The sequence below is a fragment of the Glycine soja genome, chromosome 3 (genome assembly GCF_004193775.1).
Source record: "Glycine soja cultivar W05 chromosome 3, ASM419377v2, whole genome shotgun sequence".
In the NCBI taxonomy this organism is placed as follows: Eukaryota; Viridiplantae; Streptophyta; class Magnoliopsida; order Fabales; family Fabaceae; genus Glycine; species Glycine soja.
The window spans coordinates 38,059,055-38,203,233 of NC_041004.1; the positions used below are offsets into that span (position 1 = coordinate 38,059,055).

The 144,179-nt window shown below is 30.6% G+C and overlaps 11 protein-coding genes and 2 long non-coding RNA genes across 26 annotated transcripts; 6 read left to right on the forward strand and 7 right to left on the reverse strand.

The window, feature by feature from the left end:
- Positions 1-596: 596 nt before the first annotated feature.
- LOC114406797 lies at positions 597-8,776 on the forward strand. Of its 2 annotated transcripts, none has more exons than XM_028369616.1 (9): positions 597-762; positions 876-1,068; positions 2,296-2,664; positions 2,743-3,002; positions 4,848-4,989; positions 5,147-5,518; positions 5,634-5,765; positions 5,846-5,974; positions 6,087-8,776. In XM_028369616.1, exons 2-9 carry the CDS (start codon positions 940-942, stop codon positions 8,376-8,378), a joined length of 3,825 nt encoding a protein of 1,274 aa, XP_028225417.1. In that variant the 5' UTR covers positions 597-762; positions 876-939; the 3' UTR covers positions 8,379-8,776. The 2 variants fall into 2 exon arrangements, with proteins under 2 accessions (XP_028225417.1, XP_028225418.1); XM_028369617.1 differs by having other exon boundaries at positions 876-1,044.
- Positions 8,777-11,100: 2,324 nt separating this feature from the next.
- LOC114406798 lies at positions 11,101-13,123 on the reverse strand. Its single transcript, XM_028369618.1, has 2 exons — positions 12,467-13,123; positions 11,101-11,425 (listed from the first exon to the last, which is right to left on the reverse strand). Exons 1-2 carry the CDS (start codon positions 13,017-13,019, stop codon positions 11,226-11,228), a joined length of 753 nt encoding a protein of 250 aa, XP_028225419.1. The 5' UTR covers positions 13,020-13,123; the 3' UTR covers positions 11,101-11,225.
- Positions 13,124-15,726: 2,603 nt separating this feature from the next.
- On the forward strand, positions 15,727-22,435 carry LOC114406799 (metal tolerance protein 4-like). Of its 3 annotated transcripts, none has more exons than XM_028369619.1 (8): positions 15,727-15,818; positions 15,931-16,116; positions 17,682-17,854; positions 20,540-20,738; positions 20,893-21,071; positions 21,181-21,331; positions 21,418-21,551; positions 22,033-22,435. In XM_028369619.1, exons 2-8 carry the CDS (start codon positions 15,936-15,938, stop codon positions 22,210-22,212), a joined length of 1,197 nt encoding a protein of 398 aa, XP_028225420.1. In that variant the 5' UTR covers positions 15,727-15,818; positions 15,931-15,935; the 3' UTR covers positions 22,213-22,435. The 3 variants fall into 3 exon arrangements, with proteins under 3 accessions (XP_028225420.1, XP_028225422.1, XP_028225421.1); XM_028369621.1 differs by having other exon boundaries at positions 17,691-17,854; XM_028369620.1 differs by lacking the exon at positions 15,727-15,818 and having other exon boundaries at positions 15,894-16,116.
- A 13,195-nt stretch (positions 22,436-35,630) lies between these two features.
- On the forward strand, positions 35,631-36,092 carry LOC114405243 (uncharacterized mitochondrial protein AtMg00810-like). Its single transcript, XM_028367859.1, has one exon. The coding sequence runs from the start codon at positions 35,631-35,633 to the stop codon at positions 36,090-36,092; it is 462 nt and encodes a 153-aa protein (XP_028223660.1).
- A 19,203-nt stretch (positions 36,093-55,295) lies between these two features.
- Positions 55,296-71,523, reverse strand: LOC114406801 (kinesin-like protein KIN-7K, chloroplastic). 2 transcript variants are annotated; one of them, XM_028369622.1, is made up of 24 exons: positions 71,149-71,523; positions 70,644-70,910; positions 70,454-70,551; positions 68,461-68,550; positions 67,480-67,532; positions 66,625-66,690; positions 66,497-66,550; positions 66,274-66,333; positions 65,315-65,393; positions 64,764-64,831; positions 64,218-64,280; positions 63,990-64,094; positions 63,485-63,589; positions 63,237-63,344; positions 61,390-61,533; positions 59,859-60,041; positions 59,595-59,753; positions 58,749-58,967; positions 57,977-58,117; positions 57,746-57,889; positions 57,621-57,671; positions 57,196-57,243; positions 56,912-57,115; positions 55,296-56,123 (listed from the first exon to the last, which is right to left on the reverse strand). In XM_028369622.1, the coding sequence occupies exons 2-24, from the start codon at positions 70,889-70,891 to the stop codon at positions 55,569-55,571; spliced, it is 3,045 nt and encodes a 1,014-aa protein (XP_028225423.1). In that variant the 5' UTR covers positions 70,892-70,910; positions 71,149-71,523; the 3' UTR covers positions 55,296-55,568. The 2 variants fall into 2 exon arrangements, with proteins under 2 accessions (XP_028225423.1, XP_028225424.1); XM_028369623.1 differs by having other exon boundaries at positions 57,746-57,868; positions 71,149-71,520.
- LOC114406802 lies at positions 55,575-72,086 on the forward strand. The gene is made up of 2 exons (XR_003665511.1): positions 55,575-55,682; positions 71,815-72,086. It is a non-coding gene; the product is annotated as an uncharacterized LOC114406802 (long non-coding RNA).
- A 2,359-nt stretch (positions 72,087-74,445) lies between these two features.
- LOC114406803 (regulator of MON1-CCZ1 complex-like) lies at positions 74,446-86,229 on the reverse strand. Of its 10 annotated transcripts, none has more exons than XM_028369626.1 (15): positions 86,073-86,229; positions 85,628-85,746; positions 85,174-85,275; positions 84,430-84,587; positions 84,121-84,332; positions 82,950-83,209; positions 82,120-82,273; positions 81,763-81,872; positions 81,585-81,672; positions 77,607-77,939; positions 77,463-77,537; positions 76,369-76,934; positions 75,919-76,027; positions 75,673-75,852; positions 74,446-75,002 (listed from the first exon to the last, which is right to left on the reverse strand). In XM_028369626.1, exons 5-15 carry the CDS (start codon positions 84,286-84,288, stop codon positions 74,826-74,828), a joined length of 2,220 nt encoding a protein of 739 aa, XP_028225427.1. In that variant the 5' UTR covers positions 84,289-84,332; positions 84,430-84,587; positions 85,174-85,275; positions 85,628-85,746; positions 86,073-86,229; the 3' UTR covers positions 74,446-74,825. The 10 variants fall into 10 exon arrangements, with proteins under 10 accessions (XP_028225427.1, XP_028225428.1, XP_028225426.1 ...); XM_028369627.1 differs by having other exon boundaries at positions 85,527-85,746; XM_028369625.1 differs by having other exon boundaries at positions 85,479-85,746.
- A 2,697-nt stretch (positions 86,230-88,926) lies between these two features.
- Positions 88,927-97,198, reverse strand: LOC114405521. The gene is made up of 5 exons (XR_003665255.1): positions 97,089-97,198; positions 96,863-96,981; positions 95,585-95,697; positions 92,284-92,392; positions 88,927-89,247 (listed from the first exon to the last, which is right to left on the reverse strand). It is a non-coding gene; the product is annotated as an uncharacterized LOC114405521 (long non-coding RNA).
- A 3,638-nt stretch (positions 97,199-100,836) lies between these two features.
- LOC114406805 (zinc finger protein 8-like) lies at positions 100,837-102,134 on the forward strand. Its single transcript, XM_028369635.1, has one exon. The coding sequence runs from the start codon at positions 101,169-101,171 to the stop codon at positions 101,946-101,948; it is 780 nt and encodes a 259-aa protein (XP_028225436.1). The 5' UTR covers positions 100,837-101,168; the 3' UTR covers positions 101,949-102,134.
- Positions 102,135-108,193: 6,059 nt separating this feature from the next.
- LOC114405244 (26S proteasome regulatory subunit 6A homolog) lies at positions 108,194-108,720 on the forward strand. Its single transcript, XM_028367860.1, has 2 exons — positions 108,194-108,423; positions 108,565-108,720. Exons 1-2 carry the CDS (start codon positions 108,307-108,309, stop codon positions 108,718-108,720), a joined length of 273 nt encoding a protein of 90 aa, XP_028223661.1. The 5' UTR covers positions 108,194-108,306.
- A 3,712-nt stretch (positions 108,721-112,432) lies between these two features.
- Positions 112,433-113,250, reverse strand: LOC114405522 (dirigent protein 21-like). The gene has a single exon (XM_028368009.1). It carries the CDS (start codon positions 113,196-113,198, stop codon positions 112,614-112,616), a length of 585 nt encoding a protein of 194 aa, XP_028223810.1. The 5' UTR covers positions 113,199-113,250; the 3' UTR covers positions 112,433-112,613.
- A 24,612-nt stretch (positions 113,251-137,862) lies between these two features.
- Positions 137,863-138,840, reverse strand: LOC114406806 (dirigent protein 1-like). The gene has a single exon (XM_028369636.1). The coding sequence runs from the start codon at positions 138,727-138,729 to the stop codon at positions 138,169-138,171; it is 561 nt and encodes a 186-aa protein (XP_028225437.1). The 5' UTR covers positions 138,730-138,840; the 3' UTR covers positions 137,863-138,168.
- A 2,749-nt stretch (positions 138,841-141,589) lies between these two features.
- LOC114406807 (dirigent protein 1-like) lies at positions 141,590-142,374 on the reverse strand. The gene has a single exon (XM_028369637.1). It carries the CDS (start codon positions 142,266-142,268, stop codon positions 141,708-141,710), a length of 561 nt encoding a protein of 186 aa, XP_028225438.1. The 5' UTR covers positions 142,269-142,374; the 3' UTR covers positions 141,590-141,707.
- Positions 142,375-144,179: the final 1,805 nt, after the last annotated feature.

Sequence of the window (144,179 nt, forward strand, 5' to 3'; positions counted from 1 at the left end):
TATACATTTATGATTCAAAGTTTTTTTGACCGAACAATTCAAACTTAAAACTACTAATTAAACGGAAACAATTATATCTCAATAAATCTATATGCTCAATAACACCATGATATGTTTTTAACATTATCATTCTTAAAATATACCATTCTCATATGTTTTATTCTAAAAAATATAACAACATGTTAAAAAATAAATAGAACCTAATCAATATATTATATCCTTGTTGTTGAAGAAGCAACCAATGAATATAACTATATAGTTTTTATTCACTCAATAGAATAGAAGAAAATCATCATATTTAAATATTGAGTTATTTTTCAACTTTATGAGTTATTTTTCAGAGAAAAATTATGAATTACAATCACCAAATTAATTATATTAATTCGATATTAATACTACCTAACTAATCTAAACTTTTTATTTTTTTATTTTGTGTGGTTGGGTGCTAAATCCTTGGTGATAAGTAACAAATAGTGGGCTTTATTGTTGCTTTTGAGATTTTTACCGCGTAGGGAAGCAACATGAGCATTTCCAAATTACCAATATACACGAAAAAAAAAATCAAATCCTTATTTTCTTTCTTTTCTCCAAAAAAATAAAAATAAAATATATTCATTCACACAGGCAGTTGCTCACACCTCCAAATCTCATGGTCTCCATCTCAATCCTCTTTCGATCAAAAACCCTTAGCTCTTCTCTCTCTCATACATACACACACTCTCAATTCTTGCACATCTTCCATCGGCGTTGGCGTCTTCATTGGTTCGGTTTCAATTTGATATCGGATGTTCATTTGATCTATCTGTTGTTTCTGTTTTTTTTTTCTTATTAATCCTCGCTTATTTTGTTTTGCATCCGATTGGTGTGGATTTCAGAATTGGTTAAAATTGACATGAACGGTGGAAAAATTGGTGAATGAATCTCGCAGAGTTTTGAAAAATGCCGGGATTAGCGCAAAGGAATGAACACCAACTTACTAATGGCTCATCCACGCCGACGTGTTCGCTCTCTGCGAATAGATTCTGGTCGAAGAATTCGGACGAGGTTTGCTACAATCAGCTCCAGAAGGTGCTGAATTCTTCTTATTTTAATTGATTTTTTTTCGTATTGGATTTTGGATTGTTGCTGGATCACTGTTTTGGATTGATTGTTGTGTTATTAGTGATGGTTTGATTGGGTTTATATTGGATCTTACTGTGGGAACACTTGTTTGATTACTTTTGCGGGGTTTGGATTTATAGTTTAAGTGTTTTTTCTGATTGATAAATGTCATTCAGTGATGGTTTCTGATATTTCTTGTTACTTGTTCATTTGTTGTCCATTGAACAATATTTGCGCAACTGTTCGAACTCATGGTTTACACGGATGATACTTTTCTAGCCGGGGCAATGAATTATCGACAGTGAACCACACAAACTTCAAAATGGATTTTAAAGTACACGGCTCAGAGTCGGACACTAACAGATACTTCTATTTGTGTCCTACCATTTTTAACTTTTATTTTCTTTTAAATTTTGTAACTATACGGATGGTACAATGCCGCAATAATGAGACAGATAATATTATTTATTGTGTCTACAACGATTGAAATGTTGCTTTTGAAACATTAAGTTCTCTACTTTTAGTATTTAGTTATGTGTTAATATTATTTTTGTATGTTATACCCTTGTTACGTGTTGTCTCATGTTATTTTAAAAATTCTTATTATCTCCCTTGTTTATTTCAAGGCTTTAAAATACAGTCCGCTGCTGCAATTGTGGTTGCAATATCAAGGCTTTTGTGATTGCACCACGACTGCAACTGGGGATGCATCAACCATATTTATCCACAATATCAAGGACCGCAAGAAAACCACAACTGCAACCGCAATTTAAAACCTTGGTTTATTTTGTATCGTATTTGTGTCTGTGTCATATCCATGCTTCCTAGTTAATCAATGAAATTTGGCAGCTATCAAATTGTGGGAGTATGGGTTTAGAGAGGAAAGAGCTTCCTTGGGAATTGATGTTAATTCACACTAGTGGTTTTAAATTGTGGTTCAGGTTGCAGTGCAGTTGTGTTGTGATTGGCAATATTGCAGGGAATTGTGGGTAAATGCAGTCAATGTGGTTGTGAAAACCTTAGAAACAGCAATATCGCAGCCACAACAGTGGTTGCAATCTGCTACTTAAAACCATATTTCACAGAGATTAAGCTTTGACCTAGGTCATGCTTACCTTGTTCTCTTGATAAAAAATGCAACTTGTGACATGTTTACTTTGTCTCTTATTGGTGTATTACATTTTTGCCATACAGTTCTGGATTGAGCTGTCGCTGCAAGCTCGGCAAAAACTCTTGAGGATAGACAAACAATCCCTTTTTGAGCAAGCTCGTAAAAATATGTACTGCTCTAGGTGCAATGGGTTGCTTCTTGAGGGTTTTCTGCAGATTGCTATGTATGGGAAATCTTTGCAACAAGAAGGGGTGGATGCTCACTTTCCTTGCAACAGATCCGGAGGTTTGAAAAAGCTAAATAATGACGAATCAAGCATTATCAATGGATGCCAAGATGAAATTCAAGATCCATCTATCCATCCTTGGGGAGGTCTGACTACATCACGTGATGGCTCATTAACACTTATGAGCTGCTACTTGTATTCAAAGTCTTTGAAAGGACTGCAAATTGTAAGTGCATCTCATTTATATTAGATTCTCATCCCATTCTTTTCCCATTTGTATCTAAACTTTTGGTGCAAATGTTAGGTCTTTGATGGTGCACGTGCTAGGGAGAGGGAAAGGGAACTGCTTTATCCTGATGCTTGTGGCGGGGGAGGCCGTGGTTGGATAAGTCAAGGAATAGTTAGTTATGGCAGAGGACATGGGACAAGAGAAACGTGTGCCCTGCATACTGCCAGACTTTCATGCGATACACTAGTGGATTTTTGGTCAGCACTGGGAGAGGAGACTCGGCTTTCTCTTTTAAGAATGAAGGAAGAAGATTTTATTGAGAGACTTATGTACAGGTGTCTATCGATTTTTTCGTTCCTTACACTGTCCTAACCCTTAGATAAGTGAGGATTGTTACTAATAATAATATAAATTTAATTCTAGAATCAGTCATACAGTTGAAATTGACATACAAAGAATGAGAATGTGGAACATGCCTCTGAAAGGTTTAAAATAAATTTCCTGAATATGACCATCTTTGTTAGGATCAGCTCGGAAAAGTGTTAGGTGGAATAATGAGAAAGAATAAAGATTTTGGGGGTTTGATATTCTTACCCATTATACACAAGTGATTTGTATTCAACTAACTATCTGTTGGATTCTTGGACAATTGAGCTGCCAGTTTGATGCTTAAAAAGGTAAACAGGGAACTCTATCATAGGCATGGAGTTAAAAAATTCTCTAGCAACATACTCCAGATGCAGTAAATGATGATTAAATAGTGATTCATGGATTTTTAGGTTGAAAATTAGAACTTTATCAAGGATAGCTGTATGGGGGAGAGCTTTTTATTATATGTCAGTTATGTGATGTTCTTCAGTTTTTTGTTGAATATGTGCATCTTCTGTCTGCTTTCATGTTTCCATGGAACTCCCTTACCCAGGGTCAGCTAAAGGATGAATCTATTAATTGCATTTCTTGGCATAGCCCTAGCTCGTCTGATATTTTGAAGGGTTTTCCCCGATTCTTGCTTATGATAGTTTAGATTAGACATTGTATGATTATTATAACATACAATCCTGGAGAAGCAGCATGATTCAGGCTGTTATAGGACAGCCATCATTTATGACATCGCAAGGTTTAGGCAATTGGATTACTTGGGACTTGTGGATTGTATACACAAGTAGTTTTGATAAGAAATGATAATTTTGTTGGAGAGAATTAGATACTTTGGGACTTTATGGACTGTAGATATGGACTATTAGGTAAAAACTGATTATGCTATGTAAGAGTTGTTTTCATGCAATTATTGAGAAGATAAATCAACAGATGAGCTGTTGTTAGGATTGAAACTGACATTATTCTCCACTCAAATGGTTTGGTGATTACTGATTTTCATTAAGGTTTTAGGCAATAATTTAGCTAAAAGATTAATGTCCACTGACCTTTTGTGATGGTGATCTTGTTTGTCAAAAGATTTGTTAAAAGGTAACACAAGCGGAGTGAGTATAATGAGATCCTTAGTTAATGGAACTTGAGTTAAGAAAGACAAAGAAACAAGAAAAGAATTTGAAGAATAGTCTATTAGTTATAAATTATGGACAAGTCAGCTTCTGTTCCTTCAAAGTGATTTTACAAAGGCACCTTGGTAGATTAGAATGTTAACTTTATCTTTCTGATATAAATTGGAAAAACTATCTATTATAGATTCACTGCACTATTTTATTTTTGCCTGTTATTACTGGTTTATTGAAGTTTTGAGTGTTATGTCTCTGGAGTTACATGTTCTGTCAGCAAAAAAATATTAAGGGAAACTGTTTATTTAAAATTTCCAATATTGTGTCTGGTGCTGTCTCATTGTACTGGGTCAAAGAACTTGCTACTTTCTATCATCAGGTGGGTCTTTTTGTGTTATTAGAGTTAGACTACTGATTTTTATTTTTAATTTTTAGTCATTTTTTTGAACATTTTGTACTAATTCTCATTTGAATACATAAACACAATGCCTATTCATTCATTCCTAGTATGATTTAATCTATTTTTTCATCATCAGAAACTATATGTGAAGCTTTGCTTCAAAGCTTTATAGTATTTGGTGAGATCCCTTTTTCTCTATATATATATGCACACAATTGTATGTTTTTAAGGATAAGGATGTTTTATGCTTTTGGTTTTTATTAATGAGTTACCATATCTATCAGGTTCGATAGCAAGAGATTTTGCAGAGATTGTAGAAGAAATGTTATTCGAGAATTCAAGGAACTAAAAGAACTGAGGCGCATGTGCAGAGAACCTCGTTGCACCAGCTGGTTTTGTGTTGCTGACTCTGCCTTTCAATATGAGGTGTGACTTTCACATTTCTATCCTGTAAAACCTATGGTGATTGAGATTTTGGTGGAAGAGTCTATGGAGTATCTATGAAAAGATTGTTTTATCAAGCTATCGGCAACTAGAATAGAAGTTCTACCTAACACGACATCTACCCATTTGCTTTTATTAGGTATCTGATGACTCAGTTCAAGCTGATTGGCGCCAGACATTTGCTGATGCATCGGGAACCTATCATCACTTTGAGTGGGCTGTGGGGACAACTGAAGGAAAATCTGACATTTTGGAATTTGAAAATGTTGGATTGAATGGATGTGTTCGAGCCAGTGGCCTGGATCTTGGTGGCTTGAGTGCATGTTTTGTTACCCTCCGAGCTTGGAGATTAGATGGACGCTGTACTGAACTTACTGTTAAAGCTCATTCCTTGAAGGGTCAACAGTGTGTACATTGCAGGTTAATTGTAGGAGATGGTTATGTTACAATCACAAAAGGGGAAAGTATCAGAAGGTTCTTTGAGCATGCTGAAGAGGCCGAGGAAGAAGAGGTAATGCAAGTTTCACTGAGAAAATAATCCTTGTTAATTATCCATCATTCATTTGATTTTGATAATTAGTCATGAGGAATTTGTAAGTTTGATGTTATATAATGTATGCTCTCAGGATGATGATTCAGTTGACAAGGATGGGAATGAGCTTGATGGAGAATGCTCCCGTCCCCAAAAGCATGCAAAAAGCCCTGAACTTGCTCGAGAATTTCTTCTAGATGCTGCCACTATTATTTTCAAAGAACAGGCATGTTTAGCACTAGTATTATTTTCTGTGCTTGTTTTTGTTGTTCAACCAGATAACCACTGACTGTACTATCCTTTCAGGTTGAAAAGGCTTTCAGAGAAGGAACAGCACGTCAAAATGCACACAGCATATTTGTTTGTCTTGCACTAAAACTGCTGGAGGATCGAGTGCACGTGGCATGCAAAGAAATCATTACCTTGGAAAAGCAGGTCTTAGTTATTATGCTTTTAGGAAAAAGGCTGTTGGGGACAGGAAAAAAAGCTCTTGTGTCTATTTTTAGAATACATTTCCTAAATCTCAATTGCATGATTTTGTCTACAGATGAAGCTTCTTGAAGAAGAAGAAAAGGAAAAACGTGAAGAAGAAGAACGCAAGGAGCGGAGAAGGACAAAGGAACGGGAGAAAAAGCTTAGAAGGAAGGAAAGACTAAAAGGAAAAGAAAAAGAAAAGAAGTGTTCTGAATCAAATGATGCTCTTGGTTCTCCTGAAATCTCAAAGAAAGAATTGTCTGCAGTTGCTGATATGGAGCAAAATACTCCTATTAGCTGCAGTAATTTAGTTATTGAAACAGATGAAACTAATCTATTGAGGGATGATTCTCCTAACATCGAAGATGAAGAATTCTCTAGTGAGTGTAGTACTTTGAAACCACAAGACCTCTCTTATGATGATTGTGAGGAAGAAATTTCAAATGCAGAAGATGAGATGGGTCAGTCTACAATTGAACAATCAATGTCTTCTCATCGAAAACTAAGATGTAGGAAAGAATTTCAACTTGATATGCCTATGAAGTGGTCTGACAGACGACGATATGCAGTTGTTTCAGAAAATAGTGTGATGGTTTGCAGATCTGAGCCAAGACATTATGGAGAGAGTTTTGTGACATCATCCAGGGTAATGAATGGGTTGAATAGGCAATCAAGAATAAATTTCCCAACAAAATCCAATTGTCGAAATGTTGGTCCTCCCAAGTATAATGAGAAGTTTTATAGTTCCAAGAACCGGATGAATGAAAAATGTGATATTCATTCTTGCAGTTGTAGCTTGAATAATGAATCTAAGACTAGGGTTGAGCAACATTCTCCTATGACCAGAGTTAGGCGGGAGACAAAACCTACCTGTCAGTCTGAATCTGCAAGAGATACATCCAAGCAATTTTGTCGTGGTAATAAGAATAATCAAGTAGCCTATATGCATGAGAGTAATGGAAGACCCAAAAGCAAAATCATCTCAGGGAACTGCCCCACCAGGGATTTGTTTCAATCGAAGAAAGTTTGGGAGCCTATAGAATCTCAAAAGAAATATCCTTGCAGTAATTCTGATTCTGATGCTATTTTGAGGTCCACTAAAGTTGAAGGAACTCAGTCTGATCTGGTCAAGTTGTCTATTGGAGAAGCTGTTGATTCAGGTGGAAATGATGACAAGGAATGTAATTCAAAAAGATTTAGTGGAATGGATGAAAGCTGTCAAAATGATTTTCACGTAGAAGCTGAAGGTTCTTGTAGCTCTACGGAAATTGCTTTGGAGGAATCTGGAATTTGTCCAACTGGAGGCTTTGCCTTAAATAATTCTTCTGATCCAACTCAAAGTAGCACTTTTAGTTCTGATAACTGCTCATCATGCCTAAGTGAGGGTGATAATAATACAACCTCGTCAAACCATGAAAATACAGAATCCTCAATCACATCGGATTCAGAAGATGTTAGCCAGCAATCTGAAGTAAGAAATAATTCGGATTGTGTGGAAACTGTCTTGTCTCATTGTCATGAAGTTGCTGTAGAGAATAGCCAGAATGCAAGTGGTGAGGGTTTGACAAGAAAATCAAGTTCACTGATTGGTCTGTCCTTGGATGGTACAAGAAATTATGCATTGGGGAATCTTGTGGAAACTGCCCAAAATTTTGACAATTGTTTTTCCACCACTAATGTGTGTTCTCAACTTCAAAGTATGCTTCCACCGTTGTCAAACCAAAATATACATTTTCCAGTGTTTCAAGCTCCTTCAGCAATGGGTTATTTCCATCAAAATCCAGTTTCATGGCCAGCAGCTCCCACAAATGGGTTGATACCCTTCCCACACTCAAATCCCTATTTATTTGCTGGCCCTCTTGGATATGGCTTAAATGAGGACCCACGCTTCAGCTTGCGGTATGGAGCCTTACAGCAACCAACGTCCTTATTCAACCCTGGTGTTCCAGTTTATCAGCCAGTTGCCAGAGCTAATGTCTTAAATGCAGAGGAGCGGACTCAAGTTTCCAAGCCAGCTTCTTTGCCAGAGCATCTTAACGGATCTGTTGCAGAAATGGTCTTTCCAGCTGGACCTATTTCCAAGAGACCAGCATCACATGGAGAAGTTAGGCATGATAATTCTTCCAAGCCACTTGAGAATAAAAATGATTTTTCCTTGTTTCATTTTGGTGGACCTGTAGCCCTATCAACTGGATGTAAATCGGCATTCACTTCTTTGAATGGTGATACTGTTGGCGATTTTTCCTCAAAAAGTTCAGCAGATCATGTCGAGAAGGTTCATAATTGCAATAAGAAAGAGACTCCCGCCATGGAGGAATACAACTTGTTTGCAGCAAGTAATAACCTAAGGTTTTCAATTTTTTAAAATGATAAGGTGAGAAGTATTAGGTGGCTGTTGTCGAATCCAGTCCCTATCTTCACATATGGTAATGGAGGTTTGAGTACCTTGTAATTTGGTGAACAATAAGCTTCCTTTCAGCAATTTCCAATTTAGCCTATAGCTTGATTAGTTAATTGTTGCCCAATTGTCTCTATTCTTTTTATTTTTTTTGGTGTAGAGAAAGATTGAGAGTGCTGGTATTTTAAAGATTTTTTTGTGAGGTCATAATCACCCTAAAGTTTCAATGAAGCATTTGTTCTTCATAATTCTTTTTGTTATACTGAAACTAAAGCAGTCTTTATAGTGAAAAGCTGTATTGGAGTTTGAGCTGACATTGTCATTATTATGATTATTGAATTCAAATTTAGATCCTTTCATGCGAATCTCACAGTTTTGTCGTGTAGAGACATGCAAAAGATTTAAGTGTTCATAGTTTTAATGGGGGGTCTGATGTGTAGATTAATTGGAAGTGGGATAGGTCTTGTTCAGCCATATTTGCTCTGTTCTACTTTCTTTGGTGCTTTGCCTTTTTGAGGTGAAAATTCTGAGGTATTCTTGATGGAATACTCGTGAGGATTGAAGTTTGATTTGAAACTTCTGAATTGAAAGTTTACTAGGGTAAATCAATAAAAAAAATCACAATAAGTATGATTTTTAAAAGTTATCAAATATAAACTTAAATTTGATTTTGATTCCTAACAAATATTACTTTTTTGTGTTTCTTAATAAATTTTTGTTTTACATTAAATCTTTTGATAAAATAATATTATTTTTGGTCTTTGATATTTTATTTTAATTCTTAATAAATTAACAAATTTTATTTCTATTAATTACAAATATTTTTTTTTACTAGGAAGCAAATCCAAAATTTGCTCATTTATGATAATCTCAACATTGATTTCATAAAACTTTTACTTTATAATAAAATATATTTTATTAACAGAAAATATTTAAGGATTAAGATCTTATCTAGTGAAACCATAACCTCCTACAAAAACACTCCTAATTCTCAAATTGTATAAATACTCCTTTGATTTTGTTATCATATATATGAAGTATTAAATAATTTTATCAAGATAAAAATATGTTTTTCATCTCTTTAAATATTGAAATATTTAGAATCCATGCTTCTGAAATTTCTAGTATGTTTTTCATTTTCATAAAATATAAATTTGTGATATTCTAACTCAGAGAGCCAACATTTTACAGGATGAACAACATACTCAAAATTCCACAGAAAGAAATTTTAAACATTTTAACATTTATAAGGTCAAAAAGTTTTATGATTAGTTTTCGCTAAAACACTTTACTGTCCCTTCTATTGAAATCTCTCATCCCCAATCTTTATACCAATAATTTGAATAAACTTCCAAATTCATGAGTGATTGACACATTAGCTTTTGAGCGATTAAAATTACATTCGTGGTTTTAATAAATTACAAATGTCAACCACTTAAGTCTCACTGGTTAAGTGCCTTTTATTTTTTTTAATGACAATAACATGAAAACTCGACCTCATGAAAATTACTCAAGTTCCTCATCACTCGTGCAATCATGCTATATTAACCACTCCCGTCTCTGTCAATGTGTCTAGCTTAAACCTAACAGAACACATGGCATGTTAAATAAGTAATGCAAAATAAAATTTCCTGAATTGAAATTATATTTTCCAACTGGTTTTAAATTACCTCCCCACTATTATGGAACAATGTTTTGGGGGAAAGGGAGTATAAAATCTCTTCCACGTTCCTCCATAACCTTAATCTTCCTTGATTCATCTTTCCCAAATTCGCCTTTTCGATTTCTCAATAAGCCTACGCCTAATGACCTCATCAGTTTCAAGTTCTCCATCTCATCTCTAGCCTAATGATCTCATCAGTTTCAAGTTTCCACCTCGACAATTTAACCTATAATCTCCACAAGCCTCAAGCTCACTTGCAAATAATAAACCCATAAAAAGTTCATAATCAAACAAACTCACCACTACATTTCATTCCATCAAAACCTCAACTAAACCTCAATTCTATCCAAAACTGTACTACAAAAAGTCACACAAAAACTAGAATAAAAAACACTGAAAACCACCGTCCTCCCCAAGTCAGATTGCCATCCAAAAAGAGCTTTTCAACCTGTCTGTAATTGACCACACCTTGATGTAGCATTCACAGCTCTCCTCTGAAGCATATTTTCCAGTCATAGGCAAATCAACATCATCAGAAGCTCATCAAGCTAGAAATAGAATTGAGAACCTTAGCACCATTCCAACCATAAAATTAGAACCATCATTCTCTAATACAAGAAAACTCATTGGACACTCACCATCTTCAGAACCCCAAGTCAAATCACAAGACTTGTTCTACTGTCAAACCAGTCTCTGCATCATCTAACCTTCAACCACTAGAGCTACTTGACCTCAATTAGAAATGTAACCATACCCAAGGTTTAGCAAGCCATCACACATCTTGGTGAATTTTGATAGCAGAGCCAGCAACTTCTGATGTTTGGTCTTTGTCATTGATGATTGTGGCACTCGACAATGAAACTTGGTGTTGATTTGATTTGGATTGAATAGAGAAAGGTGGTCTTGGTTGAGTTTGTGAAACTATTGAAATATTGAAAGTGAGGCATTTTAAGAGATGGAGGAATTTGATTTTGACACAAAACGTTCCAAGAACCATGCAAGATTTTACCAGTGAGGGGAAAGCTATCATATCAATCAAATTATATTATTTTATAATTTTTCAACCAAAAATTCAAGCTAATAATCAAGAAGGAAAACACCATATAAAAAGTTCAATCAAATTGTGTATTCAAATGTACACACTCTAGTTTTTAAGCTCTCGAGCAGATCAAAACGGCTAAATAAAGGCCAGGTTCATCCACAAATTCAGCCACGTCAAAAGAATGGGCAGCTGCAACACTTTGTAAATATGTTTTATTAGGTAGGTCAGAAACTACTACATCTGGGTACTGTTTTCGTTGCTGTTCTAATACTTCTTTCCCTTTAGGATGACTGATAATCACCCTTCCACCTACAGGTCAAATCCAAAATTAAATAAAGAAAACAACTTGGGAGCACTGACCTAAACTTCATGAGGCAAGAATATTGAGCTAAGAATAAGAAAAATAACATGGAGCACTAAGAAAATCCATCAAGTTTACTGGCAATACAGTCAAGTATACACAAAACTAGTAAAATAAAAATAAAGATGACACTTTTATAAATTATCATCTAATTAAAACATAGCCATAAAAACAAATCAACAGCCGAGTAATAATAGTTGTTAAAAAATCCAGCGTTTCAGGAATGTTTCTTTTGAAGCAATTTCTTGTCTTCACTCGTGAAACACAAAATTACTCAAACCTTCATTACAAGAAAAAATTATTCAATGCTTCATGAAAGGCAAACTTTGAGCACAACATGTGTCTTGTTTGTGTCTCCGAACTAAATAGAATGACTGCTAATAATGAATGAAGTTCACGTATACAAAATAAAATATAGGAGTTCTAGCGACACACTATCTAATACACTGCTTTTACTACAATTTCTATTATTAGTTAAATAAGGAGTTTATCCAAACAGGGCCTAATTACAGAGTTCTGACACACCTTCTCCATAACTTTTTATATAGGAAAACAAAATAAAAAGGCAAAATGAATTACACTTTTTTTTTCATAAGTTAAAATTAGCTTTTATGCATATGTTAATTTATTTGTTTAACTTCTCCAAAAGGTGATTTTAACATGTGTATAAGCTAATTTTAACTTAGAGAAGCTTAATTTATTTTACCTTCTTATTTTCTTCCCCTATACGTGCATATTGAGAAATCTATCCAAACAGGGCCTTCAACCCATATAAGTTTGAAACATTTAAATAAATTTCAGCTAACAATAGAAAGTGTGTTTAAAATAATGTGGTAAAGAGTACAGAACTATCTCTAAAACAGTAAACAACCGAAGCAGCTATGTTGGGTTTCCTACCATATACAACACGCAATAAACAGAGGAAATAACACAGGAAATCATAACTAATTAGCAATTACAAAGATGTTGAAATCGAAGAGAAAACTCACCCGGTGCACATTTCCCAGCCAAAGACTCCAAAATTTGGTGGAGCTTGAAGGGCAACGCGGGAAGGAAATAAAGAAACACAGCATCAAAAGGAGCCCACTTTTCCGGAACATAAATAATCTCCCCTTGCCAACACTTAACCCTGTCATATTTTTCTTTAATGCAAGCCAGTGTCAGAAGCGAGTCATGAACAACAAACACAGAGGGAGTTAAACCCGCTAAGGAATCAACAAAGTCTTCTGACCCAGTTGAGACCAAAACCCTCGAACTCTGTTCGATGTTTCCGGAAGCTATAATGCGGTCAGTGGTTCGGTGTTCGGCGCAATCAAGCACGGACCAGTCCTTCTCGATGATTTCTGGGATGGAAACGAAGGACGCGCCCTCGGGGAGGGAAATGGGGGCGTCGATGTTCGAGTCTGTGGCTCGAAGAAAAGTGGGTTTTTGTGTCAGGGGAATTGGGGAGAGAGTGCGGAATATGGGTTGGTGTTTGGTTTGAAGAAAAGGGCGGAACTTGCATGGTGTGAGGATGAAGGAACCTAAAGAAATTGAATTCATGGAGGAAAGAACAGAGTTTTGAACTCAACTCAATGGAGGTGCAGAGTGTGTGTACAAACGAGGATAGAATAGACTCTTGAATTAGGGTCTACGCTACGGTGACCGACTAACTTCTACTATATTTTTTTTATTGGTACGAGAATTACAACATACTCAATTCACTCATACAATTTTATTCAATTAATTAAATTAAACTTTCTTATTTTGATAATTTATACAATATATTTCCTTGTTAAAAATCACCTTCCAAATTTGATAAAAAAAATAAAAAATCATCTTCCAAAACTGTCTCCTACCTTTATCATTGGTTTGTTTCGATCACGAGAGGTGAAACTGAGAAAAAGATAAGAAGAAAAAAATATAAATGATAAATGATAAATGATAAATGATAAATGAGTATAATTTAGGATTTAATTATTATGCAAAATGTAAAGAATTTTTATATGTCATATTTTAAAAAAATTCTAAAAAAAAGGTTTGATTTTATCCTAATTATCTTAAGTCACACCTGCTATGTGATTATTAGAAGAAAACAAACACATTATTTGATTGATTGGTGGCAAAAAAAAAATTTACACTATGATATATAACCGTTAAACTCTTTGATTTAAATGTATTCACCTAAAATATTTTTCTTTTACATTTTCAAAACAGTATTAGATTGTAACAAAAAAGAAGATTTTTTATAAGAAAATAAATAAAATTTTCACATATTACTTAAAGTAAATTACATTAACTATCCCTATAATTTTGTGAAATTACACATTCTTTTCAATTTTTATATACTCCTTAATTTCCTTAATTTTTAGAAATATATATTGACACTCCTTATCGATTACTAGTGACAATTTGAACAAAAGAACAATATTGAATATAATTTGAAAATTAAAGGTTTAAATTGAACTTTTAATAATAAAGGAAACAAAATGAACCTATTAAATAAAAACAAGTAATTTAACCTATTTTTTTCACATCAAAGGTGGAATAGAATTTGTGGTCCTCTTTGATTGTGAAAAAATATTTTTGAGATGTATATAAAAAATAAAAAATAAAAAGATGAAAATAATTACATATAATATCAAATATTGTATCATTTAATGTTTAAAAGAAAGTACTAACAACACACTTTTTAACTATTTGTTTAAATGGGAGTGCTAGCTAGCTAGAAATACACATTCTCTGTTACACACATTTGTTTGTTGATAAAAAAATTATTAAAAACTATAAAATTAGAAAATAAAGTCATTAAATTATTAAATAAGATGTGACTCATAAGCTTTTATAATTTTCAATAAATTTTAACTAATTAAAGAAAATATTTTCAAAAAAATGTATGAGTTGTTTTCTTAATTAACATTTCGCTTGATGTAATTTATTAAAAACTACTAAATTTCTTAGATAAAGAGTATGATTCACACAAATTAATAATTGATTTTCAACAAATTAGGAATTAGTCTCTCACAGCAACAACACAGTGAATAAAAGTTGGAATCCGTACTCGGGGTGTTTGACATTACCTTAACATGATTTGGAGGAAACATGAAGGAAATGAATAAAAAAAGTTTGTGTTGCTAGATTTTTCATATTTAAATATACAAAAAACCTTTTTAGAAAACAATGTCCGTGTACAAACCTAGCTACTTCTCTTCTCTTCGGCTGACACTATAATGATAGCAGCATGTTATTCCTTCCTTCACAATTTTAACTATCAGTGATAAAGCTCCTTTAACTGTAACTGGATGATTTATTTGCTCAAACTTCAGAGCTAGCATATTCGAACATAAAGATTACATTAATTTCTTACTCCCAAAATTCATTATTGAAAGTGTCATGTGAACGGCCTACAATTTATTGGAGTCGTCACTAGTATGGTATGCACTTATGCTGATCAGCATAAGTAAGTACGTATTTTCATGAAGCTCATTGTTATGTTGAGATTTGATCAAGAACGACTCTTGATGTTTATAGCAGCTGTTATTTTTATCCTTTTCCGATCATCTTACCTATGTTCTTTACTTCTTGTCATAGATAAAGTCATCAAGCTGTTACTGTAAAGAGGTTTACTATTTATTAAAGCTGTTACTGTTATTTTTATCCTTTTCTGATCATCTTACCTATGTTGAGATTTGTTGTTGTTACTATGTTATGAAATTGAAGAAAAATTGGAGTTACAGTCTTGCAAAAACCGAAGGGGTGTGAAATGTGAACGATTGATTTATTTAATGTTTAAGATCATTGATAAATAGTCAAAATAATAATAAAAATTATTAAAAATTTAAAATAAAATTCGAATAATTTATTTATTAAAGTCCTTTTAATATATTTAAGTCCTATATTTAAATTTTTAACTCTGATAGAATCATGATACACACAAGGAATATCCCTTTTCCCAATGCCCAATTTGTCCAAACTCAAGTCACATACGTCTGAATATTGCTGCTGTACGTGCTTGCATACATATTATCATTCCCGTGAGTCCAAATAGGTAACGTCCATTGCTTACTCTGACATAGTTAAGCTGTGGCTTAACCATATCACTGCAAATGGCAAAAACCCATCAAGGGTTGAAGCCTCCAATATTCCTTGTCAAACTCAAACATATCCATAGATTCCAGTTTTACGTTTCCTAGAAGTGTAAGATGTATACGTGACAGAAGAAAACATTGTACGTATTTTACATATATGATTGGAGTTTTAGGGAATGAGAATAATATTGAAAGACATGTTTCATGCATATATAAAAGCAGTAATTAATAGTTCAGCAGTTGAGGGTCATCTTCAATTCTTTCGTTTTGTTAGGTGGGGTTGCTGTTTTTTTTTTTTTTTGGCATATTATATTGGAATTTGGTGGAATTAGCATCTTTGAATTTTATTTTTTTTACAATTGAGTTTCTGGGTTGCACTTGGACAGTGAATATGGAAGGTGGTTTGGAACATTTAAAGGCACCGTTTTTGTCAAGTAATAGTGGTGAGCTCAGTGAAGTCACTCGTCTCAAATGCGATTTTTTCTCCAAATTGCCTGATAAAGTTCGGTGTGGTCTCGATCCTGATCTCTCTTTTCACATTGACTACTCAAAGGCAACTGGCTTAACAGAAGGTATTCTTGAGTTTTAAATTTACATGCAATTTAGAAGTCACTATATGCATTGAAAAATCAATAGTTGATATTTTCATCAGCAATTGAAATCCAACTTACAGAAGAAAAATCCAACTTTAATATTAATATTGAAAATTGACTCTTCTAAAATGAAAATAATTCAATTTAGAGCTACCGGGAAATAATAGTTTGTAGAGGATATGTTTAGCCGTTGATCTTGTAAAAAAATATTTAGCCGTTGATATTGTAAAAAAATGTTTAGCCGTTGATTTTCATTAAATTATTTAGGACCTAAATTTAGATAACTTGATTGCTTATTAAGTTTTATAATTAAAATTATAAAATTATAAAATTTAAATTGAATTAAGTATTATATTTTACTTTTTTATTTTATGAATTTGTCAAATAAACATTTTTAAAATATTTATATTTTATTAAGATAAAATGGATGTAAAAACCAATAAAACTAAATATGTAATTACCAATTAATTATAAATAATGTTATTAAAATTATCATAACTCTGATTTTTTTTGCATAATCTAATTTTTATCACTTTCTCATCTTGTTAATTATTACATGTTATTTTTAATAATTTTCTCTTTCTCCCAACTTCCATCTTAAAGGGTGTATATAAATTTAAGTATTTTTTTTTACTCTGAAATGCAAAAAGAAAATATTTTTCACATTCATGAGAATATATACACTTTAAGATTATGTTGTAAGTGGAAGAAGGTGGAATAAAAAAAGACAAGAGAAAGGAAAAAAATGAAGGAAAAATGAAATTATTTTAAAGTTGTTTGGTATAAGAGAAAATAAAAAGAAAGAAAGTTACTATTTTTCCTATTTTGAATGTGTACAGATCAAAAATAAAACATGCATGTGAAATGTCATAAATATATCCTTAAATAAGAAATAAAATATAATAATTAATATTTTTGGTAAAAAAATATAGAATAATATTTGTTTTTATAAGATTTTTTTAAATATTTTTTCACTTACAGTATAATAGAAGACATATAATTATTAATGTATAGTGAGGAGAGAGCGGACATATTTTTCTCTTAGGATATGTTTGATTGAGAAAGAAAGCCGATAAAAAGAAAATAAAAAATGTAAAGTGAGATAAATAGTCTGGTAAGAAAAAAAAAATGAAAGAAAAGAAAGTTAATTTTTTTCCTCTTATTTAGTTGTATTGAAAGTAGAAAGAAAAAAAAGACACATGTGATGATATAAATATTCTTTAATAAGAAATAAGATATAATAACTATTGTTTTTGATAAAAAAAAATTATCTACTTAGAATATAACTCTTTTTTATACAAGAATATATATATATATATATATATTTTCACTTACAATATAAAAAACATAATTATTACTACATTTGAAGTGGTTTATGTTTGAACGCATTCGTGTGCATCTTACCATTCGAATAAATGGATTACAATTTTCAATTCTGTTTTGTGCTGTATATAGTTGTAGCCATAGTCACCTTTATTTTCTATGAGAATATATGAACTTTTTGGCATCATACTCAAATTTCATTTTCTTTCTTCGTGTGCAAGGGGAGAAAGAGTATTACGAAAGGCAATTTTCCACCCTAAGGTCTTTCGAGGAGGTTGATTCAACTGAATCGTCCAATGTCATTGAGGATGGCTCAGTGCACGGGGAACAAGTGCAATCTGAAAGGGCAATGAAAATATCCAATTTGGCAAACGTTCTTTTACTCGCTTTTAAGGTACCGTTTCTCTCATTTTTAATTGAGCTATAATTACTCCATCTTTAAATTTTCATTAGTCATTTGAAGCTTTAATTTTGTTTGCCAATTTGTGTACGTGAAGAGCCTGATTTGCAACTAAGGGAAGTAAATGAAAGAACGTAAACAAAAGAAGTAAAAAATAATCTTTGTTATCTCCATCTGTTAGAGTTAGACAGTGGAAGTGAGTTACATGTATGTTTTATGCTACAGCATTTCATGTATAGTCACGGCAATATATATATATATATATATATATATAATAACATATGTTCCATGGCAATAATAATAATAATATATAACTGGACGTAAGTCGTGTCACATGGAGTAATCACTATTGTGATGAAGTTAATGACATCAAAGCTAAACAAGCAACCATCACAGATCATATGATATATCCAAGAACATGAATGTGGTACCAAATTAAACTTCTCCCAACTCTCATCACATCTTGTGACTTCTATGCATTAATGAGTATCTAATAATGTTTGTTTCATTAATTATTAAAAATCTAACTAAATTTCTCCTCTTCCGACATAATTATTGGGCATAATTATATTAATAATACTTTGTTATAATCATTTTATTAATTAATATATCATGTTAGTCATTATATTATAGACTAATTGTTCTCTGTATGGATAATTTCTTTAACTTCATTTTCTTATCCACGAATATTTGATGGTAACATTATTTATATTGATGTTAACTATTATTAACGAAGACACGTTTAATTAATACATATATCTACCATCAATTTCAATATGTTTCAATTTGAGTTGGTTCTTTGCCTACACTTGTCTCTCTAATAATCTCCGACAAGTAGAAGTCTTATTTCTTTTTAGTAATTTCACCAAATCATATGTATAATTCTCCTTTAAGGATTGAGTTTCCTTTTCTATGGTTTGCTTCCATTTTTCCTTATCGTCCATCTCATTAACTTCTAAAACTTTGAGGTTTCCTCCTATTTCTAATAAGGTTAACATATTCACCTGAGAAGTAATAACTCTTGATGGTTTAACACTTAGTAACAATTCTTGATAAGTTGTGACTCCTCACATCTGTGTAACTTCTATTTATTATCACGATTACTTGAATGTGGCAGCTATACCTCCTCACAAGTCATCACATTATTGCAACTCTTATGCATTAACAAGAATGTAGCGCGGCTCCATTAATTATGGAAAATTTTCAACATTGTGCATAACCCTGAAATTGACATCGTAAACATATCAATTTGACGCCCTCTTGACAGCATTTCATCCAAAAACTCCATGGGCATGGCTTCAGTCTGCCTTCTATAATGGTTGTTAATATGACTTCAACAAGTGCTTTGTATAAGTACTTAGTATATAGTGTGTTGAGTATATAGTGTACATTATTGTTGTCATGATAGATTATTGGTTCGCAAAAGCAAACTATTTGGAAACAAGTATTGGATTGGAAGGAGACTTTATATTTTATATTTTTATGGAAAACAATTGAAAACGAGTGAGAATTTAAAGTAATGAAATTAGAAACAAAGTTATAAAGAGATTAATTCAATTTCGATTATTTTCTCAAATAGGCAACAGTGGTTGGAGTTAAACATCACTAAATGTTCACATGATATATCAACTTCTACCTATTTCAAGTAAAAACATTCATGGTTTAATTGATCGATCTCTACTAATTAAGTTAGCTTAAACCTACTCCCTTGGTGCACGAACCCTTAAAAACCACATAATTTGAGTTCTTTAAATCAAACCACACGAAAATAAGATAAAAAAATACTTAAAAAAATCATGTACCTTGAGTTCTATTCCTAGATAATAAAGAATATGGCAATAAATTAATAAGCACAACCACTCACAATCCATTTTCCAATTTTATGAAAGTTCAACAAGTCAATGTATGATTAACCACTGCATACAAAACTATATGTAAAGATCCAAAGGCATGGATAAAAGATTAAGAGAAAAGAAGTCAACTACACCATAATCCAAAATGGATCCATCAAATCCTAATTAAAAGTTACTGTATTTTAGCTACATAAATTATATACAACATTCAATAAAATATCGTAAAAATATATTAAACTATATACAACATTCAATAAAACATCGTAAAAATATATTAATAATACTTATTCATATTTGATAAAAAAATTAAATGTTACCAAAAAAATTTAATAACATTTTTAATAAGTATTGGATAAAAATATATTGTTAATTAAAGATCACATATGTAATAGTGAGTGTTTAGAAATAGATGCCAAAAGAGAAAAAACAATAAATAAATGACATAGAACTCCTTAACCATCTTCAAGAAATTGAAGATGATTCCAAAAAAATTGTTCAAAACCTTGTTTCTTCAAGCCATAACTCTTGGGTGCCAAATTTCTACATCCTTATTTGTTGCAACCCTAATCTTGGTTTAAGAGTATTTTTTTTATTTTCTTTTATTTGTAAATATTAATTGTTAGCTTTTGTTAGCAAAAGAATTCGAACGCCCGATATTTCTCTCTTTTCTTTCTTCCTTTATCACCAAGCCAACCTTATCTCCTCAAGAGTGTGTTTTTAACATTCATCTATATGTTTGCTTTTAAGCTCATAAACTAGTCAGCATTTAGTGTTCTCCTTTTTCTTTGTAGTTTGCTCTACTTTGACCAAGAATCACATCATACAGGTATTTGCAACAGTTAAGAGTGGTTCCATAGCTATTGCTGCATCAACACTGGATTCTCTGCTAGATCTGATGGCTGGCGGGGTACTTTGGTTTACACACCTCTCCATGAAGCGCACAAATATTTATAAGTATCCCATTGGAAAATTGAGAATGCAACCGGTTGGCATTACCATCTTTGCCGCTATCATGGCTACGTTGGGTATGTTAATTACGTATTTGTGGTTCAGATTAGGTTATTTATCGATCCATTGTAACTTATCTCTATCTAGCGTTTCTTAAACTAGTCTAAATTATATGCTATATGCTATAGTTACTAAAATGACTTTTTTTTTGGACAACTTTTATGTATTAAGGTTTTCAAGTGCTGGTTGAGGCCGTTGAACAATTGATTAAAGGAAAACCATCCCTTAAGATGACTTCAGATCAATTGTTTTGGTTGTGTATAATCATGCTGACTGCCACTGGCGTAAAGCTTTTACTCTGGTTGTATTGTAGAAGTTCAGGAAATAAAATAGTTCGTGCCTATGCCGAGGTATAACATTTTCTGTTTTCATAACTTATTGATGTATTAATTGCATTGATCATCACTGAAAAATGTTAGATTTTGGTGTCTCATTTCTTGTTTTTATAATGATTGCCAGGATCACTATTTTGATGTGATAACCAACATAGTTGGTTTGGTTGCTGCTGTCCTAGGTGATAAATTTAGTTGGTGGATTGACCCTATTGGCGCTATTTTGCTTGCACTCTACACAATTTCAAATTGGTCTAAAACAGTGCTTGAAAATGCTGGTTCTCTCTTTCTCTCTTCTTATTTTGCGTCTTATGCTTTGTTCAATTACGTACTCTATTTAAATGATGGTTACCTCTTGGTTTAGTTTCCTTGGTTGGACAATCAGCTCCACCTGAAGTCTTGCAGAAATTGACATACCTTGTTTTAAGATACCATCCTCAAATCAAACGTATTGACACAGTCCGTGCCTACACTTTTGGAGTTTTATACTTTGTTGAGGTAAGTGGATTTTGTGTCGGCTATTCCAGAAATTATCACTTAGCTTGAGAATATGCCATGTCTGTACATTTTTATATGATACATAATCACTTTTTTTAATTTACAAATAAAGTTATAAATTTTATGTAAAGGAGGAATGTTAATTACTCTCATTTTATATTTCACCAAAATTAATAATCATTAATAAATTTCAACCAATCATAAATAGAGTGTCACAGAGAATGTCTAATATTTCTATTATGTAAAGATAGTTCGGAATATATAATTTTGGTCGCAAATTATATAATAATTTATCCTATTTTAGGAACTTAAAACATGTTTTTCTCAATAAAGAAGGAACTTCTTATGTGATGTAGGACCATGTGCTTTAACCAATCTCCATGTGATATGTATTAACATAAAACACATTTGATGTTAACAAATTTAAAGGGAATTTGATATAAACTAATTTGAAATTCGTATCCATGTTGGACATAAACAGGTGGACATAGAACTACCGGAGGATCTTCCACTGAAAGAAGCACATGCAATTGGAGAATCATTGCAGATAAGGATCGAAGAACTCCCTGAAGTTGAGAGAGCCTTTGTTCATCTTGACACTGAATGTGAGCATAAGCCTGAGCACTCTGTTCTTAGCACTCTTCCCAGCAGCCAGATATAACATTAAGCTTCCAGTGTGATATTATAAATATGGGCTTTGTTATTAGCTAATAAATCAACGTAGCTCGATCTCTTCTGTGTGAACTTCAAAGTATCTTTGTCTTACTTGTTCTAGTAGCTCGATAATCCTCGAGATTCAATTACTTTTTCAGTGATCCTCTATATGTTAAAAAAGTGCAATGTTGGAAGATTTGTTTACTCCATGGATGGTTTCATTATGCAAATGTATTTCCTTGTATGATCAAACCAATAACAAATAGGTAAATTGTATTCCAAAAAGGTCAAATGCTAATATTATTTGGCGCTTTAGGCACATTTGAATATATTGTAAAGATTGGATTCACTCCAAAATTTAGCTTAAGAGTAGAGGATGCACTATATCTCATAATTTGTTTTTAACTATGATATTCTAAAAGACATTTTCTTATCACAAAGATGATTTATAATTAGATGATAATATGAAATTATTTTATAGTTTTTTATCTACTAATTCTAAAATGTCTCTTTAATTATTAAAAGTATGAAGTTTGTAATACTAGATTGATGGTACAATAAATATTGGATAAACCTTTATTTATTTATTTTTGGAAATCAAAATATCAAATATTTTTATAATAATTTATGTACAATGCTTAATTAAATTATCTAGAATCTTTGGTAATATTGAATAAAATCTGGTATTATTTATATTAGAAATTAATTGAGCGTAACTTTTGCCTCCAAAACAACCTAATTATCCAAAATTTAGGACAGACTAGCTATAATTTCTAATATGATATTAAGCTTTATGAGGCTCAAACTTTATTATATTAAAAGAACACCCCCCCGCCCCCCCTCCTCCGCCCCCCAAAATAGAGAATGGTAAAAAAGGATAGAAGGTCCAAAATAAAATTTTAAAAAAGTTAGGTCAAATAAGAAAAAAAATAAATAATATGACAATTAATGACTTACAATTTTTTTTTGACTGTGATGATTTACAAATTTAAGAACTAAAATGAAAATTTACTCATAATATTTAATTCTAAGCAATTAGATTCAAAATTGTAAAGTGTAATAAAATAATTAATTATTATTTTGTGATTGATTTTATTTTATTATTTGAATGCATTTTTCATATATGTTAAATTATTTTATATTAGTATTTTAAAACTTCAGGAAATTAAGTAATTGGTTTATTATTATTATTATTATGTTGAATAAAAAATTACAATATTTTTTTGAAAGGAAAAAATTATAATATGTATATATATATTTGTGTTATATTAATTTATACATTACTGCGTACTATATTTAGTGTATATATATTATATAAATCTTATATATATTTTTTCATAATATTATTATATAGCATATATAATCTAGTTATATAATATTTAACATTTATTTTTGACTGATTATAATATTTAACATAATTTGATTCAATTAATTTAATCTTATTTGACTCTTACAAAACTGTAAGTAAATGTAAAATAATAATTTTAGACATTGATGGAAAAAATCAACTATATACTGATATTCTCTAACACATACATAATTCATTAATTAAATGCGTATAATGGAAAAGTTTTTACACTATTAATTAATATAAATAATCATTGCAGTGATTTTTAATATAATTATAAAAGTCAGCCAGCATACTATATATTTACACTATTGATGTCTTTCGTATTTTCCCTTTTAATTTTCATAATTAATCTGTCAGTCAGCACACAAATTTAATCCTGTTTTAGTTAAAAGTCAAAACCAAAAAATATATTAACCCATGCCAAATCTTCACTGTAAAACCACATCCGTCGCTCAGTCCAAACCCTCACTGATAAGCTTCTCTTTCTACTCGAGCATCATTTTCATCTGAACCCTTCAATTCCTCCCATTTTATCACTGCTCCCTTTGCCGAGAGCACAGGCAGCAACAGTGTTAGGGTTAATGTTCAAGTGTCGCAGCAGCCCCAACAACAAACAAATCCTCTAGTAAACTTCAACAAACATCTAAGAAACAAAAGTCACAGCTAGGGTTAACACCACCACTGCCATCTAGACAAAATAAAACTGCTGTAATAGTAGTTTCTTTACTGCCACCACCACCACCAAAATCGAACAGAACCACTGCAATGGTAGTTCCACCACCACAACTTAAGAAAACCATTACGGATTAATACTAATGCGGCTGGAAGTGGAACACGCCAACAGCTAACTGTTGCGTTAATTACCCTCGGCCGTATGACAGAGGAGGAATGAGACCACAAAATCCTTTTGGTCTCACTTCCTCGTCGACCGAGGAAGTACTGGAGTAGTATCCTACCTCAATGATTTCCGTTTATCTACACCATTGGTGCATCGAATCAAGCGCCATCCCCTGTTGGTGCCACTTATACGAGGCAAATGGATCACCAGCAACAGAGAACTGTGGATTTTTTGTCTAAGATGGAGGGTGCATCGAATCACGCACGCCACCCTGTTGGTGCCACTTTCTCACCATCATATAAGTTTGGTAACTATGGAGCAGGCCAACACGAGCGTTAACAGTGGATTTTCTGTCTCAGATGGAGGCAAGAAGATCGACATCGGTTCAAATTCGGAGGGTTTTCCCTCTGAATAATGCTATGCTGGCAGAATGGGCTTCCACCCTTACACTTGCAGATGGAAGAATACAACCCGTGGATTTGAAAATGAAGCTTAGGCTGGTTTAGGGTTTTTTCTTTTGTTCAATCTTCAGTTATTGTGTTAATTAATGTTTCTTTTGGTGAGACCGTGAGAGGAGTTGTTTTCAATAGATCGACCAGAACCAAAAGAACTTATGAAGTCAAAGAAAATAATTTATTTGATCAATATGCACAACGAAATTGAAACAATTATGTTTGCTCTACTCGTGTTTTTGCGCGACGTTGGTCGAAAAGACGTACCAAATCTTTTTATTTTAATATAGCTAAAGAAAAATTTTTATTCATAGGAGTAGAAACCATATACAAAATATAAATAGCATTAGCCCAGTTATTTCCCTGCACTGGTACTATATATTTCCCGGTACTGGTCGAAAAGACGTAATCTTGAAATGCAAATGTAATGTTATTGAGTATGCATCCTCTAGAACAGACCTATATATAGTTGTAGATGACGCTATTACTACAGGGTGTAAATATATTATAAATCTATTGTTAAAAAATTCTGTATGTACAATTATTAGATGGTCATGATATATAATCTCGCTCATTTCACTAAATTAAATTAAATTGTTTTATTTTGTTTTCTCTATATGTACGCACACAAATTTAATAGAGCTAAAATATATCTAGAGCTGAAGGTGTGCAAATACATCCCCCAACTTTCATAACATTATAAGTAAATATTTTTTAGTTTTTTTTATTTATTTTGTTTTTCTATTTTTTTTGTATATATTTGAACCCACTACTGATCTCAATTTTTTTCACTGATCCCTTATTATTATTATTATTATTATTATTATTATTATTATTATTATTATTATTATTATTTACTTGATTTGAAAGTCAATTTTTTTCGTTCTCTCTAATAGTAATAGCTTCTAGTTAGCTTCCTTATCCCATTGACACATATACCTAGATATGTCACTGAATATAGGAGATATTCTAATTAACTCAAGTACGTAGGAGAAATCAGCTTGCCTACTTTTTTATTAATACAAAAATTAATCGTTACAGAAAACTAAGGAAGCTTTATGTACCTTAACTAACAGCCATGATCGAGATTTGAATTTGATTAGTTCTAACAGGTATATTTCTAAGGACGAATTTTGAAGACAACTCATGAGCAAAGAAAGACAAAGGGTGTGTTAGGAAATCCATATAGAAACTTAATTATTGTAAACAAAAGTTTTCACCTTCAAATTAAAGCAGCAAACATAGAAGGAATGAAGCTAATGGGATGATGTTCTATTGAAATCAACAAATGAATTCCAAACACACTCTAAATGATAGAGCTCTACGAGACTTGTTAAGTATACTTTATTCCTTTACCCTATTTTCCTTTTCCAAGCTCTAATGTTGAAGGTAGTGTTGTTTAACATTCTAGGGAAAGACTATATAGAAGTCAAGCCTAAGGATTTAACATGTAGACTGCATCATGAGATGCAGCTGCAACATCTTTACCGTAATGATAGTAGTTGCAACTTGCAACCGTACCAGACTGCAATTACAGTTCACCGGGTATGAGTCTTGTAAAATGGTATGCTTACCGTGCTACCATTATTCGATTACAGATTGGAGACTCAGGGCATTGCCAATTTCCAAGCAAAGCTACATTCGTCCTCAACAACTATGCCATGACTGCAATTGCAAAATGACCACGACCAAAATTTACAACTTAATTAATGGTCAAGCCACGCATATAATGAAACCTGTCCAAAAATGCTTGATAATGTGGAGGATCAAACCTTAATTACCTGATCCTATAGCATTTTGGTTCTCGCCTATTTTAACATATGTGGAAGAGAGTGTTAGGAAGTCTTATGTAAACCTGTTTTAATTCTCAAGGTGTAACTCAAATATCTATTGAATAATTCTAATTAGTACCAATTAATTTTAAGCTAGAATCTAAATTGAAATTACCTTTGAGAGAGAAATTAGAAGTTTCTGCTATAAATAGTAAGCAAATTTAGAAGACTATACACCTAGAGCATATAAATTGCAAATTTAGATACTAGATTTTCAATCTAAATCCTTCATGCCCTCGGAATTAAGATTTCGCAATATGGAAACCTGTTTTGCTCAAATCAGCAAAATCCTACAATATTGGACAAATTTTAGATTGGATAATCACAATTTAATAAATAAAAAAAATCATTATTTAGAATCCATTCAAAAACATTAAAATTAATCATTCACTCTGTGTATTTAATGATAGAAAATCAAATCCTCTTTACTGAATAAATTGTATGGATTTATATTTAACTTATCCATTTGAAATAATTTCTTAATAAATAATTGCGGGGGAATTTTTTAAGTTGGAGAGGGATTTTAAATTTGTGATTCTCTTTGGTTAATGTTTTGGTTTGTTCAGTTGGTTGATTTGGGACAGGTTATTTGGGAAAGTAATAGATTGAATTTGGGCTAGTAAGCGAGGATTTTTCACGATTTTGAATTTTTAGAAATTGTTTAATAGCTTTTAAACATTCCATCAAAGTATTTTTGTTAATAGTTTCAAATTGTCAGAAAATGAATTGTAACAAAATGTCAAAATAATAAAAATCAATATGGAAACCCCTTTTTCCTACAAAGTATTTTCTATTAGTTTCAAATTGTCAGAAATTTGTCATCCTTTAAGTTTTCACCTTCATGGATTCTCCTAGTGGGATTCAATCCCCTTGTTTTGCTTGGAGCCTTTTCATAAAAATAGGCTTAATTGGTTTACCTTTTTATAGGTTCTACTAATTCTTTCATGGGTATTGATTTATATATGTCCTCCCACGTTTTGTGGTTTTCTTCTTTGATCTTATCAATAATAGTAGGATGTGCGGCATATGATTGATCGAAGGTGATAAATGACTTATATGCTTAAGTATTTTGGCATTTATGTTACATTTTCATGACTTAAAACTTTTGTTTTAATCACTTTTAGGCTAATTTAACTATTAATTAATTAGAAGTACATTTAATGTTTCTAATCCTTTAGAAATTTTATTAGTTTGTGATGTTTTATTGTAGGAAAGAAGAATTAAAGAATTTGGAACAAGAGTCATTGGAAGATGAAGCCTAATTTCCTTTGGAAGCAAATTTTGAATGCCAAAGGCCAACATATATTACTTCTTTAATTTGTTTGCTACCATTTTTATGCCAAGTTTGGAGATTTAAGGCTGACCTTGAGAATGTTAGAAATTAAAGTGTCTTTGTTGCTACATACCAACTTGAGGCTGAGCGTGAAAATCTTTAGAAAAGTTCTTTGCTTGCTACCATTTTCATGCTAAGCGTGGGAAACTACAATATGCTTAGCATGAAAACGCCGAAGTGCAACCCCTAATGCTTATTTTGTCAAGCTAACCATGAGGGAGGTTCAAGCTAAGCGTGAGAGTGTTAATGTGGCTTTAATGAGGCTCAACAAAGGGAACAAAGACCTATTTAAAGGGATTTTCGATCATTCACTATTAGACTCTTTCATGGGCATTGTGTGATAGCTGAAGAGGTCTGCTTGGGGAGTTCCATTGCTTCTTCAATAAGTTTCTTTATTTTTGCACCATTTTCTCCTATTTTTTCTTCTATGAGTAACTAATTTTATTTTTTGGGATTTGATGTAACTAGTCAACTCTCATGTAAATGCTCTAAGTTATTTATTTAAGTTTATAGTTAGATATTAATGTCTTTCTTTTGTAATTAATGTTTTCTTTGGATTGTTCACCCATGGTCTGTTGTTTTTATGTGAATGTTATTAGAAAATGATATTCATGTCTTGAACTGAAAAAAGATATTTAATATACCTTATATTCTAGGAATTGAGTAAGTTCTATTAGTAATCTAAGAACATATTTTTTAAAGCAAGTTATTTGACTAAACTAGCTAATCAAAAGATTGATAATCTAATAAAAAAAACTTAGGTTTTATATTCTCAAAATTGCCTTTTGCATTTCAAGCAAGTGTTCATAAAAATTACCCATAATTAGAATTCCTAATTTACTTGCTTTAACACTTGTTTTAATTTGCAATCATTTTAACTATAATTTGATTTCCACAGCAATTATTTACTTGTCATTGGCTTAGTTTGTAACCTTTGCTATTTTTCCAAGTATTTTTTGGAAAATATTAATTGAATTTTCTATTTATTCTATATGTACGACTTGATTTACTTGTCAAGGAGATAACATGGGTTTAAGGTGCCAATATATAAATTGAGAATTCATCCTTGATTGTGATGCCATTTGTATGTCTTACATTTTTTTTTTTGAGAAAGACTTAATTAAAAAATAAATGCAACTTTAGGGACATGTATATTAATTTAACCAAAATATATTAAACTAAAAAAATAAATAAGAAATATGTTCTTATAAACAAAATTTAAATATGTTGTGGTCCATTTTTTACATTATTAATGACAGTTGATTGTTACTAATTGTTATTGTGAGAAAGCATTTTAAAAAAATGTATCTTTTTTCTAGGTCAAAGATCACAAATATTTAAATCCTTTTAATTAAAAATTAATATCATTCGTGACTATCATTGATATTAAGAAAGTTATACAAAATTAATGAAACAAATATTTTCTCGCTAAATAAATTAATCTCCCATATTTAAATAAAGTCGAGTCTTTCACAAGTATTATATGTCAATCCTATGCATGAGATTAAAAAAATGTAATTAATTATTATTGACATTATATATCAAATATGAAATGAAGAAAATTAATAAATAACTCCATAAATAAAAAAAAACCACGAAAAGATTTAAAATTATGCTTGATAATTAGGAATAGGTTTTGACTCTCTCTATCTTCGTTTATATTTGCTAAAGGCTGAATGAATTTAAGTTAAAAAGAAAGATTTAAAATTTTAATACTCATTCCTATCCTCATCTAATTTTATTGAATTCGGAGAAAACCATGAGTAACTATGCACAACATTTTTTTACAAATTTAATATACTTATGAATTTTTAAATATTATATATTAAGTTATCAATAATATTTCAATTAAAAAATAAAAAAAACAAAGAAATTAAAATAAATAAATAAATTATATTTGTAATTAAATGTATAATTTTAAGTTTTTTATTTAATAATTATTATAAGTTTAAATTAATTTACTGTTAAATTAGTTAATTTATATTTTTTTAAATATAAAATTTAAAGTATAACAATAAATCTTTAATTATATATATAATTATAATTTAAAATAACACATTACACATATACGATTAACTAAATATAATTTGGTAGCTAGTATATGACCCCATTTTTTTGTTTAAAATTGATAATGATTATGTGATAGATTAAAAATTAATGATGATTGTGTGATTGATTTTATTTTTTTATTTGTTGCATTATTTGTATGCATTTTAATATATGTTAGTTTATTTTATATAATATAATTCAAAATTTTCAAAAATATATAATTATATTACTATCCTGAATTATTTTTGTGGATGTCTTTTATTTATCTTAATTATTTATTAAATTTTTCATTTAATACTACTTACTAATATTTGATGATATATTCATTAATTGCATTTTTTAAGTGCTTTTCCACAACAAGTAACAAGCAACATCTTTAAACAAAAAAAGTCAACTGTCATTAATATCGAAGGCAAATTTATTATTAAATATATTTATAATTTTTTATATAGACATTAATTACTGTAAAAAACTGGCCACCGTATATTTAAATCTCCTTTAGAAGAATACAGTTCTTTTATATATATGTTGTCCGTTTTCTTTTGAGTGTTGACACTTAACTTGACCATAATTAATATTTATTTTTCCACTTTTATGAAATTCTCAAATTCTTAAAATTTCTGTCTATGATAACATTTATTAATTTTTTTTTAATTTTTTAAGTTTTGAATTATCAAATTTTAGTTTTGATTATTTTAAAATTTTTCTTTTTGTGTTAGCATTTTTTCATCTCTATTCCTAATTACTTATATATTTTAAAACTAATTTGTTCTTTTTTTATTTCTCTTGATTCCAAAATTTGACCAACTTAAATTTTATATACTTATTTAAAATTACAGATACAATTAACTAAATATATTTCCTACAGAAAATAAAAATTAAAGTCATTCTTTTTACTACATTAATTATACTATTTTAAGCTAGTCAAAATATCAATAGGTTTAACTCTATTGGTTAAATAATATGTGTGAATTATCAACCTATGTGCAAGCAATTAATATTCTAAACTCTGCAAGTCAATATTCTCACTCATGCAAGTTCTAAACTTAATATTCTTAGTTTCTTCAACTAGTTTAGAACTTATATGGATGAAAATACTTGTCTGCAAAGATTAATAATTTTTTAATTAAATTTCTAAAATATTTGACATTTTTAAATAGGTTCATAATTTTTTTTTGTTTCAACATTAGGTCACTAAACTTGTATTTGTTTTTAATTAGGTCTGACAAGACTTCATTGAAAAATAAATACAAGTTCATGGATCGAATTAAAACCAAAAACAGTTTAAGAAACTTTTTTTTTCTTATAGAGCTTATGCCTTTTAAAAGTTCAAGAACCAAATAATTGAAAATTTGGTAAAAGTTCAGGAACCCTGCATAGTAATTAAATCATTTTAAAATTCATTATTAATTTATACAATAAATTTCTTGATAGCTATTTTAAGGGATGAATTACGAGTGCATGGAATTCAATTTTCGTCCTTTGCTATGCATGATTGACTCCTAAACCTAACTTGGTTTTCAACTTTCACATATCAATCTTTTTTTTTTTCTTCTAATAAGCAAAAGAACGAATATTAATTAGATAGGGGTCAAACCCACATACAAAAAGATAGTTACAAAAAATATAAAAGATGGTCATTACTTTGCTTTCATACACAATATCGAGTAAAATTTGGTGGCCACTTCAAACAAACTTTCATTTCTTTTTGTCGTCTAGCTAGCACTGTAATTTTGATCGTAACAATTAAGATATAATTTTAAAGATAATTATTATAAAAATTAATAAATTATTTGTTGTTAAATCACAATATAAAAATCTTTTATTCTTTCAGTATATATATTATTTACTCATTTAATTTTTGTTAGACAGAAAAAAATGCTAATAGAGGTCAATCTAATGTAAAATTTTGTGTGCATATGACTATTGTTTGTATTATTGTCAACAAAAAATCAGTAGAAGGAATTGTAAGACAACCTTGGGTCTATGTTGCAGGATCCTATTAATTAATTAAGATAACCACTATTGAATAAGCACATTTTTTTTATCAATGAAAAAAGTGGTTTCACCAAATTAAATTCTTTTATTTTTTGTTTGAGTTTACTATGTATGGAGGATAGTGTGGTCTTTAAAAAAAGTTGTAAAGATAAGGACACCTATTCAACGACAACAACAAAAAAGAAACTGACACGTGTAAGCATAAGCATTACTCTCAATTTCATTACATATCCAAAATCCTCACTATAAAACCATCTCTTACATAACCCTCCCTCCCTATATAAGCATCATTCTACGCTCTCATTTTCCAAACACAGGGACAACCTTTTCTCTGTTAAACTCAATAGAATAAATAAGCTAGTTATTGATTGATATAGATATTGCTCGTGTAATAAATACTCTTATGTATGTTGAACCACATACTAATTGTGTTGATTGAGTATTAGCCACGTACTACTTCAGTAGCAGAAAAAACTAGCTGATATAATAAAAAAATTGAAATAATTTTCGTTGTAACCGTTTTTCCCTTTCTCTCTCTCTCGTTCTTGGAAAAATGTATGTGCGTGATTTTATTTGATGAATTCATACTCCAACAAATGGTATTTAGAGCATGTTGTTGAAGTGTGATCATCGATTGAAAGTGAGGTGTGTGAAACCTAAACACGAGAGACGGTAAGCGAGTGAAAACACGAGAGGCGGTGAGGAACCTTATCAATGGCAACGACGAACGGAAACTTTCCGGCGAACTTTTCGGTTCTTGATGGGAGAAGTTACGATCAGTGGAGTATGAAGATGAAGGCGATCCTCGGTTATCAAGATGTGTGGGATCTGGTGGTGAACGGACTTGATCCGTTGCCAGCGAATCCAACCGCTGCGCAACAAGCGATATATAGAGATGCGAAGAAGAAGGATTGCAAAGGCTTGTGCATTCTGCATCAGTGTGTGAATCAAGCAATTTTTGAGAAAATTGCAAGATCGGAAACGAGCAAAGTGGCATGGGATGTTCTCGCGAGCTCCTACGCTAGTGATCAGAAATTGAAGAAAGTACGATTTCAAACTCTAAGGCGACAATATGAATTGCTAGGCATGGAAGAGAGTGAGACAATTGCTACCTATTTCACTCGTGTTCAAACCATGACAAATCAAATGCAATCGTGTGGTGAAACTTTGTCTGATGAGAAGATTGTTGAGAAGATATTACGATCGGTGCATTCGCAATTTGATCATGTTATGGTAGCGATTGAAGAATCGAAGGATTTATCAACGCTAAAATTGGAGGAGCTTCAAGGATCACTTGAAGCACATGAACAACGAATGAATGAGAGGAAGTCTGTGAAGCCTAGCATTGAACAAGCACTCATGGCAGAAAGTGGAAACAGAAGTCTGACAGTCAAGGAGGACGTGGCAGAAGTAGAAACAATTACAGAGGAGGAAAAGGCAGAGGTAACAATTGTAACTCAAACTCTGGTAGAGGAAACTCTAGTAATAATTACAATAGTGAACAAAAGAACAATAGCAATGAGAATTATAGAAGAAGAGGTGGTAGAGGAAGAGGTGGAAGAGGAGGAAGAAAAACTGATAAGAGTCACATTCAATGCTATAATTGTGAGAAATACAGTCATTTTGCTGATGAATGCTATAGTAATCCAAGCCACACTGATGCAAGATTGGCTCAAGAAGAAGATGAGAAGAAGGAAATTCTGTTAATGGCAGTAGAGGAGGAAATTGGTGATGATGGAGTGGAAGAAGTGATAAAGGAGAAAGTAGATATAGAAGAAGTGTTATATATGGTGACTGTGAAGGATGAGAGTGATCATGGTGATAATTGGTTCCTTGACACTGGGTGTTCAACACATATGTCAGGAAAGAAGGAATGGTTTGTTGAGATAGATTTCACTGTCAAAAGCAGGGTGAGGTTTGCTGATGACAGGACTATGAAGGTTGAAGGTGTAGGAAATGTGATGATCAGGAAGAGAGATGGATCTAAATGCTTTATTTCTTGAGTGTTTTATCTTCCAGGAATGAAGAGCAATCTTCTGAGCATTGGACAGCTACTGGAGAAATGGTACAAGATGGTGTTGGAGGATTGTGCCATGAAGGTGTATGACAATGAGAGGAGATTGTTGATTAAAGCAAATTTGTCAAAGAATAGAACATTTAAAGCTGAGCTAGATGTTCTAGTGCAACAGTGTTTAGCATCAACAATTGACAAGGAAGAATGGCTATGGCATTTTCGTTATGGTCACTTAAACTTCACTGATCTGAATAGGTTACAGAGTAAGGGAATAGTGAAAGGAATTCCTCATATCAAGGTGCCAAATGGTGTATGTGGAGAATGTATAAAAAGCAAGATGTCCATAAACTCATTCAATCAAAATGTATCCACAAGATCCAAGAGGAAGCTGCAAGTTGTTTTTTCTGATGTATGTGGACCAATTCAACATATGACTCCTGGAGGTAACAAATACTTTGTTACATTTATAGATGAGTTTAGTAGAAAACTTTGGATTTACTTGATTAAGAGGAAGAGTGATGTGATTGAAGTATTCAAGAAATTCAAAGTTTCAGTGGAGAAACAGTGTGGAAAGAATTTAGAGATATTAAGAACGGATGGTGGGGGTGAATATGTATCTGGAAAATATAACACCTGAGGAAGCTTGGACAGGAGTGAAACCAAGTGTGTCTCACCTCAGAGTGTTTGGATCTATTTGTTATAGACATGTACCTGACCAACTGAGAACTAAACTTGATGATAAAGGAGAAATGATGATATTGATTGGATATCACTCAACTGGAGGTTATAAATAGTTGAATCCAGTGAACAACAAGATAGTGATAAGCAGGGATGTAGTGGTGGATGAAAGCAAGGATTGGGAGTGGAATGTCACACCAGAGATAGAAAAATAGAATCAAGTTGAATTGCAACTTGAAGACAGTGACACTGTGACTGTGCAAGAAAATGAGACTGGAGAAGGCAGTGCTGAGGGGCCAAGAAGATCTTTGAGACAGAGACAAGTCCCTCAAAGATTAAATGATTTTGAATTGTTGAATGATGGTGGAATTAATGATGAAGGTGAGATAGTGCATTTTGCACTACTAGCTGAATCTGAGCCACTCACAGTGGAAGAAGCAATGCAGAATAAGAAATGGATTAAAGCTATGAATGAAGAGCTTAATTCCATAGAAAAGAATAATACTTGGGAGTTAGTGGAACTACCAAAGAATAAGAAAGCCATTGGAGTGAAGTGGGTGCATAAGGTGAAAGTAAATCCCAAAGGAGAAGTGGTGAGGTATAAGGCAAGATTAGTAGCAAGGGGATTTCTCCAAAGGCAAGGCATTGACTATGAAGAAGTATTTGCACTTGTGGCCAGATTAGAGACAGTGAGAGTGGTGGTGGCACATGCAAGTTTGAGAGGGTGGAAACTACATCAACTTGATGTAAAATCAGCAATTTACAAGAAGAAGTGTACATTGATCAACCACCTGGGTTTGTAGTGAAAGGCAGTCAGAGCAAGGTGTTCAAATTGAGGAAGACTCTATATGGGTTGAAACAAGAACCACGTGCTTGGAACATGAAAATAGATAAGAGCTTGACCAATTTGGGTTTTGTGAAATGTAGGTCTGAGCATGGAGTGTATGTGAAGTCAGGGGGTGAAGACATTATGATGCTATGCCTTTATGTTGATGATCTATTATTGACAGGAAATAATGAAGCAAAAGTGAATGAATTTAAGAAAAATCTGATGGATGAGTTTGAAATGACTGACCTGGGTGAGTTGTCATATTTCCTTGGAATTGAATTCAAGAAGTGTAGTGAAGGAATTGTTCTCACACAGCAAAAATATGCTAATGATATTCTGCATAGATTCAATATGCAACACTGTAACAGTGCTGAAACACCTGCAGAAGCTGGATTGTGGCTCGATAGAGATAGTGAAGAGGACTTAGTAGATGCTACTGAGTTTAGAAGGATTGTTGGGGCATTGAGATATCTCTGCAACACCAGACCTGGTTTTCAGTGTTGGTCTGATTAGCAGAGTTATGGACAGGCCTAGAGTATCACATCTCAATGCAGCAAAACGAATATTAAGATATGTGTAAGGAACAATTGGTTATGGAATTTTGATGCCCATTAACCATAGTGAACATACAAGAAATCTATATGGCTATACAAATGTTGATTGGTGTGGAGACAAAAGTGATAGGAAGAGCACTGTTGGGTTTGTTTTTCTAATTGATTCAGCACCAATTTCTTGGAGCTCGAAGAAATATGTGGTTGCACTTTCATCGTGCGAAGCTGAATACATTGCTGTTGCAATGGGAGCTTGTCAAGCAGTGCGGCTTGATACTTTGATGCAGGAACTGAAGATCAAAGAAGAAGGTCCAGTTGAGCTATATGTAGATAACAAATCTGCAATCAAGTTAGCCAAACATCCAATTGCATATGGAAGATCAAAGCACATTGAAACCAAATTTCATTTCATAAGAGACCAAGTTGCGAAGGGAAAATTCAAGTTGAAGTTCTGCAGATCAGAAGATCAGCTTGCAGATATATTTACCAAGTCCTTGAAATCTGAAACCTTCAAGAAACAGAGAAGCATGCTGAATATTGTTGATAGCAGGAAACTAGCTTAAGGGGATGTGTGAAACTCAATAGAATAAATAAGCTAGTTATTGATTGATATAGATATTGCTCGTGTAATAAGTACTCTCATATATGATGAACCACATACTAATTATGTTGATTGAGTATTAACCACGTGCTACTTCAGTGGCAGAAAAAACTAGCTGATATAATAAAAAAACGGAAATAATTTCCGTTGTAATTGTTTTCCCCTTTCTCTCTCTCGTTCTTGGAAAAGTGTATATGCGTGATTTTATTTGATGAATTCATACTCCAACATTCTCGAGAAACTATACTCTTTCTTTCTTCAAGAGCATTGTTTTCCTCCTAATTCTAAAATGGATAACGTCAAGAGCAGCAGTATCGGAAGCAACCGTGACTGTATCTCTATCGGTGTGCTCCCTCTGCGGGTCGGGGTCTCAAGATTCAGAGTTCTCAAGCTTTCCCCATGCTGTTCCTAGAACAAACGAACGCCCGAAAAAACTCGCAATAAGATCAAATAAAAGAAAATTATCACACAAAAAACTATGGTTGCCACCGTCACTAATAATACCAACAAGATTTAACATTAGAACTGCCGCAACAGTGGTTCCTCTACCACAATCGTCAAAACCTAACATAACCACGACCATGGTGCGGTGTGATCATACCACGGCCAGCAGCGCTACAGTTTAGCGCTGCTAGAAGTGGAGCCAAGAGCAGCGTTGCAATCCCTATACAAGGTAGATGGATCAGCGTCTATCGGGAACCGTGAATTTACTGTCCTCAGATTGGGATAGAATAGAATACATCACAAAAATTTAGTCAAACAAATTTATTTCGCAAATATTTATACTAGATTTAGGCTAGACATTCCCAAGATATCAAAAGCAAGAGTGAGGATCCCAACTTTTCTTAACATCAACATACTTTTTTTTTGCAAAATTGCATTTTTGGTCTTCTTAGTTGTCTCCAAGTTCGATTTTGGTTTCCCTTTAAAATTATTGACGAATTTTGTTCTCCTATTTTATCCAATCTTGATCCCCCAGTCCAGAATTGAACACTTTGACTGTTATAAATGAATGTTGACTGTCACATGTCACGTTGTTATTGGATGATGATTGTCACGTGTCATGATCTGATTGACGAAGATGAAATGCATTGTTCTTCGCCAATTAGATCATGACACATGACAGTCATCATCCAATAAGAACATGACACGTGATAGTTAACATTCTTTTGTAACAGTCAACGTCCAATTATGGACTGAGGGACCAATATTGCGTGATTAGATAAAATAAGAGGATAAAATTCGTCAACAATTTTAAAGGGGGACCAAAATCGAAATTAGAAACAAATTGGGGAATCAAATTTATAATTTTGCCTTTTTTTAATTTTAGATAAAAATTTTAAAAAATTAAATATGTTTTTAGTCTTTGTAACATACTTGTTTTATGATTTTAATATTTTTTATTGTTTTGGTCTTTATAAAACTTTGTTTTACCATTTTAGTTCCTAATGGTATTTTTTAGTTCTTATAAATTACAAATTTTACAAGAATCAAAACTAAAACAAAATTTATGGAGACTAAAAACATGAAACAAAATAATTTATGTGTCTAAACATATTTAAAACAATTTAAAATGTCATATATATACCTAACGAATATCCATGGTAATTCAGATATATCATATATAATATTATTTATGTGTCTAAACTATATAAAATTTAAGGTAATTGATTATTATTTTTTAATAAAAAATAAAAATAAAAACCAATTTTCTTAAAGTTATATAGAGGTGAGGGTCTATAAATGCATCTCCTGATTTGATGAAGTTATAGTAAATATTTTGAATTTTTGTATTTTGCTCATATTTTTTTAATATTTTAATCCATTGCTTTCTATTTTTTAACTCCCCTTTTAATTTAATTTAATTTATTCAAGAACGTGATTTGAATGTCAAAGTTTATCTTTTCTATAATAATAGCTTTCCTTTCAAAATAATAATAATAAGAGTAGCTACTAGCTAGCTACTTAGCATCCTAGACGTTTCAATATATATATAGAGAGGACATATTCTAATTAACTCAAGTACATAGGAGAAACAAGTCTTGCCTACTTTTTTATTAATTAGTAAATGATATTTAGGAGTCAAAATTGGTTAATTGGCCTATTAAATCTAGTATGTGATTGGTTTAAGTAAAATTAGGCACTACGATCTCTTTTAAAGAAATTCAGTTTCTAAATTTTGAATGAAAAATGTGATTGACTAAAGATCATTAATCATATTTTCTTATGAAAATTATAAATAATTAACAAAACTAATAAATATTTTATACTGTCATGGTAAAAAAAGATAAAATATTACTACTTAAGTCAAGAGTTATATTATCAATATAATTATCATAGAATTAACAAGCGTATACTTTAACTGTTTTATTTAATTATAAGACTCATTTATCTAATTCATTTAATTAAGAAAAGTGATTATTTTAATTAATCACAATAATTTTATCTTAAATTTATATTTATACTCTTCTTTCTCTCTATTAATACACTTTTAAAAACATTATGAATTGAATCTTATAAAAAAAGCATAGATTACTTTTAATTTGAATTTTATAAATAGGATTAAAAGGAATAATATATAATAACATGAAATTTAATGATAGTGTAAAAAAATTTACACTGTCAGAATAGTTTAAAAATTAATAAAAAGAAGATTATTATTAAAATTATAAGAGTTGATAACATTAAATTATTTTTATTAAAAGTTATTAATAAATAGATAGACATTGATAACCTTAAATATATTTTTATTTTCGTAATTAATGCTCCTGTGTTGAGGTAGTTTCCATTTTCATTGTAGCATTTTACGTGTTGAGTAATAAATAAATATTTTAGTCGATCTATTATTCATTTATCAAATAATATACATACGTAGGAGTGTAATGAGATGGGTTGAAATGAGTTTATCTATTTTTAAACAAAGTGAAATTTTAACGGGCTCATTTTTTTTTCTAAACTTAAACCTAATCCAATTAAGATCCTACAAAATATGAGATAAGATCAGTACAGCCCCATTTATTAGCATAATATATCAATCTTCACATTTATATAGACAAATTATAGAACTAAAGAAGTATTCCATTATAATTAAGGTATATTTAATAATATTTATTTTAAATTAATTAAATAATATCACTGTGAGAGGTTTTTTCAACATAATTTTATGTTGTATAGTACAACATAATTTTATGTTGTATAGTACAACATAATATCACTGTGAGTAAGCATAAGCATCTCTTATACTATTTTTTTAACCGTCAATGGTATGGACCTTGATTATATTGTTATCTTTCTCTTTCATCATTTATTTTTTACACTGTATTAATTCGGTCGTCATCGGTTGTGGTTCGTTTGTTTGTATAGGTGTGTGTCTTGTAGTTTGTTCTCTCACCCCTTTAATTAATAATGTTGTTCTTTTGTTCAATCTTCAGTTATTGCGTTATTTTTTCTTTTGTTGGAGTGATCGTGAGTGGAGTTTGTTTCAATCCGCCAGAACCACAGAGTATTATGAAGCCTAAGAAAATAACTCAAATGATCAATATCTCTCATAGAAATTCAAACAAATATGTTTGCTCTGTGTGTTCTTGTGCGGTGCTGGTCAAAATTAAAAGACGTAATCTTAAAATGCAAATGTTTCAAAATAATGATGGATGTTATTTTGTTAGAAAGAATTATTAATCTATGTAGTAATTAACTGGGATAGCGTCAAATGCAAAATAAAATTGTCTTTTTCTTTCTCTCACTACATCTTTTCCTCTTCCTCGAGTCTTTTTATAAGCATGTATTTATTTGGCTAGATTCCAATATCTTTATACACATTAATAACATATATCTTTAATTTTAAGCCTCTTTATTATTTAGTTGAGTCAAATTGTAACCAACGGCTCATGGACACTTATTAAGAAATCAAAATATTTTTTTAATTGTAATGTATAAAATTAATATGTTTATGACTTTTTTTATACTCTTCAATAATTTTTATAATAAATATTTCATTATTTTAATTCTTTAACCAATATAACAGTGGTTAGCCGGATCCTTTAGTTAAATGGTAAAATTAATTTTCTGTTTGGATAAGTTTTTCTAAAAATACTTTTAAAAGAAAAAAAAGAATTCTATAAGTTAAAATGAATTTTTTATTAATTAATTATAGATACTTTTTCAATTTTTAACAAATTTATATAAAAAAATTTCTACAAATCAGCTAATAAAAAACTTAGGTTTAACCCATAGAAAAATTCATTTTCATAGAAAAATTCATTTTCATAGAAAAATTCATTTTCGTTATCAAATTCTTCTTATTTTTTTCTGTTAGAGGTGATTTGTAAATCAAGATACCGGCACGTATACAAGCGAGAAACAGCACCCCGAATCTCAACACACGTCAAAATCTTCACTAAAACACCATTTATTTCACTCATAGTACCAAGCTTACTATATAAGCATAGGCATATCTTACACTCAGTACAACCACAGCCGTCACAGAAAACTCCTGCATTTCCAAAAATGAGTAAGGAGAAGATGGTTATGCAATTCCCAAAAAGAAAAGGCATTACCGAGACACCACCGGCACCACTACCACCACTGCTACCAAAACATCACAAACCCGTTCCAAAGGTGGTTGTTCTTCCACCACCACCTTCACTGAAACGTACCAAAAAAAGCACTCCAAAAAGGGTTCCCTTGCCCCCACCACTGAAACCCTGTAACCATCCCTACTACTATCCGACGCTGAGGAAACGCCCGCCACAGGTAACCTTGGATCTTCTCTCTTCGATGGTGGCCGGCGGCATGGTGCCGGTGCAAGTTCGTAGGGAAAACCCTCCGAGCAACGAAACGCTTAAAGCATGGGCTTCCTCGCTCAGGCTTGGAGATGGGAGAAAGCAGATCGTGGATTTGAGCCTGAAGCTTAGGGTGGGTTAGGGTTTCGACTCTAACAATTAATGGGGTGCATGTGGGCCTAATTAATTAATTAACTGTTATCTTTATCTTTCATCCTTTATTTTCATTACAGCGTATGAATGTGGTCGTCTTCGGTTGTAGTAGTAGTTGGCTGGTTAACTTGTCTGTATAAGATCGTGTGTGTCTTGTAGTTTGTTCTTCATTCCGGATTTTCAGTGTTGTTCTTGCCCCCATGTATTAACTAGTAGTAATAATGCTTTTCTTTTGTTCAATCTTCAGTTATTGTGTTATTGTTTCTTTTTTAGTCAAACCGCGCGTGAGTGGGGTTCGCTTCAATCGTTCAGAACCAAAACGATCAAAGAAAATATAATTCAATAATTGATCAATATGCTCACATTGAAATCCAGACAAAAATGCTTGCTCTATGTGTGTTCTTCCGCCGCGATGAGTTTCCAACAATGATAGAGAGCAACAAGAACCATTGGTTATATTTTACCTTATTTTCCCTTACCAAGCCCTTTGAAGGTAGTGTTGTTTCACATATTCTAGGAAAAGACTACATAGAAACCAAGCTTAAGGATTTAAAATGTACGTAGACCGCATCAGCAGATGCAGATGCAGCTGCAAAATCTCGGTAAAATAGTAGTTAATATACAATACAGTTCAGCAGTGACTTGAGTTTCTGGTATAATGGTATGTTTACTGTACCACAATGATTATTACATCACAGGTTTGAGACTCAGGGCATTCCCTAATTCCAAAGAAAAGTCACATTCATGTGCAACAACCTATGTAAAAAAATAATATGTTAATTGTTGTTGGTCCAATAAGCTACACATTCTTTGAAACAAGTTGATCTTGGTGGAAATCCTATCCAAGAGAGTTTGCCAAAGGCAACACTTTGGGGAAGCTAATCATTTTACATATGTTCCGGATCGAAGGTATAACATTAAATCTGAGCTAGAATAGTTTAGAGAGTGAGAAACTGAAAATTTAGATACTAGAAGTAATAAAGCTTCTGCTACAAAGAGTATGTAATTTTAGAAGAATATACACCTAGAGACTAGCTAGAGCATATAAATTGAAATTTTAGATACTAAATTTTGAATCTAAATCATTCATGGTCTCATGAATAAGATTTCGTAAGACGGAAACCTATTTTACTCTCCTTAACCAATTCCTATACTGGATAAATTTTAGTTTTGATTATCATGGATAAAGAAAAAAAACCATTATTTAGGATCTGTTCAAAATTGTTAAAATCATTATTTACGATCTATTTAATGAAATAAAATTCAATCCAATTTACTGAATAAATTCTATGGATATTGAACATTTCCATTTCAAATAATTTCTTTTAAAAAAATAACACGTATCTGCTTCGTGATTTGCTAATGAGTATTCTAAAAACTTTACATGTTAAATAATTAATAAATAGAAGATTATTCTTAAAATTATAATAGAAAGACATTGATAACATTAAACATTACATTTAAAAATTATTTTTAATTTCTTTATTAATGCTCTTATGTTAAGGTAGTAGTTAACATTCTCAAATAAACATTTTGGGTTGAGTAATAAATAAATATTTTGGTTGATAAATTATTCATTCATCAACTAATTGTTTCACATGGGAGATAGGGTGTTCCTGAGATGGGTGGAACAAGTTTATGTGTCCCTATCCAGCTTGAAATTTGTGTAGGATCATTTTTTTTAAACCCGAACAAGAGGGGAGCTCCGCATAAGCTTAATTTCTTAGTACAAAATGCATATTCTTTCTGTGATTGGTATTTGAATCCAATTCAGTGTATGCATACCTGAATTGGAGGAGTATCTTAGTTGTTTTTTGGGTGAACATTGAAAGTAAAAGTATGGATAGGTCATACACAGAGGACTTAGACTTTGTTTTTTATTTGGGTATATATATGTTTTGTGTTGATGTAATTATCTCACTGCACAACTTGTACAGTGTAGAACTCATTTTTTCTAAATACATATTAATTTGTTGTCCAAAAAAAAGGTTTTTTAATAAGCAAAAACGAAAGATGTGTTCAAACCCAAATACACAGTCCACATATTTGCCACTTTACAAAGAATAAGTGAAAAATGAATTATTTTAGATAAATTTTGTGTTGTAATAAAATGAATCATGGATAAGAAAAAAAAACTGAGTTCATTTATGATCCTTAAAATATGTATTAAGTATTCCTTTACTAGAGAGGGGTATTTAGGGCTTTGTGCAAAATGGAAACCTCTAGTCATTAGTGTGTTGTGATAAATGTCAATGCCTCATTTAATTTTTCAAGTAAGAGAAAGATATGGGAAGAGTTTCTTTTCTTATGTCAAGATGAGGTTTCAATGACTCTATATGATTTATGGCCGGGACTTTAATGCAATAAAGAGGTGAAAGGAAACAAGTTGCTTTCTAGGTGGATTCTAGAGAGCTGGACAAATTTCAAGAGTTTATTAAGGATATGGATTTGATAGGTATATGTGTCTGTACTAAGGAAAATATTAATCTGGTTCAGGCTTTACGATTCTGCTGAGTTAGTTGGATAGATTCTTGTTGTTAGAGGAGTTGATAGCCTTGTGGAAGGTGTACATATGCCTAGTGTGTAGATAATACTGCACTGTAATAGGTGTATATATGAACATTTTTCTGTGGTGCTATGATATGGTGTGTGTACAGTGTACTTGAGGACCAAAGCTACTTTAGTTTAATAATTGTAGGTTGCAACATAGGGACTTCTTATCTTTTGTCTCTAGTACATGGTGTGTCATTAAGGTGGAAGGTTGGAGGTGTATGGCTTAGGGGAGAAGTTAAATAAATCCTTTAAAACTAATTGGAAAAAAGTGTGGAATAAAGAGAGCTTTGGTCCTTATTTTGTTATTTTAGGGTGAGATTGGTGAGCTTGTTATTTTTTTTTTTTTGGAAGACCCTTCAGGGGTGTTTTGAGGGGCAAAGACATGATTGAATTAAGGGGCCAAAATAAAGAAATAAATAAACTCTATTGTGAAGAGAAAAAAAAATTCAATTTTATTGATTTTGATTATTAATTTTAACTTATCTAAACATTAAGGTTAACAAAATTTTAATTTTCTCAAAAAAATTGTACATATAGTCTCCTAAAATATTTTGTATTTGTATGCCTTTTTTAGAGAAAAAAAAATATTTGTATGTAATAAAATGTATAATTTTAATAAAATTATTATCTACTTATTTAATGGAACATATATTTATATTTTATAATAGGCTATACTTTTTGTCCTTTAAATTTGGGTTACTATTATTTTTGGCCTCCTAAATTTTATTTTTTTAGCATCTCAATTTAAAAAAGTATTCTTTTTAATTCCTCTTAATTGATTTTTGGTGGTTGGAATTCATAATTTGTGATATTTTTTATGGTGAGAGATTAAAAAGGATTTCTTTTAAAAAAATAAGACTAAAAATAACAAAATTAGGAAAAAAAACAATAATAGTCTAAATTCAAATTAAGGATCAAAATCATATTCAAATATTTATTATATATATATATAAGGTTCCTATCTATTATTTTATTTTAGGCCCATAAACCCCATAATTGGTGTAAGAGGATGTTACTGCAAAGGTGTGGCATTGGCTTAGTATAAAAGGATAATTTCCTCTATCAGAAGGTTCTTACACGGAAGATGCAAATTGACTCTTGTCCCAACAATTTGCACAAACAAAATCAAAATTTAGCTCTTAAATCAGGCGAAAAATTAGTAAAAGAGTTGGAGGATGTTAGATGGATTGTCAAGGGCCACTTTTAAAAGGTCTACGTTGAATCCTTTTATGAGTCACCCTACCTTGATGAGAACATGAGTCTGAGATTTACTGCAATGCTTGCTAAGCTCCCAAATGACGTTTTGCCTTCTTTTATTTCCCTGGTGCCCAAAAAGGAAGTCCACATATGGGTGAGTTTATACATATTTTTCTTATTGAAAATATTTTTAAAATTGTATCCAAACTTCTGGATACTCGGTTAAAAAAGTTGTATAGGGTCTGTCATTTCTTTTGTTAAACAGCTTTCCTGCCAAATTGACACATTTTGGATGGTGTGCTAGATCTTTGTTATTGAGTTGGTGCTCTTGGTTAACGTCAAATAATTGTGAGTATATGACAATTTTTTTTATTATTATATTATCAACAAAAAAATTACTAGGAGGAATCAAATGTAAAACCTTTGAGCATGTTGTTTGCATCTATTAAATGGATTTGCTCTTTTCTAGTAAAAGGTAAAATAAATCATCTTAATTAGTTATTGATGAAAACAATAATTGATATTCTAATTCATACATGATTTTTTACGCATGTATATGTAATATCAACCACTGATTTTTTCATGAGCGATTGATATTACTTTCTTTATTCTCTCTAGAGGGAATTGCTTATTTTATAGGAGTGATTTTTTTATTCATATAACCACTATCAAATTAGTGCATTTTTTGTTGATGAAAAAGTATTTTAATAAATTAAATTATTTTGTCTTTGATTTTATATAGTTTAATTGGCATGTAATTTTTTTACAACTAATTATAAATAATCAATCACTTTGAAGGAGATTTTGTAACTAGATGTTACTGTAATTTTTTTTTACATTGTTAGGATATTCTTTTTATTTTCTCTTTTTCAGAATATTCATATGTAAACGCAAATTTAATAGTTAATGGAGGAAATTGATAAAAAATAAATAAATTAACGAAGGATTATAGTGTTTTTATACACGATAATGGTATAGTGGGTCAGGGCCTTCACTGTACCTATGATCTTTTTACTAATGCATCTCATTTGTTAGAAATAACAATTAATCTACAACTATTAACTAGGATAATTAATGGTCAAATGCAAATAAATAAATAAATAAATAACAGCATCATCTCTCTCTGTCTCTTGCCCCACAAATATACATTACAACTTTTCATTGTATCTTTTCAACGCGCTTTAATTTATTTTGTTTGAATCCAAAATATCTTTATAATGAAGAAAATTCCTATTTAATAATATTGTTTTAGTTCTCCTCAAAAGAAAATCTTGTTTTAGTTAAATTGTAAAACTAAATATTGTAATTAAAGATATCGCCCACAGTAACTACAAGAGATAAGCATCTCTCTCAATTTCAACACGTGTCCAAATTTCATCAACCTTCCCTTTCACTCAATAGTCCAAAACCCTCAATTTCTCACACTATATAAGCTTCACTTTTACACTCTCATTTTCACATCCACAGCCACAGCCATAGACAAAGTGCATCCTCTTTGTCGAGATTCTCTGCAATCCCTTTCTAATCCATTGTCATCCGATTCCTCTTAAAACCCTTCAATTCAGCCAAAATTCGAACATGGCAAATGAAAATGTTAATGATATCCCCGATAACGAAAGCACCGGTAGCAACGACGACGACGCTGTCACTTCTCCCACCACGGAGTGCCAAATATGCTCAAATCCCATACCCCGAAACCCTAATAAACAAACGTCAAGTAAACACCCACTGCAAGGTCCCAAACCACCAACCCTAGTATCACCACCACCGCAATCACTTTCAATTAACCCTAACAATAGCTTTGCAAGGGTGATTCCTTCGCGATCTCAACCAATTAACGCTAATAGAACCCATGCAGATGTGGTTCGCTCAACCCCGCCACCGAAAACAAGCAGAACCACACCACAAGATCCGACACTAGCAGCGTTATGGATGAACAGTAACGCTGCTCGTGGTTGTGCAACCTCACAAGCAGCAGCGTTATGGACCTTCGATGACGCTGCTGAAAATGGAGAAATCCTACACCATCGTTTTCATCCATACCTAAGGCCGGTGGGTCAGCAGCCACCGAGAACGGTGGATTTTCTGTCTAGGATGGAGAATGGTGGATCTCCATCTCTTTATCCGAGTCAGATTGATGAGCAAATGCCACTGAGAACAGTGGATTTTCTTTCTGGGGTGAATAATCACCCGTGGAGAATGGTGGATTTTCTGTCTCAGATGGAGGCAGCCAGTTCGGCACGGCCGGAGCAAGTTCCGAGGGCAAACCCTCCGATTGAAATGGTTGTAGAATGGGCGTCATCCCTTAGAGTCGGAGACGGAAAAAGGCGGAAGGTGGATTTGAATCTGAAGCTTTAGATGGTTTAGGGTTTTGATGAGTTTTGACCAATGGGGTGTGGACCTTCATTTTTATGTTTCTCTTTCTTAATTTATTTTCGATATAGATGAGTTTGGGTCCACTTGAATTGTGGTTGATTTGTTTGTCTGCATAGGATCAATCGTGTCTTGCAGTTTGTTCAGTCCTCGTTTTCAGTGTTGTTGTTGTTTACCTTTTTTTCTATTAAAAAAAACTAATACTAGTAATGTTTTTTCTTTTGGCCAATATTCAGTTATTGACTGACTTATTGTGTTGTTCTTTCTTTTGGTGAGACTTGAGAGGAGTTTGTTTCAATCGATCGATCAGAACCAAAAGATTAACTTTCATGAAGCCAAAGAAAATAATTCAATTGATCAATATGGCCATTGAAACTCAAACAATTATGATTGTTCTAAGTAAAAGAGATAAAGTTGGTTTAATGATTCACGGGAAAAAAAAATAGTCAAGTTGTTGAGTCAAATTTTTTCATTAACAAAAATAATAATAATAATAATAATAATAATACCGACAATTTGTTGATAAAAAATAATATTTTGTACTTGCATTCTTGCAAGGGGCTGGAGATAGTAAAAATTAAAAACTAATCTTTAAATTCAAATATTAAGTTATCTGACACTTTGGAAAAATAATTAATGTTATTCATACAAAACATTTATTGAAATATTGATTGATTTTGTGAATAATTATTTTCTATTAAATAACTTGGGTTAATAATCTTTTGTTGGGTCTTTATTTTTAACAATGTTTTTTTATTCACAAGATTTAAATGAGACATTTTAAAGAAATAAAAGTCTAGTTTTACTCAAATCAATTACATTTGCTCAACCTTTAAAAAAATTGTTAATATATTGTTAAATTTTGTTTTAAAAAATATTATCAAAATATATTTTACTGCTATTGCCTCATAGATGCAAGTACTATATTATCCTTCCTTTTGTGTTAAAAACACATATACATATAAAGTTTTATTTTTTATTGTTTAAAAATATTAGTTCAGATCTTTTAAAATAAATATAAATTTATATAATTGTATATATTTCAAATAACTTGGCAAAAGAATTACACATTTATATATTCAAATGTATGTTGCTAATATATATAGTTTATCTCTTAATTAATTTATAATTTAATTAAATTAATATGCACTATAGTAAATTTATTTATACATTTAATTAAAAAAATTTCAAATTATTATTACCATAAAAAATATTATAAAGTAGACTTAAATATGTATTTAGTCCTTCAAATGTAGAGGTATATTATTTTTAGTTCCTCAAATTTGTGAAATATTTTTGTCTCTCTACAGTAGAAATCACCAATTAATTCAAACCTCTAAAAATAAATTAGGAAGGACAAAAATAAACATTTTATGAAATTAAAGGACTAAAATAATTTTAATTTAAATGACTAAAAATACATTTAAGTCTATAAAATAATCAAATCAAAAGAATAATATATATAATGAATGTAGTATAAATTAATTATTAAATGTAATGTTGTAATTTATATATATATAGATACATACATACATATATATATATATATATACATACATATATATATATATATATATATATATATATATTAATATGGGGGTTACTAATGCCTACCCGAGTTAAAATGCATTAGCAATCAACACCAAAATATTTAAGATAAACAAGTCAATATTTTTTATTTAAAATAATTTACTTTAAGGACATTACAGTAATTTAATACTTAATTTTAAAAAAACATAAAATTCCATTTTCCCTCTCCTCTTTTATGAAATTTTTTTTATTGGGAGATTGTAATGGGTTGTTATATGAGAGATAAACTAGTGTAAAAATTAAATGTGGAGAGAGACAAGAGAAACCATTTTTTCTCCCTCCACATTTAATTTTTACAATAGTTTTTTTGTTTCTCTCATATAACAATCCCTTATAATCTCCTAATGAAAAATGTCATAAAAGAGGAGAGAAAATAGATATTTTTATGTTTTTTTTAAATTAAGTATTAAATTATTGTAATTTTTATAAAATAAATTATTTTAAATAAAAATATTAGTTTTTTATCTTATATATACATATATATGTGCGTGCGGGGGGATATTAATGTATACACGTCACTTTTTTAACATTAATATATTAACAATCAACACCATAAATTAGACAAAAAAATTACTATAAATTGTCTCTTTGCAATCAAAATTACCACAAATTGTAAATTCAAACCGCCAAAGAGGGACTAAAATAAGTATTTTGTGAAATTAAAGGACTAAAATAATTTTAATTTAAATGACTAAAAATACATTTAAGCCTATAAAATAATCAAATCAAAAGAATAATATGTATATATAATGAATGTACTATAAATTAATTATTAAATGTAATGTTGTAATTTATATATATATATGGGGTTACTAATGCCTACCCTAGTTAAAATGCATTAGCAATCAACACCAAAATATTTAAGACTAACAAGCCAATATTTTTTATTTAAAATAATTTACTTTAAGGACATTATAGTAATTTAATACTTAATTTTAAAAAAACATAAAAATCCATTTTTCCTATCCTTTTTTAGGACATTTTTTTTAATTGGGAGATTATAATGGATTGTTATGTGAGAGATACAAAGAAACTAGTGTAAAAATTAAATGTGGAGAGAGACAAGAGAAACCATTTTTTCTTCCTCCATATTTAATTTTTACACTAGTTTTTTTGTTTCTCTCATATAACAACCCATTATAATCTCCTAATGAAAAATGTCATAAAAGAGGAGAGAGAAAAGATATTTTTATGTTTTTTTAAATTAAGTATTAAATTATTGTAATATTTATAAAATAAATTAGTGTGTGTACACACATAACTTTTTTAGTATTAATATATTAGCAACCAACACCATAAATATTTGGAGAAAAAATTATCACAAATTGTCTCTGCAATCAAAATCACTACTAATTGTGAATTCAAACCGCTAAAGAGGGACTAAAATAAGCATTTTATGAAATTAAAGGATTAAAATAATTTTAATTTTGATGACTAAAATACATTTAAGTCTATAAAGTAATCAAATCAAAAGAATAATATGTATATATATAATGAATGTAGTATAAATTAGTTATTAAATGTAATGTTGTAAATATATATATATATATTAACATGGGGTTACTAATGTCCACCCAAGTTAAAATGCATTAGCAATCAATACCCAAATATTTAAGACAGACAAGTCAATATTTTTTATTTAAAATAATTTACTTTAAGGACATTATACTAATTTAATACTTAATTTTAAAAAACAAAAATCCATTTTCCCTCTATTCTTTTATGATATTTTTTTATTGGAAGATTATAATGGATTGTTATGTGAGAGTTACAAAGAAACTAGTGTAAAAATTAAATGTGAAGAGAGACAAGAGAAATCATTTTTTCTCCCTCCACATTTAATTTTTACACTAGAAAAGAGATTTTTAAGTTTTTTTAAATTAATTATTAAATTATTATAATGTTTAAAAAATAAATTATTTTAAATAAAAATATTAGCTTTTTTGTCTTACATGTGTATATATGTGTGTGTTTGTGTTTGTGTGTGTGGGGGTGGGGGGGTATTAATGTACACACATCACTTTTTTTACTATGAGTATATTAGCAACTAACACCATAAATATTTAGACAAAAAAATCACCACAAATTATCTCTTCTGTAATAAAAATCATCACAAATTGTGAATTTAAATCGCCAAAAATAGACTAAAGTATATATTTTATGAAATTAAAGGATTAAAATAATTTTAATTTAAATGATTAAAAATATATTTAAGCCTATAAAGTAATCAAATCAAAAGAAATATATATATATATATATAACGAATGTAGTATGAACTAAGTATTAAATATAATGTTGTAATTAATTAATTAATTTATATATATATATATATATATATATATATATGGATTACTAATGTCCACCCTAGTTAAAATGCATTAACAATCAACACTAAAATATTTAAGACAAACAAACCAATTTTATTATTTAAAATAATTTAATTTAAGGATATTATAGTAATAAATTATTTTACTATAACATCCATAAAATAAATTATTTTAAATATAAAATATTAGTTTTTGTCTTATATATATAAATAAATTATTTTAAATAAAAATATTAGTTTTTTCATCATATATATATATATATATATGGGGAATGTTAATATACACACATAATTTTTTTAGTATGAATGTATTAGCAACCAACACCATAAATATTTGGGAAACTTCTTTGTATCATTAAATTTAATGTAAAGATATTATAGTAATTTACTACTTAATTTTAAAATAATAATTTTTTTATCTCCATCAGCATTAAATGTTCAAACATCTTCATCTCTTCTCTCTCACAAACATTAAATTATCAATCTCTCTCATCTCTCATCTATCATTATAATATAAATGTATTATAAAAAATTATAATATTTTTATAATTTCAAGAACATAATAAGCATAAATAAATAAAATTAATATGAAACGGTTATTTTTATATAATATACAATTGACTACAAAGAAATATAAAAAATGATAACGTAATTTTTTAAAAGAAATGATTACTTCTTTTTAAAAAAATTAATAAAAAAGTATTTGTTTGTTAACATCACAAAAATAACATAATTTATGATTACTTTTTACTATAAATTGTTTTTGGAAAATAGTTATTTTTTCAAATTCATTTAAATAAAACAAATATTATTATTTTTTAAGTAAATTTGAGTCAGCCACACTTATTATTTTTTAAATAAATATATAATCTAATTTAATGTTTATGAGATAAAAAATGATTGATAATTTAATGTTTATAAGAGAGGAAAGATAAAGGTGTGTGAAGATTTATTGTTGATAAAGATGAAAGATATAAATGATTATTTTAAATTAAATAATAAATTATTATAATATTCTTACATTAAACTTAATGGCACAAAGGAGTTTAATAAAATTTTTCAAATATTTATGATGTTGATTACTAACACTATATAGACACCTCAATACTTTGATGACAGTTCATGATTACTTGATAAGTTAAGAAATGTGTGAATGAGAAAAAAGCATGTTAAAATTTTTTGTGTTGATTTATGATGATAGTTGTTGATCCTAAAAGTAGTTAGACATTATGGTTATCATTTTTCACTCTAAATTACAATTGAATATAATAAAATAGTTTGTAAATTAATTTTGATTAACAAAATAAATTTGTATAATTTATTTTTTTAATAATATTTTTTTCATAAATAAATGTATGACCCATTGTTTGTGCCTAAAAGTGTTTTTTAAGTGATTTATTTTTAAGAAATATAATCATTGTAATTTCAAGTTTTTTGTAAGGAAATATTATTTTTTATAAATGATTTATTTTTAAGCAATTATACTATAATTTATTCGCACAATGGTTCATACTTTAAGAGACCAAACATGCAATTAACAAATATAATAATAGTATATTTAAAATAATTTTTATCTATTAATTAAATAAGTCAAATGAGTTAGTACTAAATAGAACTGAAAAATGTTTTGAAGACAATGCACATGCCAAACAAGCTTCGATTCTCATAAGCTAGATAATACACAAACAATAATATACATTCAAAGGAACAATTACCAAATAGTCATGGCGCGATAACCTTCATACTCATAAGCTTCAGTCAATGACGGCACGAGGGAGACCTTGACTGAGGAGAATTTCAATCGACCTCGAGGGAGAGACCGCCTTAAAACACGCTAGAGCAGAGTCAATGAGTGCACGAGGGAGGGCAGAGTGGTGGGGAACTTGGAGAGAGGTCGAGGGAGAATGAGAACCAAGAACAATTGTGGAGAGGTACGACAAAGTGTGGTGGGGAACTTGGAGACAGAGAGGTCGAGGGAGAATGAGAACGTGCAAAGAATAGCCACAGAGAAGTACGACAACTTTAATTTTGGGAATGTAAATGAAGACGGTTTTTAAATAAAACCGTGTAGTTTTCATTCCATAAAATTACAGAATTACCACCAATATACATTCTAAGGTGATTTTTAATAATCGCTTTAGAATGTTAATTGTAAAAAATATTTTTCATTTCACTAATTACAAAGTTGTTACTATGAAAAGAATCACTTTAGAAATAGTATCATAAAAAATAACATTTGTAATAGTGAGTGGTTGAGGATTGTAGGATAAAGAAGAGGACAAAGGTTCTTATTCCACCTTTAACACGTCATTTTTATCATTTATTATTTTTCACATGTTTTATTACCTTATTTTCAAAAATTTATGCATTTTATCCTTGATTGTACGATTAACAAATTATGACAATGCCATATATATTATCACTACAACATCAGAGTCTCAAGTTTGTAGTCAATGTTGTTACATCATTAGTCAACTATTACACTTGACAATTGATTAATGATAATAGACATTTGGGTAAAATGCACGAAAATTTAAAAATAACAATCAAAAAAGTGGAAAGAAGAAGTTTAAATGACAAAATTTGCAAATCAGGATAGTTAAGTACTTGTTTTGATAAGCTTATCAAAAAACACTTTTAGTAGAAGAAAATAAAAATGAATTTTTTCATAAATTAAAATTAAATTTAAGTATATTTTTTTACATAAGCTTTATGCATAAGTTAAAAACCATCTTTTAAAAAGTTAAACAACTTTATCAATAAACTAATTTTAGCTTATGAAAAAATTTATATTTCCTTCTTATTTTTTTCTTTCATAGAAGTATTTTTAAAATAATTTATCTAAACTAACGCAAAATGATAAAATGTGTACCTTAAATCCTATACATAAAAATATTTTCTACCGTAATATTTTAGCTGGAATCCCACCCCAACCGGCCTCTCTCGTGGAAAGAAGAAGTTTAAATGACAAAATTTGCAAATCATCATAATTAAGTACTTGTTTTGATAAGTTTATCAAGAAACACTTTTAGTAGAAGAAAATAAAAATGAGTTTTTTCATAAATCAAAATTAACTTTAAGTATATTTTTTTACATAAGCTTTATGCATAAGTTAAAAACCATCTTTTAAAAAAGTTAAAGAACTTTATCAATAAACTAATTTTAGCTTATAAAAAAATTATATTTCCTTCTTATTTTTTTCTTTCATAGAAGTGTTTTTAAAGTAATTTCTCTAAACTAACGCAAAATGATAAAATGTGTACCTTAAATCCTATACATAAAAATGTTTTCTACAGCAGCATTTTAGCTGGAATCCCACCCCAATCGGCCTCTCTCGTGGGCAAAATACTAAACTGCCCTAGCAAAGATTTGAAACAACTTCAACCAGCAGTATTTTTCCAATTTAGGTGAATCATTATTATTAATTTATTATTAAATATAAAAAACTTTTTGCCCTCCTATTAACAGCGAAAAGATTAAAGAATGTTAAAGGAACGCGAGCGGGACTCCGTTTTTAACGCAAATTTGAAGCCAATATTACTTTCTATGCTTTAAACGTCATCCCTATAGAGATGTCAACCAAAGAAAAAATTAAAAAGGGACCAAATTAGCTCAACATTTGGAAGGATGGAGATAGGAATGCAAGGGAGAAGGGAAGCGAAGCGAGTCAAGCAACTATAATTTGGATATACAAATTGGACCCTTGCTATGGACCAAAAATGATGGGGATGGAGGGGGAAGAGAATAGCACACTTTCCTGCGAACAACAATCTTTACACACCTCTCTCTCAAACCACTCCTATTGAAAGTAAATTGTAATAATGGATCCACTCAAAAGTCACTATTACAAGATCACATCAAACCTCAACCATCCAACTGCAAATTCTCTATGGTTGACACCGAAACATCAGTTTCAGCTCCTTGTGACTTTTTTAGCTTTGCCACAAGGACCCACATGTTGGCAAGTTCATTTTCCAGGTATGCTTCTCTTTTCTTTGACTCCTCAATCTTTCTTTGAAGTTCGGCCTCTTTCTCATCTTTCTCTAAAAGGGAAGCTTCATATGAAAGTTCCCTTTCTTTGCTCAAGGCTAATTCTCTCTTGATATTGGCGTTTGATGCACCCTGATCATTTCGTCTAACTCTAGCATGACTTTCCCTTCGTCCATTTTGGACTGTGCCACTAGTTCTACGTTCAGCGGGTGAATTCTTGGATGCAGCTAGCTCAGCAGCTAGTCTCTCGTTCTGGTTCATGAATTTGGCAACTTCTTCTGACAGTGCCTTAAGCTCAACAGCAGCAGCTGAAGCAAGCCCTTTAGCATAGGAACTCTCTTCTGCCAATTTCTGATTTCTAAATTCTAACTGCTCCTTTGATTCTGTTAGTTCTGCCACTCTCTGCTTCAGATCTTCTATCTCACTTATCTAATTAAGAAGTGCACAACATCAGTGGGAATACTGACTTGACTATATACAAAATAATTGATGCCATTCGAAGATGATAACTTGACTAAATGCAGAATAGATGACAGCTAGAAACAATCAAACAGTTTATTCTAGACATTTCTTCTCTCATAGGAATGATGAAGATATTAGTTTTCACTTTTCAATTCGTAAAATTTGAAACTTAATCACTATTTAAAAGGTTTCTTCACAAACTAAAAGCTCCCAAGGTAGAAAACAAACTCAAGTGGGAGTTAAGAGATATAAACCAATTTCAGATTACACTCCTTATTTTCAATATTTTGTCAGAGAAATAAATAAGAAATCGGTTACTTTCCTGAATCAAAATTGGATAAATTGAATCACGAGTAGATTCCAACCTTTTCAAACTATAAGCATGGTAGTGTAGACAGGCTGAGGTTTTGTATGTATACATATCTTGACCATGAGATCATGCACGTAGCCGAAGATGAGAACATAAAGTCAAGAGGTAATTTAAAGTAATTTATAATCTTGATTATTCTGTGGTAGATCCAACAGTTAAGATTTGCTACCCTTGCAACTCATAAGTCATAACAGGATAGTGCTCTCACTTGAAGTAAATCTTTGCTCCGTGATAATGAAGTTAAAAAAAGTAGTTTGCAATGAGTACTGTATCATTAGAACATTATATGTAGCTTTTTAAGGGAAATTGCTGGAAAAGTAATCAGTGCCACAGGAATGCAAGATTAAGAATTCTAAGAACAACCAACAAAGATCACACAAGGTACCTGTGCTTGCAATTGAATCCCTTCATTTGAATTGTTTATTGTCACATTCCCCTTGTCAAGATGAAGTTCACCACAATAATCTTTGGTTCCAGAGAAATTTTGTGAATGATTGACTACATGGCTGAAATTTCTCAAGTCCAATGCATCAGCAAGTTGCTGTTTAAGAGAGGCAATCGTTTCTTGCTGGCTTTCACATTCACAAATCTGATAATGCCATTACTCACTTAGATAAGAACACGACTAAAAGAACAAAAAGAATTTCAAGTTTAAGCTAGGTATTTCACCTTCTGATTAAGCTGTTCTTGAATTACACGGTTATCTGCTGCTTTGACCTGAATTAGCATAACAATGTGCATTAGTTAATCCTGGCTCATAAAAAAAAAAACAACCTGAGTAAGGCCACATGTTCATGCACAGGTAGAAATGTCAATGCTACATGATCATATAGCACTACAGCTGTCTGGCATGATCAGAAGCATGGCTTTAAAAATATTGACTACTTCAAATAGTTGACGTAACTATAATGTATCTTTTGTTCTGATTGGAAAGTACTACAATATAATTGTATCTAAGAACTAATGGATTGACCTCCCATATGTTCCACAAAAAGACTACTGTAGGGTGCAACTTTCTATTCAATTCCATTTGGACTTTCAGTCTAAGGCAATGATATGTTAGCAAATAATAGCAAGGTGTAAATAACTGTCACCTCAAGTTCAAAGGATTTCTCGTTTAATTGTGCCATCAGCTCAGCAACAGTCTGTTGTACAAATCAAGTATTAGGTTGGACTAAAAACAAGTGAAAAAAGCAATAATGATGCCTAGTGAACGTACCTGCAATGCTCCTGAGTGTTCTGTCTTATCTGAAGCAATGAAAGAATTAGAAATTTGCTTTTCCAGCAAATCTATTTGTTCACTCTTTGCTGTAATTTCATCCTTCAACTTTTTCATCTCCACCTTGGTATGAATTAAACAAAACTTTCAGCCATGATAGTCAGAATTACAGCTTTAATCACTCAAATAAACACATCAATCAGTTATGACTAAAAGGAGTTAGTAACCTACATCAATATGACCATTCTGAGGATTTCTTGTTGCTTCGTCAGATAGCCTCTTCAAAGCACTTGAATGAAGTGCCACTTCTCCAGATAAAATCTTGTGCTGCTCCCTCAGAAGATCAATCTGATCAACCGATTTGATGCTTGTCTAGAAATTAAGAAAATAAATAAAAAAGCGACATCTCATAAGGTAAAAATACAGATATCCACATAATATACAGCCATCACACATCATTGCCCAGAATTTAACAGCCACATATCCACTATATTTCTTCATCTTAATATCATAGATATTTTCCCACAAATAACAGTGGTTTCATAGATATTTCTCAAACTGATGGTAACCCATGCCTACTATTTTAGGTCAGAACACTGACACTTCAATGAACAAGTAAAATGATCACCAGACGAAGTGTAATATTTGAAAACAAAAGGAGGTAACAACAGACCACAAACCAAATAAACAATGTTGGAAATCGGGATAAACTTTTCTCTGGTAAGAGAAGGACATTTATTCACTGAAATGCACTTGAGGGTAACACGAGAGCCAAAAACTATATACAGTACTAGCACAAATGATGTCTTTTGTGGTGGTTTTCAAAGCATTTAAGAGAGTTTTGACATGACAATCACTTTACTGGTATTTGGAAAAACATATATACGCTGCCTGGTGTTTTGTCCCATTTAATACTAGAGTGAATATCAAATTTTCCAAAGGCTAGAAATTGGCATTTTTCACCAAAGCTACAGTAAGGAAAAAAAAACAGTCAATTACGTACCAAAGGAGTCTCCTGTCCCAATAAACTGTCCTCATGAATATATTTATCCTCTCTTGCCTCTGATGCAAGATCAGCAGAGGGAGAGCTTTCTGCAGGTTGAGAATGAGAAAGTCTGGACTCCACATGATTACCACTTTCTGCTTGAGGTGTGGAAGGTGTGCTAGTAGATTTTGCTCCACTGGATTTATCACTAGTGCCAGTCAAGGCACTGTCTCGTTTCTGATAAAAATAGAGAAAGACACTAGTTTAAACAAATAGAAATTAACTTATAAAAAGTGCCCCAGATGAAAGGATCCATTATACAACTTCGGTTATATAAGATGTTAAACAAGGTACCTAATCAAGCACACCCCAGAGGCCAGCATGCAAAGTAAATGAGTGTTACTTAAGCTATATGTGATTATAAACTTGTGAAAAGTAACTCGGTGTGACGAATGCATGGCCCAGAGAAAGCTTGAAATTCCAATTCTTAGAGATGTAAATGACACTATTCTCTAAAGTTTCGATAAAAATAAAGGAATAATACCAACAAGTACATAAAAAGCCATTACTAAACCAGTTTGTTACATTATTTTAAATAGGAGGGCAAACAGATTATTTTATGTTCTTATTGCTAAAATACACGGGGTGGTCAAGAACTGGTGTAGCAGACAACAAATAAGAGGACCAGTTACATAATTCTGATAGGTTTAAACAAAATGAAAGAAAAAGGATCTGAATCAAGCCTCGTAATCAAAACATGCAAGCTCTACAAGTTGAAAATTAACATGTTATATTTTCAACCATGTTGTAAAAATCCCAATTCCCAAGCATCATCAAACATCAATGGAGTAATGGACAACTTACACGTAACTTCAACCAATTTAGTAATCCATGTTTCTTCATCTTTTTCTCGCCCTTAAAAGAATCATCAGCTGTTGCAGCATTTCCCTCCAGATTAACATACAAATCAATATTTTCCTCGTCTAAGATTAAATCCCGCCTTTTGTATGGAAGGTATGCCAGCTGCAAACATAATCGATAGTTAAAAAATTAAAGAGAATTGAAAGTAATCTAAAATCCTGGAATTTAGAAGAAAAGGGGAGAAAATTGGTGCAACATGAGACATACCTCCTCTTCCCCGAAGGAATGTCTTCTACGAGGACCAGGTCTGTTAGGAAATCTTGTGGACGATGATGCTGTTGTGGAGACCAAAATCAACTTAGTCAACCGTTGAATTCTGCCTAATAAAGCAGCTTTAGCTTCTTCTTCTTGTTCCAATCGGGATTGCAACTTAACTTGACCATCTTCTAACTTTAAATAATTAAAATTGAGAACCATTCAAGATCAGAATGCTAATTACATAATGCTGATGAATTCAATATGCAGCAAATTTACTTCACAGTAATTAAGTAAACTCATTTCCAAATCCATACATTATGCTTTTAGAATTAAAATAAAATAAAATTCCTTGGATATATATGCAGGGTTCACATAGGTACTCCCACCAAAAACAGGAGTACAATTCTACCTTTTTCTAAAATTATATATTTTATACTAAATGTTACAGAATAAAGTAATAAAAGTTACAGACTTCAGTAATTGAAGTTAAAGGTTTTTATTGCTTAGTTTGTAACTTTTATTACTCAACTTGTAATTTTAATTAATCAATAAGTACTTTTGAAAAAGTAATACAGCACTACCTACTGCAGAGGGAGTACTGTAGTGAATCCTGGTTTATGATCAACTTCTAGGAAAGAATAGAAATATTCACCTTTTGAAATCCTATATATATATATATGGGAGGGGATCCACTTACTCCAAGAGTAACTCTTTTATAGTTACTTCTCATCCTCACCGTTTATTTTCTTAAGATCTAATTATTGTAATAAGTAACTTCTCTTAACCATTAGATCTCAAGAAAATGAATGGTGAGGATGAAGAGTAATTATAAAAGAGTTACTCTTGGAGTAAGTGAATCCCTCCTCTTTCTCTATATATATGTATGTATGGGGAAAAGGATCAACTTTCTCTAGGAGTAATTTTTTGGCACTTAATAATTTGATATAAATTTAAAATTTGCAAATTCAACCAATTAATCTTGTGATATTATCTTGATGGTCATGCATGTCAAAGTTTAGATAATTTCACATTCATAGCTATATGTTTTACATCCAACTTTTACTTTTATTCTGAAAAATATTTATATGTTAAAATAAAGTTGATTGATGAAACATAAAATAATTTTAAAATTGTATAGAATACTTGATCTGCTTAATGTGTCTAACCAGAAGTTGGATGAATGAAATTCAATGTTTATAAAACGTTATTAAATGGAGTAAGTTAAACAAGAGTCACCCTTAGACTAAGTCGACCCCTTACCTATATATAGAAAGAACATATCATCGATAACTCTTCTATCATAAGAAATAAGGAGTACACATATATGTCATTAATGGTCAAGATTAAAAGAAAAATGTACATGACTTTGTTAAGTGGACATGTGACTATTAATTAACTTTTAATCTTGACCATCCATGTATAATTGTTTGATCCAAATTTATAGTTTTCATTTCTCAAAATAAAAAGAGTTCTCACTTGAGACAGACTACTAACAATCAAATAAAATAAAAGGCCGTGATTTATATATAACATTACCTACCTTCTGTTTTAGGAGCTCAATGTCATCATCCTCGGTATCTTTTGGTTGAACTGTGACAATACCCCTCTTTAATTTTTCCAGTTCTTCCTTTAAGCATTGAATCTCTTGTTGGTATTTCTTGATAAGTGATTTCTCATCAATTATCTGCAGGTTTAGTTCAAATTTTAAAAATAAAATAAAATAATGAGAGAACAGAAAGGATGTGATTATCTATAAGAAAAGGGGTTCCAGAAAAGAAAAGCAGTAGAACTTCTTAAGAAACAATAGAGATAGAGCACTGAAGTGAAGTCAAGAGCACCATCTAGTTTCCAAATTACACAAAAATATGTCACTGAATTTTTAAAGATTTGAACACTTACTACTGCATATATAGAAAATCCATTAGAATGTACAGAAGATATCTAATAATATCTTTGATTATATCTTTTGAGTAATATAGAGTATCTTAGATTATCTCCTAGAATTAGTTTCCATATTTTCTCATCATCTCTTACAATTGGTTTCCTCATTTCTTTATTATCTTGTGATGCGTCCTTATTTAGTTAGGATTATAATCAAGTATTAGTATAAATAACGTGTTGGAAAGTTGCTTTAACCGAGGTCACCCCGCCTTAATTGCGGCCCATCAGAGTTGGTTTTCAGTATATCGAAAAGGGACTACCTATGGAGGGACTAACTAGAAAGGTTGAGTGAAGTGTCTTAGAGTAGCAGCTGAGATGTCAGCTCTCAGGGTTTTGAGATCCCACTCAACTAGAGATATGGCCAATCTATGTTGGGTAATTAACATTCCCTCAAATAAAATTAGTCACACCCACAAAAGATCATTAGAACACAACAAAAATTATACTGTAGGAAAAATAATAACAAACATAAGAATTTAACGTGTTTCAGCACCTTTTGCTTGCGTCCACGGAATCCTTTCAAAAAATATTTCACTATCACAAAAATGATTACAAGATTGTAACCCGCCCCAAATAGTGTATCACTCAACAAACCCGAGTACCCCACTCAATGGTTACAAGAAATGATAGGACTTTCACACAAAGACACTTTTCTCTCAACAAAGAGACTTTGTTTCACAATCTCTCTTTTTACACACTCTCTTCATGTGTTATTTCTCCACTTATTCTCTTATCTATTTATAGTGAATATTGCCACCAACTATAATAAATAAGTTCTCTTAAAAGTTGAAACAAAAACAACTTCCAATGCATCCATTCAAATAAGCTTTATCTAGTAAAATGCAATCTTCCACTTTGCATTTAAACTACCTAAACCTTAGTGACAAAAATTCAATTCTCACTATGCATGCACCTTATCTTTTGGCTTGGAACTCTATAATTTAGTCCTAATAAAGCTTGGGCAGAACTCAACTTACAAAACAATTTTGTGGGATTGAGTTAGGACCGCCCATACATTGATAAGGGGTAGTGCTTTATGATTTCACCTTGTAACTCATCACAATATTATACATAATCTCTATTCTCTCATCTTTCTCCTTCAATACCTAAAACCCTATAGTTTCAGCATTCCCAATTGCCTTCTAAATCGGGGTTCTTAGAAATTCTTCCAATGCAATAAAAAGAAAACCATTCAAAACATCTCGCATTCTCTTCCATTAAAAATTTGAGAGATAAACATACCCCAGAATTGCACGTGGAGTTGGTAAGAATTTTGATGCTAAACGAGAAAGTGGTGATGAATGTCAGAAATTTCTATACTTATGCAGAAGAAAGATTAGGAGCTGTTTATTGTTCTTTGTATTGTGTGCAGGCTGTAGATTGTCATTTGGTAGGAATATAATTCTGATTCAACCAAAAAAAAAAAAATCATCAAATTTAACTTACCTTGTTTTGTGCTGCTCGTATTTCAATGTACTTTGCCCGGTGAGCAAACTTCAATGTATTATGTGTCTCTTCAGTACTACTAGATGAAGGGGTTACTGTGCAAATAAGCTGTATTTAAAATGACAATAAGCTATTAGAATTGCTGGTTTATGTTTAAGCATTTCTACCACAAAGATATGTATAACGAAATCTATTCACAAATAAATAAATGCATGTATGTGAAAATATCTACACAAGGGAAGCCTTACAGAAACACGTCCATGACCACTGAGCGAAGACTGAAGAACTCTAGTCAATTTGGAATCCCTGTAAGGTATGTGACTAGCTTTATCTTCAGTCAATTTTGAAATAACCTGTGGAACAAATATAATTACAATTCAACACAGGCATAAACACACATGTCCAATGAATATAACAGCATCCAGTGAACTATCCATGCTTGGAAACCATTTTACATCAATGTACCATCATTCTATCAATAACAGTGGAAACACAACTGGTTGCTGAACATCTCATGAAGAAGAACTGAAAACATTCTAAAATAAATCAAGGTAACCATTGCAAAACAAACATATCCTAAGAGAAAACTCATAAAAGAAAGAGAAGGCCAAAAGCTTAGAATACAAAAAAGGAAGTCCATGGAGCAAGTAAAGAGATCAATGATCATACAGGTTTGAGTTGTGAGGGAAGACAAATAAACAGTTTTATAGTACATTCTAACATACAATGAAAAGAAAAGGTTAGAGACCTCACAGTTCCAAGAGTTAGAAGACTTTTATTGATATAAGATCCTTCTCTCCTTCTCATACCAGTTGTTTCAGCTTTTGAGCTCTCAGAACCTGCTAGATCGATGAGATTCTGCAAGTTTAAGTAAAATATTAAAAAATGTAAGAAAAAAAAGAAAAATATAAAACATGAACACGTAATCATCATCCATTCCATGTTAAAGAAAATGAAATTCAACCAAAAAGGTTTAGTTACCAGTTGTGACAGTGTTACTGCTTCTCCTTCACTATTTTCACCACATGGACTACTCTCTATAGTCTGTTACAAAGTGGTATGAAATTAAAAAGAATAAAAGAACATCATATATGTAAAAGCAATTGAACGATATAGCTAACATCTTGGTGTTCCATTTTCTTGTTCCTGGACTGCTTAAGGTCCAGATTGTTATTATTGATGATCTAGCTGAATATTTAGAATACAGTTTTAATAACTACCCCCACCTCCCAGCAGGCATTCCTTATTCTAGGAAAGATAAAACAATATTAAGGTGCATTCTCATCATGAAGTTTTGGGTTGGATGATGCTCTGTTTTTATTCATGAGTTTTCCCATGGTAATTCATTTGTTGGTTACCGGGATAAATTACCAACTGCATAGCTACATTATCTGCTTATTACATTTAAGTTCTCTAAAGTAACTGATTAAACATAAACATCGATTTAATTAGTACATAATATTAAAGAACCATGTTGTTAAACAATTAAAACAATATAATTCTTCCTTTAAGATGGTATAAACCCACCAGCGTAAATATTGTATGGCTCCTGCTGCTGAGTAGGTTGAAGTTTGTAGACCCAACATGTCTGTGCTCTGTTATCAAATCAAAGTTTTGTCAAGAATAAAGAAAGGGACACATTAAATAACAAAACAGTAGGGCATCAAGTAGAATTGTAGAAGAACCCAATTCTTATGATCATTCACAGGACCAATAAACAGTTTTATTTAGTTTTTTATTTTTTAAGAAATAGCCCATAAACACTATATGAAACTACATTTTGAGAATACAAGATTAAATTTGTCAAATAATACACCTATTTTAATGCCTAAGCATAACCTATTTCCCAAAAGAAAGAAGCCCAACAAAGAATATTATGGAGATGAGTGAGATGGTTTGTTTTCTTCTTCACTCTTTATATAAATACTCAATTTTAAAAGTACATAAAAACATCAATAGTTAATTACAGAAGACGCAAAAATAAAAGCATAAAACATAACAGCCCACGTTATTATGGTACACAAAGACCAGAAAACTAAAATAATCCACAAGAAAACAAAACTAGCTGGAACTTATACCTTCTCCAGCTGCAATAAGGGACAGTGCATGAGCAGGGGAGAGTACAACCTCTTCCTTTATTCCCTCAACATAGGTGCCCTACATATGAATCAATATACACATGATACAGGCCTTCTTCAAGATACTTCTGTTCATAGAACTTTGAATAAGTATTTCAACAACTATACATCTGACTTTTGTTAATATGGTGATGGCTTCGATTGTTAGTATTATACATTCTATATAAAGAAAGAACAAGAAAAAATTTTATGCATCAAAATACTCAAAACTGTTTGAAACAGTGTCTGACAAACAATTTTGTTATTTATTATACAAAACAAAATTACCATTTTGCCTCTAGATTTAAGTTTTAGCTTTCACTAGGTTTGACAACAAAAGGTTCATTTCTCTAAAACTCATCTCACTAGTGTTTTAAAACAGTAAAATCCAAGAATTGTTAATAATCACTTATTAAAGAAGCCAGAGTGAATCATCATCTATAAACCAAAATTTGCTTTTATGCATCAAATGGTTATTTGGCTCAATTAGCTGGGACATGTACTAGCCAAGGGACTTCTGATGAAACGCTTTCAAGATATATCAGCAAGCTGAAAATGATAGATATCCATTCACCAGTTTGAAGGAGAGTATTAGTAAGTGTAATTATGTGTAGAATATTTCCTTATTCATTGTAATTAGGATTAATTTTTCTAACTTCCTTCTTAATATTGTTATTTAAGATTTTTGGCCTAAAATCTTTAGGTTAGCATTTATTTTCCTGTCTATATTGTATGTACTGCTATAGCTTAAAAAATACTATACAATTTCAGTTCTCTTTTCAAGTATGAATCAATCATAGATTTTCACCAAAAAAAAAAAGAATCAATCATAAAAATTCGGATCAGAGAATCTTTCCTCTTAATTTAGTGATATAGAGATAAATATATAGGAAGAAAGATAAGAAAACTATGATCAGTACCTGAGCATCCTCTCTGATTCTTAAGTTCTGTCCTGCTGGATTTAATAAGTCATTAACCACCTAAAATAAAAAGGAAGCTTTGAGCATAACACTCCGAGGAACAAAGAAGCATTAACTAAATTTATTTTCAGGCAAAGTCCTGAGGGAAATAGCTATGTCAATGGAAGACAATCCGTGTGAACATATCATTACAAGAAATGAGCTAGATAGCAAGAAAGCCCACCTCATTGTAGATCTCCAAGTATGAAACTCGAAGGAGAAACTCTCGGTTTGGAGTCTGGTATGCAGAAGAATCAGACTATGTAATCTCCATAATACAAAGTTCAACATAGAGAGTGGTATTTGACATACCTCTTGGATAATGCTAAAAACATCCTTCACGGAAAGGGGTATGATTCCAGGAGATCTTTGATCACCCTGAAAATATGAACATATGAGCAAGAGGTATGATACGAATTTATGAGCTATAGTGTCACATCAACTAATCCAAATTCGTACCAGAACTCAACATCATCAGTATGACAGTTAATTGAGTCATAACCTGTCATGCTATATTTTCACACAAAATCTTATAGCAACCCATGAAAAATTAGTCTGAAAATATATTCCAAAAACAGAGTACAATTCCAACTAGGTACCAGCAAATCAACCTTGATAATGCACGACTACAAGAATTTTCAAATAAAACAAGGAGTAGAATATAGGCTAGCAGCAAAGAGAAAGGAATGGAGTCTTTGAAGTTATAATATATCCAGGATCCACTAGCAAGTTTTAACAGGTTTAAATTAGAGTGACCCATTAATGTGAACAGTTTTAAAGTAATAAAATCCTAATGATCAGAAAGAGGTTATGTTATCCTGTAATTTCATATACTTGATAAGATACCAAGCTAAGAGTTGTAGCTGCTGCTGAAACCAAATATAGTTGCAAATTTGTTGAGATAGTTCATCATGGGACTCAATGTACAAGTCCAGAAAAACCAAGAAGCTCAACAAAGAGAAACAACCTCAAGTTACCAACCCATCAATAATATATCAGAATAAAAAATGGCAAGTATCACAATGGTCAGCAATTGCTCTTTTGTGATTTGAGTGTGGTTTAAAGACTTAAGTAGAATGCATTGAAAGACCATAAAAAACATGAATATGTATTTATCATAAACATGCAGATCAACAAGATGAAGGCAGAAAATAACTGTGGTCTCACATGCATTGTATGAGTCTTCCCACTGCTTGTTACCCCATATGCAAATACTGTACCTGTATGAAAAACAGAGGAGTTTGTATGCTAATTACTCAACTTAATAAGACAGGAATGCAAGTGAAAACAATCTAGAAGTTACTGGACCACATTCTTCTCTATGCGCAGTTACTTTTAACTGAAATGGTCGACTTCAAGAAGAAACGAGTAAAAAATAAATAGGTTTCAATATCAAGGAAATTGCATGACTACAGCCCATATGAGAAATGTGATGTGAGTCACAATATTTCCATGATAAGTCATCAAGATAATTCAGTTTCTTTTCTCATGAATTCTCCCAAGGTCCGGCCCTACTGGTTATTTCGTTGCATGCAAAGGAAAATGTGCAAACTGATTTCTATGGTGTCAAACTCAAATCTCAAATCTCAAACTTCTAGGGGGTTACATCATGATCTGGCTACCAACATAAGATGACATAGTTCACAATCTTATTTTATCTTATAAGAGGAGTGATCAAGAAAGCCAAATGATATGGCATTTATACAAAAGGATCAAAATTATATGGATGCTAATGGCATTTCAGTCCCTCAGAAATTTTCAAAAAGGCCTTTGATACCATTTTTGTGGAATCATATCTGATTTTGGCATTCATGTTCAACAAGATATGGATATCTTTGACTAAAAATCCATTGCTCATAAAATCTTTTAATGCAGCTCTACCAAAGTGAAAATAACAACTTTAATTTTAAATGAGCATCAGTATCTAGCTAAGAGCTCACATCAAAATACACTAAATCATAATACAAATACCTAATTACTTAACATATGACCAAGATTAAATATTATTTCAAATCTAATAATACATCCAAAATGTGATCTGTATTATATTAAGGACAATGAAAGGATGACTTGACTAAAGGAAGAATAGATTCTGTTCCTTGACCATGCTAAATAAGTGGTAAGTAGTAAGTTCAATATGTTAATTACCATTGATGCCCTCCATAGCACCACTAACAACATGCTGAGCAGCAACATCATAGACCTGACGAGTTGTGGTTGTGGGACCAAAGACACGATCTAGAAACAAATAAAAAAATTAATAATTCAATGCACAACATTGGCAAATGAGAGATAGGGGGGGGGGGGGGGGACTGTTTATTGAGAATAAAATGTACATTAAATGATGATCTATTGGATTTGCCAAAAATGTACAATTTCGTAACATTTGAAATCTTTTTATCTCAAATAGGATGATGACATCTTTGTGAATATCATTACTCTGCCTATGTCATGAACACTAGGAGAAACTATCAATAAAGATCTTGGACTAAATAGTTTTAGGGAAATTTTGGGTTTTGTTAGGTAGAACCCAATGGCTCACATTGATCCTTATAATTAGTACAATACAGAAATTGTTATTGGTTTTGTTGTTCGCTTCAAAATTAATGTAATAAATAATAGGTTGGCCAGAACTAATATAAAGAATTAAATCCTGAATTCTTTTGCTAATTTGGTTGGATGCCAACTGTCAAGTCCTCAAATGGCCTTTTCTCAATACAGTGTCCTATGTTAAGACTCTCAATCGGTTTCTTTTTGGTGCCCTGTATCCAAAATATCTGTGAAAATGGAACAGGAAAGGCACATTTTTTCCCATTAGGTCAGATTATGCTGATTCTTCAGGCTTGTTTGTCTAGCATCTGTCTTTAATAAAGTCCAGTGCAGATTGTTTGAAGTGAGTGTGGTTCATGTATGACATGCTAAAACGCATTTTATGTTCAAGGGTACTAGTGTCTAGGAAGTTGAATCACTTATTATAATCCAAAGGAATAGTCTCCATTAAGTCTATCAAGAGTCTATATATATTGATGATATGCAGAACGACCAGAACCTATGTACTGCTAATACATTCTCTTGAATAAGAATAAGAAAGCATTCTCATTCCCTAAATTCTCTGTAGATTGTCTTTCTTGCTTCAATCCCCCATCCTTGATTTTGATATTAATTAAGGCACCAACATTTCTTCAATTTCCCATTTCTCTAGGATTATGAGAGACACGGATACTTCCGAACAGAAGTATATTTTAGTTTTTCTTTTAGATCCTCCTTCCAATTTCTCAATTCTCATTCATTTTACAAACACAGAAAATTTCCTTCTTGAGAAACTGTTTTGAAACCAAAACTTTGTAAAAGGTCAAACCTTTCATTTCAGCAGCTGCCTCAACAAGATTAATACTAATGGTATGCAGCACTGTAGGCCCATATACGTAATGGCTAATCACCTATTTTCTAATTCAGGAACAGTTGCACATTTTTAGCAGCTACATTTAGAGGGACTCTTACTTTTGGACTATATAGTGATCCCTTGGCTATCTCGAAACTTGGAGCATTTTCTGATGATTAATTTGAGAGGTTTCAGCAGTAGCAAGGAGGGAAAAGTTAGTTGGAACTGCAGAGAGATACACTCAGAGTACTTTGGTCTTGGTACCTTTGGTTAGGAAGGGCAGCTCAGATTTGCAAAAGAATGCGTCAAGTTATGCTTTGGGACATTTTTTTTTTATTTGGCTCCTCTTGGGTGATCAGAACATGGATTTATTCATAGATTTACAGAAGGATGGGAGATCTATTTTGTATTAATATGAGTGGGTTTTTTATTAGTTCTGTTTTAAGAGGATTCTGTGTAACAATTTTATTTTTCATTAAACCCCTACACCCCCACCCTCCAACAAAAAAATCTGGTTTCTACTTAACCAATTAAATCATCATGAGATTTGAGATTTTACTCTAAAAAATAAACACAAAAAGTTTTATACTTCAATGCCAATGTGCCTAAGAATGTAGAATAATTATATGGAATGTTGTTCTAGTTCATTCAACCTGAAAAGCACCATACTCATAATATATGCTTCACCCTCCATCCCAAATGAACAAATATGTAAAGAACAAAACCCATATCCATAAATGTCAGTTTTGCATATTATACCGTATGCATATGCTATGGACGGATTATACTCATTTCGCACTATAGTTTCTCCATCTGCATACCAAGCAATCTCCTCTCCTTGTCGAATTTCCCTTGGACTGTCCCACGCACAGACCTCAATCAAATTAACAGGCATCCGAAGAACACAGTCACAACAACTACACATGATTTGGAAAAAGGCCACACTTACTTCAGAGGCCGAAATCGGACCGTCACCGTGACATTTTCCTTCACTCTCTGTCCATCCAAAGGTGGCGCAGCCGCAACAGTTTCTGGAGCAAAATGCTGCGGCTTACTCCTCGCCGACGAGCTCAGACCATCAGCCGATGACTCCTGAAACTGCTTAGAAGACGACGCGGTGGAAGATGAAGGCGAATTCGCAGCTTTTGAGCCACTCAATCCGAACCTTCTCGATTTCACACCGTGCTTCGATGCCATTGGCACTCCTCCTCAAAACCTTCAACAATCAACACAAAAAACAAAGGTTTAATCAACAATTAAACAGCATCATCTCAATTAACGCAAATTCCGGAAAAAACCGTTGAACTAACGGAAAATTAACAAGACGAAAACGTTAATATGTGAGTGAGGCGAGTCTATTAAAATTCCAAAGCGAGCTAATTTAAAGAAGCAACAATAGAGCAACGATAACGCAGAAAAATTAAGGCGAAAAAAAGTACGAAAAGGTGAATTACTTGAATCAATGCATAAGAATGGAACAATAGAATTGAGCTGAAAAGAAAGAATCAGAGGCGCATTGTGGAGTAAGGGAAGAGATCGGGTTGGAAAGGAAAAGTGTTAGTGAGAGTGAGTCAAGAGAGAGTAAAGAGAAAATAGAACATCATCTTCAGCAGCAGAGAAAGAGAGGTTATTGTTATTGCCTTGGCTTGGAAGCGATTTCATTCATTAACAAAAGCGGAGAAGAAGGCCTTATTATTTTTCAATCCAACTTTATTATTAGTGTGATGATTGACAATATTGCTTTTTAACTTGGATGAAATGAACGAAACTGGCGCGGGTATGGTAAGTAACTAAGTAACTAGTTAGTGAGAGACTAAAAACTAAAAAAAGTCCCATAAATTCGGATAAAGAGAGTGTGGAAGGGAAAATGGTACAAACAAGACAGAAAGACGCTAGTTGTTGGTGCTGGTGCTGGTGTGGTGTGGTGGGTCTAGACTCTAGAGTAAATTTTTCACTCTCTCTTTTTGTTCTTTGGGATAGAATTAGTAGCAGAACTTTTTCTTTAAATATTTAATATTTAGTAATTTTTTTATTAGTCTGAAATCATCAATTCATTCATATGTTTGATGGTTTCTCTAGCTGGATGTACATAAATTAACTAATTACTATCTTTTTTTCAGTTATTTTTTTAGCGCGCATAGAGGCCCGATTTGTCTTTCAGAGTTTCACGAGAGGCGCGTGCAAAGAAGGTAGGGATGAAATTGGTATTTGGTAGTATTACTACTAGTTAGTACTGTATACACTAATACGCCAGCAATGACAGTTACATGTGTCAAGGGATGGGACCTACGACACTCACTTAGGCTCTCCAAAGCTTTCAATGTAAACTAATTTTTCACGTTACCTTCGCATTGTGCTCTCTATCCTCCTCATTTGTTGTTATTATCTAGTAGAACAATGTCAATATGGATATATAGTTAATTGAATACATAAATATGACTAATTTTGTCTTGCAAGTAGGTAAAGGTAACTGCATCGGAATCGACTTAATACATATTTGTATAGTTAAAATTGTTACAACACACATTTTAATGCCATCTATAGGATAATGCATTTAATGTACCTGCACACTAGTAGAAAATTTTTACTTAGCTCCCTTAATCTTTGCATGTTATTGTTGAAAGGCTTTGAAAAGTTTCTTTTTTTTACCATGCAGCTTTTGTTGACTAGTCTTGCAATTGTTCACACTATCTTTTGTCATTTATAAATAGAGTGCTTGGCAGATGAAGGAGAAGCAAACCAAAACTTTTGGGTAATTATGAGAAAATAGCGAGAGAAAAAATAGTGTTGAATAAATCATGAGAGTGAAAAATAACACCAAGATGGATATCAACTCTACAGTTATATAGTTCTTTGAAACTGTAAAAATGCAGTATTTTAATAGAAATGGATCTCACCGGATACACTATATTATATCTCTTGTGTGTAAAAGAAAGTAGAGAGAATATTATAATATTCTATAATATAGTGAAATATTTTTTGAAGTTTGTTCCGTGGTTTTTCTCTTGGTATTGGAGGGTTTTCACTTTAAATATTAATGTTCATTTTTATAGTTATCCGTGTTCATTTCATTCCTTCCACTGAGCCACGATTTCCAATTTTAATTTACACTCAAATTTCGTTTATTCACCCAACATATAAAAGTAAAATGAAAACAGAAATTTATCCTTTAGCCTCAAACATATTTTTTCACCTTATTTTTAAACATGCAGTTTAGTGGTGGGGTTAAAGTAAATGTAGGAAGTTCTAAGTTTGATTCTGGTTATCACTATTATACAAACCACATTTTTTCATATATTAAATTTGAGACTATTTTAAAAGTACAAACTTAATTCTACTCGGACTATCGATTTGTTTGTAAATCCAAAACTATTCGACGCTGACGAGATTGACAGCGAATACAAGTCCAATCCAGCAGCTTTAAATATAGAAATCGTATTTGATGATATTATTTACGCAGAAAATCCCAGTATTATTTTGACTTGATCTATCTGTAAGCTCTGGACTTGCATCATGCAGTTGCTCACATATACCTGATCTTTTTTTTTTTCTTTTCTAAAACAACAAAAGTGACGTTTGGTGCTTCAGGTATAATTTATAGTATGATTAAATGTTCTTTCTCTTACAGGTTGTTGCAAGTTACAACCACGACAACCAAATGATAATAGTATAAAATTTGAACTTATTTTCCAACTAATCACTTATTGCAACTGCTTTTTGTATCGGGCATTTTTGTGTTACGCATTATTAGGGCAAGCTTATATATTCTGATATGCTTTCCGAGTAAGATATTTTCCTAGCTTTTTTAATGTAACACAAGCACCTCAATTATTAAAGTATAAAAATATGGTTAGATTATTCTATACCTTTCTGTAATTTTATCAATTTGTTTAGTTGAGATCCCATATATAGTTAGAACACACCTTTTGTTACTGGAAAGCTTCTGCATGCTTGCCCTGTCAATTCAACGTCTCTTTTTTGCCAACAATCCAATTCAAATCCAGTTGTAGGATTTTAGTTAATGCTTTGGTTTTGGGTTGAAGAATTGATTCTCCCAGCTCTTAGATTTCGGATTGAAGAGCTATGAGTGTTCCTCCTAGCTCTCATAGTCAACAACTCTCAATCCTTAATTTAATAATGTATCATTTACTAGTAGTGTTTTGAGAATTTGACTGAACTGGTTAGTTGGACTGATTGAACTGAGAATCGGTCATTATTAGATTGGTTCATTCTTTGATTCTAAAAATGATTACAAATTATTTCCTTAGTTAGGAATCGTGAATTAGACTTTAATAGGTGTTTAATAATTTTGGAGAAGTACGAAAAACATGAAAAAATCTATCAATAAGCATGAAAAAATTTATCAATATTTGATATTCAAGTCTAGTTTATAGAATGGTTGGAATATAGAAATAATTGAATAAATTTGCTTTATTAATATGTATATCTAAACAGAGAGACATGATCATTTTAAGCTTTAGTTGATGGAATGTGACGAAGGTAGGCGATTATTGTTTTAGTCGCCACTGCGTGAAGCAAGGTCGCGAAAAGAATTTTAATGGAAGTTCTCTAATAGAGATGTCGTGTTAGAGGCAAGTTTCTCTAGTGGTTCTTTGACAAGTAGAGGAAATGTGTTATTAATGAATTAAACTTACAGAAAATACCAAATGTTAAAAGAACTAGAATAAAACAAATAAAAGTTAGAACAGCAAATAAAAAAACAAAAATAAATTAGCGAACCAAAAGATTAATTTTGCTCTAAAAATAAATACATGAAATTAATTACATAAATAATGATATTCAGTTCCATTATGAAATTTTAGCATCTTTCCGAGAGCAAAATTCAATTGTACTCCCCTCTCCTCTCCCTCCAAAAACTGGTATTAAACAACTATGCAACAGTACACCCGCAAACACAGTTAATTTCAATGAGAAGAATTTCATTTAGATCACTGCATCTAAAACTAATCTTGCTAGGAAGACATTTATTTAACATACAACATGAAACTATTACCAAATCTATTCCGTATCTAATAGAAACCGGATGTCATAAATAACGAGATAATCGACACGGTTGAACAAGGAACCCTAATGACAATGATTCAAAATTTATCCCTTTTTTTTTTACTTCTCAAACATTCGTGGATGAGTTCATTTCATTCAGTATGCGGCAGTATCTATTATGGTCAAAGGTGTTTTTGAAGCTAGGAAGGAAATCTGTAAAGAATCTAAGAACCGCAGCAAGATGTTGGGAGTCATTGGAAACAAATGCTGCTTCTAAGAACAATGATGGCCGGATGGTATCCACCTGAAAGTAATTCTTACAACTAGTTAGCTTTAAGACTTTTGAAATTTAAACAAAATCATAAACATGACGAACAAAAAAAAAATCAGAAAAACAAAATCATAAACACAAACATAGTGATACTTGTTTCCCTGGGCACTTTATCTCAACAGTACAATTACTCGAAGTATTTTGATATTTGATTTTGTACTTCAGATGGAATCTAAAACTAACCATTTACTTTAAATAACAATATACATAATAGTTGCAAGATATATCAATAATTTGAGAATTACATTGTCTTTAATTTGTGAAAGCTCACAGATCAAAATAACTGTTACTAATTTCCAAAGTATCTACCAGCACCACAATCTGTAGGGGTCTGCAGCCCCCAGGGAAATCTGGAGGCACCTAACCAATACCATTGGTGAAGAAGTTTAGTTGGGTTTTGTATTTAAAAAGAGTAAAACACTGATACTTTATTTTCAGCAAAGGACTATCTTTCTTCAGATGCAGGGAATAAAGACTATCATACAGAGCTAACTGGATGAATGAAATTTCTACAGCAACAATGCCTATATGAGAAAAGTGCAACACCAGAGTCCTCAGTTTTCCATCATCTCCCTGCTCTCCTAATTATCTAAAATAATGCCTAATTACTTCCTATACCAGGAGTCAGCACAGTAGAAATTACCGTGTATTTCCGTGCATATCGTAAGGCTTCAAGGTAGTATCCATCCTGCACGAGCAGTAAAACATAATCATGATGTAAACCCAGTTGTCTCAGCATATCCAGACCAAGCTTCCTAGTTTGGGCATTCTGACGACCAGACTCTAGGAGTTGTAGTGCAACTTCTTTAGAGGGCTCCAGAATCTGCAACAAAAAGAGGCAGATCTTAGAATCAAATTAATCATAATTCAACATATAAAAACTTCTAACCTTGTTTAAGACAAATAACCCGAGCTCTGCATAATGTTCATTGCGGGCCAGAAGTTGAATTATTAATACATAAACATTTGGGAGTATGCGAATCTTCTCTGAATTTGCACTGTAACAATTAATAAAGAGTGTTCAGGGGCACTGACTCAAAATAGTGGAAGTAAAATTTTTATCAGATCAAGAAAAATACAGCACAAAAGCTCATAAATATACATCATTTCAAGTGGATACCTGGTACAACTGACCTAATATATGTTTACATATATCCTAAATCAAGTCCATTGTTGGCTTACGGTCATTAGCTTTCTGTTCTTTCTGGACTCACCTTCTTTACTTATAAATTATGATATAATGACAGTGGACCAAACTAAAATCCATTAGAAACTAGAGCAAATCTATAAAATGCATTCAGAGTCATTGAACAACTTCCTGACTCAAGTAATAGCATACCTGTGAAGAAACTCAATAATGATAGCAACCAAGTAAGAAGGGTCTCCAACCATCTCTTCATCAACAGGAGAAAAGACAAAGCTGTACATCTCGTCTGGCGAAATTGCTGCGGAAGTAAGTTGGGATTCCTCTTGCCCAGACTGAAGAGATGATTGCATAACATAAGCACTGTGAGCTCCTTTGCTCAAAGATATCTCATTATTCACTTCATCCTCCACTTGGACTTCCTTTGAACTATGTTTCAGATTTGCAGACTGGGACTCATCCTCAGAATCCAAACTTGAAACAGTTGAAGCTTTATTAAGAGATCCACTGTCTACTCTTCTTGTAGATTCATGGACGATTGATTTTCCAATTACATTTGTTTCGGTAGCAGATACCTCAGCACCAGTATTTTGTACAACAGAAGTTGATGTGTTCTCTGGTTTCAGTCCCTTAAGATAGCTACCGGTTTTAATTGAATGGGAGTATGAGGTGACTAGTACATTTACAGCCTTGGCAACCACAGGCACAGGCCTATGCTCTAGAATAAGTGTACGTGTTATACCCAAGCACAATTGTTTAGCCTGAAAAGCAAAAATGAGGTGAAATCAATTATTTATTGCACTAATTATGCTAAAGCTGGGATACATAAAAAGAACTTAAAGCATAAATCTATGGACGACTGAGGCTGGCAAGTGATAAAACTTTATTTTAATAACTAGGTTAGACCCAGGATGCAAAAAAAAGATCAACACACAAGCTTTTAAATTCAGTACTTTGCTTTCCAGATGCTAAGCCTGCAACATCTAAAAGTGAGAGGTTATCCTCCAGCAAGTTGATAAAACTAGCCAAATTTGGGAAACTAAGTTTATTTTAGGATCTAATCAGCATTCAGTATATAAGTGAACTAAGCTAACCACTGGGACTGTAGTAGCAGCTCCTATAAATAAAGTTTTCAATACACATTCCTCGGCATAATTCCAGTTACAATTACAGCAAAGCTGACTTGTGGACTGAATAAAAAAGAAATAGCAGATAGCAACTGCTGCACTATTGCAGCCACGAATTAATCAATTAGAAGCACTGGAATAACAAACCATGGAGAAAGATACCTTGTTAGCTTCCAACTTCCGCCGCTGCAGGAACTCTAATATTGATGGGACCTCAGAGCTACTAGCAGAAATTGCCTGCAAGATAGGATTATTCATGTACAGTATTGGCACATAAATAAATAAATAAATAAATAAATAACTGACCTCTAAGTCTAAATTGAACTTCCACAATAATTTATTGGCCACGTCGCATACGAGGTCAGGCACTAGGAAAGTCCATGTATTGGCATATGTAACTGCTTCATGATTACTCAAAACATTACCGTCTGAACTCTCACTTTCTCTGCCACTAGATTGAGATAAAGTGCTGGATCTGGGGAAACCCCTTAATAATAAAGGAAGTGGTGCAGATATCGGTGCTCGGGAATCTGCAAACAGATCATAAAGTATAACAACCTTTGCATCAACTTGATGAATAAGAAGTACATTGTCGACCACACTCACGGCAATCCTACTGGAATAAATTGGTAAAGAGCCCTGCAAATATCATGAACATCAGTCTCATTTTTTAAAGTCTATTATAGTTCAATGGAGAATTGCATAACTACTATTATCATACAAGGTTCAAGATAACATTACATATCCCAGATGGTCATATCTTATATGTGTAACTAGTTAAAATGCCTTTATCGATTTACTATATGGCAAGTGTTTAACATAGTGTGATAATTGTCTTAGATTAGAGAGTAAATTAGTATATATGTGGTTGTATAGACATGCAACTCATAGGAAATTGTTAGAAAATCAATGTGTATTATGTTTAGCATAAGCCATGATATATTTGTGCAAGTTTGGTGATCCTTCTTAAAATCTTCGAAAAATCAATCTTCTTTTGATCTTGCTCCTAATTTAGAAGACAAAATTTTAATGATTGGAAAACATTTTTTAACTCACAAAACACTCTGCTCTCTAGTTAGGGTTTGTGGACATCAAACTTGAGGAATTAAGAATCTCATCAAATTGTTAATTGAGATCACTTCTTTCTCATTTTTTTTTCTCTCTCTCTCTCTCTATTTTCTATTCTTTTTTCATGTATCACTAAATCTTAGGTTGGGGAAAGAGCAATCTTTATTCAATTCTCATGTGATATGATTTGTTTCATCTCAATTTTCATTTTTATTCTCCAATTGAGTGAATTGTTTTGTTCTTAATGCTATTATTGGATTAGCCACCTAGAAATTAAAATTCAATTCAATTCAATCTTTCAATTGGAAAAATGATTACAGTTGGATCTTTGGGAATTTCACCATAGTTGTTGAGAACCTATGAATAAGTCTTGATAAACTATGAGATCTTACAAACTAATGTTTAATGCTAGTTCTGATTGGGACTAGGGAATACCTAAAGAATTAGGGTTTTTGGTTAGCACAAAGGGTTGAATATCAAGGAATTGAATTTAGCCTAAAGTAGCAAATTTGATCTTCAATTGGTTGATAATTACTTGGATTAAAAGCCGAACTGAATTACTTAAGAGGAAAATAGAGGGGAACCTAACCCTAGTTGTTGTTCATCGTTGTTACTACTTCAATTTTGATCTTTGTGACTTGTGCTTTGTGCTTTGCTTTTGCACTCTTTGTTCTGTTTTATTTTTGGAATCACTCAAGGCAATGCATCTTTTCTTCAAAATTATCAGTTCCTGTGGCTAACAATTTGTGATTTGGTACTGGAATCTAATCCTAGTGGGAACAATACTGATAGGAACCAAGAATTGAAATGAGGAAGAAAATAAAAGATTTTATTGACTAGTAATAAAAGAACAGAAAATAGGAGAGAAAACTCTCCTCCAAGGGTTTCCCCTTCACAAAGGATTTCTCCTTTCACAAAGAGCTAATGCTCAATCTACAAATGATAAGATCCGCCTCTCTCCTATCCTTCTTCCTCTATTTATATCTAATAAACCCCTCTAACTAACTAACTAACTAACTCATTAGTAGTCTAACTATATTAACTAACTCTTCCTTCTCCTTATATCCTAACAATACACCCTTCCTAAAAATCAACCTTGTCCTCAAGGTTGGAATCTAAAAACTGGAATTGCACACTAAAACTTCCTAAAGTTTTGTCTGATTGTTGGAAGACAACTACACCCCTTGTAGCTTGACTGGCTCAATACATTCCTTCTGCCTTAGCTCCATGGCTAAGCTGTCAGCCATAGATGCAACAAAATTTAATGCTAAAGGCTCACCCAACAAGTTGACATTCCAAGATTCCAGCACCATTGTTGTTCCAACCACCTTCATGAATGATTTTTGTTTCACCATAACAATCTTTTTATGGAAATCTGAATCTTGAAAACAATGTGGCTTGGTTGAATCACCATATTCGACTTCCTTCTTGATCAAATCTGTAATTGGGTTATCAAGAAAATCGTCTTCGCAGCCCACATTCGTCACTCCATTTTCCTTGTGCTTCTCCCTCTTTATTGATGGATCAACTTCTTCCTCCATAACCTTTTCAATCTTTTTTTCTCTTGCTAATTTTGCTTCATCATTTTTGGTTTCTTCTCCACCAGGATGTGGTTCTTGATTACTGAACCTTCTTTACTTCTGTTTTCTAATTTCAAGAACTGCAATGGGTCACTGTCACACTCAAAACTGCTACCCTTCAAATCAGGTCCCCCTTCTATGCTTCTATCAAAGCTGGGTAGTTCCACCTTTCTTGCCCAAGAACTAGCCTTTGCTTCACTGAATTCTGACCCACTTCCCTCCATGTTATTTTTGTCTTGTTGAGAGGCATGGGAATCAACTTCTTCATTCAATATCTTGCGCAACATGTGTTTCAACTCTGAAATGTTGGTCCTCTCTTTCAAGAACTTTGTGGAAGTCTCCCATTTTTTGATGTGGGTTTCTGTCTCAATTTGCTTTTCTTGCTTCAAGATATTCAATCTTTCAAAGACATGGCTACCATAGTGATCTCTGAATCTTTTGATCAAAGCTATGGAAAATGACTCTCAATCTTAATCTGGGTTGTTTTGGCTCCAAATGTAGAACCAATGTGTCGCATCACCCTTCATGCTCATGAATGCATATTGCAGCTTATTGAACGAAGGAATTTCTTGTACCTCAGAATTTTTCAGCCCTAGCAATCCAACCAATTGGGTCTGTCCCCATGAACGCTGGCAGCTCCACCTTCTTAGCCCAAATTTGTGTTTCCTCCATCTCTAACACTGGCTTTCCCTCGAAGATCCGATAGGTTGGACCAATTTGTTAGGAACCAAGAATTGAAATGAGGAAGAACATAAAAGATTTTATTGACTAGTAAGAAAAGAACAGAAAATAGGAGAGAAAACTCTCCTCCAAGGGTTTCTCCTTCACAAAGGATTTCTCCTTTCACAAAGAGCTAATGTTCAATCTACAAATGATACGATCCCGCTCTCTCCTATCCTTCTTCCTTTATTTATATCTAATAAACCCCTCTAACTAACTAACTAACTCATTAGTAGTCTAACTATACTAACTAACTCTTCCTTCTCCTTATATCCTAACAAATACTTTTTATGTTCACTTTATTACTTGATTCAACTTGGTGCACCTACCAATTCTCCAATCACTATCAAGGGGTAACCCATAGCATGAGGCTGTATGCAGCCTTATCCCCAAAACCTTAGAGGCAATATCTAGGATTTGGACCTGTGATCTCCAGGTCACAAGACAGAAAACTTACTGTTGTTTCAAGGCTTCCCCTCTCTAAGAATTACCATGTGGTGGAAAAAAAAATACAAAATTCAAAGGTTTGAAATTAATGTTGGTCAATTAGAAGAAACATAATAGTATTAAGATAAACACATCAATCTTACTGTTCCCAATTTGTGATTTTCTAAAAAGTATAATGATTTAATTCTTGATATCTATTGAACTATTGCAGATTGTTTGTCTATAATAAAATCATAGTACAATGAACTAGCACTGATTTTTACCTACATTAAATAAAAAATGCTTCATAAAATACTTCTTTGTAAGTTTTATCTGTTTTAAGATCATATACCATAATAGATGAGCATATTCTTCAAAGAAATTTGGCATTTGTTTAGACAAGTTTTCAGAACTTTTATAGTTTTATTTTAAAATATAAATTTGGAGTCAATTGAAATAGTAAATAATTAAGAATTTGAGAAAAACCAACCTGCTGTATCACTGCATCACGATATAGCCTATAAGAATGGAGCAGCATAGCAACTCTATCAACTTGCAAGCAGTATATCCTACCATAACTGTGGTTGATTGTTGAAGATACAAAACTTTAATTAGGAAGCTATATTAATTACAAAGGCATAAGTTTGAAGTAAATAGCTGATACATACACAGTTACAATAAAGACATCTTCAGATGCTAAAACAGGCTTACTATTTGCCTCAGATTTGGCCATAACCATCTCAAATCTAGGCAAGCGAACAATATCAGCAGCTGAAATCTAAGAAAGGCATTGCTGTATTAGCCAAATGAAATAACACAGGAGCAATATCAGTTGATATTCTACATTAATACTCATGAGTCACAACAAGCACTATTACAGAAGCTGCATTGATAGATGTCACTCTTTTCTAAACACTAATGATATCAAATCTTGTTTTGAAACATACATAAATTACTATTCTCCAAGGTAAATACCTTCTTGATCTAAAAATTACAAGAAAAAGAAGCAAGCCATACACACTGACCTGAAATCCATGGAATGTCTTGCACTGCATGCCAGAAGCAAGAAGAACCAGGCGACTTTCATGGGTGTAAACATACCAACTCACATTCAGTTTCTTTGTTTGCACCAGTTGCAGTGATTTTGACTCTGAATTATATGTGTACAAGTCTAGACCACTGTTGAGTAAGTTTGTAATTTAGTATATCCTTATCTTCAAAAAAAAGTAAAAAGAAAAAAAAAAGGAGGAAAGGGATACATTGATAAAAAAAAGCTGGGTAAATCACACCACAAAGACTAGTCCTTGTTGGAAAGCCTTAGGACATATAAACCCCACTCTAGAATCTCATAATTCTAATGTGGGACTCAAGTCACATTCCTAAAAATTGGATCCTAACATCCTACCACACTCTGCAGTCTTAGTGCCCACATGGGCCGGCTGTGCACTAGTCCTTTAACTAGTCTCAGGCCAACACTACAATGCCTAGCATCACCAACTCAAGTCACTTGTTTGCAACTAAGAGACATGATGAAAAACTTTGATACCAATTGATAAGAACGTTGGGAGATCTACACGAAAAAGCTAGTTGTTATAGTTGAAGGGTTCAAGGACTTATAAATCCCACACTAGAATCTCATACTTCCAATGCGAGACTCATGCCCCATACATTGCAACTGGATCCTAACAAATACTTGGGGTGTAGTGTCATGTTTATAATGTACTATAACAATATTAGAGCATCATGTGAGGATTTGGTGGATCTCTTCTGAATTTAACAATCAGGATATATAAAAAAGCATCATTAAACAATGTAAATTATATCAGCAGAGAGGAAGTAAATAAGCCAACCTTACCTGGTCTTAACAAGAACAATATCACACTGTTGACTATCTGTCCAAAAGAATCCAAGTATACTTTCTGATTCTGGCTTGCATTTATGGCTAAAAGTCCCCCCAGTCTCTCTATCCCAAAACTGTATCTCATGGTTTGATCGTTGGATTGCTATTACCTTTGTGTCTAAAGAATACCGAATAGCTATAATGGGGCCTTCACTTATTGAATCAGTGTTTGGATCACTGAGAGGATCAAAGGGACCAACTTTCCAAGAAAAAACCTAAACATTACAAACACAAGCACACAATGTGATAAAGTGATAATCAAGGAAGTATGAAAATAGACAAATCAATCATCATTTTGAAACAATTCAATAAGGTGGACATATAACACATTATATTCATCAAACAGTAAATATATGAAGCATAGCACAATATAGTAGTCAATGGCATGGTATAGACGTATAGTGGAGTAGCAAAGCGGAGCAACCCTAGGCTGCTACAGGATTAAAAAAGCGGAGCGGTTTCCAATAGCAGCCACCCATTGCGGCCAAAATAATGGCTTTCATTTTCTATAGTGATGTTACCATGGTGTATGCTTCAAAAAGCCAATTTTGCCCCCGAAACAACACTGTTTGTCTTTTTTTGGTAAAATTGTGACTTCTCCATTTTCTAATACATTTTTTGGTTCAGAAACATAATAGGATTTGAAACCCTTTTTTGTTGACTATTCCAAAAAAAGTAACCTCAAGTTTTGACCTATGTTTCTTTCACACTTTACCTAACTATTTTTTTCCTTTGTTACATTCTTTCTTCTTCTGTTAAACTTTATATTCAAATTGTACTATTTTTTATCTAATTTGTTATGTTATTTTTCTATTAATTTCACTACCATCTTCTTGACTTTATTACTATGTTCTTATTGCTCCTAAATTGATGATGATTGTGTATAAAAAATAACATAACAAATTAGATAAAAAAAAAATAGTATAAACTGTGAGTTATTATTTATCATGAATTTCTTTAATTGTGGGCTTTTTTTGCATATTTATTTCTAAGCGCATTATAAATTATTTAGATTATTTTATCATATTTAAAATAGTGTCCACCCTGCTTCCTGCTATCCCGCTATAGTGTTTTCATGCTTGCTGCTGTGTTGTTATCAGAGATTGATAACTGTGTATCACATTACCTGGTCAGCTGTTGGAGAGAGTAGAAACTTATTTCCATCATCATAAAATAATCCACTTGATCCAGGAACATTGAACCGAAGTGGCGGATACTGAATGTAAGCATGTGAAAGACCATCAGATCCACTCAGACCTATATTAGGTTTTGAAGCTGATGCTTTTCCAGTCATGTTAAGTCCCGTTTACACAATGAATGGCAGATGTAAAATAAAAACTGCAGCAAAACTCCCAAAATTACTTAAACTAGACAGTAGAAGGTAAAAATTAATGCATTTATGATTTACAGGAGATAAAAGTGCTGAAGGTTAAACCTTTGCCTGCAAAAAGTTGTAGGACCTTCCTCTCAGACTTATGATTGAAAACTCCTATAAAAACTATTATTCATAACCGTCAAGCTTTCTAGTTTGCTTTTTCAGCAGCTCCCAGAACAAGAACACAAGAGCGAGTTCACTTAAACCTTCTTTTTTAGCTGCTTGAGGAAATATTTTGAAACATGAGATATTTCTTAGAAATGCCAAAACAAGCATAACAATTATACAGTAGACACAGCAAAACAGTTTTAGCAACAGACACGAAAAAGCAAATAAATAAATAAATTATAATCTGAAACAGCTTCTAACTCTAAAAAGTCAAGATCCATTTAAGAGTATGATTGTTTAAGTTCAAAAAAAGTGATAATGTGACAGTGACACAGCTTTACTTTTGACCCATTTTTCAGAAGCTACTATTCTTAACACCTTATAAAAACACTAAAACAAACATTTTTGAGTTTTTTGCTTTTTTTATTTTCCAAAAGAATTGCATAATTATTATAACTTTTTTAAACATGCCTTTTTATGAAACAAGCATTTTTATCATAAAATAACTCAAACAAACAGGCCCTAAATGAAGTGTGCAAAAAGGTTTCTCATTAGTCTTTCCAGAATATTGCTCAAAGAGAAAAACATATAAGGTATTTCTTTTACTTAAAATGTAAGAAAGAACTTTATAGCTCAAATGCCAAGCCAGAGCACAAAATAAAAACTTTATCACAAGCCAATTGCAGAATTCAATACCATATTCTGCATACAACTTTTTAGTGCCTCAAATTCCTTCACACACATATCACGTTCAATATCTGGAACCTTCGCTGCAACACAGCTCCCATATGCTTTTGCCTATTTGATGAGATCTTAACCAAATCAAATTTTTATGTTTATGTCCAACTATCAGACAATAGAGGATAAGACAGGGAAAACATAAGAGAAAAGGCAAGCACCTATTATACAACCCATTCTATCTCCTTACAAACTACCTGACACCTCAACCATAATCACATTTTTATAGCATCTATCTAACTAAAATCAAGTCAACCACTTACTTGAAGGTACAAAATAGTTATACAAATTATTCTGTATAGGATTCTAACCACCAAAACGATGTAACGTAAAACGTTCCAGACACAATTTCATCATGCACCCAAAACCAAAAGTGCATCGCTGTTGCTGGCATACTAAGCCAAAATCAGACCTGAGATGAACAATTCACTAAAATGCGCTTGAGAGTAGAGGCAGTATTCTTCTTTTCCTTCATTTCCGCAACAGTGCAAAATATACACAAGCCACAATTAAACGACAATCAACTGTTAACTACCAAAAAACAAAACAAAACAAAATTATAAACATATTAGTATTTGCAAGTTTCAAAGAAGCTTATATTTACAGAAGCAATAACAACCAATTCAAATTTCTACAAACACATAGGTTTTTCATACAGGGAATTTCAGTAATCAAGAAGATCAAAACCCCTAAGGTACTTTCGACCTAATTCGCTTGCGCGCCTAATCTTGCGAGCATAATAGAAATTGAAAAAACATACCAGACGAAGAAAATCGAGAATCTGCATAAAGCATGTATATATTCGCGTGGAGAGCGAAGAGAAAACATCGGAAATGTGAGAGAGAGAAATTGTTTACCATCTCAGGGATTGGCCATGTGCATTCAACACAGAATTAATCGTAGATCACGAAGCGAGCTTATATATATAGATTCTTTTTTTCAATTCCATTCTTCGTAATGATGGATAAACGATGCTGCAGTGGGACTACCTACCACTCGCATTGCTTACTGGAATTTCCTCTCCTTACGCTGCATTTCGTCTGTGGGCCCCAAGTGGCAGCTCGTCCTGGTAAGCCCAATTGAAGATGGAGCTTTTTACCCAAAGCTATGGCCTAAAATACTGGGCCGGTCCAAATAATTTTAGTATTCAGGAATTTCGACTTCCACAAGAGAGCTAATAATACATTGTTGTTGTTGGATGGCTTTTTTAAATACACTCCTTATTAAAAATTATAAAATTGAGTGAAATTTATAAAAGGTTTAAATATATTTTTATTTTTTTTAATTTAACGTTTTTTTATTTTTCATTCATACAAAATTATTTTTTTTAGTCTTATAAATTATGTTTAGTTTGTTTTTAGTTCTTAAGGTATTTTAAATATTTTTTTTTACTGTTTAAAGTATTGTCTAAAGTGTCTTAAAGTCTAAAAATAAAATAAATATAATTTGTAATGACTAAAAATAAAAAAAATTATAAAGATAAAAAACAATAAAAGAATGGATTAGAATATAGAACTGAAATCTAACATTTTGTCATTTTAAAGATGGATTACAATATAGAAAATAGGAATCTCAAATCCAACCGTACCATTGCTAATAATAGAAGGACTATTATTGGCAATGTCGCCTAGTAAGCATTTTGACATTGTTTTCATATAAAGCCAGGTAGCAAGCCACACTATATATATTTGTTTCCAAGGCTATAATTATTGCTAATGATACTGAACAAACAAAACACAATTAACTAGCAATATCGTTTGTTGCAAATCTATGATAAGAATTGTCTAATGGCTCATGATGCTTTCTGGGATATAGTTAGTAATTGTAACAAGCTTTATGACGGTCTAAAACTCAGTCATAATAGCAACTTTATCGAACTAATTCAACTGTAAATAAATATCTAAAAGAATTTGATGTCGATTTTGTAAGTCACGTGATGTTCTTTCTAATATGCACGAGAGGTAAGTCCGCCCAAAGGGAAAACTGTCACCCATTTTTCATTTGAGTCGAAGGAATATAAACTAGTGATGAGGTTGTGATACAATTATAGTAGACCATAGTTTTTTTTATTTATAGAAAAAATGACTAGTATTTTCTTAGAGATAATTTTGTTTAAATTGAGTAAAATTAACATGAATATATAACAAAGTTATCCATCTAAGTATTTAATTTTTAACCTATAGTTATTGCATATCAAGATTTGAATTTTAAAACATAGATTAAGCTGAAATAAGCCGGTGACAATTGACTAATACCATGCCTCTTTTATTTGTTAGAAACTTCCAATCAATTTGAAACTCTAACTAATTTGGGTTAATTAATTATATAATGATGGAATTTGCCCACACAAAAGCCATCAATATCAAAGACCTGTATCGGCTTCTCTTGACTCGCAACTCATCGGGATGCATAGGTAATGGCATCAAAAGGAAATGCATTATATCATAAGTTAACAATTAACTTATCACTATTGAAATATAAGTGTATCTCAAGTAAAAATAAAAAATCGTAAAGGTGAGGAGAAGATTATGTGTTTATTCCTCTCAATTTTCCAACAACCACTTGATCATATCATATCTATCTTATATGCCAGTTTTTTTAACAAAGCAATGGGAATATTTTTCAAAAGAACAAAGCGTCAATTTTTTTTATAAAAAATATGCGTATAATATATGAAAACGAATTATGTGTTTACTCGTAATGGGTCGCATTGTTTTCTCTTTTTTTTACCAAAATAATAATTTATAAATTCAATAAGATATAAACCACTAGAGTTGATCTAGTGGTGGGTAACTTGGGATAATAGGCATGATATTCTAGTCCTAAATTTAAATCTCCCTATGATTATTGTATAAAAAAATATTATACATTAAATTCATCGATATGTCGATAAAAAAAATTCCATATATATAATCCGTACTATGATTATGTATTAAGAAGTTGATATAAATACATGTATTGTCCTACCTACTTAGAGGGTCTTGTAGACAGAAGTGATTCGCACAGTTGAGGAATTAATAAAATTGACTAGTTTGGAAGGTCATGTTCTAGATTGAAAAAGGGATATTATATAAAAGTATATTTGATTAATAATAACATAATCATAGTATCAACTAAAAAATAAGGAAAATCAATGAAAAAGTATGAAGAAATGGACAAGAAATAGAAACAATAAAAAGCTGACGTGTGTCGAGGCAAAGCCATTATTTCAATATTTAATAAATAGAATGGAATAGTTATGATTCATTTCCTGGTTTGTACTTCATTTAGCTTTACAGTTTGAAGATGCATTATGACGATGCATGTGTTGTCTATTTGTGGGGGGTTAGGAAGATGGCTTTTGTTTCACCCACTTTCCATCAAAGGGCCCCTTCTACACTATTAAACATTTAAGAAAAGGTCAATAAGTTATTGTGGAGAAAAGTCACGGAGGAAGATTAAAGCACAGGGTAACAGAGTCTGCTTGCTTGTTAAGGACCACTTAAAAATGCCAGAAGGCAAAGCAGTCATAGAACAGGGAAAGAGCACTGCTTTTCAATTAAGCCCTGTATGCTGCATTTGGCCTACCAAGTACATTTTTATCTTTTCATTTTAGTCACATAAAATTACTAACTTCATAAATATCTTAGAATTTGAATTTCCACCTAATTCAACCACAAAATATATTCAAACCCTCCTTTATGTCGAGAGAACTTACATTTATAAGTGATTCAATAAAGACATAATAACAAATGATCTATAGCTCTAACATCTTAAAATTTGAGTTTGGATAAATATGAATAACAACATTTTTATACTTAAATTTTACTCTCACATTATGTTAAGCATGTACATAAATGAACAAATGTTACAAATTAAATCTCGTAGATTTTAAATTTGAGTATAATCTAACCACAAAGGATCTTGATACCTCTCTTATAGTGAGAACTGAATATCTATAAGTGATCTCATAAAGATCCGGTAACCAATAATCTAATTGGCCAAACAACAGTCACCTGGATAATTTTTTATGTCATCTTTATTTGAGTGCAGCTGCAGGGACACGAAAGAAATTTCAAGTGGACTATGCGTTAATATGTTACATTCATGTTACAGGAAAGACGTTGTAAGCACCAAATGCAAAAATAAATGGTTATTTGCTCAGAAGGGGAAATGACAATGTAAACAAACGAAAAAGCTGGTACCACTTGTCAATTGACACACGATCAATGATATTGTCGGGGCGATGATCTTTCGTAGAGGAAAGAAATCTTATCTCAATTAATTAAGGTGGAGTTTCATGCTAATGATTTGATTAATTAGAATCTCAATGCCAGTAAAAGATATATTAATAAAACTACAAAAACTATCCATTTTTGTTTTTCTTCTATAATTAATTGATAATTGTTGATGGGAAAACATATATAAAACATCCTGGGGTCACTATAAAGATTTAGGTATCAAGTGAATTATGCATAGAATAATTAATGATAATGACAATATAGTTAGTAGTCAATATTAGACTAGAACAGTCTCTAGTGTCAACATCTTGAATTATGGATGTGGACCAATTTTGAGTCATTGAAATAAATGAAAGGAGACATCATTCATGTGAACGTCGTTAACTTACAACTACCAAATTTAGATACTATTATGTAGTACTACTTTTAATGTCAAACTCAAAGAACATACAAATTTGAATGATTTTCTCTTTCTCTCTCTTTCCTTCGTCTCCCTCACATGATTTGTCATAAACAGCCACAAGTGAATGAAAGTTACTCAGGGAAGTCGGTAAAATACTAAAATGTTCATAGAATATATATGAGGAACCCAACAATATACATATTTTGGTGATTAATACTCAAGTCCATTATTCATAAATCTTTTAAATGAAGTGATTAGAAAAAAATAGTTAATATATTAAAATTTAAATTAAATTATTTAAATATTATCTAAATTTGATTCTTGAAAGAAATAATTTTTATCAAATTTTAGATTAGTTAAGATCTTTTTCTCTTTGATAAATAAATGTTAAGACAAAAAATTATAGGAGGATTAAGAAGATATAATGATTTGCAATTTAAACAATTCATTCCTTGTTATAAGTTGCTTTATAAAAACAAATTAATGAAAAATCATCAATGGCCAACTTGTTGAAGACTTGAAGTCATGATTCCCTTCCCATTGTAATTACGTGTGAAATTAATCAAGACTTCGGGACTGCATATATCTCTATCAATACGACAGATGACCAGCCACTTGGAATCTATCAATGCAAATCCATTAAAATTCATTGGAATGAAATGATGAGTCGATAGAAACTTGTGTGAAAGATTAAGAAGTCGAGAGTCAATCCGACAATATTTCGCTGGATGTTTTGATGTTTTTTTATTATTATTATTCATTTTCTTGGTTATGTATGTTTTTGAGAGTACACCAAGAGTGTTGTACGTCAATAAGAAAATATAGTCAGAAATCTAAAACTCTAATTAATATACTATCTAAATTTTGTTGAGTCTTATTCGTAGGTAAAATATACTTTTGGTTCCTCAAATAAATAAAATTTAATGACACCATAAAATAAATAAATATATATCTTGTTTTTAAAGATTATATATATATATATATATATATATATATATATATATATATATATATATATATATATTCAAACTTATTTCTTAATGAAAGGAATTTCCTACTCAAGTTTGTTATTATAAGCACAATAGTGTAATGGATTGAGCTATTTAATTAGCTGATTCCATACCTGTAAATGTTTTTAGCTAATTTAAGTAGTTGTGATCAATCTATCCATGTCATCAAATATAAAATGGGGTTAAAATAAAATAAATAAAATAAAAAATCTTCTACTACCCTATTTTTTAAGTTCATTATAGGAGAAATAAGATTTTTTTTTTGTTTATTGAATAGTAATTTCTTGAAGTTTGAGTAGCATAAAAATAGAGTTGAATTATGTTTTCCTTCGTTCCAACTCCAATAAAAAATGAAACTTGTGAAGCTGAATAACATGTACAAAATTAAATTTATGCAAATATGTAATTTAGAAAAAGAAGTTCCGGATGAGGGGACCAGATCAGTCACACAAAACACAAACTAAACAGTCAAACTTCGAATTCAAAACTTGAGAAGTTGTAAACTAGAAACTCAGTAGTTAAATACAATATACTAATTAAATTAAGTTGGAAAACAAAATAAATGTAAAGAAAGTAAAGTTGCAATACACTCAGTTAGACTCAGCACAAACAAAGTGAGGACTTGAAAACAAAGTAGGTTCAAGGCTTTTTGTTTTGTTTTTCTCAAAGTATTGCTTTCCATATTAGAAATACTCCAATATATACGAAGTTTTTAGAGCATGTTGGATTATCGTCTTGGTCCTTCAATTTAGTTTTATACCACTATATATACTCAGTTTGGTGTTATGTTTAGATGCACTTCAAAATAATTTTCTCACCTACCCATGATACTAAATTAAGTTTCACTTAAAAGTAAAACTAGAGTTTCTTTTAAATTAAACTTTTGTTTTCCATTGGGAGAATTTTTCTTATTTTACGCATCATGTGTTTTCTGCTTAATTAATTAAACTTCATACCTTTTTAATAATTACACAATATTCAAAAGTACTTTTAATTAGTCTTAAGCAAAAGAATTTTATTTTATCAAAAAAATTATTAAAAATATACAAACATAAATTATTTATAGTAAACTTATTTTTTATTAAACTTGAATTTACAACATATTTTTATTCAAAGTTAAGTTTACAAATTAACTTTAATTATCTAAATATATAGTTAGATGTTTAGTTGTACATGTGATTAAATTAGTATCCAGGTAGCTGATATTTTATAGCAGAAAGATTGAGTAGTATATCTTCAATCATTACATCTCCAAACTATATTAATCAACACTATTTTTTCAGAGCAGCATTTATTCCGATTTATCCAATAAGTTCGGAAATTGTTAAATGTCCAAATATACCTACGAAAAACATCTTAAAGTGCCTAGTGTTTAAGCCTTAAAAAAAAATCTGAGTACTTTGCAAATCATGTATACAATGATGGGAATTAATACCTTTTTGGTACAAATTCCTGCCCCGGGTTTATTTGTACATCTGAAAGTTAATTGCTTTGTTGGAGTTGCGATTCTAAACTCATGAGCTAGCTAGCGTTGCAAATCAATTCTGTCAAAAAAAAGTAAAATCAATTTAGTCTCTCCCTCAATCAAATATTTTATTAACATAATTTTCACGGATTATATAATGTCTTTTTATCTGTAAAAAATATATATAGTCTTTATATATATATATATTACGGAGATATATATTTCCCCGCTTCTAGCTTGTATGGTTAGTTTTTTCTTCCTATACGAGTGAATTTTTTTCGGTGCAGGAGAAAAAACATTTTATAAGCGAAGAGAAATTAAATTTGCGTTTTTTACAGTACAGAAAAAAAAATCCAGCATGTTAACGGTCTGATTAAAAAATAATAATTTCTGAATGGGAAATAATTATTAATATACCACATATATATCTACAATTAATTCGGTGGATTCGCATAGGAATGTTCCGGAGCTATTTGATTCGGTTCTTAGATACAAAAATTGTTGCAACCAAACATAAAATAAAATAGATTTGATTTGATTCACTTTAAATATAATATCAAATTCAAATCAAATCGATCTTTTACGATTTAGTTAAATTTTCTATAGCAATTTTTATTTTTTAATTTATTTTTATAATTTAAAATTTATCAATTAAATTATATAATTCTTATGCTATATTATATTAAAAATGAATTTTTTATTAAATTTTGATTAACATATTTAAGAATCATTATTTTCATTTTTATTTAGTGTTAATATAAAATAATATTATTACTATTTTATGATATAATAATAATTTATACATAACTTAATATTTAACACTATTTTTGTAACATCATTTTTTAACATTCGTGGTCCAAACCCTCCAGTTTCCGACAACAATGACTTATTGACATCGTACCCTTCAAGCTTCAAAGTTTAAAGTTAAGGAGTTCAAAAGGACAATTCATATTCTAAATTTCGAATAATTAACAATTAAGGGCCATACATATAGAAAAGGGGCACATATCCATCACGGTCGATCTTATGTTAGGTTCATGCATATTATCGTGTGTGTTATTATTTCGTTCGTTCTTAATTATAAAATTATTTTTTTTAAATTTCTTTTTTTTATAAGATTATTTTTTAATTTTTAAATATATTAATTATTTTTTTATAAATATTTATTTAATTATTTTTTCCAAAAAAATTAATGAAAAATAAGTATATAGATAAAAGAGAATAAAAGATAATTTAAGAATGATATATAATATAAATAATTGATAAATTTGATATAATAATTATTTTTTAAAATAACTCGAATGTTTTATTATTAATAACGGAGGAAGCAATTGTTGATTAACCACGTGTTTAATGATGAATTTAGTTCAATTGATTGAATAGTATATATGAATGTGATAAACCATCATATATCGCGTCCATGTCTACCAAAGCCTTTATCCTTTAGGTGGAGAAATGGTGGGTTCTCGTGTATTCTATGCCACTTAAAACAGTTTTCTAGCACCCCCATTCTTGTTTCTTTCTGTTTATTGTTGTTATTATTTATAAAAGCTTCTACATATTTTTTTCCCCCTGAGAAATCCTTCCTTTCTCTCGATTTCTGTATAAAAAAAGTTCTTTTAATTCTTAACATTGCATAAGTTGAAACTACTAAAACCGTAATAATATAGAAAAAAGAATATTATCGTTATATGAATATTAAATTGTGAGCTAGTAAATTTAGGAGGAAACATAAGTATAAAAAAAATTGGGTACAGCTTACATCACGCTTAGACCAAGTCAGTTCATAAAATAAACTTGGTCAAGATTTTTATTAAAGTGTATTTAATTAAAAAGGATAGACTCTAGATTATTTAAGAAGTCTTTTACATCTAATAAACTGACCTATTTAGAAAACAAAAATAAATGTTTAATATTGATAATATTATTATTTTAACTATGTTATAATGTATTAAAATTTTATATTTATTTAATTTTTTTAAATGTTAAACATGTTGACCTATATAAAGAGTCAAGCTTAAGTTTATAAGTTTATTGAAACATAAATTTATGTCATATTTGAAAATATTATTTTAAAATATGTTTTTAAATAAGTTAATTATCATGCATGTGAGATTAGGCGTTAAAAATATCTTTAAACTGTATAAACAGCTTAGATTAAATTCTTATTATAAAGTTTTAACATGTACACTTTTTTTTTATCTTATCGTTAAATTATGACAAAGTATCCTCTTAAATCATATATTTTTAATAAATTTAAACTTTTAAAAAAATAAAGGTAAAGCCTTTAAAATAATTTTGACACATAAACAAATCAAACTCAAATCATATATTTTTAATCAAGGTTAGACTGAGACCAAGTAAAGCCTAATCTATTTCTACCCTTACATAACATTAGTTAGTAAAAGGTAAAACTATTAGCTTTCATATTAAATTGTCACTTGTGATTACTGATTGCTTGTATATATTCTCGAAAATATTGTAACTTTCTTTTATTTCTTATCTTATTTTTTCTTTTTTTTTTATCAACAAAGGTTAACTATTAATTAGTTTGTTTAGTTTTTATTAATAAAAAATAAATAAAAACAATCTTTTTCTCTTTTTCTTCTTTTTTAACCATTCAACTAATCTCATATCTCCTATTTTCTTTCCATCGTGAATCTCATCTCAAATCACAATTTTTACATGTTTTCTAGATAATTAAAGATTTGATAATGTTAATACTTACCTAATAGTTTTTTCGTTATAGTATTTAAGTTCCTTATATTCGTTTTATTACTTATCTACTAATATATATACTTACCTAAAAAAAAAAGAAAAACTAATATATATACTTGCATGCACAAATCTCAAACAATATGATGTAAAGTCATGTTCTTTTTAAAGATATCCTTGAAACGTCGCTCATGATGTTACCGAATCAAGAGACAAAGTTAACGAGCAAGTGCTCATGCTCACGTCAGTTAATTTTCTAATTTATTTGGGGGCATGTAAATGGAGCATTTTTGCAGTGGAAACCCCCATATATGTGTATGAATGAATGTTATACTATGGTCCCCTCGCTCCCAGATTTAAGCCTCTCATTATGTGAGGGTGACCTTATTGGCAAAGAGAAAGTTTGCATGCATGAACAAAGGGTAGTTGCTCCTGTTGTTGTTAGTATTAAAGGAGATATTCAAATGACATGTAGAAAGAGGCCCACTTTAATTTTGAGATCGATGCAAATTTAAATCTGTCAATGGAATCAAATTGCATAGAGTAGATATTTTACCTTCAATTCTTCGAAGGAAGTTCAATGATCATTATCTTGACAACTAGCTAGCCCGGAATAAGAAAATAATTGCCTGACTATGAGAGAGAAAGAATCAGGAATGGTGAGATTTCCTGGGGATGGGAATGAAAGGAGTAGAATTATTAAAGAATATGGAAAGCAGTCGATGATCGAGGTTATATAGAAAAGAGTCTAAGAGTAATATAATGTATAATAAATTCTGTTATTATGTGACGACTTCGTTCATAAATAATTTGTAAGTATGTTGTTATTTTTACTTCTATATATAGGGATTGTTTGAACTTTAATACCGGCCTGATTCTAGTAAGCCATTATTCAGACTTAACTAGCCAAAACTTTTTGAAGAAAAAAAGTCAATAGCATACACCACTAAAGCAGGCGCATATATAAAGAAAATAAAGCTACAACAAAACATTAATTAAATCATTAACTCAGACAATTAATTCCATGAAAAAATCACTTACAACTATCAAAGAACCTCTAACAAGGCCTTAGATGGGACACTACTTGGCCGGTTTTCTTTTTTTTTTTTTTTTTTACAGTGGGCATAAAAGAAGAGCAAGAAACAAAACAAGTGAGCTATTGGCTGTTGTTTGGATCTAAAATCACCGATCCACCGGTATTTGAACAATAAATTGGCTATCCAAGTAATCCAAGCCGAGTCTAGTAAGACTGTAAGAAAGTTATCCCTTCAGGTTTTTAATGTATTTGACTTCACGAGAATCATTATGAGTTTAATTATGTCTTATGAGAGGCAAAATATGAAGATTAATTATCTTCAATGATAACTGATAGCAAATATGAGGACTCCACCTTATATGTAAAACAAAAATGAGGGGTTCTATTGTCGAATGTGAATTAATTAGGGTTGTTTCAGTTCAATATATATAATGATCCTAAGTCGGATTTCTGTGTATATACAAGTGATACTTGATTTACGGCTAGCTAGTAATCAAAGTTTGATTTCAGTTTTGAGAAAAATATTTAATTGAACTCTTCAGGGTCTTCAATGGCTTCAAAAGTTAACTCTTCTTTTCTAATTATTAATGTTGACTGACAACTTACAATTAAAAGATGATCAATATAAAGAGAAGGCGAATAAAACAACAAACAACAAATTAGACAGAGGGCATTGAATAGTAACTCAATATAGGGGAAGAGGAAGAAGAAAAAAAAAAGGGAAGAAAAAAAGAAGAAAACAATATATAATGATGTCTAGTAAAACAAGAAAAAGTATAGATGGAAGAGATGATGTACTTTGTTACTCAGAGACGGAGAGGGAAGGCAGAAAGATTACATGCTCTAACCCATTCGTGTAGTGTGATTTCAATTGTACAATTACAATATGTTTTGAGGACCACTTTGCAGAATACTGCCTGCAACAGATATAAAGTAGCCAACAAAAAATAAAGAACCGACACCATCTAATAGTACCGTATATATGGTCCAGGAAAGAGAGAGAAGAGAAGGAGATGGACTTTACCAAAGAAGATGGGTCATTTTTCTCAGTCTTTCTGAACTCTGAAGTTACGAATTAATTAACGTGGTCGCCTGATAATACACGAACATCAAACCGTGAGAACATAAAAACGTGAGTTTACAGAGAATCCCAAGTACTGCGGCAGTGGTGGTAAATCTATCTGTGATACTTGTTTCAATTTTTACCAAAGAAAAACCATATATATATATATATAAATTGCGATCGTGGTTGTGGTGCGGTAAGGTGAGTAAAAAACTTTTAGATTACAGGAAAATATGATTGATATAATCGCATTGGTGATTATATTACGATGAGTCAAAATATTTTGATATTATGATCATAATTGTAGAATACTATTTAAAACCATGATATATGTGTGTACGTGTGTGTTCAAGCATACTACTCAACTCATTTTTTGAACTAACCATTAGGCAGAATTAATTCTAGACCCGCCTGCGCATACCTAATCATCTCATTCTAACTTTAACTACAAAAATTTGCTTGGATTGGAGTTGAGTTTAGGTTTGAATTTTCTCCACTCAAGAATAGCGGGATCAGGTTGGAAGATGAGAACTTCCACTCTGCACCTAGCTAGCTTGATATGTATAGGGGTACCTGCATATCTTTGAGAATAATTCCCTTAAATAAAAATATCCATAGTTAAATTCAAATGAAAGATTAAAATTCACTTAAATGAGTATCATCATTATTATTGCATATTATCTCTATCACTACTATGATTAATAACATTAGTAGAATAAGATGGTGATGAAATAATAATTATAATACTCTAAAAATGAATTACATTATTATTTTTATTCCACCATCATTAAAAAATCATCCTTATTATTGTCATCTTGTTATTAGTCTTTATTATCATGGTCATTATTATTATATATATTATTGTTGTAACCATTATATTCATAAATTTTACATAAATAAGTATTTGCTATAATGATTCAGCAAATGAAATTTAATTAGATTTGGAACTTCTTCAAGATATCAAGGAACTGCACATCTCTCTCCTTAACTTTCTTGAGATGAGGATAAGGAAGTTTAAAACTTGTAAGCATATCTTGCTTCTTACCTCCTTGGTCAAGGATTTCCTTCCATATGCTATTAGATGAATTTGAATTTTTTTAAAAGAACAAGAAAATTATTTTACTCTTTTATTTATTATCATTCGCATAATGTTTCCTTAATAAAAACTAAAAATAATATGTGATTTATAGAAGAATTGTTGTTGTTGTCACTAAATTTTTAAAGAAAATTATAAGATTGACAATGATTTTTTTTAAAATAAAACCAGAAGGTGGTTTTAAATTTTAATGTTTTAAAATTTAAAACAAAAGATGAGTCCAAATTGCTCTAACTCTAAACTTTTCGGCTTTTTTATGGAAAAGGGGTACTTTTTTCATTTTTTTTACATATGGGTTGTTTTTTTTTTAATTATTTACCTAAAGGGATAAGTCGTAATACTTGTTACCACTTTAATATATTTTAAATAAAAAAATATTAAAAAGATATAATATATTTTAAATAATGAAATATGACAAAAATATATAATATATTAAATAAAACCATAAAAAAATATACACCATATTAAATAAAATTAATAACTAGTAAAATTAAAATTATTTATTTGATAATTAAATAAATAAATTTGTTTACAATTTTATAAAAAATTGAAAACAAAATAAAATTAAAAAATTGCTTAAACAAATTTCTTAATAATTAAAAAATTGTAATTCTTAATAATTTTTCACGCAATTTTTTATTTTATTTTGTTTTCAGTTTTTTCAAAATTGTAAAAAAAATTGTTTATTTAATTATTACATAAATAATTTTAATTTTACTTGTTATATATTTTTTCAATATTTTATTATTTAAAATATATTATATCTTTTTAATATTATTTTATTTAAATATTTTTGTTTATTTAAAATTTAGATAATTTTTTATTTAATATCCTATAACTTATTAACATATTAAATCCTAAAATAATAATAATAGTTACAATATTTTAATATATAATAATATGTAATATTATAAAATTTGAAAAAAAGTAAACTGTGAACTCGTGGAGAGGCTCAGGACTTGACTAGCCTCCGTGACTGTTCATTTCTCTCCATGCACCAATCCTAGCCGTTCAAATAAAAAAAAAAGTATTATGACTTTAAAGTCGTAATACATTTTTTTTTCAGATTCGTAAAATAAAAAAAATTATATTAAAGTCATAAATAATTTTATGATTTAATTTTTTATTTTAAAAAATTATGATTTTAAAATTGTAAAATAAAAAAATTATACTATCGTAAATAATTTTACAACTTCAATTTAATTAAAAAAAATTAAATTGGTAATAAATGTTATAAGTTTTAATTCAAAGTTATGAGATTTGTTACCACTTATTCCTTTAGATAAATAATTAAAAAACAATTCACATATGGAAGAAAAAAAAAGCTTTTGGATAAAAAAGCCAAACTTTTCATTGTAAATAAATAAAAAGAAGACGAAGAATAAATCAATTCCGTATCCAGAGAAGAAGATTATGCCATGTCCGCAAGACTTCAAAACTTTTCCTTGATGTGATTAGCTAGCGTACTTATTACTTTTTCTTGCATGATATCAAACCAAACAATATCAGCTATCTTAATAATTGAAAATATGTTCCCACCAAAAAAGTGGGAAAACTACGTGAGCAATATGATTGAATATGATCAATTTTTAGAAAACAAAAATGCTAAATTTACTATTCATTTTTTTAGTAATAATGAAGGTATAGTTTATCTTTCCTTGAGAGACGAGAATTCAAACGAGATCAAAATCGAGAGAGAAAGTAAAGAGAGTGAAGCTCTCACAAGCTAAGTAACTATTCTAATTTATAAGATAAGATAGAGGATATGTTTTGAACAATGATTTTTTAACGTGCCATTTTTCTAAACTCGTATTATTAATTAACAATCATTATTATTTCTATTTTGTCTTTTCATTGTTATTTGTTATATCATATTATTTATCATATTTATATTCTTTTCTATTTATCTCTTTCTTTTTAAGATGTTCAAAAATATTTGCATGTTTATTTCTGTTAACAAACAAATGAATCAATCAAATATCCTATCTAATTTAAGGAATATAATACTTTGAGATCTGAAGTTATGGTTTTAAATTATTATGACATTGGTATGAAGTATTCACCAATTTTACACAATATTAATTTTTATAAAAAAAAAATTGATTGATCATCTCTTTCAATTAAATTTTGTTGGATTCAAAATTTTACTTTAAGGGGATTAAAGTCAATATTATTTGGATCAACGATTTAGTTCTGAAATCTTAATAGACACTCAAGTGAGATAAAGTAATAAAAGAGAAAACAAATTAATTATTATAAATAATATCATGTGATAAAAAAATAGATAAAAAGAACTAATAAGTATTTAAGAAAAATGAAATGTCAAATATCATAACTCTTAATTTAGAACAAGTAATAAATACAAGCAAAGTACTCATACTCATGTGGTATTTTTTCTTTCTAGCTAGAATTGAAGCATATAATCTAGTTTAAATTATTTATTTAACAGATGAACACGTGTTTAATTTTCATCATATGTAAAAAAAAAAAAAAATTGAGTCAGCCATAGTCATACACATAAACAGAATTAATGTTTAACCCAGTGAGTTAAAAAATAGCCTCATGTTTCACCTAGAAAAAAAAAAATATAACGTGATTTGAAAGAAATGATAGTGTTGGCCTTGGATCGGTCCAAGAGATCAGATGTGCCGGTACTTGGAGAAGCCAAAGCCATTATCAGATTTTGTAGCGTTGTCAGGCTTCACTCAGAGATGCATGAGCCGCCCCAATTGTCCATATATCAGACCCCACTCTCCCTTGCTCCATAGCACCATACCCTCACACATCTTCCACAAGTTCTCCCATATCAATCTCTCACTCTCCCCCAAACTACCCTTCTTCTTCTTCACTCTTCTGTTTGTTCCTTTTCTAAGTCAATTCCATTACTTCCTTTTCTAAGTCAATTGGTTGATAAATTTTCTGATATTATATGTGATTTTCTCCTGATGGACAACACTGAGAAAGAGACCCACGACTTCATGAACGTCGATTCTTTCTCCCAGCTCCCCTTCCTCCGCCCCGCACCACCCTCCAAAGACAAAGCCGCCATTCGCCTCTTCGGCCATGAATTCGGCGACGCGCACCACTCTAACCCTACCCACAACTCATTTATTATCTCCAACAACAACGTTAGCGCCTCCGAACATACCACCAACAAAGACGTCAACAACAACGTAGAAAACGGCGAGAGCAGCCGCAGATTCGAGTGCCATTATTGTTGCAGAAACTTCCCCACTTCCCAGGCCTTAGGCGGGCACCAAAACGCGCACAAACGAGAGCGCCAGCACGCGAAACGACACCTTCAAAGTACCCTGATCTCCGATGCAAACGCGTATAGCTTCATGAACTACAGGTTCGGTTCCACGGCAATGTCTAATTACTCTTACTCTTCTTATCCAACGTGGAACAGTTCCAACTCGTCAAGCGCTATGCTTGGGAACACTGGTGGAACTGGAAGGTTCTACGGAAACTCCTATTCTCAGCAACTTCAAACTATCAATGGAAGCCCTTTGGGTTTGTGGCGAATCCCCACCGCCACTAATAGTACTCATTCCCAAAGTAACCCTATTTTCAACCGCGAACGCTCGTTGCAACCTTTGCCTTTGTTTTCTGGCGAGGAAATGGTGAACGCGAGGATCGGGCACTCTGGTTCGCAGAACCGGTTTGGTAATTATGGTTCCAAGCCCAGCGTAAACGACCATGTGAGTTTGGATCTTCATCTGTAACATCATATTTACACACATATACTCGAATATATGTCAATAACATGGATCTGGAGCTGGGAGTGGTTGGGGATAGTGTATATATGATTTTGAGAATTTTCATTCTGTGTTATTGTTGGATCTTTATGATCATCAGATTCTAAGATAAATGAAGTTATGATGATGATACTCATATTAATCACTGTGTTACATAAGTTTTTTCTTTAAGCATGATTTTTTAACATCTCAAATTTAATAGTTTATATTAATATTTTTAGCTTTATTTTTTAAAATTTCATCACATCTCTTACTTATCATTTTCTTTATCTCTCTTTCTGCTTGCCGTAAAGACTAAGAGTGGTTATTAATCGATCAACATCTAACAATAATATTCTATCAAAATACTTATCAACGTCTACTAAATTTTTAGTATCCACAAATAAATCATTTTTGAAAAAACAAGCAGCTTGTCAAATAAATTACCTCTGTTTTTTTTTCTTTTGAAAAATAATATTTTCACACCTGTAAATTTCATACTATGCTCGCACTCACCTTTTTTACTTAGAATTAAGTGACATTTCTGCATTTTTCGATAGTAAAACTGGAGGATGTGAGAGAAACATTTTTACTTTCATGTACACTAAAAAATGATTTTTCGATATATGATATTATATTATTTATGTATAATTAATTCAACCTTTAATCCATTAAATGCAATACTTCTATTCAATTTATCATTTTCAAATCAGTTTCAGAATTTAATTATTCTTGATGTAATTTGTCATTTAATAAACTAAAATTGAGAACATGTAGGGACCAAAATTAGTTCAAATCCAATAACACATAGAAGATTAAATAGGAAATGATTCTAGGTATGGAGATTGATTGATTTGATTGTTTTTTTAGTATAAAAATCAAACTATATATTATTATTTACTGATAAAAATACTATATGTAATTTATGTTTAAATAGTTTTTTAAAATTATTAGCAGGTTTAAATAGTTTTTTGGTTTCTCTTAAAATATGCTGACGTTTTTTAAAATGAAGTTTTATTTAAGTTTTTTCTTTTTTATCATTGAAGGATTAAAATTATATATCATATGCAGAAACTAAAAACAAACAAAATTAAATATTGTCTAAAACTAGTTTGAAAAAAAATCATATTTTAAAAAATTAGAGACATGTATTTAAACTAATCGTTATTAACTGATATACCTTTCTTGATTTTGAAAACTGGAGTGAAAAGGTGAGCGAATCATACGTACATGGAGCTAGCTGCAGCTAGTTCCTACAATATAATTGCTTTGGTTTTGCATAATGCATAGTCATCATTCACGTCATTCGCGGCCTGTGCTAGCTGCGAAAATTGTCCACTCGTGTGGGGATCATGTAAAGCGTACAAAACTGTTGAGCGCGCATGAACATTTTGTCCTAACACACGTGTGCGCGTAATTCTAGCACATTGCCCGGACAGGTATAGTGCCGACAGAGGTGGGTTCAGATTCAATGCAGTGTGGACAACGTTCGATAATATCTGCTCTAATTTTAATTTGCAGATGAGAAAGTGATATTTCATTGCCATTTGCTGGCACCATTGCTCTCCAAAATTAACATATCCAACATATATTGATATATACCTTTATGATCCTTTTGTTCTAAGTCACTTTTTAGTTTCCAGTGCATTGTATACAAGTAGAGAAAAAGACAGGTGTGTGTGTGTGGATGTGTTCCTATCAGCCTATTGTGTTTTTTACTCTTTTATGCTTAATTACGATGCTAGATATGGAATCTCATTTCTATGCATGAGACCTAGGGCTTCGGAGACAAAGTGGGCAGTATATACCTTAGGCAATTAACACACTTAGTTCTCTAGATCTCTATTTTTCTCTCGGCTCTCTGATCTCTATAAATCAGTAAGTAATGTTGAAGGGACATATTTGGCGAGAAAAATAATGTCAGTGCTTGCTCTGGTGTTCATTATGGTTAATTTAGGTTGAACAGAGTTGACTCAGGAGGTGCAGTTTCATTTTAAGAAAATGATTTAAAAAAAAAAGGTTTTTCAATATATTCAAACTTGAAATGTTTTCTATCAATCATGAGATCATGCATATATATGAATAACTTCAGCTTGTTATAAAAAAATAAGTTAAAATATATGTTTGGTCCTTTTAGTTTTAAATTGGTTTTTTATGTTTTAAAAGCTTTAAAATTATTTCCTAAACAATTTTTATATTGACACGTTTGTTTTTCACTTAGTTTTAACCTAAATCACACTAAACCCATGTCACTCACGAGTCAATTGTAATTCCTCCACTGTGAAATGCAACTTTGGTAATGTCCTCCCACCGGTCACACTAACAAAGTTCACCCTAAACAACAATGATGGATTGAATTTTTTCAATGTGAACCTCATTCACATTAACAACCTCTCCACATGATCATGGAACCACAAGTCGGAATTGTGCTAAAAACTGCACCACCATGAGAGCTAGAGGAGCCGCATGCATTTGTGGGTGACACAATGCATTCGCTGACAACACAAGTTAAAGTGTGTAATGTCCATTGGATAAAACTAATAGAAAAACAAACATGCTACTAAAAAAATCTTTAGGGGACCATTTAAGAATTTTTTTTCTTTGATATGTGGGAATCGGGATTTAAAATTATTCATACATACTTATTGAATCAATTGAATTAGACCTCCTCAATTTATTTTAAAACTTTTAAAACATAAGAAATTATTTAGAACAAAAAATAAATTAGAGAAAAAATATATATTTTAACCTAAAAAATATGATGATCCCTAGGTGTAATCAGAATTGATGTAATTAGTAGGTGATTCAAAATTGAAGCGACGAGTTAATTACTAAGTTGATGAATAACGTCCTATAACTAGGGAGACATGGGTCACTTATTAATGCCTTGTCTGCAAACGCAAATTAATTAGATCATCATCTCGATCATTCAGGGGCAGCGATAGACTGAGGGCTTTTGACTTTAAGATGACAAAACCAACCCGTTCAGAAAAGGATTTATTGAGGAACAAATGAGCATGGTAGTTAGAATGCCATCTATATTTTCACATCTTCTGTACGTTTGCTTGTGTCTGATATATACATAGAGAGATGTTAAATGGCTTAGATTTTGGTGGTGGTGATTTGAAATGTGTTGTACTAGGAGATTCCTTCTCGATGAGATTGAGGATATGCAATTTTTTTTAGACCACAAATGTCTTTTCCTAGGAAAAATCCTACTCGAGTCTTGTGGATATTAAGAACAGTAAATTAATTCCTCCAAATTGCATATTTAATTTTGAATTCAAAACAATTAAACTAAAAAAGAGGAAATATATCTTAACAAAAATAGTAAAAAGTAAATGTTAACCACTGTTTTAATTTAGAAAATTGGTTAAGAAATTAAAAATTATTAAAATTCGTAAAATTATATATTTATAATTTCTTTTATGTTATCTTATAATTTTTATAATAAATATTTTTTCTTATTAATTTTTTAATGAATGTCTTAAAGAATACAAGATCCATAATATAATACCGTGGGATGAGTGTCTACTTTAATCATCTATTACTGGCGCAGAACAAAATTTATGTATGACAATAGACACTACAAACTCACTGCCTTACCTATACGAAATTTATAAGAAAAGAATGACCATCTACAAGCATTTGATATCTTCGATCGAGAGTGTGCTGTCTCAGTAACAATTAGGAAGTAAAAGAAGATATCATTTCACAAAATCGCATTGATCAGTACGAAAAACAACTCGTGTGGTGACTTCACGGAATCCTGATATATATCGAAATTAAATAATTGTGTTGCACATTTTAAAAGTAATAGACAAAGTCACACATGACCCCAATTTTAGGGTTTTAGTTTGCATTAAAATACAGTACATAAATGAATTCTGTTGACAACTATGCATTTATTACAGTGATGCATGCCAAGTTGGAATTAGGTATCTTCTAAGCAAATCATACAAGAAAACAATCAATATAATGAACCAATATGTTTGGTTTTGGTTGTAAGCATCTATCGCGGAATCAGTGGCAAAAATATTAATTGTCACAATTTCAACAAAGATCAGGGTCTGAAGAACTCGTATTTCCTGACTTCACCTCATATTTGTATTTTAATATGAACAAAAAACTCAAGTAATGGTTAAACTAAGACACCTGAAAATGAAAAGGCTAAACTTGTACGTGTTCATAAGTTTAATTTGGACATTATTATAATGAGGAGTGAGGACGGTCGGATGCTCGATCATAAATATTTCGTAGTTAAAGTTTTCTAGTGTTTAGATCCAGAGACATTGTAAGGAGGAAAAAATTTTGTTCCTCCATAATACATATCAACCCTTGAGTACCCACACAACTAATTAATGAAATAATATCAATCATGGTTTTAAATTGTGATCGTGCTTTACAAAGTTCTGTTGCGGTGAACCAGAAAACTTTTATATCATGGGTAATTATGAAAAATTGAGATCACAATTGCGATTGTAATAAGTAAGGATGACAACAAGTCAAATTTCGAATAAATAGGTCTGACATATTTTATAAAATTAAAGCTTGAGTCTAGTTTATGATCTATTTAGGTTTTTTTGGGTTTAATTTAGTCTTTTTAAAAGTCTGATATGGTCTATTAATTTATTTAAAAACATATTTTATATTTAATTCTAAATTTTATATTTTTCCAAAAGTAAAACTTACAATTCATACTAGTTTTTTAACAACATAATTGTGTTAATCTCTCCACACAATAAAACTAAACAGGAAATGATGGTCAACAAAATAGCAATATACCTGCATATTTGATCAATGGATCATGTCTTTCAATTGCATAGTACATAAATGCTATTTTTTTAGTATTTTGATTTTTTTATCTATTAATATGTTTATGTCAAGATTAAAAACAAAGAAAACACTGTACATTTTATCCCCAAAACTTAACTAAAGGGAATAAAAAATTAGCATAGACATTATCACCTTCACATTTTACATATTTATTATTCATGAACTTGAAATTAAAATTTACTTAATTTATTTTTTATTTCAAAAAGTATGAGATTATTAATTTACTAAGATATTAAATATAAGTGTAATATGTAAATTGACTAACCTATCATGTCTAATAAGTTTTTTTATGAGTCCAAGTCTAATTTATTTAACCAAACAAGTTTTTTTAAAAGTCTAAATTTGATAAGATTAGACTTTAAATAGGTCAGATCATAGATTTCTGTTAAGAAATGATGAGAGAACTATGTTCTGGGAACATCCTTGGGCAGCTGGGGGGAAAATGTTGAGCAAAGCCTTTCCCAGGCTTTATTCTCTATCCCTAGATAGAGAGAAGAGAATCAGTGAGGTGGGAATAGATAAAAGGAAGCTTGGGAGTAGAGCTTTTTATGGAGGAGTCCTTTTTTAAGTGGGAAAAAGAATTATTGGATAGTTTGGTACAATTAATTTATCAAAAACTAGACCAGGTGCATAAGCTTAGTTTTCACGTGGAAGGTTCTCCTATATAAAATCCAGACAAAAGCTAATCTCATTAATAGGAACATTGTGGAATGGTATCGAGGTCTGGTCGCAGGAACAACTGGTGGCTTATTTGGATATCAACCATATGGTTATTGTGGAATAGGAGAAACAATGTGGTTTTTAACAATGGAAGAGTTTATCTTAACAAGCTCTTTGATAACATCATTCTATGTGCTTTGAGGTGGCGGAAAACTCAAGGAAGGAAATTCTCAACGTTATTTTTTGAATGACAGTCCCAACCACTGCTATGTTGTGAAGGATCGATCCAACATGTGTTAGAGTAGACACCATTTAGTGTACACTGTTTTTATAATCTGCACTACTAGAAAATATCATTTTAATGTCAGTCATTTTATCTTTGATTTTATAAAAACTCATGTTAATAAAAAATACAAATCACATAATTATAAATAATTTAAGTTTATTAATATTGAATTTTTTAACAATAACGTTTTCTGTCTATATTAACATCGTTTTTTATTCTTAACATTAGTTTTTATAAATTAATATTGTTATAAATAAGTTAACATCAATTTTTATAAAAATTAATGTTGTTTCATTCATTTTTAATATCGATTTTTATAAAAATTGTAGATGGATTTTTACCAAATTAGAACCTAACTGACTAAATGTTTTTATGATAACATTGTGCTCACTCTTTCCTACCGTGCGCTTCCCTCCTTCTTTGTTCTCTCTTTCTCTTGTCTAAGAGAAGATCCAGGTTCGCAAAGTTGATTCTTTCTCTCTTTATCTTTCTTTCCCCAAGTTGTGAGTGTTATTGTTGAATCAATTGGATTGGCATTAAGTTGATCTGAAATACGTAATTGACATGGTGAGCGCGATGGTAGAGGATGCGAACTTCGAAGATGACCAGCTCGCGAATATGACCATCGACGACATTGTCAGAGCTTCTCGTCTTCTCAACAACGAGATTCGCATCCTTAAGGTACACTTTTTTCTTTCTGTTTCATTTTTTTTCCTGCTTCTATAACCCTAACCCTATCGATTACACTATCTTGTTTGCTGCTTCTGTCTTCTTAGCCATTAAGGTTTCTGATTTTAATTGAATTGTCCTTCGTGGCTGAAGGAAGAGTTGCAGAGGACCAATTTGACATTGGAATCATACAAGGACAAGATCAAGGAGAATCAGGAGAAGATTAAGCTCAATAAGCAGTTGCCCTACCTCGTTGGTGACATCGTTGAGGTACCTATATTGTTTGTTTCTCTGTTTTGCATGTTGTAGTGGAGATTTTTGGATTTTTAATTCTGAATCTTCTGGAATGGATGGAAAAAAGTTGTTTCTTGATTTTTCCACATTTTTCTTTGACTATGACGTGATAATTTTTTGCATTTAGATATTGGAAATGAACCTGAAAGACGAAGTTGAAGAAAATGGTGCCAATATTGATCTTGGCTCACAAAGGAAGGGAAAGTGTGTTGTACTAAAGACTTCTTTTTTATAAGCTCCGAGGACAACTGTAGACAATTATGAAGGTAGGATTTGCACAGTAGACTCTTATGAAGGTTTTTCTAGTAAATCATTTTCAGTTCCTTATTTATCTCCAATAAGGACAACTGTCTTTTTTATAAGCTCCCTTTTTGAAGTCTAAGACTCCCTCTACTGAGAAATCTTTCATTTTGTCAGAAGCACTAAATAAGAGTAATAGTTTTGTGGGTGATATATAGACAACATGATGCACTTTCTCCTAATGTTTTTTGTGTTTCTTTGTTACTGTTATTAGCAACTAGCAACTATTTAAAAATGTTTAGTCACTAGATATTGGACAGAAAATCCTCTCTAAAGGGCATGCAGTTTATGTTTTCTGAGGTTTTTAGTTGGATAGGAGTCTAAAAAATTTCATGGATGGTTTTTCTTCAGTTGTCTTCTATTATGGGATTGAGATGTCTCCTTATCTTCTTTGTGATGCTTAGCAAATGGTTATTTCTGAGGGGTTTCTTTGTTGAATATGCAGTTGCCCTTGTATATTCTGATATCATTTCTGTTTCTACAACTACAACACTACATGATATCTTATTCTCTGCTCTTGTACTTTTTTTTTTCTTTTTTCCTAAGGATATTTTAATCTAGACAGTATTTGGTTTGATACCCTTAGCATCATAAATCTCCTCTATCAAAGCTAATTTAGCAAAATGTAAATCCATTTGTTGAAATTTCTTGTCTTGTAGGAAAGATCTCTATGGAAGGAAAAATACTGAACAAGTTTGACATGAGGTCCCATAATCAAACCCTTGAACTCTATGGTAAACTCTACCGTGAAAGGACAAATAAGTATATGGTCAAAAGTAGACAGATATAAGTTTTCTTACGGCTGTAGTTCTTTTAATGTGTATCCATTGATTTAGGAAAAAATTCAATTACCTTTGACTTCTGAATTCTTTTTGCAGGTTATTGAGAACGATAGTGGGGCGCATATGAGGCCAATGCCAATGATGATAAGTTTTTCGACTTCTGGACCCAGTGTAAATGGCTTATTCTGTTCCTTGTTACCAATTACAGTCCTCCATGATTGAATGCTAAGAGAAACCCCTTTTTTGGCATCATGACAGTTCATCATCATTATATAACTTACTGATCAAATCACCCCCCTTCGATCCCTCTTCCTTTTGGGTTGATAGTAAGATATAAATGGCAATCAAGGTTCCATATATAAAAATATTGACAGGTGACAAGTCAATGCATTAGCAGTGTGTGTCTGTGAGAGAGATAGGGTGTTGAAGAGGTAGAGTTGAGGACTATATCAATAGGCTTGTTATGCAGTTCAATATGTTTTATGAATTTATACTTCAGTTGTAACAAAAGTTTGTGTTGGATTAGGAAAAAAAAGCTCCAACTAAACCAACGGATATGAAGAGAACAAGAAGAGACCATGGAAAGATAGAAGAGATTGTGTTCGAGCTATTTGAACGACAACCAAATTGGAGTTTAAGAAAACTCATACAAGAAACCAACCAACCTGAAGTATGTGATTTGAGTAGTTTTACTCTTATATCTGGATTTTATGAGATATCACCATATTTATTGAACAATTGACATTTACACGAGCTTAAATCTCTATACACAAAATGAATTACAACCATAAAAGTTTGTTGCTTCTAGTCGATACGCATGTATGGTGGATATAATATTTGTGCAATTGAACTAATTAATTTATATTCGATAGTATCTTAAGTTAGCATAAGTTGTATATATCATTTTCAGAGAATGTTTGAGAGATTTATGACTTTATGTCTATTTATGAAAAGTGATGATAACAATGATGGATATATACATGTACAATTGTACATAAATTCTTGCTTGAAATATTAGTTACTATATAATTTTACTGTTTACAGGTAGGTCTCTACAAGCACACCATATGATTATGAAACAATATATATATTCAAATTGACACATTCTCATAATTCTACGCGACTGTCACAACAGTTTTTTAAAAATATTTTGTTTGTTCATAACACATTCTCAACAATCAAAGAAAAATATTTTTAAATTAACATATTTCAAAATATTTTAAATATTTTGATTTAAAATTAATATATTTTTATAAATTGGTTTTGATTGATTCATTGTAAAAACAAATAAAATATTAAAAAAATTGTAAAAAATAGCATCAGTTGCTCTAAAATTGACATAAAAAATATCTTTACAAGATTGATTTTGGCTAAAACCGATCTCATAAATACATTTAATATCAATTTTGTTAAAAACTAATATTGTATATGATTTTTAACATAATTTTTTTCAAATCAAGATAAAAAACATTTTAGAATATACAATTTTGACTATTTTTCTACATCAGGTTCAGTCATAATCAATGTAAAAAATGATTTTTAACATTAATTTTTTAAAATTGATATTAAAAATACTTACTTTCAACGACAACTATTTTAACATTAGTTCTAAAATTGATGTAGAAATTCCTCCGGAACCAATGTGAAAATCTTTTATGTACTAGTGGTGAGATAGCTTTGCATGGGATAGGAGAAGGAATATAATAGCTTAATTTGATGACTTTGGGTGGTGTTGATTACGTAGTATTTTGGTTATGTATAAATCCTGAAATATGATATAACCGGTATCCACATTCATGATGTGTTGGAAACAACTCTTGGTATTTTTTTGGAGCTATAGGGTATAACTTATACCTCTACTCTCTGTTTATATTAATATTATTATTTGGCTGTTTCCAAAAAAAAAATAATCTAAGATCGACCTCTTAATATACACTTGACCTGACCTGATTATTTCAGATAATTTTCTTTACTTTTCACACATGCAATCCCCAAAGGAGTTACATACCACACACTGAATGTCCAACAATGTTAGTGGAGAGTCACGCTCATAGCATTATGCACTTATGCTCATTGCATTATGCTTGAATTTTACATAAGTGTCAACTGTCAAGTCTCAAGTGATTCTCATTCATTTTATCTTTTTTAATGTGTCAGTGTTAACGTTGAATTTTTACTCTCTGTTTTGATACTAGAGTAGTACTAAATTACAGATCAGATATTAATTTTATGAATAATTTTTATTTGTCGATAATTATCTGATATAATAAATAATTAAGGATCTGCAGATGGAAATTTCAAAATGGCTGAAGCCTATAAATCTCTGATGGACTTAGATAATTTGGGCCACGATAGTGCTTTTAAGTTGGTGTGGGAGTTGGAGGGGTCCACAAAGAATCCAGGTGGTGCTGAAAATCCTAGATTATGCTCTGTTAACCAATGAAGTTCGAATTGAAAGAGACCTCACTGTTGCTTCTGGTCAAAATCCTAACTTTAGATATAGGCAATTAAAAAAATATTAGGATGTACCTCAATTTTCATTCATCACTTTAGTGGATGTAATTTGTGGCTTTTCCGTGCGGTTTTTAATTGATCTTTTGGATTTTTTTTCCTCCCGTTAAAAAAAAAAAACATGTTTCCAAATATTTACTCATTAATTTTCTTATCAAATATTTATGACTAATTTAATTAGACATTTACACCAGTACTCACCATCGTTTCTAAGTTGTTATCTTCAAAAGCATGGACAAACGAATAAAAAAGGAGACAGTTAAGACAAGAATCGGATAACAAAAGCATGCAGTATATCGAGTCAAGCTGCACAAGCTAATAATGGAACACGTAAACGTTGAACTCTACAACAGCATCCCCCGTCTTGGCATCAAGAGTGTGAGTCTTGGCCTGAGCATAGCCACGTGCAAACCGGAAAACCCCGCTCCCGCCAACAATCGGCATTTCCCTCACGGCGGTGAGCACCATGTTCCGCCCCAACATGCTTAGGGTACTGCCATTATATTTGCCTTCCGTGAACGCGAAGTTGAAGAGCATCACAAGCCCTAACTCGTTCTGGTCCGCAAAGCCAAACATTCCTTGGCCCTTTCCCACCAGTTTCGATTCAGGCTCGGGCCCCGCGGTCAACGGGTCGTCGGCCATGTCCAGGAGTCCGAAAAATGAGGAGGAAGTGTTGGCCATCTGGGCCTCGGCTATCTTGACCGCCGTGGGCTTTGGCCCGCTCATAACGTCGTGCATGTAGAAGCGAAGGTGGGTGAGCTTCTCCTTTCGGAGACCCAGAGATTTCGGAGACAAGTTTCGATCGAAACGAGGTTCTTCTTCTGCTGCTGCGAATGAGGAGAAGAGGAGGGCGAGGGCAATGCGCAAAATACTAAGCATGAAGGTTTTGGACTTGGCCATTGAGATAGTCAAAATCTATATATGCTGAAAATAAGTATTGATTGAGAAAAGAGAATTGGTGGATGGATGCCCTAAATAGAATGACAAGCTATTTATAGGGTACGTGGGTGGAAGAGTTCAAGTTTTAGAGAGTTGACTTGTCGCTTGATTGACGTGAATCATGGTGATGGATAAACCATGGTGATTGACGTGATCCAGATTAGGAATTTAGGCTACTTTACCCTTGAAAACTCAACCTTAAAAGGTCTGAATTATAAAAAATTAATTAGTTTTATGTTATGACCTCAAATTGAGAGACATTGTTATGATCTTTATATTCCAGATATTATGTGTTTAAATTCTTGATGACCATCACTATTTTATCTTTATAAAATAAATTAAGAGAAAAAAAATGTTTATAAATAACTTATAATTTTTACTCCTAAATGATATAAAATTTTATAACTATCAAAACAGTTCATAAATAAACATGTTATAAATATGAACACATTATCTGTCAACCACTGCACCCTCGTGCAATTTAATTAGTTGTAAGATTTGTATTTATTTATTTTTTATATATCAGAGTTGTAAAATTTGTATAACCTAACATCAAACTTTCTGAAACTATTATTAAGAAAAGGCAAACGTGCGTAACCAACCTCCATGATTTAACTATTTAAGGACGAACGGTGCAGCAGCCATCAAAGTCGTCGTGTATATCTAGAAGAATGCATGCATGGTAGCCACACTCAATACAAATTATACAATCTAATCTGAATTTGATAGATACAAAACATACGAATAAAAACTTATTGCTTAAATTTTTAAAAATATTTATGATTATATAAAATAGGTTTTAACGGAAATCACCATTCATATATATTTCACCAAAAACTATTCATACTAAATTCCAGATCGTGAGGCATGACAGTTAGGGTACACGCAAGACACGATACCAGGTCAAAGTCAACTAGCTAGGGATCCTCGGTAGAACACAGGTCGATTAATCACCAAAAGCTGGCAATATGACTTTGCATGTCGGTCATGAACTACAGTGTAAATTTCCTCCGAAACAAATATTAGAACTTAATTGCTTATATACTTATCCATATACTTGAATTTTATAATAATCCAACCCTTTCAGTCTATCATTTTTTTAAATTAAGTTTCAATATTTTCTTTTAAAAATTATCAATAGTTAAAAATATATTTTAAATATATATTTATTCATCATAAATTTTAATATAATATAATTTATATATTAAAATTAATTATTTATTATTTAAATTAAAATTATATAAAAATTTATCATTTATAATATACAAAAAATTATTATTATTATATCACTCACAATTTAAAATTTCTGGATTCGTTAATACTTCAGACAAATAGTTGGATCCCTCAAAGAATTTATTGAAAATAATATTTCAATTGATTACCCATTTTTCTCGCAATATTGATATCAGCTCTTCCTATTTCTTTTTATACATTTATTTGTGATCAATTTTTTTAGGACTTAAAAGTCTATTGGGTTTTACTATGTAACTATGCTATTAACTAATAAACATGGGGAACAATTTGTTCTTGATTGCTGATTATATCTCTAATCTTTAACACTACTTGTGCTTAAGATTAGCTTTTTACATCAATATAATTGTTTGCTTATTTAAAAAAAACATTGACTTGTAATCAGTAAAATTGTCGATTTTCATTTGACCTGTGATCTTGTAATTCTGGCTTAACTTAATGTTCAATGAAACACTCAGAGACCTATTTTTTATTTCACTCACTTGAAAGCAATCTTCAATCTGGTTCTAATCTTGGAATTCATATAATAAATGTGATATCAAATGGGAGAGAATTTTTTTACGAGTGAGATTATTTTTTTTAAAAGTTACTTGTTGTTTCGATTATTGTTATTTTTTATACCTAAAACAATAATAAAATGAAATGTGATTTTGTTGGTGTGATTAGTACCATGCTGACTCAACTGAGTGAGGCTTAAAATAAATTTTATGAGGTTTTTTTTCTTTTAATGAGAAAGTTATATGTTTGAGTTTTTTTTTATAACATATGGTCTTTTTTAATTTTATAAAATTAATGAAAATATTATTTTTGTTGGTGGACCTTAAACTTAGGTCCTAATTAGTATTGTGTGACTTAGATGTATCTATGAAAATTGATTTTGATCCAAACTTATATAAGTGTACTGGTCAACAAGCAATAAAATTAAAGAAATGGTCATCTCATATAGATCAATTAGCATGTTCTTATCACTAAGTGTTAATTTAGTGAATCAAAATACAAGATTGTCATGGTTAGTAGTTAGTGAAAATTGAAAATCTAATAGCCTATGAAAAACATTTGGACTAATCAAATATTCAAATACTCAAGAAACACAATGACTCAAGGTGGAAAATATAAATCAAGATCCTATACTCCCTTGTTCCTAAATTCACTCACTTGAAATCTTAACCTCACACATTAGATGAACGTTCAAATGTTGCAGTAGAGTAACTAGTCTTAATTCCTTGTAACTATAATTTTATGAATTATTAAATAAGAGCTTTAATTCTGTAAGCACTCTCACTTAGCAAGTCTGCATTAGGTTCAGGATTCTAAAGAATGCACATAACCATATACTTATATTCCTAAATCTACGTAATAATGTCTCTTAATTTTAATCTGTTCAACCTTAGATCCAACTTTCCAAGTGCAACTAAAGACATTGAGAAAAGAGAACAAGATTGAATCACATTATATGAAATACAATTGAACGAATGATTCACAAAATTAGAACAGAGTTTTATTCATTACAAAAAAAAAGTACATGAAAATGAAATTAAGAACTTAGCACAAGATAGGGGCATGGGGATCCATGATTGTAATCCATTAAAGCTCCCCATTCATTCCTAGAGTACAACTCAATTAGTGAACGTTCAACAATCTAAACTCACTGACAAGAAAGATTACCAAAGTAACTAAAAGAATTGTAGCTTTCCATGGGCGATAAAACCAACACAGAAACAAACAATATAATGTCCCAATCAGTTACCTGAAGTTTATTTGCAAGATCCTCATGACTCTGCAATGCATGTTTACTTGATGACTCTTTTGCACTAGTCAACCGCTGAGTCACTTCAGCCTATACAACAATGGAACTATAAGAAACTTAACAGCATTGCTTCTTCAGTTATTAACTGTTTAGGCAGCAAAGGAAAACAGAGGATCATGACATTAGCAACAAAGCACACAAAAAACATATAATACTTAATTAAGTTATGGAGAAGTCGGATATTAAACTTTGAAAAAAAAAATACAAAAAAGCTCTATGAACAGAATACTTGATGTACATGTGTATCGTTATTTAACGGAAGAAGAATGCTTATAGTTTTCATATATTTTAAAAATCAAGGTAATCCTATCCCTATTATCCACAAATGCAAATATTACATAATTACTAGAATCCAGAAACTAGTTCAAATAAAAAGGCACATAAAAGCTGATTATTACAATGTGATACCTGCAGTCGAGAAAAAAATATTGGGTTCCTTTAAAAAAAATAGGCACTCAAAATTAAAGAAAATAAAAAACTTCAACCCCATCAAGATTTTAGCTGGAACCATCCACAAAATTAAAGAGACCCAGTTTCGTTGCTGGAACCAGTAAAGTTGTTAACCCTTGCTAACTTCATATGTTAGTTTGTCGTGCCCATGGAAATACCCACAACATGCATAAGTTTTAGTCAAATATTTTAGCTGGTTGAGAAGGTAATGAAATGGAAGAAAAGCACGAGAACATACCTTGAAGTAACAGACCCAAAAGGAAAAGCATCAGTGTTCTTGATATGACTTTCTTTGTGGCTTTTCCTCTTCTTCGTGGCGTTGGGAGACACTGTGTGATTGGGGGTTTTGTTTCCAAGAGATTGCGGTTGAAGGAGAGGGCGACGCAAGAACGAAACGACGACGTAAGACTGGGGTTGAAGGAGAGGGCGACCACGGATGAGAGAGCAGCGTAAGAACGAAAGAACCTTCGTGGGCTAGGTTAAAAAGTAAAAAGATATACAAAGACGGTCTTTCGTAAAAACGTCGTTGTCTTACTTTCTGGTAATTACAAAATTGCCACTGAAGGATATTCTAAGACGGTCGTCTATAACCGCCTTAGAATATACGACGTTAAAGACAAAAATTTTCTCTTTTATTACAAAATTGTCACCGCTTCATATTTTAAGACGGTTTTAAACAACCGCCTTAGAACACGCATCTTAAAAAATAACTTTTGTAGTAGTGAGGTCTATATATGCAGAGGACAAGTACCGATTGATAAAAGAGAATTGCTGGATGGATAGAGAATTAATTTTTTGTCATATTAACAGATAACCACGCTATATGCTTATAATTATAAACAGATTTGGTTTTTGACACTCAAACTCAAAATGTTATCTGACAACTGATAGAGTAGGTGAAAGAGTGGAAATTTTAGAATTGGTGAGCTATTAATTATAGGGTTGGTGGAAGGGTAGAAATTTTGGAGAACTAAATTTTAGTCATATAAACTGTACGTGATTGTTACTTATAATTATAAAACAAATTTGATTTTTGACACTCAAACTCAAAATGTCATTTGACAACTGAGAGACAAAAATAGAATTGGTGGATGGATACCCTCAATAAGTATGATGAGTTATTAACTATGGGGTTGGTAGAAGAGTAAATTTTTTAGAGAGAACTAAATTTTAGTCATATAAACTATACGCGATTATGTACTTATAATTATAAAGAAATTTAATTTCCCAGCCCTTTCTTTCTTGGTGTGATCCTTGACCTGCCCTTAACACTATCCTTCTCAAGGATGGATTAAGGTAGTTTCTGTTTGTTCATTTCCTTAGAATAAAAAAAATACAATAGTTTTTTTTTAAAATTTCTATCTTAAATTATTAAATCAAATGAAATATTATGAATTTCTATCCACAATTATTAATTAAAATCAAATATTCTAAACTATTTAAAATAGTAAAAATGTAAGCAATTTAATCCTCTGTTAATATTAAATTTGATTTGATTTTGTAAACAGCTATCGTCAACTTCAACTTTTGATCAGCGGTTAATATTAGATCAACTCTAATTTACAGTAATTTTTTTATATAAAAAAACACACATGATTCAAGAAATAAACTTTAAAAATCATTAAATTCAGTTTTATTTCTCCAAATATTTGTGTCCTATTTTATTCTATCTAATTTGAAAATATTCCATTTTTTAGTCCTCAAAGTAATTATTATTAACATTTGAAAGCATTTATAAATCACAAGAATATTAAATACAATTTGAGGACTAAAACCAAATTTAAATTTTTTTAGAAGAAAAAAACATATATTAAAGAACTATTTAATATTCAAATATTTACTAATAATATAATTATACAATTCATCATCCTTTTCAAAGTCGAGGTTCACAATGGTAATTATGACCACAATATTACTATTAGAATTAGGCATTTGGGTTGTATCCCGCAGATAGATTGTATAACTGCAGCCTGCGCAAGCTATGTGCCTCAATTTTACTAGATCATCTAAGATGCAAGCTTTTTAGCCTGAACTGTTTAATCCGCGGAAAAATGGAGGAATCAACGTACTACAGATGGAGTCAAACATAGTCAATAAACAAGATTTTGATGATTTGATGTTGTATAATTTAAGTATTGAACATAGTTTTCATTTGTATTGCGCGACATTTAAAATTTACATTTGATTTATATGGATTTAGACTTGAGAAATTGAATACTTTCTAACATTTATGAACAAGGAGACAGTGAAGATAAAGAGTCCGATATAAAAAGCATGCAGAAGTTAATAATGGAGCACGTAAACGTTGTACTCCACAGCAGCATCCCCTGTCTGGACATCAAACGAGTAAGTCTTGGCCTGAGCATAGCCACGTGCAAACCGGAAAGCCCCGCTCCCGCCGACAATTGGCATTTCCCTCACGGCGGAGAGCACCATGTTCCGCCCCCAACAAGCTGAGAGTGCTGCCATTATATTTCCCTTCCGTGAACGCCAAGTTAAAGAGCATCACCAGCCCATGGGTTTGGAGTCAAGCTCTGAGCCCACGCTCAATGGGTCGTCGGGGCATTGCTTTGCACATCAGGTAAACTGCTTGTACACCCAGCCTTTTTCCGTTTTTCCAAAATTACCCTGGCAAATTTACGGATACATAATCCGTGTGGACCCATTATGAATTGACATCTGTATGGGCTATAGGGATTTTTTTTAAAAATATTTTAAGAATTAATTTAAAATTAATGAACATATGAATTACAATTTTTTTTTAATTTTTTTAAAAAATGTTTTGCAAATTAACTTTTTAAAATTTTTTAATACATATTTAATGCACACGTAAATTTACTTAATAAATTTTGAGACAATTAATTTTATTCTAATATATTTAATGCACCAAAATTAATAGTTACAAAATTTATTTTATAAATTTACATGTGCATTAAATAACATTAGAAATTTTAGTGTTATATATAACGACATTAATTATTTTATAACATAATTGATCTATTAGCTTAATTAATTGACTAAAAAATTGTATTAATAACCTAAAAGTCACAAGTTTAAATCTTACATGGGCTAGGAGTAATTTTGGAAAAATGAAAAAAAAATATTGGGTGCACCAGTAGTTTACCTTATGCACAAAGTAAATGCCCGGTCGTCGGCCATCACCAGGAGTCCGAAAAATTAGGAGGAAGTGTTGGTCATTTGGGCCTCCGCAATTCTCACGATGGTGGGATTTGAGTCGTTTACAATGCCTTAGAAGTTAAGGAGGGCTAGCTTCTCCTTTTGTAGACCCAGATATTTGGCTTTTTTATCAATTGGGGGTAAAAAAATTTACAATTTTCCATTTGGGGGTATATTTCAAAAAATTACCAAAAACGTGGTAAATCGTAACCACTGTTATGACTTCTAAAGTCAGAAGTCGTAACACCTGTTACGATTTTTTAATTTTTTATTTTTTAACTGAAGTCGTAAAAATATTTACGACTTTACTGTAAATATAATTTTTTTATGACTTTAAAGTCGTATTTTTTTAAAAAAATGAAAGTCGCATTTTGTTTTACAACTTTAAAGTCGTAAAACTATCTTATTTATTATTTTTAAAATTTTCTTGAGGTATACGATTTTGAAGTACTAACCTCCCTTTTAAAAAAATGTTATTTTACTATCTGCAGCCCATTTTTAATTTGTTAACCTTTTTTTCATAAATTTATTTTTTTTTAATTTAATAATGTTAACGATTTTATTTTTTAAAGTAAAAAAGTTAAAAAATATATTTAAATATATAATAAATAATATTAAGTTGATTTTATTAGTATATTTTTTGTGATTTTATTTTATATGTTATTATTTTATTTTAATGTTTAATTATTTAAAACATGTTATATATATTTTTATTATAGTTTACTTTAAATATTTTTTTATTTAAAGTTTAAATAATCTATCAATAAAAATTAAAAACAACATAATTAATATATTAATATAAAACACACTACAAATGAAAGAAAAACATAAAAATTACAAGTTATTTTAGTTATGTACTTGTTTGTATGGACAGTTACTCCGATTATGTCCTTCAATTCTACATAATGAGTATTTCTTAGGCCTATTTGGAATTGGTTCATCCATCTCATTATGTATCCGAGTAGTGGTCGGCCTGCTTGATGTTTGACGCCGTTTTGAAGGATCAGACATAAAATGTGGACCTAAATATTGAGGTCATGTGTCTTCACTTCCAAGGGAATGAAAATGATGTTGATAAACTTTGAAAATATTTTCCAACTTGTATACAGGGTTAACAAAGTCATCATAATTTAAATTGCAAAAAGCACACGCTGCAATTGCATGTGAGCAAGGTAGTCGAAGTGCTTGAAATTGTCCACAATCACACAACCATTCATTCAATTTGACAGTGCATGCCATTGCTCGTCAACCAAGTCGTGTATTTGCAATTTCTTGAACCTCAAACTCCCATGTTTCTCGAACATACATGCGAACATAATGTGAGGTAGTAATGTGTTGATTTTCTTGCATCATGACATATATGTCTTCGGAGTACCTGTGCCCTGCCTTTATCATATTCATGATTTTGATGTCGTTAGTGACAAATGAATCATTTATTTTATTAAATGTTTCATTGACTAAGGCAGTAATAGGTAATGCTCGGGCTCCTTTCAAAACAGAAATCATGCATTCAACAAGGTTGATAGTCATATGGCCATACCGTTTTCCTTCATCGTAGGCCTGAGTCCATTTACTCTTAGGAATTTGATCCAACCAATATGTTGCTTGTGGAAACTCTGCTTGCATAGCGAGCAACTTAGCCTCAAATCGTGATTTCCTCATCTCATACCCTGTGCGAAAAGATAGAATAATGAGTAAAAAATTTAGTGAACATGTAATAAAGCAAGAATATGATGCATGAAATAGGAAAAAACATACTCATATTGATGACTTGTTTTTTAAGTCAACATTTTTAAACTGTTTGTTGAAATTTGATGCAATGTGACGAATGCAATACACAGACGAAACATCTGGTCCATTCCAGTCAACGCTTTCGGATTGTAAAGTTGCTAGCAAACCGGTTCCCCTGTCTGATATAATACACAAATTTGGTTGCGGAGTAACATATCTTCGCAAATAATGCAAGAACCACATCCAAGCTTCTTTAGTCTCGCTCTCAACAATTGCAAAAGCAAGTGGAAAATTATTCCTACTACCATCTTGTCCGATGGCAATCAACAAAGTACCATGATATTTGCCAGTTAAAAATGTCCCATCTACTTGCACAAGTGGCTTGCAATATTTGAAGTCTTCAATGCATGGATTAAACGCCCAAAATACACGGTTAAGAATCACCCTAAGAGGGTTATTGTCACCTTCCTCCATTGAAGGTGAAGTTTTGTATTTTACTATGGTACCTGGTACAAAGTGTTGAGCAGCTGTGAACCATATAGGCAGGTAACTATATGATTGTTCCCAACTTCCAAATGTCATTTCAAGAGCTTTTTGTTTAGCTGTCCATGTTTTTTTTGTATGAAACAGTGTAATGAAACCGTTGATGCATGTCTACAATCAAGGTTTTGATTTCGATACCCGGATTTGTTTTCACTAAATGAACAATATTATGGGCAATTACAGAAGAATCTAACCTAACATGATCTTGTGATATGGTAGAATTTGTGCATGTGTGAATATCGTTTAATTTCTTCAACTCTTACCTTTTGCGTATTTTGCTGAACGATACTCTCGCCATCCAATAACATCCATTACCATATTGATTACACATGACAACATACTTGTCACTCTTGTTCTCGACCACATCAAAATTAAATGAATGCATAAAATGGAATTGTTTAATGACATTCACAACGGCTTGTTTTGATTCAAATGTCAACCCTTCATAAAGGTCATTTGTACTAACACTCGCTGTCCTTTGATAATGATTTGAGTACTCTTGATTTTCAAAATGTTGGCTACTAATAGTTTCAAAATATGAAGATGACTCACTTTGATTGTTTAGTTCACCATGTTCACCAAAATCATGTTGTTGCTCGTCATTACTGAAATCACTAACATTATCTCTTATTATGAGTTCTTTAGTAGCCATCTGTAAAAAAAAATTATTGATTAGTAAGGAATAATTGGATTACATGTAACGTAAAAAATTAAAACCTTTTTAAATACATTTTTCATGTATGTAACACTAAAAAAATTATGTCAGTATGACTCTAAGAAACACGTCAAAATCAGAGAATCAGGCTGATTGTTTGGATGCAACAGATGCACCAAAGTGAGAATGAATCCTCCTTTTATAGGTTTCACAAAAGTGAACAGTGTAATAATAATTTATCTAACTCATATTCTAAAACACAAAATAATAATTTAACAAAATTAATTGATCATCTATAATAATTTATGTAACTAAACCGTAAATTAATAATAACTAAACACTAATATTCAAAAACACAAAATAATAATTTAACAAAATTAATTTAACATGTATAATAATTTATCTAACTAAATCGTAAATTAATAATAACTAAACACTAATATTCTAAAACATAAAATAATAATTTAACAAAATTAATTGATCATCTATAATAATTTATATAACTAAATCGTAAATTAATAATAACTAAACACTAATATTCTAAAACAAAAAATAATAATTTAACAAAATTAGTTTAAATTGTATAATAATTTATCTAACTAAACCGTAAATTAATAATAACTAAACACTAATATTCTAAAATACTAAACCATAAATTAATAATAACTAAGTGATATTAAAAATACAAAACTAATTAATAGTGAAGTCGTGTGGTATTCCACGACTTCAACAATTCAACAATTGTCTCGTGAATTAATAGTGAAGTCGTACTCCAAAGTAAAAAATAGTTTATAAACAACAACAAAAAAAATCAAAAAATTGAAAGGTCATCACTTGTGCAGCACAGAAAACAACAAAGAAAATCATAAAATAAGTCCTTGAAAACAGCATGCGCAATGTATTATTCACTCATGTTAATGCAGTGTATTGTTAACTCATGTTGCAGCACTGAAATAGTAAAAAACTGAAGCCAAGTCATGAAGGTTACACGATTTCTAAGGGAATAGCTTTAACACGTATAGCTTATATATATATATATATATATATATATATATATATATATATATATATATATATATATATATATATATTATTAAAGTTTTAATATATGATAACATGGGAATTAACATGTATAACAATTACTTTCAAATTTTATCATGTTTCGCTTTAAAACATATTTACTTAAGATGAATTAAAAATGGGGTGTAGAATTTTTTATGGTTAAAAATTGTCACAAATAATTTAATATTTAATAAATAGTCACACAAGAAATTTCTACCGTCATAAAATAAACACTAAATAAAATAATAATAAAATTAACATTACATCATCATTTAATGGCATAAATAAAAGGTAAATACTAAAATCTTAATGAAAAAAATTGTTTAGAGACTAAAACTTAAATTTTGATTTTTAAGATTAAGAACTTAGTTAACTCTTGAAAGCATATTTTAAGTCAAATAAAAATCACTTACAAAGTGTGTACGTAAGAGAATCCAACTTTTATGATTTATGATAGACAATGGACAATTTATGATAGCATGGGAATCTTGCAGTTGTTACCAGCAACCTACATAGTGAAATGATTTATCATAAAATAGAATCTTGGCAGAAAGCAATAAGGTAGTCAAATTTAACTTATTTTGTACAAATGATTTATCATAGCACGGACCAACTTCATTGTGTATATTAGACTTCAAAAATTGTTGAGCACGGACCACCCTCCTTTCATACCTCCCCCCTTTCATTTTTCCTCATTCTTATTTTCATCCTTGTATCCATTTACCAATGGCATATGCACAACCCGGACCAGTTGATTGTTCGTTGTTACGCTTACAAGACAATCATATTTCAAATCAAGTGTGGGAAGCCCAAGAGAGAATCATCCGTCCGAGGTATACTTCTGTTTGGGCTTTTACCCACTTGGATCAAATAGATAATCGGGTAAAAAATCTAATCAATTTAGCTGGTTTCGGACATTATAAATGTTGGAAAAGTTGATATTAACCAGCATTTGGTTAGTGCATTGGTTGAACGTTGGAGAACGGAGACACACACATTTCATTTTCCACATGGAGAGGCAACCATTACTTTACAGGATGTGGCCCTACAGTTGGGCTTGAAGATTGATGGATTGTCGGTAACCGATTTCATCACCGGCGATGTACGTGTTGCTTATCATACATTACTCGGGGATACTCCACGTGATAAGTATGTAAAAGGTAAAATGATTTACCTAACTTGGTTGCAGCAAAATTTTCAGCAACTTCCCGTTGATGTTGATGATATTGTCATTGCACAACATGCTAGAGCTCATATGATGATTATTATAGGCGGTTGTTTGATGCCAAATACATCAGGTGCAAAAGTTCATTTTATGTATCTTCTTTTATTATCAAATTTAACCGAGGCAAGTCATTATAGTTGGGGTGCAGCAGTATTAGCATCCCTTTTCCGAGCTCTAGATCGGGCTGTGAAGCCGGACCAAACAGAAATCGATGGATGTTTGTTGTTGCTACAGTCATGGGCGTGGGACCGCATTAAATGTATTACCCCAAAGATAGATCACCTATCCATGGAAGAAGTACAACAAGGATTCGGATTTCCTCTTGCACGAAGGTGGTCTCGTCCAAGGACCGAACCAAATATTCTTACGAATTCAGTGAGATTGATACGCATCATATTTGATAAACTACATATTAATGTGGTTCATTTTTGAATTTTCATGAATTAACTATTTTTTACGGTTTCCTATTCCATTATAAATATGTTACAATAATAATGTATGTGTTGCAGTTCTTGTGGACTCCTTATGACACACCAAAAATAAGGCCATTAATTAATGATGTAGAGGTATCAATGATCGTTCGAGCAAAAGTCCCTCTCATATGTTTTGCAATTGTCGAATGGCATCCAATAGATATGATATGAGAGGGAGAATAGATATTTTTTGGCCTCACCATCATCGTCAGTGTATTCTCAAATGGAATCATTGGAATAATTATATTGTTCATGGTGAAATGGACCAAGGTCTTTTACATGAAAATTTAGAATACATGCAATGGTATATACGTCGAACTAGACGATATATATCGCGTGAAGGAGCAATATCTACAGAGGTTGTAAATCTACTTTACAATTTTAATCATTATTGATATCATTATTCATTGTTATTTTTAACTTTATAAATTTGAATCACAGAATTATCCTGGTCATCACCAACATTAATCATATGTGGAACCTAATGTAACTCCAGTGCATGTTCCTGGATTTATGTCCCAACATCATCCATCACAGGCACAATATCAATCAAAAGGTTTTTCTGGTCACGCGTCTCAAGGATGTCAACAAAGTTTTCAACCACTGTGATTCTCATCATATGTACCTCAATATTCATTTCAAGTCCCTTCTATCTCAAATGTTTTTGATGGCTCCTCACAAATGTTTGTCACCACTTTCAACACTCCTCCATCTGTATATAATCTTGCACCATCGAGTTCTTGTTATCGTCCATCATTACCTACTCAAATACGTGACATGAGTCACGAAGATGAGGATGAGAATGAGGACGAGGATGAGGATAACAACAATAATAACGATGACGATGATGATGGTGATGGTGTTGATGATGATGACAACAGTGGTCATCATGTTCCTCAACAACATCGGACAATTGCACGTCCGCATCCTAGAACAAGAGGAGGTAGAGGCCGTAGACTGAGAGGACAACAAACACAAACAAATCCAGTCCAACAAGATGAGAGATCCAGACGCATATCTAGAAGAACTTGTTGTGGGACATCGTCTCATTATTAGTTTAACAAATATGTAATTTTTATTTAAATATAATCAATTTTTAATTTAAAGTCTTTCAATTTTTTAATGTATTTTTATTGATAGATTATTTAAACTTTAAATAAAAAACATTTAAAGTAAACTATATTAACTTAATATTGTCACCAAAAATATACTAATAAAATCAACTTAATATTATTTATTATATATTTAAATATATTTTTTAACTTTTTTATTTTAAAAAAATAAAATCATAAGCATTATTAAATTAAAAAAAACAAATTTACAAAAAAAAAGGTTAACAAATTAAAAACAGGCTGCAAATAGTAAAACAGTGTTTTTTTTTTTAAAAAAAAAGGGAGGTTACGAGTGAAGTCGTATACCTCAACAAATTTTTTATAAAGAAAAGACACTTTAAAATCGTAAAACAAAATACGATTTTAGTTTTTTTTTTTTAAATATGACTTTAAAGTTGTAAAAAAATTTATATTTACACTAAAGTTGTAAATATTTTTACAACTTCAGTTAAAAAAATAAATAGTCGTAACAACTGTTACGACTTATCCCGTTTTGGATAATTTTTTGAAATATACCCCTAAATAAAAAAATTCTAATTTTTTTACCCCTGAATAATAAAAAAGCCCAGATATTTTGGAGATATGTTTCAGTAGTAATTGGGGTGTTCTGCGCCTGCGAGTGAGGAGAAGAAGCGGGTGAGAGTGATGTTCAAAATACTAGACATGAAGGTTTTGGATTTTGCCATTGAGATGGTGATGGTCTATGGTAAGGACAAATACTAATTATGAGAATTGGTGGATGGATACGTACCTTCAATAGTATGATAAGCTATTTATAGGGTGGGTGGAAGAGTGGAAGTAAATTAGAGGATCTGATTCCATTAATTAGTTGCAATATTTGTATAACCTAGAATGAAATTGCTGAAAAGATTATTAAGAGAAGGTAAACGTGTAATCCAACCTCCATGGTTTAATTACCTACCGTTGGTATATATACTATTAACAATGTCAACTGTTTTTGCTGTGGCTAATAAGAGGACCACTCTCATGCGAGAGGGAACTATTTTTTGGATATTCAAAATATGTGTGTGTGTGGGAGAGAGAGACAGGGGATATGTAATAATATGATAGCAAAAGGGAAATATTAGGTTTTTGGCAAAATAATAACATGTCCCAAAGGCATTGTTAATATTAGTCTGTATCTTTAACTCAGTTCAATGTGACATAAACTGAGTAGGGAAATAAGGCAATTCAATTTCTTACAATTTATTTTATAATTCTCTTGTTCTCTTTTTTTCCCTCTATTTTTAAAACATCTTAAATGCTAGAAATTTATTTTATGAAAATAATTATTCATTTCTATATAATAATTTGTTTATAAAAATTAATAAATATTGAAGTATATAACAAAGATGAAATTAATGAATAATAATGTTCTAATTAATAACAATAGACTCTTTTCGTGTCCCATCAAATAAAAAAAGATATCGTACATTGAAGATATAAAACAAAACTCAAATTATTGATTTAACTTCTATTATTCAAAAGGCTAAAAGAATAGGCATTATTTATAATTTATCAATAATAGTAAATAGAAAGAAAATTGATATATTGTTAATTTAAGTGAAATTAGACTTAAATTCCTTATGTATGAAAAAATGTGACTAAAAAAATTCATTAAAGGTGACTAATGAAGTTATTTGATAAAAATTAATTATTAATCAAATTAGTAAATATTTTATACCAATATCACCCATGACAAAAAAATAATAGCAAAGAAAAAAATATAAGAACATGTACAATTTTTTAACAATAATGATTAAAACATAAATAATATAATAATAAAATGACAAAAGAAAAGAAAAAAATGCAAGAGGTGAATTTACTTCTAAATTTATATCCTTGGTTATCAATAAAATTAAATTGTTATAAATTATTTTAAATTTAACTGTGTAAATATTAAACTAATAATAAATATATTATAATATAATTTTGTCAATAATAATGCATATGCTTTTAAATTATAAAATCTGCATTTTGGTCTTAGGTCATAAATTATTGATATCTTTTAGCCTTCTAGGTGAGAAACTAATCACACTTATGATGCGTGATTGTAGCTCACAAAAAAAATTACACATGAAAAAATCAAACACAAAATTTTTTGTTAGAAAAATCGTTCCTCATCACATATAAATACAATAAGATCATACACAATTATCATAACCATATGAGTTATTAATATGAGAAATTTAATTCTTCATTGATGTTAATGTTGATTATATTCCAACAAATATTAGTACGTTTAAATTTTGATCAATGAATTATGCTAGTTCTTGTCTAGTTCACATAATAACTTTAAAAATACAAATAATACATGGAATATATTTAAACTTGAGCATCCTTTATATGTCAGCTTTATGTAAGAAATCATCTTATCCCTTCATTGAGCAACTTGCTTCAATACTGTTTTATGTTTTTTCAACCTCCCTTTTCTATAACAAACGAATAGAAAAGCTCATTTTTTTCATATGTTAATATTTCATGTTTATCTTTCTTAATGGTTGGCACTAACAATTTTATTCATCATGGTTTCATGCCATCTAATCACATTAAATTTTTTTATCCTCATCTCTTAATTTATTTTTAATTTATTCTCACTTCCTTAATTTATATCTAGGTTATTTTTTTAGCCTTTGGATGTGAGATTTTTTTTTACACGGTATGATATAATTCTTTTAATTTTTATGTATGTGTTTTAATTTTTTTAAAATATTTTGTGTGCATTTCAAGTTTATCATAACTCCATGATTTCAAAAAGGTTGTTTAAGCAATTTATTAACAATCAAATTCGAAGGAAGTTGTCAGATTTTGGGATATATTTAATTTTTAAGAATTTTTTTTATCTTATTTCTCTCTCAATCTTACCTTTTTTCTCTTCTTTTTTTATTATCATTTTATATTATTCTCTCAATTTTATTCTTCCTGTCAATCTACCACAAAATTCCTTCTAACTATGACATAACTAAGTTGCATACATAATTCATTTCAAATATATTGTCAACCTTCTATTTAACTTTTTATATTATTTGCATTAATTTATGAAATTTTTATTTTTTTACTAGGTGATATAAAATATGAATAATTTAAATACTCAACAATCAAGATAACAAATTACAAAGAGAAACATAGAAAAAAAAATACAAGAAACAAAAGACGAAAAATGACCATGGAATAAAAACAAATAAATTATCTAAAATACGAGAAAGAAATAAAAAAAACAAAAGTAACACAATTAACATGAAAAATAACGCATGTATAATGAGAATGACATCTATCTCACAATTGACTAGGTCAACAAATTATCAAAATTTAGTACAAGTATTAAAACATTTAAAATAATATGAATTTTATATTTTTGTTACTTTTAGGTATCCATTTCAGGTGTATTATATGTATTAATAATTAATCATATGTAATTTTCTTTTTTAAATAATACTTCATATTTTTTTCTTTAATTCAAATAATGAATTGTTATACAATTGTCAAATAATTATTTGATTGATTTATGTTTAAATTTAAAAAATAGTTAATTATAATTTTAGTGGATATAATTTTGCTGCATCTTCATAGTTAGATTTTATAATTTTCTTTATTGAAAGTTTAAAATAATGGTATCATTGGAATAAAAATAATAGATAAAATAAAATGGAATAACACAAAAATAGTTTACATTTTCACATGTTTTTTAAATAATAAAAACACCACTCTATCCATTTTCTTCTACATCATTTCCTTTTCTGATTCTTGATTTTGTTACACCCCTAACCCCTTTTTTTTATAATAATTTAAAAACTTCTAATTCATAAGTGTCTCCCACATAGTCTTCTGTCTCTTCATTTGTTAACATATTAACTCTTTGGTATTGAATGTAAAATTGATTTTAAGTCACATAATTAAATTTAACGTGATTATATATTAATAATTTATTAATGCAACTAAATTAAAGTGAATCATAGATTTCCACATTAAATTAAAAATAGAAAAAAAAACTTCAATCAATTGTACATATAACCATTTTTATATGTTTTAAATCAGCAAATTGACATGTAAAAAAATAAGTAACATAAGTAGTTGATGCATAATAAATGGTCATTCACATAATCTAATAGCTCATTTCGGTTTTATATATAAAATTGGTAATTTTAAAAGTGAAACAGATTTACTGATAATAAAAAAAGTAAAACTGATTTCAAATAATTACTCATTTTAAATATGTGTTAACCTATGTCAATTAACTGTACATTTTAAATAAATTCCTGAAATGAAAACTAGTTTTTAAAATAAGATGAAAAGATTTATAATTTGAACTTTTTTCAAAAAAATCACTTGAATAACAAAAGCATAAGTTAAAAAATACAAGTTGTTTACTATTATTTTTTGTTATTGTATTATGTATTACATAATGCTGATACTAAAAGATATTGAAAAATATATTAATTTTCTTAAAAAAATGTGATATCGAAATAAAAATGCGAACCTATAAGCCAGGATTATCTATGTTTTTGCTATTATATATAAATAAACTAACTGATTTCTCAATCATAAAATATATTATAGAGCAATATTATTCATTAATTGTTTTTATTTTTACGGGATTCTCGATTATATGGTAAGTTTGATTGAATTTCATAAATGAATATTTTTAAGTTCAACTTTTGATCAACAATGAACGAATGTTAAGTCAACTTTTTTTACATAATAATTTAAAAAAAATACACATCATTCATGAAATATATTTTAATAGTTAAATTAAAAAAAACTGTGAATTATTGATTAAAATAAAATATTATAAATTTAAGTACATATTTGTAATATCATTTATAAATATATTATAATATCTTTTTCATCAATAATAAAATATATAATTTGAATAGTAAAATTTTTATTTTTCAAATTATTTTTCATAAAATATATTTTACGGTAATTAGATAAAAAAATGACTTTGCATACATATATTAATTTATTTCTCAATTTCTATATGTGGCGATGTAAGTTGTGAGCAATGGATTCAATTGTTCCCACAGAATAAACATTTTACTTGAATATATTGAATAATTATATTTTTTTGTCCTTATAAAATAATAGAGGTTTCTCCTATAAGATAATTTAAAAAGAAAACAAACATAAAAAATAAATTAATTGGTATTAATTTTATTCACTTTATTCTTTTAGTTTTTAATTTTTCATAAGAATGTGTATCTCATAAAAGCTTATTATATATTTTATCTATGAAAATATTAGAGACTATTTTTTTACCTCCAATATTTTTTTAATCTGCCACTGTCTGTAATTATTAATTAAAATAAAATACTATGAATAAATTCAAATAAAATTAATGAGAAATTTAATGCTTCAGTAGTAATGTTATATTTAATTAGATTCGATAATGGCTATTGTTATGTTCAATTTTCAATCAATAGTTATAGGTCGAGCCTAACTAACCGAATAATTTTAAAAAAAAATACACATGATTCACGAAATATATTTTAAAAACTTATACTGATATGCTGCATTAACATATATAATAATTTATTTCTTAACTTGTAACCTTAATTGTTATTTAAAATAAAATATTATAATTATTTAAATTTAACTATGTATTTGAAAAGAAATTTATAATTATTCTATAATACACTTTTCATTAATAAAAATAATAATTTTAATTATAAAATTCTTGTAATTTTAATTATCTTTCTTCATAAAACTTATTTTCAAGTAATTAAATTAAAAAACAGACTTGTGTGTGTCTGTATACACGTACACATACACACACGCCTATTAAAATAATATATTATAAATTATTTTAATTAAATTTAATGTGAAAATTTTAATTCTGAATTAATGTTAAATTTGACTAGATTCAATCAACAACTATTAATAATTTCAACTTTGTTTTTATCAATGGTTTATAATAGGTCAACTCCATTTTACACTATGATTTTAAAAAATACACATACTTCATGAAATATCTTTTAATAATTATGTGTATTTTTTAAAATCATAAGTAGTTGTTAAAAGAGAGAGTAACAACTACTTATTATTAAATTTTAAAAAAATTAACATTCATATAACTTTATTAAATAAAAATTTAATAAAGTTATATGAATATATATACATATATAATATTTTAAAAATATCTTTAATTATTAATTAAAATAATATATTATAATTATTTCAAATAAAATTCATATGATAAATTTTATTCTTAATTAATGTTAAATTTGACTAGATTCAATCAATTATTATTATTAACTTCAACTTTTGATCAATGTCTGTAAACTCTTCGGTAAATAAAATTGTATCATCATTAAAAAAAAACTTATAAAACTTCTTCAAATAACTACATGGCTTTTTGTATTTTAATACTGAACATTTATAATTAAAAAAATTAATAAGTAGTTGTTACTCTCATAAAAATCCCTATCACTTGATATGTTTACAGTGTCTAAGAAATATATTTAATGAGTGACCATTTTAATATAGCTTTAAATCCAGTTTTAGTCTCTAAAGTTTCTTGATTGTGAAACTTTAGTTCATAATTTTTTTATTACAGTTTGATCTCCTGTATTCTAAAATTTAGAAATGCTGGTTTAGGATTGTCCTTCGTCAATTTTTTAACAAAAAATACTAACGTGACACCAGCACAAGATGTGTCATTGACATACATGACAGTTTGACTCCTGCTAATTAATGTGGCAGCAGAATCGAAATTGCCTAATCATAATGACCAAAATTGCACACTCAATCTTGTCCCATTTTTTTATATCTCACAAGCTACCTTCAATAGTTGCTTTTTGATCAATTCTACCTTTAATAGTTGTGAACAAGTTATAAAGGACTGAATCATATTTTTAAGATTTCAAACAAGTTCTGATAAGTTTTTTTGTTTTTTTTTTAAAAAAAAAACTTGGATCCATTTGCTCTTATATATATATATATATATATATATATATATATATCTGATAAAAAAATAAACAGTAGAAAAGTGCAACTGAAAACAATCAATTATTTTACCTATACAAAACAACTCTCTATGCTTATCTCCTTCCTTTTCAAAGTGTTGTTTACATTTTGTACTTTGTTCTCTTCATTAATATCTTATACATTTGTGTGTCATTATCAAAAGAGAGAGAAACATCTTCATTAATTTTAACAACAAACGTGTTCCAACTCTGCTAATAGGGTTGTGTAAAAAAAAATAAAAATTCTCATAATAGTGTGTGTAAAAAAAAAAACTCTCTTAATTAAAAACTAAGAGGTAGAAGGGTCTGCAACTCGTCATCAATCTTGGTGTCAATCTTTATCAATTAATTCACAAGTCCTGCTGGAAGGTTTTCTAATGTTAATCATGTCTTGATATCATCTCTAATCTCTAACTTTATCGATCTTCCCATAAAAAGCACTTTGTTTTGAGGCATGTCTTCTTTTTTAATAATGAACACAAATTTTGTCCATAATTTATATGCATTGATGTGTGTAGCTAGTGTCATACTTAAATAGGTTAAGATCAATATGTTTCTAGATTATAGCTAATCCTTTCTGATTTAGGAACTCTCAATCTTTGCCAAACTTCTCCTTGCAGAAAAATTAATATTATACGATTTTATAAAATAAAAGGATTAAATTTATAAATTAAATTAATAAGAGACCAAATTCAAAACTAAAGAGATAAATTGAGAGACAAAATTTATAATTTTGCTCTTGAAATTATAATATTGCCTTATACTTAACCAATGACTTTTGGCTGCTGTTGTTATTTTTTTCAGCCTCCTTAGTCCTTATGTCGCTGTGGAATCTTCCGTTGATTTTGTGACGTATGCTTGTTCAATCGACTAGTCGCAGCCATCGGCTCTTGTGAGCTATGCGGCGGGTCAAATTGGATTGCAAGAATGAATTAAATAATCACCTTCTATTCTTCGCATTATATTGGAATTTGGAACAACGAAATTAATTGTTTTATATATAAAAGTGAAAATGCTTTATTATTTTTATTTATAAAATTAATGAATATGAATTTTTATTATTAAAATTTAGCATTAAATATATCTAATATTTTAAGAGAAAAAATTATACTTAAAAATTTTAAATAGTCATCTAATCATAATTCATTATACATGACAATTTTATTAATTTTTAAAATAATTATTTTAAAGTAATTCAAATGGTAATTTATAATTGATTAAACATTAATTAATTTTAGGTTTTCAGTTTATATGATTATCAATTAATTTATAATCTTAATTATTTACATGTAATTTTATAATTTAGATTTACAATTTTTACATTAAAAATGAAATTTATTCTCAATACATATTTATTATATATTAATTGTAGTTAGCCAGGCCAAGCTTAATTGCCTTATGACTTTAACTTAGCTTCTTTAGTGATGATTTGTTCAAAAATAGAATCAAAATATTATAAAAAAAAATCAGTTGAAATACTATCAAAGTTTTTTTTACAGTAAAAACTAAACTAAGTTAAGAATTTATGAAAAACAAGTTTACAATAGTTATTCAAACATTAATTAGCATCCATTGTGTCTAGGGGTGGAAATGAGTCAGGATGCTTGTCGAGGGCCTTTGGCTCTGCCTATGTAAGACTCGACTCGGTTTGACTTGTTTACTATAAAGGTCAAGCTCAAACTTTTTAAAAAGTCTTTTTAGATAAAAAGACCAAGCTTAAACTATAAAAAAAAAGCTTGTTAAGCTTGACAAGCCGACTTGTTTAACTAACAATAATAATAATAATAATAATAATAATAATAATAATAATAACTTTATTTTATCAAATTTTATCTTATCCAGATTTTATTCTATCTAGATTTTATTTTATCTAGATTTTATTCCATCTAGAATTTATTTCATCAAATCTTATCTTATCTTCTCCAGATTTATTTTATTTCGTTTATGGGCTTGGACTTAAAATAGATTTGTGAGCTTTGGGGCTGATGACCTATATAACAGCACCAAAATTTTAGTTTAGGGAGTTTTTTTTTGGAGAGGAGAATAATTCTAGGATTTTAAAATTCCAGTTTTTATTACTGTTCATGCACACTGTTCACGTAGAATAAAATTCGTTTTCTGTAATTCGTTTCGACTTCAATCTACAATTTCGTTTCTACTGATTAATGGAAGACTAAGTCTCCAGCATTGTTTCCTCTTGAGGATCAAACACAACTCTCTTTGAGATTTTGTTATTACTATTGAATACTGATCAGTTTTTCCTCTTCACCAATTACTTTGTATTTGTTGCAATTAATACATGCATGCTTAATGCTTGATTAACTGTTTCTGTTCTTAATTTATGTTCATGCTTAATGATCAGTTTCGTTCATGATTAATTGGTGTATGTGTTGTTTAATCACATAATGATAACCTTATGTTAATTTTTTCTTAGTAATTTAATTTAGGGTTGGATTAAGTGGTTGAACTGATTAAGGATAAATTCTTGTAACCTAGGATAAGAGACTTGCTTGTGAATCAAGGGGAAACATGTTTTAATTCTATTATTTTCTAATTCAAATTTACTTGTTGTTTAATTTACAAAAACAAACAACCCACCAATTCGTTACTGTTTTATTACTATCTGTTATGAACGTTTGATTGATCATTGCTCGTTGGGAGACGACCTAGGATCACTTCCTAGATACTGTATTTTTAATATTTATTTGATTCGAGTACGACCTCGATCAATAGTATATAAGACATGGCTTAAGTAGACTAAGATGAAATTATTGTAGATATATTTTTTAAAAAAATATTTAATATAATTATATATTCAAAAATTGGATTAAAAATTGTTAGTTTAACTAATAATAATTTTTGTTTGGCTATATTAGTGTAAATCATCTCTAATCCATACATTTTTTAATATTATGCTCTTTTTATTTTCTTTTGATATACTTTGTGCTTTAACGATTTGAATTAAATATGATTTTGTTTATTAATTATTTTTGAATTTGTACATTACTTATATGAAATTTTATAAGTTTCTTTTTTTAGTTAGTATTTTATTAGGTTTTAAAATAATTAATTAATCAAAAACGTCTTTGAACAAGCTTTTAAATAGGCTCGTGAGCCAAATCAGATTTTTATATAAGCCGAACCGAGCCTTAAAAAAAAGTCTATGACAGGTAATAAGTCAAGTTCAAGCCTTACTTATTCAACTCAAGCCGAGCTCAAGCCTAATAAAGTTAGTTTGGCTCATTTCCACCCCTATAATGTGCCTAACGAAAATAAATAAAAAATAAACTAGAGCTTTATACCAAAGAATTTAGCGTTAGCCGGTTATGCTGCTGAATGTTATAAATTTCTTCATATCCAATTCAATTTCTATAATAATAAAAAATACCAACTCTATTCTCGAATAAGTATATACAATTAAATTCATATATTACCTTTATTCATAGAATCTAATTCTAGGAACAACATTAATAAATACATTGAAAGTAACAATTTGAGTCTCAGTTACATTATCTACAACACGTGATTTAGCATATTAACATAAGATATTAATAGAGTTAAATAAAACATTTAAAGAAAAAAAATTAAAAAATTTCAAGAATCAGATTCAATGGAATTATTTTTGGAGTAACTAGACATGTTAATTTTAAATTTTTTAAAGAGAATGAAATAAAAGAAAAGTAAAATAAATAGAAAGGAAAAAAATGAATTTGCATGTTAGACTATGAATAGTCAATCCTAAACAATGATTCGCCGGTGGTCACTTTATTGCTTAGCTTTCAAAGTGAATTAAACTAAAATCAAACTATATATATAGATTTTTGTAAAAAAATGTATTATAAGGTTTTTAATTTCATTTATTACGAGAGTTTTTTTTCATGTTGAATTCTCTAAAATTGCATTGAAATCGTGATTTTAAATAAATTTTTATTTATTTAATTTTATGTTAATGATTAATTATAAAATCAAAAGTAATTTTAAGTTTGAAAAAATTTAATTAATTTTTTATTAGATAAAAAAATTATATAAAAATTTATTGCTAACTTAATTTTATTATAATAACATTCAAATATAACACAAATTAAATTATGTTAATTTTAGGAACATTCATCCCAACAACACGTTATCGCAAAATCAAGTTAGATTATATATAACAACATGAATTTAATTTCATTAATTTTCAAGAATATAAATCTCTGTATTAAGGAGATCCAGTATATCATTACTCTTCACAACGAAAAAGATAAGAAGGTAACATCGATCAGGAGGCGGGACTAACAATAATGTCATGAAAATGACATTAGGAGCTTACTACAAAGACTCAAAGAAATTCAAGTCTTATGCAAAGGTGTGTGGTGGACTTCTAAGCATCTATCACCCTTGGACCAAAACTACTACTGGTTAATTACTCATTCTTTTTGTTCTACAATAATTCTATCTTTTGTTCTTTTATTATAAACCAATAAAAACTAATACGTAGGACTCAATAATGGTTCACGAATACATCGTATTCCACGATAGCATCTCCTTTGGTGAAATCAACAGAGTAAAACCTGGCTTGAGCGTAGCCACGTGCAAACCTAAAAGCTCCAGTGCCACCAACAATAGCCATTTCCCTAACAGGTTCACTCATGATCATGTTCCTCCCCAACACGCTGATGGTGCTGCCGTTGAAATCTCCATTGGTGAATGCCATCGTCATCACCATCATTAGTCCCATCTCTTCCTGTGATATCGAAGTGTAAATCCCTTGGGCTTTTCCCACAAGTTTTGAGTCCTGTTCGGGGCCCACGGTTAAAGGGTCGTCCATCGCCACAACGGTTCCGAACGGAAGGGCATCCTTCGCTTTCCCGTTGGGCTCGGCGATAAACACCATGCTGGGCTTTGGGCCCGACACGACATCATGGAAGAAGAAGTGGAGGTGGGTGAACTTCTCCTCGCGAAAACCCAAAAGTGTTGGGGTTAAACTTGAGTAGTAAGTGGCTGTGACTAGAGAGAAGAGTAATGAAAGGTTAAGGCAGACAAAGAAAGTGGATTTGGCCATATTGTTAGAGATGCCCTAAGAAAGCAAATAGCCCGAAAGTGAAAAGTGATTTCCTTCTTCTAGCTAGGAATGCTTCTCGGACTCGATGTGAGAATTACTAAGTTGTGACAAACTATATATAATACGCAGGGTTACTTAAACAATTATTATTTTCTAATGCTGTAACTGAGGAATTCAATCAACACTAACTTTCCTATATTTCCCCCCCAGCTAACTAATAAAAAAACAAAAATCTGACACTTGTCAAGAGGAAGAGATGTGTACGATACGATTGAAGTGATGCTGAAACCGCTGGGAAATAACGAGAGAGATAAGTTAGTTAATTTTTTTGCGAAAATAAAATATAAGAAAAACTTATGTGTGCAAATGATATAATTATATTTCTTGATCTTAATTAATAACGTTGGTGACTTGGTTTTGGTTTGATTTTTTATTAAGAAAGTCACTCGGGAAATTTTAATAATTATATGTGGTTTAATTTTTATTTGAAATAAAAATTTGAATCAAATTAAATTAATATTTTATAGTTTTACTCTTTGATTTTTACCATTTTTACTAAAATTTTATTTTATTAAAATTTATACACCTTTTCATATTTTTAATAAAATTACATTAAAAAATATTGATAACAATTTACAAAACTTATTAATATGTTAAATATTTTATAATAAAAATTTGTAAAATTTCATTTATTTTAAGTTAAATATATCTTAAAAAGTCATATAAAAAGGTAATATAAGTTTCATATAAATAATGGATTTATTTTAGTTTTTGAAATGGTTTTCAATTTTTATTTTGTATCTATTTGGATTTGAACACTCTCCCTAGTTTGAAGTGATATTCAAAACAAGAGTAATTAGTTAATTAATCTTCTTGCGAAATTGAAATATGAGAAAAACTTATGTTCAGATGACAAAATTCTATTTCTTAATTTAATGGGCGGAGTAATGTGTAGTGTCTTAAATGGTGTGCACATGTATTCCGATTATTATAAGATGGGTCTACCGTCTGCTTCTGATCGTACCTTTTCATTTATTAAATCCTTTCCGCTATTCAATTTCAAACTTGTACAACTTTCTTTGTTGAATTTTACACACCGCTGATGGCGCAATGGCAAATACCAACCACAACTCACCTACATTCCATATTTTGGTAGTATAAAATTTATTTAAAAGAAATCATATTATTAAAATAAAATTTATAAAATTATAAAGTTCATATTGATAATATATTTAATTTTAAATAAAATTTATACTACCAAAAACATGATTCATTTTGACAATATAAGATTATTTATTAGATTAATCTAACGCAAAAATTATAAACTTATTTTTGGTAGTATAAATTTTATTTAAAATCATGTTTGCAACGTTTATATTAAATATATATATATATATATATATATATATATATATATATATATATTCGTATTGCCGATAAAAAAAATATTATTATAAGAGATTAATACATAACATCACTGGGATTTCACTAGCGAAGGTGGCAGAGGACGGGGAGGAATATTTAAACAATTGCCTGATAATATTTATGTTCATTTGCCACATAGAAAATGAGTTTGCATAATATAGTCAAACATTGTGCAGTATAGTTTGATCAAATTTGTCTGTAAATGAACGCGCATATGCGACAAACAAAATCAATTCTATTAAACTTTGTTCCTTATAGAAACAACGATTACTTGTGATTAAAAAAACATTTTCTTATCTCAATTAAAATAATTGAACTTAAATTTAATTTGAAACAAAAGTGTAAATAAAAAGTATAAAAGTACGGGCCATTCAAAAATTGCTTTAAAATATATTATTACAATAATAAATGTATGAGTTGCTTAAATATAATATAATATTATAAAATCCAATTAACAAAAGATAAGATAATCAAATGAGTTATTTAAATTACTTCAATCAGATATTCTCCTAGGAAGACAATATAAGGTTTGACAACATACAGTAGTTTAATAGTGTAAAAGATATAGCAGTTTAACCGTGGAAAAATTCTATAATATTATTCAATAAAAAATAATTTTTATTATTTTTTTATCATAATTATTATCAAAGTTAATACATTTATTATATAGATGATAGTTTAAAAATCAACTACATTATCAATGCATACATTATTTAATTTATTAAAAAAGTAATGAGTAAATTATACTAACTATCCTGACATAATTATTACTTTTTTAATTATTACTGTAATTATCTTTGTAAAAAGAGTAATGTTTTTAAACATAATTAAAAAAACTATAAAAAAATACTGATAGTGTAATGTTTTTAAACATAATTAAAAAATACTATAAAAATATTATGTATAATTTAAAAAAACTTCATGAGCCACTCTATATAGAAACATGAACTTTCGTTATTTTTTCAAGAATATAAATCTATATAATTATTCCAAAAAAATCATCTACCAAGAGTGTAGTTTTTAATTAGTTGAACAGCTGTAAATGTTGGTATGATATTCAATTCTTAGTCATAAAAAATTCAAAACCACCTATTTAGAATATTCAATATACTACAAATCTTCAACGAAAAAATCAAGGTAACATTCTTTTTGCCCCGTAATAATTCTCGTCTTTTAGTTTTTTTAATATAAAATAAGAAAAATTAATAATTATATAATAAAATAATAATTTGAGTTTTTTAATAGAATAATTTTACACAGTAATTTAATATAAATTTTACCATAATTATCATAAAAATTAATAAATTTCTCATGCATAATTAATTATAATTAAATGATGATGTAAAATTAATTTATACTGTGATAATCTGTTTAATTTGATAATTTTATTATCATGAATTCATTTATAATTTCTATTTACCGATATTAAAAAATATAAATAAAAAGTACTAAAGTTATTTCATTGAATGATTGTAAGTTAAAATAACATTTATTTTGAGTTTTTTTTTCTAATACAATTCTCCGTAACTATTGCGAAACGGAAGGAGTAAATCTCAATAATGGTTCACGAATACGTCGTATTCCACGATAGCGTCTCCTTTGGTGAAATCAACAGAGTAAAATCTGGCTTGAGCGTAGCCACGTGCAAAACGAAAAGCCCCAGTGCCGCCAACAATAGCCATTTCCCTAACAGGTTCACTCATGATCATGTTCCTCCCCAACACGCTGATGGTGCTGCCGTTGAAATCTCCATCGGTGAATGCCATCGTCATCACCATCATTAGTCCCATCTCTTCTTGCGATATTGAAGTGTAAATTCCTTGGGCCTTGCCCACAAGTTTCGAGTCCTGTTCGGGCCCCACGGTTAAAGGGTCGTCCATCGCCACAACGGTTCCGAACGGAAGGGCATCCTTCGCTTTCCCGTTGGGCTCGGCGATAAACACCATGCTGGGCTTTGGGCCTGTCACGACATCATGGAAGAAGAAGTGGAGGTGGGTGAACTGCTCCTCGCGAAAACCCAAAAGTGTTGGGGTTAAACTTGAGTAGTAAGTGGCTGTGACTAGAGAGAAGAGTAATGAAAGGTTAAGGCAGACAAAGAAAGTGGATTTGGCCATATTGTTGGGAACTAAGAAAGCAAAATATAGCTCGAGAGTGAAGAGTGATATTTCCTGCTACTGTAGGAACCTCTCTCGGACTCGATGTGAGCTTCAACTAGTTATCGGCAATTATATATAGTACGGATGCAGGGACAAGGGTTACTTAAACAATTATTTTCTAATAACGTGATTCAGGAATTCGAGAAATACTAGTACTTTTCTAGATCCTAGATAATAAGATAATACGAAAATGTGACAAAATGTCACGAGATGTGTAGGACTACGAGTTAAGATTCAATTGATGTTGAAAACCGCAAGGAGTAAACAAGATAAAAAAAAATCTTACGTGTAAATGATAAAATTATAATGACTAAGTTTTTCATACATAAAATATAGTTTATTTTATAAAAAAAAATCTAAGATTTATATTTTTCCTAGATACCTAAAAAACTTTTGCATTTCATTTTATCACTTGTCGTTAGACTACATCCGTTAAGAGATGACGTAACAAACGAAATGTCATGTCATTACACTTAGTCACTAACCACGTAAGCACGGGCCTTTTCATGTCATTGATTTTTGTTTTCTTAACTTTAAGAAGAAAAAAATATTCTTCCGTCAGTGCTGCCAACACCATTGGCATCCACCGGGATCCACTAAACTCCCAAATCTCAACCATAATACCACAATTGCACATTGGCACGCTCGACCCAAATCCAGATCTACCATTGTGGGGGCGCGATGTTGTGGGGACACTGATAGAAAACTTCACTACATCTTTCGCATCGCAACCCACCGATTGGGTTCCTAATTCATTGTCGCTGCTTGCCATCGTGAGTACAATTCTTGACCTTCATGGTCGACCAGGCATTGGAGTTTGGATTTTAAAAACATGTTATATTTCTACTTCATTGGCATTGGTTCTGTTTTTGGATGTTGCGACTCTAGTTTTGGTTCAAGCGTTCTAATTCTGATTTTGATGACAATTTTTTATTGCAATCTGTGTGGTTCTCCTAGTTGGTTTGGGATTAGCGATTATTGATTTCAAGAGATTTTGCTATAACTCTTTTGTTTAGAATGTGTTGGTTAAACAATGCCTTGTAAGTGTTTGAAAAAATGTGTATGAGAGTTTTTTCATAAATTGTATCTATTTTCTATCATGATAAACACATTTTATGTTTAGTTTGATTTTTTACTGAATTTCAATCTAGCTTTTTAAAAAAATAAAAAACATTGATATGCAGCATTGAGCTTGTGTTGAGACCATAGTTCTAAAATCCAGCCCGGTTATTGACCCGGTCGAGGTAGTGGGTCAATGGTTCAACCGGTGGACTAGTAATTTGCCTCGTTTGACCCGGTATATAGGGACATATGACCATGAGTAGGACCAAATGATAAGAATCCTAAAACTGTCCAAATACATGGACCTATGACTAGGAGTAGGACCAAACAGTCAAGGGATACCCTCCAACAAATGATAGCAGACATACTTAACAAGGCTCAAGTGGAAAAGGATGAAGGCCTAGAGGCAGAGGCACTACCAAGAATATTAATTATTGCTAAAGGCCCAGACTAATTTGAAGGCTTGGGCCAAATACGTTCCTTTTTATTTATAATTTTGGCCTAAATTATTTTGAAAACCCATGTATATTTCTATCTTTTTTTTTAGATACATTATATGTATGGATTTCATTTTCAAAAGAATAACTTTTGGCATTTGATAAAATTTTGTGAGAACTTCTCTCTAGGTTCCTTGTTGAATCAATCTCAGACTTATCAAAGTAATCATTGTGGCATCTACCCTGACTTATCTTTCCTTACTACAAGTGGGGTCATGCAAAACTCTGTAACCTGTATCAAACGATCCGCTCCTAGTAAGGAACACATCATCTGGTATCAGAGCTTTGGCTCTTGTTATAGGTTCTATCC

Bases quoted from the DNA above. Each gene is read 5' to 3' on its own strand.
- LOC114405244 (XM_028367860.1), top strand. From the start codon at position 108,307: ATGGTGAGCGCGATGGTAGAGGATGCGAACTTCGAAGATGACCAGCTC. The intron at 108,424-108,564 runs GTACACTTTTTT...TCGTGGCTGAAG, and splicing joins ACGAGATTCGCATCCTTAAG to GAAGAGTTGCAGAGGACCAA.
- LOC114405243 (XM_028367859.1), top strand. From the start codon at position 35,631: ATGAAAATAGATAAGAGCTTGACCAATTTGGGTTTTGTGAAATGTAGG.
- LOC114406799 (XM_028369619.1), top strand. From the start codon at position 15,936: ATGGAAGGTGGTTTGGAACATTTAAAGGCACCGTTTTTGTCAAGTAAT. The intron at 21,332-21,417 runs GTTCTCTCTTTC...CTCTTGGTTTAG, and splicing joins AACAGTGCTTGAAAATGCTG to TTTCCTTGGTTGGACAATCA. The intron at 21,552-22,032 runs GTAAGTGGATTT...GGACATAAACAG, and splicing joins GAGTTTTATACTTTGTTGAG to GTGGACATAGAACTACCGGA.
- LOC114406798 (XM_028369618.1), bottom strand. From the start codon at position 13,019: ATGAATTCAATTTCTTTAGGTTCCTTCATCCTCACACCATGCAAGTTC. The intron at 11,426-12,466 runs GTGAGTTTTCTC...TTTGACCTGTAG, and splicing joins GGCTGGGAAATGTGCACCGG to GTGGAAGGGTGATTATCAGT.
- LOC114405522 (XM_028368009.1), bottom strand. From the start codon at position 113,198: ATGGCCAAGTCCAAAACCTTCATGCTTAGTATTTTGCGCATTGCCCTC.
- LOC114406806 (XM_028369636.1), bottom strand. From the start codon at position 138,729: ATGGCCAAATCCACTTTCTTTGTCTGCCTTAACCTTTCATTACTCTTC.
- LOC114406803 (XM_028369633.1), bottom strand. From the start codon at position 84,288: ATGACTGGAAAAGCATCAGCTTCAAAACCTAATATAGGTCTGAGTGGA. The intron at 76,935-77,462 runs GTATCTTTCTCC...TTTGCTTTTCAG, and splicing joins GGAAGTTGGAAGCTAACAAG to GCTAAACAATTGTGCTTGGG. The intron at 75,003-75,672 runs GTAATTTCTACT...AATTACTTTCAG, and splicing joins GATATGCACGGAAATACACG to GTGGATACCATCCGGCCATC.
- LOC114406797 (XM_028369616.1), top strand. From the start codon at position 940: ATGCCGGGATTAGCGCAAAGGAATGAACACCAACTTACTAATGGCTCA. The intron at 3,003-4,847 runs GTGTCTATCGAT...CATATCTATCAG, and splicing joins ATTGAGAGACTTATGTACAG to GTTCGATAGCAAGAGATTTT. The intron at 5,766-5,845 runs GCATGTTTAGCA...CTATCCTTTCAG, and splicing joins CTATTATTTTCAAAGAACAG to GTTGAAAAGGCTTTCAGAGA.
- LOC114406807 (XM_028369637.1), bottom strand. From the start codon at position 142,268: ATGGCCAAATCCACTTTCTTTGTCTGCCTTAACCTTTCATTACTCTTC.
- LOC114406805 (XM_028369635.1), top strand. From the start codon at position 101,169: ATGGACAACACTGAGAAAGAGACCCACGACTTCATGAACGTCGATTCT.
- LOC114406801 (XM_028369622.1), bottom strand. From the start codon at position 70,891: ATGGCATCGAAGCACGGTGTGAAATCGAGAAGGTTCGGATTGAGTGGC. The intron at 68,551-70,453 runs GTATAATATGCA...ATTTGTTTCTAG, and splicing joins GTCCATAGCATATGCATACG to ATCGTGTCTTTGGTCCCACA. The intron at 59,754-59,858 runs GTATGTCTCATG...TTATGTTTGCAG, and splicing joins ATTCCTTCGGGGAAGAGGAG to CTGGCATACCTTCCATACAA.